The sequence below is a fragment of the Varanus komodoensis genome, unplaced genomic scaffold (genome assembly GCF_004798865.1).
Source record: "Varanus komodoensis strain SLA01 unplaced genomic scaffold, ASM479886v1 scaffold10, whole genome shotgun sequence".
In the NCBI taxonomy this organism is placed as follows: domain Eukaryota; kingdom Metazoa; phylum Chordata; class Lepidosauria; order Squamata; family Varanidae; genus Varanus; species Varanus komodoensis.
In genome coordinates this window covers 21,246,992-21,361,542 of record NW_025335269.1, presented here as the reverse complement: position 1 = coordinate 21,361,542, position 114,551 = coordinate 21,246,992, and the positions used below count along the sequence as shown (strand labels likewise).

Genomic DNA, 114,551 nt, shown 5'->3' with positions numbered 1-114,551 from the left:
ATTAAATTTCCATTTTTCGTTCTTCTGTTTCATTGCACTCTGTTCATGAATGTTAACTTGCCCAAAATTAGTCCACTTACATTCCCTATGGCAAGTGTGTATGGAGATTAATTACTGATTTCCCTGCATTATTTTTCCTTTTTATTCATAGTGAAATAGCATGAAATCAAATACACAGGGAACAGAAGCTGAGTAATTCAGCAGCAAGTCATTATTATTCCTTCAGCCACACAGCAGGAAAATGGCCAGAACTAAAACACAGGAAGCATTTAATTAAAGACACAGTTGCTCTCAAAAGCCTCAGTACTGCATTATTCTCCATTCTGGCACTAACACTGTTTTCTTGCAAAAAAAAGGAAACAGTTCAGAAAATACTGGGATGAAAAAATTTGCTAATTGAGGGGAGAGGGAGGGAGCGAGAGAGAGAGAGACGGTGTAGTGTGGTGGTAAGAATGTTGGACTGGGGACCTGGGAGATCTCAGTTCTAGTCCCCAGCTGGCCATCATGCTCACTAGTCACCAACTCTCAGTTCAACCTGCTGTTGCAAGGATGCAGCTCTGTAAGCTGCTTTGGATTCTTCACAAGAGGAGAAAGGTAGGGTATTAGTGCAATGCAATAATAGTGGTGGTGGTGGTGGTGATGCATGTGTCAATGATAACAGTTCAAAAGATGGAAGTACCCTATCTTTCCAACATGCAGCAGAGAGGCTAAAAATAACATTTTGGCTGCAGTTTACCTGTGAGTAAGCACCATTATATTTAAGGGGACTAACTTCAGAGTAGCTGGGCACAGGTTTGCTCAATAAGAGTACAATCCTATGCATGTGTACACCTAAGTCAGTCTTACAGAGATCCTCAGAGCTTGTTAGGCGAGTATAGAATTTCAGCTGCGGTGACGTGGGAAATCTGGCTGAGAGGTATGTCAAGTATGCTCTAAACCACAATTGACGTGGGGTGCATTGTCTGATGCTGATTGTTCATGTGTACAGTCTTTGATGGACAAGATATTGTGACTAATTACAGAGAGGGGATTTTCTCTTAGGCGTATTTTTGCACTGCCAGATGAATAGTCCACATTTCCTAGTCTTGTTTTGGTTTACCAGAACAAAAACATTAGTGATCTCCCTTTTATTGCCTTTAGAAAGGAAGCATGCTAATTGTGGGAGTAAATCTATTCATTTCTTTAGATAATTGCTGTAGATATTCAGGAAAATTACTAGCTGCTTCTTTGTCCCTCCATGCCCTTTTCATCAGTAGTGCGTTTTTTAAAAGGTAGTATTTTGGCAGAAACACATACATTATTAAATGCCTTCTTACTGCAACATTAAGTTTCATTGTTGCTGATGTTTTTCATGGGACTAGTACGTGTGAAGGAGGATTTAATTATCCCCCCTGACTGCAGCCATGCTCTTAAAAAAGCCACCCAGCTGCTGCAAATAACAGTAAAACAAGTTTCCGTCAGCTCCAGAGGTTCCAACTGTCCATCTCCCAGTGCTGCTGTCCCAATAAAAATGGGTGCCTATTAATGCTTGTTTAAACCCAGACATTGTTGCAAGCCATGCATTCAACATAAAGGATATTTTTGCTCCCAGATGTAAGCAGAAACTCTTCCTTCTATTTTCAGAGGAAAGTGAGCCATTGAGGGGCTGCAGAAATGTTGTCATGCTGTGGAAACCAAGTCTAATTTCTTGGCATATAGCAGGAAGAACAGTTTAAAACAGGCATTTTAAGACATTAAAAAGGACCTCGGTCAGATGCAAACGGCCAGGAAATAACTGCATCAGAGCCAAAGATCTGTGCAAGTATCGCTTAAGGCCGCAGGGAAACAGAATAGACGAGAAGAGGTGAAACTGCTCTCCTTTCTTTGGAATGGCCACACAGCAGAAAACTGTTGGTTTCTGTTCCTCCTGCAACAGATCAGTTCAAGGAAGAGGGCCAGCTTCTGTCTGAAAAACAATCCCACTTCTGCCAGTGTTAATAAATATCAGAATGACAGTAAGCTGGAAAGAAAGGTTTTCTGTTGAGTGACAGCTGCAAATCCAATGGTCCACCCATTGATCTGCTCCACTGAACTATAACCTCGGATGTTTTACTTAGAATCAGGTGCAAGCTAAAATGAAAGTACATCCCTGTAACCCTTCTTAGGATGGATTTAAAATCTAATTCACTGGCACTGAGTTTTGTTGCCAGCTATTTTGCAGGAGATCAAGACTGGAAACTGGATCTCACAAAGGGAGAAATGGAGCATTCTGGTGCATGGGAAGAGAGGGAGGCCACAGAGGCCAGAGTATGATGTACCCCACACCCATTCCAGCCTCCTCTCCCCTCATCCGCCAAAGCATGCTAGCTAGATGGGTTGAAAAGCAGAGAAATCTGCTGGACAAGGCTACTCATGTGGCCTCTGCCCCTCTTCCCACTCTGCACCCTGATCAGGCACCTCAAAGAGTTTAGTAACCTGTGTTTGCATTCTAGCTGCAGAATTTGGGAGGCCCCTTCTTCTACAGCCAGTTTGCAAATGCAGCTTTGGCTTGCTGCCCATTAGCAGGCACCCAAGAGGAAGATCGGGTGCTCTCTCCATCCTCCACCAACCCACTGAATTTCCATAGTGAGGGCCACAGGAGAAGCCCCGTCTTTGTCCACCCAACATGGAAACAGAGCTAGTCTTTGCCTTTTTTGTGGCTGCACCACACTGCTGGCTCATATGTAGCTTGTCTACAACAACTCAATGTCCCTTTCACTCTCAGTGTGGTTGAGCCAAGTATTCCCCATCTTATATTTACATTGATTGATTGATTGCTTAGGTGGAGAACTTGGCATTTGTCCCTGTTGAATTCCATTCTTAGCAGACTTAAGCAAAAAAAAAAAAAAGATTTAGACTAGGCACCAGGAAGAACATCCTCTCTATCAGAGCAGTATACAATGGAACCTGTTACCTGAGGAAGTTACGGGTTCTCCCTCTCTGGGGGCATTCAAAAAGCATCTGGACAGCCATCTGAATGGGATGGTGTAACCTGCTGTCCTGTAAGAGCAGGCAGTTGGACCCAATGGCCTTGACAGCACATTCCAACTCTACTTTTCTATGATTACAAGTACAGCCCCACTAATACTATAAAACCCAGAGATAAAAGCAGCAGATCAACACTCATAAAACTTAAAATGTGTGGGTGACTTGAAAGCTGCAGCCAAAAATGCCTAATCAGAATATGCCTCCACTTCAAAGGAGGTGGCGCTGGGAAAGGACATCTTCAGCAAAGGATCTTTCAGTGCAGGCATTCATGTGGAAATGCCTGAGTCTCCAGCCAGGTCAGAAGCTATCTAAGGTTTTGAAGGTAAGCTGTAGCACCTCGGATTTGGCTCAGAAATTAACAGGCAGACAGTGCACTTCTCTTAAAACTGACAGGATAGGATCTGTACCAGTTAAATTTTTGGCAGCTGTGTTCTACACTAATTGAATGACTCTGGACAAAGGAAGCTTTGCAATATTGAATATATAATATAAAAATTGCAATATAAAAATCAGCAGAGATGCTTTCATAGTTACCACACAGTTGATGGCCCAGCCACTAGCTGCTAAGAGCACTCTGTACCCCACTTTGGACCTCGGCAGATGAAGGTGTCTCCAGAAGAAACATCAAGCTGCAAACTGTTCTTTTGCAGGATTGCAAGCTCTCCAGAACATGAGGAATGCCAGTTCCTAAGAAATGGAAAACATCTACCCACAACACCTCCATCATGTCAGGATTTCCAGCAACAGCAACACCAGATTGTATTTATACCCTGCCTCTTGTGAGGAACCCAAGGCAGCTTACATTTTATTTTATCACAACAGCCCTGTGATGTAGGCTGGGCTAAAAGTCTGTGAATGGCCCGAAGTCACCCAGAGAGCTTCAGGGCTGAGCGGGCACTAGATCCATGACCTCCAACGACATTCCATTGCCCGTCACAGGCTGGAGCTGTGGTGTTGAGCAGAACTAGGCTTCTTTAGCAAATAACAGCACCATCTAGGAAATTACTCCATGCAGAGAAATTGTGTGTTTATTGCCCAATAATGATGACAGAGGGAATTGTAGCTGGCCAAAGGAAAGTGGCAGAGAAGAGAAAGGGGATAGTATCTGTGCCTAAAGTCTGGTCAAATGACATAAGGATGTTACAGTCAAAGTGGTAAGATAAGCTTTTCCTGCCAATTTCATACACACACACACACACAAGAAATCACCATTGTATAGGCTTTACATTTAAACTTTGAAAACCGCAGTATTGATCAAACTGGTCTTTCAGAGAGTAACTGGTATGTCAAAAACAGGGCCAATATTTCTGTGTTGTCATTTTCAGCGGATCCTCTGAAGGCTCTTGGGGTTGATTTCCTCAGAGAAGAGAACACCCGTCTCCATCATACCAATGCCTATAACAACAAGAGCCTGATTGCGAGACATGGGCAGCCTTTTTGCTTGAAGGTGACATTTAACAGGCTGCTGAAAGACAATGACCAAGTCAAACTACAGCTCAGCATTGGTAAGCAAGCCACGTTTGGTCCACTGCAGTGGCCTGGTTCACATGACACAACAATATATCCTAAACTTGTCAGTCACAACATATTGTACAAGTTCAAGCAAAGTCATAAAGGATTATTTTAATTCATGAATGGTTTATTATTTCAAATTGAAGGCTCGTTTCTCAGAATGCAGATATATTAATAAGACTCAAGTTGATAAGGGAAGGCCAGATGGACCACTAGGGAGGAGGGGAAACAGAGGAGGAGTCACATAATTGTGTTTTACATTGATATCCCATCTTCCTTCAGGTAGTCCATGAGATATCCAGGTAATCTCCCAGCCAAACTCTGAATAGGTTGAAACTTGGTTACCTTTACTAATATCATATTTTCTCAAACCATCATGCACTAGAAGGACAACAATACACACTGCTCATTTTTAAGATCTTTTCTGCACTGCACAACCATAATAGTTAAAACCATTGAAATTCTCCATGCTGGATTTCAGCCCCATTAATTTCAGTGCATCTGCTCTAGCTATGCCTGGATCTGAACCCAACACTTCATCTTTGTTTAAATGATTTCGTCTCAGTTCTACATCAGATACCAAATTGGATTCATAATCTGTTTTCCGTGTGCATCAGAACTACTAAAACAGTTTTATTGGTGCTTTTCTCCTCGCCATCTTCTTCTATTCAATAAAGAGACCAAACATAACCCAGTAGGATATAGGGCCATTTGTACACCGCTTGATTCCCATGGCAGAGGGTGCCAGTGGTGTATTAGAATGTTCCTCAAAGGCAGGGGATAAAAACAAACTACTTTGTTAATGTAACTCTTTATCTGTTTGTACTCTTTCAGGTGAAAAACCAATGAAATCCAATGGAACTTTTATATCCCTGAATGCAAGGTCAGGAAAGCGTGGCCACCAATGGCATGCTGATATACATAAAACAGATGGGAAGGAGGTACATGTGCTTGGGATGCTCTGCCATTTTTGATTTACACATTAGGGCTCTCACTAGGGCTGGTGTGGAGAGGAGGCATGGTTGGGTACCTGTTAAGGCCTGCAGTCCATGAGGGGCCCCTTGACAAGGGACCCCAGAGCTGCTTTTCCTCTTCACCATTGCAAGCTGCTTCTCCACCTGCCTTTCATTCTGGCCCAGACTGAGAAGGTGCTGAGGAGCATGCGGTTCAAGGGACTGCTTGCTTGCTCATTCTGGGGTCCTCTCACCTCAAGCAAGGGAGTGGTGGCAACGTGAAAAGCAATTGCAGCTGGTGCTAATGGTGCTGAGCTCGCTATGGGAAGGGGCCCATGGACTGGCCCTCCTCCAGGGCCCTCCAAAGCTTAGAGTTGGTTTGGTTGGCCCAGAGAAGATAGTTTAAAACATGTGACATGACAAATGCTACTTCATGGTGAACCTTTCACTAGTATCCTTTGCAATGCCCTTCATGGATCCGGTGCCCAAAGGGGCCGGGAATTAAGAAAGATTAATACAATATTGAAGGACTGGAAATGAAATTGCTGCCTAGTTCCCATTCTTAGACCATATGCTTATAGATAGGGCCAAGTACTCATGTTACAAAAGCTGGGAAGACTCTATTTCAAAAGTCAGTTATTAAACATCTTTAATTAAAAAGTCCTGATTTGCTCCTGAGTGCTCGACTTTTCATCAGGGGATGTTAAGAACAGGAGAAAGAGGAAATCAGTTTCCTGCACAATCTGGCTTAGATCAAGGTTTTGCATAGACTAATACATGCCCAAGAAAAAGATCCAATAATCATCACTGCCTTTAGCGGTGGTCTCCTGTTGTGAGTGCCACCAATTACGCAGCCAAAACAAATCGACTGAGAAACACGAAGGCATTACTGGTGCATTTGAGCCACCCTGAAATTCCCTCAACACGCTTCCTAGAGCATCTGCTGCTTTCACTGACTACAGTGCCTTCTCATTTGCACAAAGCAGTGGGATACCTGATTTATCACATAATGCTCTGTAATACCATGATGATCTTGTGTTTTTCTTAGTGCCTGATAACTGTATCCAGCCCAGCAGATGCAATTATTGGAAAATACCTTCTGAAAGTGAAAACAGGATCTAACATTTACAGTCCTAATAATAATTTTGTCTACATTTTGTTTAACCCTTGGTGTGAAGGTAATTAACATGAACCTAAACAGGTTTAATTTCTATGACTCCTATGTAAGATTGATTAAAATAAATGTTTAGATTCTTTTTCTCATAAAAAACAGCAGAACTTGTTCCTATGATGATTCCAAAAGAGGTATAACAATATGCAATAAGGGCTATCAGACTGTGAAAGCTATATTTTTGTTTCTGGTTCTCACAATATAATTATTGTCTCACAAGCATAAGCAGGGGCACAATTCAGCAGAAAAACAGAGACTAAAAGCCTTCCAGCAAGATATGGTCTCCTTTCATAGAGGCATATTTGAACAGTAGTTTCAGGTCAGGTTTGCCATATGTTGGTCTGGGTCTCGATGGGTCATACTTGAAAGCACTTGGAATTGCAAACCAAGAAGGTTTGGGTGGATCTGCTCTAAGAATGCCTAGGTCTGGATCCAGCCCTCTGCCTTCATGGCCCTGAATACCAGTCACAAGGGAACGACAGCTACTGGCGGGCATTTGGGCTTTCCACGGGTGCCCTGTTGGCTCAAATGGGATGCAGGATGCTGAGACAGCAAAGCCTTTGGTCCAATCCAGGAGGGCTCTGATCTGAGTGTTCCTGAGGTCAGTGGATAATGGTTACTCAGTCTAAGCAGTACACATGCGATCCTGTATGTGTGAATAGGAAGAACCATGGAGAACAGCACAGGACAAAATAGCTTGCATTGTTGCTGGTGGAGATCCCAGCTATTTCATCGGCTGTTTGTGAGGCAGTCAGATGGACAAAGCAACACAGTCAGATTTACAGCTGGCAGCAGAAGTGCTTCTGAGAAGCAACCGAAGCCAGAATGTTGTTCCTTTCTCTGGTTTTGCCTCCGCATTCACAACTCTGTCTAGCTGAAGAATGGTCAGTCTCTATTGGGCCCTTCTGCACCCAGGTATATACCATTTCCTAAGCAGAGTTATTCACTGCTCCCAACAATATAGTTTCTTGCATCTCATCTTCCAAGTGGAGATGCAAGAAGCTTCACAATTTGGTTTCCTTTGCAGAAAGAAATTATTGGACACTTCAGGGATCTCTGTAATAGCTGAGTTGCTTTTTCAAAAATATAAGTTCAGCATAGATGAAGGGACAGTGTAACATGCCAACAAAGCAAGCAGCTGTTTCCAAATGGTTTTTGCTTGCCAGAGCGCAAAATCCATCTCAGCCCTTTCTCTGTGTCTCAGCCCCACATTCCCTCAGAACTGCAGTCTTTTTCTACCTGGACACATCTACTGGCTGACTCAACTTATTAAAAGAAAAAGAAAACCACAGTTCTCTCCTCCTGGATTCCTTAACTCTTTTCTGTCCAAACGCCGGTCTCCTTTGCAGCAATCAGAGACTTGCTATCTTAAAACAAAAAGATGCAGTCATATTCATGTTCAGAGAGAAAGAAGTCTCACAGCTCCCCAGGGTTTCCCAGCTAGCTGTGGACAGGCATGGACAACCATAGCCAAAACAAAGCAAAACCATGCATGCCTTCTCAGTCTACAATTGTGTTTTTGATAATAAGATCAACTGAACCCATGGTCTGCTCACACAATACACATTTTCCTTGCCTGTATCACTATGGGTGGGACACCTAATATACTGTAAGACATTTCTTGCTCAGTCTTACTGTATGTGAACAGTTAGCATGCAGTAGGCAAAGCAGCTCTAGCTTATTGCTGTCTGAGCGTCCTTTTGGGTGGGTGGCTGAAGTCAGGTGCACTTTTCTAACACCTGTCTAATGTTCTTGTGGAATTGCATAATTAAAAAAAAAAACCCCTGTGAAGCGCTGAATAGTCCAAATGTGTTAAGATCTTGAACTGGTAAACATGCAAGCGCCTGTTTGCATGACTCAGCTGGCTTATTATGGGTTATTTAATTCACCCTGAGCTGCTGGATATGTGTGGCCACCATTTTGATTGCACAACTCCTAACTGAGACAATCAGCTGTTCCATTATACCACTCGAACTTAGTCATCATGGCTTATTCAAGGGTTAAACAGCCCTTGCTTAAACAACTTTTTGCAGTGGGAGGTAAGCAAGGGTTGCTTACTGCTTGGATAACCCACAATGACCAGGTTCTTGTGACTCAGCACAGTCTCCAATTAGCCAGATTGAGGATTGCATATTCGAAATGGCCATGGCAGGATCCTGGCACACCCCACAGCTCAATGTGAGTTAAATAACCCAGAGCAAGCCAATCATGCCATGTGAATGGCAGTGCAATTAGAAAACCAGAGCACAAATCTATAGTTCATTAAGTATATCAGCCATCTTATTTGAAAGTCTGCTGGAATCTCTTATGCCACAAATACCCTAACCCTAACCCAACCACGAGAATGTTTCTCTTTTGACAATTGACTCTAAAACCAAACAGTTCACTCATATGTTTGCTTTAGCGGATACTGTTTTCATGCCCAACGACGATGAGAGAGCTGAGTACGTGCTGAACGATACTGGCTATATCTATGTTGGATCAGCAAAAAATATACTTGGAAGACCTTGGAATTTCGGGCAGGTAAAGATCCCTTAGTTCGCTCTGTCTGTCCAGGTATAAGAATGCCCTGTCACCCAATTTGCTTAATTAAGTGTGTATCTAAATATGGTGGAAACAAATGAAGAAAGCAGCAGCATGAATGCTTGCCAAGAAAACAAAAAGACAGCCTTTCCAGCCTACTCCAGCAGCAGAACTGAGAGACAGAGATCCTAGTATTCAGGCCATGCTTCTGCCATAGATAGCACATAGCTTGTATCCACATAATTGTGTGGATATGAACCCTGAAGCACATGCAGGGCAGGCCTACCATTCTGGTAAGTGCTCCTGAGACATGTCTTCAAACTGTTGTAAATATCTTGTGGGACAATTTTCCAACTGTGTTGGAGGAAAATATAAGGTCTGAGTGGCGTTCCAGTTCTGCTCCCCTTGAAGCCTGGGAGGCGAGCCACCCTGAGGCTCTCCAACCTCCTTCTCTTTTCTGCTGAAACAGGGCTGCCCAAGCAGCCAAGAAGCCAGCATGGTGAAAAATGCAGGGCAGGAGGATGGAGAGGTGAAGAAAACCTGCACTGATCCTCCCAGCCTGCACAGGATGATGCCAGGAGCTCATAGACATCCTGATAAAATTATACTTACCTCTTTTCCATGTAAGCTTAAGCATAGTTTATTCCCACCACTAGGGGCAGGTAGACATTGATATACAGTTGGCAATTCTTGATGGGCAGTTTGGTCTTTAGAGAATGAATGTCTGATGCTCTGGTATAATATGTTTTGTGCATTAAGAAGGAGTATATTTAGACTATTTATTTATATTTATATACTGCTCCCATAACCCCACAAAAATACTCTATGCTCTAACAGATAGCTGCCACAGTCAGTAAATTTTCCTCAGCCACAGAGGTGATAGAAACAGTCATTAAAATTTCCTTTAAAATATAAAATATTAATTCAACAGTTGTTAAAATGTCTGGGGAATAAAAAAAAATAAAATGTCTGGGGAATAAAAAAAGTCTTTGCCTTGGACCAGAAAGATAACAATGAGGACATTAAGCATACTTCTCTGGGGAGCATATTGCAAGATTGGGTGCAACCACCAAAAAGACCCTTCTCCTCTTTACCACCCCCTCCCCTCTTTAGGGAGTGGCTCCTTGAGAAGGACCTCTAAAGCCACTCTTAGTGGTCAGGTAGGAACATAACATAAGGAACATTATAATGTCTGCATGAAAAGCTATCAGCACTGGCCTGCTTAGGTTTCCTGGATTAAATATTATTTTTATTTGCCACTGTGCACCCTATTTAAATAGCATTTCCTGCTGTGCAAGGATGTTTCCATCAGTCACTTCTTACTGGCTATCAGCAGAGGAGATCTCACATCTGAAACTCTAGTATTAAAATCACAACAGCTGCTTTATATTGTATTAATTAAAGGAAAGGGGACTTTTCTCTGAGGATCAACTTGAATGTGACCAAACTTGCTTTCTTTTGTAACAGTTTGAGGAAGAGGTCTTGGATTGCTGCATGTATCTTCTGGATAAGAGCAAACTCAAGCCAAACGCTAGAAAAAATCCCGTGATCATCTCCAGGGCCATGTCAGCTTTGGTACATCCTTAAATCAATGTTTGAACACAAATCAGTTTATTGTAGGTCTGGGAAAAGAAAGCTATAAGCTCCTTTTATGGGGGTGTACAATCAAAAGAACATTAGCAGTTTCTTCAGACAAACAGGAAATACATGTGGCATGCAGGCAGCCCCCCGAAGGGGCTACCAAGATGGAGTCCCAGCAAGATGCCTTTATAACCTACCAGTTACATACATTGTTGGGGGGAGGGTGGGGAATCAGGTGGGGCGGTCACATTGGTAGTTTGCTAAAGGCACGTGAGAATAAAACAAAAATATTACATGGAGTTAGAGAAGAACCTTCTGAACAGGTAAGCATTGCCATGTCTAAAGTGTGCCCCCAAAGGAAGACTTTCAGGACTGCCACTTCAGCATTTCTGAGGCATACCCAGGAAGCAAGGCTTGTAATGTAGAATCCCATATTAAGTCCAAAGCTGTTTTTAATGGCATCAGGCTTTTAGCAGCCATATTATTGTAGAGCTTTTCTTCATTTTCTCTTAACACAGATCATCTGCTATCACTAATGTGCTGTTCCAAAATACACTTTCAGAAATGAGGAAAAGGGCCTCGAATGGTGAGGTAACTGGAGCTACAGAAACTGTTTCTGCAGTGCCCAGACACCTAGCACAACATATGTTGCTATGCATGGATCCCATGGATAAATAAAAGTTGATCCAGGACTGTGGAGTCACGCAGTTAACAAACATGTTGCACAAACATGCCACATGATATTGGTCTTCCAGATTCAAAGGAATCATTCTCCAAATTGCAATACAAATAATGGTTTATTAGAAAAACAGGACCCTCTTGATCTAGGGTGTTGAAACACAGAATGAGATTTCTGCTAGTGAGCTTAGATGGCTCCGTCAGGGGTTCCTCTATCAATGGTAGAGCTGTTACAGAATGCAGAGGCAGGCAAGCTGTCTTGATTTGTTCTTCCCATCTGTTTCTTAGGTTAACTCTGAGGACGATCATGGAGTGTTATTTGCTAACTGGTCAGGACATTATCCTGGTGGTACTCCTCCGCTGGCTTGGACAGGAAGTGTCCCAATTTTGCAGCAGTATTACAGAACCAAAACAATAGTCCTTTACGCCCAGTGCTGGGTTTTCTCTGGCGTGCTCACTACAGGTAAGGTCTGCAGCTGTCTTGCAGGTGCCCAACTCTTCTGAAACGCACGCGTTTATGTTATAGTGCTTAGGTTCTTGATTAATATGTGAAACTTCCATGGCCAGAGGTTTCCTATCTTGGAGTCCCAGTTCCTGGCAAATACTTCAAGACCAGCCTGCTGCTTGTAGGCTTCCTCTGAGATGCCTGGCTAGTCACTTTTGAAAGCAAACTGTTGGGCTAGAAAGATAGACTCTTGGTCTGATCCAGGTCTTCTTATGTTTTAAAATTTTAACAAACTGTGGCACAGGATAGCCACCAAACTCACTCCAGCATTTATGCTTTTGTGGCCACCAGCTGTGCCTTATACCAGCTGGGGATGAAATCCAGTCCTTTCCCTACCATGATCCATCCCTTGGGTTCTAAGGAAGCTTTCCCCAATCCAGCACCCTCCAGATGTTTTGAGCTACAATTCCCACCACCCTTGGCCAGCATGGCCCATGGCTTCTGGGGATGGAGTGAATCATATCCCAACTCATCTGTGGAAAGTGCAAGGTTGCAGAAGGCTCTTCTACAGTTTAGAGAAACTCTAGATGGAGTCCTGGACTCTGTAGGGCATGGATGCTGCCGAAGGGAGCCTCACAACCAAACCATTTAGAACTGCTTTCTTTATTTTTATTTCAGTTATGCGCAGCCTGGGGATTCCAGCTAGAAGTGTGACCAATTTTGCGTCAGCTCATGATACAGACCAAAATCTTAGAGTTGATGTTTACCTGAATGAAAATGGGGAAAAGCTGAGCAGATTGTCGAGGGATTCTATTTGGTAATCATCACTAATTTAAGGTTTTCTGAAATTCTCTTAGGAAAATATTAGCGTTGAAGCAAGGGAATCCAAGCTCTTCATGCTTCTGGCACTGAATATGCTCCTCTCCTCATTCTACTCATTTGTATTAGGTACAAGTTAAAGACAGTTGAATGTCTACTCATGAGTAGGCATTTCGGTGCCCATTAATATCTTTTGAAAAGTATGGGCCAGTTTTTGACCATTAAAGTCTTACATTTCTAAATCACGGCATTTTAGATTTTGACCTGAGCAGATGAACTCTCCGCAGCATGCCCTGCCTGCTCCTGCTGATGAGCACAAAGATGCTCAGCTCCTGAGTGCCTTTGCATTCCTCAGTTGGAGCGACATGGGGCATGCTGGGAGAGGCTCTCCGGAGGCCCACTCTCTTTCTGAACCCAAGAAAGGCAGCAGGATGGGATGGAGGCCTTGGGAGGGCTTGCTGCAATCATGCCAGTGGCGTTGCTGGGATCCAGACTGGGGGACGGGGGCGACAGGGGGACTCCAGCAGAGCTCAAGACCTCAGGGGCCACATCTGGCCTGTGGGCTGCATGTTGGACCACCTTGGCTTACAGCATCCTTCCCCAGCCTGGGGCCCTGGATGTTGAGTTTGGGTGGGTAGCTCTTTAAGCCTGAGGACTGAATTCTATTTCAGAGAGGCTGTGGGGGACAACTTTCCAGTGGGGCTGGCCAAAGGCAATGGGGGCAAGGCTAGGTCCAAAAGGTATGGAGCCAGGCTCTAGATAGATCGACAGACTGACTTCATGCATTCCTTTTCCAGATTGCATTAAGTTACACCAGGTGGTCAATTCTTATTTATGCCTACCTATGTCCTCTAATATATGTTGACTGTTCTAGCTTATAAACCAGAGTTGATACAAATGTTTTGTTTTCAATTATGAAACCTAACCAGGAACTTCCACGTCTGGAATGATGTGTGGATGAAAAGGCCAGACTTACCAAAGGGCTTTGATGGCTGGCAGGCGATTGATTCCACCCCTCAAGAAGCGAGCCAAGGTAGGGTTTGACACACTAGCACAAGCAAATCCAAGTTTAAAAATTGGTTATATTAAGCACTGGTTCAGTGTACCAACCTACATGGCTACCACACTGATCCCTAATATTCTTACGGATGGATGAAGCATCCATCAGTTCCCATGGAGTGGCTCATCCATCAGAGTGGTTCAGTCCCCATGAAGAAATGTCAACTGGTACACCAGGCGACCACCTGCCTTTCTCTCATGCTTTTCCCCTCACATTTAGCAATATACAGGTGAAGTAGCAACGTGTCAAGCTCCCATCTGAGCAAAATCTTAATATCAATGTCCTCAGTTTATGGCTCATGATCAACAAGAATTTTTCCACCTGTGGCATTTATTGTGCCTTCATGATTCCTTTGTTGTTTATACATGTTTGAGACATTGTGATCCTTCAGTTTCGCTTTTGTTTTTGAAGACCATTTGGGGGGGGGGGGTGCACATGTGTGTTTTAGAATGGGGAAAATGGAGTATTATTTCCAAAAGCAACATACAGTTACCTTCCTACTTGTGTAATTACAATATTCTGCAATAGCACAGTGCCAGCTGGTGGTTATTTAGTAGAAACATAGGAAATGAGTTCTTTATGTAGAGCTCAGATTTCAATGCTATATGTGAAAGCAGATACTGCACCTAACAGAAAAGAGGCAAGACTTGGGAATCATTTTCTGCTGCTAATATTAGCCACTATATATGCTAGCTTGTTTCTATAGAGATAAAAGAAGATTCCTGACAGCACCTTCTGAGCTGGGAATTGCAACCATGGCTACTCAAAGTGAACATGCAGAATAAATGTGGGATTATTTATCAGCGCTTTCATCTGACAGAACTGGGGAAAGTAGAAGGAGACATATTTGAAATGCAAATGTAGGGAGACCAAACACATGGGGAGAATGAAAAGCTAAAGTGGGAAATAGGCTTTTCTTAGTCTGTGTAAAAACATTCATATCCTGACCTGGTAGAGGGGAACGCTAAGTGTCTCTGAACATCCCTTCTAGCAAAACATCAAAATGTTTCCTTCCATGCCATGCAATGCAAGGCGATGTCACCTGGTTTGTTTGATTGTCTGTTTTGTTCAAAATGTGGTATGTGCATTTCTGCAATGCATTCGGTCTCTGTTTGTCCTGCTACACTGAGACTCCATTAGGCACAGTGCTTGTCAGAAAGTCCACAGAAGTTTTCTGCTGCAAATCATTCCACAAACTTGTAAAATCAGAGGCTGCAGGAATCTGCAAATCTCTGTGTGAAAATGGGAAGCAGCATATTACAAACTAGAACCTTGGTTGTTGTCTATTCTTTATCTGTCATAGAATTCTGGATAGAGATACTATTTTACCAGCCATGGGCTCTGAATACAGAGCAGCAACGCACTGTATGATGTGAGTATCCCACAGGCTCCGAATTCAGAAATAAAAACAGATAATGTCCTTCTCTATAGGAATTTACCAATGTGGCCCTTGTCCACTAAAAGCCATCAAAAATGGTGATGTCTACCTTCCCTATGACGGCAAGTTCTTGTTTGCTGAAGTTAATGCAGATAAAGTCTTTTGGCTGGTAAAAAATAAGAAGGGCGCAGAAAAATATGTCAAGCTGCGTGAAGAAACCAAAGTGATAGGAAAGAACATCAGCACTAAAGCGGTTGGAAAAAATATCCGCGAAGACATCACTGCCCAGTACAAATTTTCAGAAGGTATCTTTTCATCGTATCTTTTCAGCCAGAGAGGAAATTATTATTTTCCACATAAAGTAATGGCTTAGGGCTTTTTTGTGAAAGATTCATGGATAGCTTCTATCATTTGAAATGAGTAAAAAGAAAAAATCAAGTTTTTTCAAATGGGCGAGCCAGAATTAATAGTCACTAATAGCAAAATCCTATGCATGCTTAAAAAAAATAAAACTACAATTGCCAGCACCCCCCAGACAGCCAGGCTAAGAATTGTAGCATTTTTTAAATCATAACCATGCATAGGAGTGCATCTTAAAAAAGCATCAGATATGAAGTGATCTGGTATAAGATCTAGTTAACTTTCTGAATGTTACTAATTTAACTTATGAATGAGACAAATATGTGCATTAAAATACATGTAACATACTATACTCCTCAGAAAGTTAGATTTGGAAGCTGCGCCCTGTCAAATGCATAGGAAGAAACTTGACATCTGGCATTTCTTAATCCTGGGAAAGGGAGAGCAATGCCTGCCACACACATTGCGTTTGATGAAAATCATAAATGATCTTGCAGGGATCGCAGTGTTCCTGGTTTGTTCTTTCCCTGTTTTTAGGTGATCCCGAGGAAAGGAAAGCTGTGGAAAATGCTTGCAAGTATCTGCAGTGTGACAGTCTGGCAGACACTTTCGATAAGGACCAGGCAAAAGACTGTAAGGCTGCCCTGAAAGTTGAGATGGAAAGTGAAAAAGCACTGTGGCCAGGGCAGCCCATTGATCTGAATATTGTTGTAAAAAATGAATCTGCGGGTGACTGGACAGTCCATTTTGCTGCCTCTTGCCAACTGGAATCATACACTGGGAAAGTAGAGGAGAGTCTGGCTACTATCAAGCAGGTTGTCCAAACAGAAGGCAAGCCAGGTATGTATGCAAAGAAACGTGGTCATCTTCCACATGCTACTTTGATTATGATGGCTGTCCACTTTTCTAGAGTGGAACTGGCAGAAAGTAGCTCTACAGATGGCTGGGATTTCAGCTCCCTACATTCCTGGACATTGCCCTTGCCGGCAGGTCCTTCCAGGAGCTGGAGTCCAAAATACATAGACATCTACATTTACTCAGCCTGGCTCTGGAGGAGGAAGGCCTCAAACACTGTCCCTCTGAGTGTCTCTGTTAGGAAAGAAGTGGGGGAGTCATAAAACAAGGTGTACTGCCTTAGCCTCCCCTATTGGAAGAGTCCTCTTCATCACTCAGTTAGGCCCTCCATTTACTTGTAATGTTCCCCCAGCTGGAAGTAGTCAACATCAGTAGGGCCAGTCACAGACTCTCAGCCCAGCCTACCTCACAGGGTTGTTGTTGTGCAGATAAGATGGGGAGCAGGAGGAGAAAAATGATGTAAGCCACTTTGAGTTCTTTAAAAAAAGAAAAGGGCGGGATAGAAAACCGATAAATAAATAAATATACCTTAGGCAAAGCAGAAAGAAGCATCGTGTTTCCCTCTTGCATTTTGGAATGTTTAACTCTCTAAGGTGTCTCTTCCTTGCATTGGTACAGTTGTTCAGATCCCTCTGAAAATAGCACCTGATGTTTACATAAAAGCATTGATGGGAGTAGAGGATGAACTGATGGTCAGAGTCAATGTGCTTGCTGACATCCAAGAGACTGAAGAGAAACTTGCAGAAGAGTGGACTCTGAACTTTCAGTACCCACCGCTCAAAGTGGAGGTAAAGAACTAAAATAAGAGCAACTCAATAATGAGGTAGCATGTGGGTTGCTATTTACATAACCTCAGAGTAGTTGAGCTAAAATTCAGAGTAAAATTAATAAATCATAAATAGATGAAAAAGTACTCTAGAAGCAGAGAAGATGTTCCACGGAATTATTTCAGAGTAAGCTGGCCAAAATGTGGGCGTCTTAGACATTTAGGGCTTCACTCATCCCATCTTCTGGCACTTGGGGAGGGGCAGGGACTGGACATGGAGGAAACGTGGCATACCATGTGCTTTCACCACAGGAGTGGGCAACCTCTGGCCCTCCGGATGTTTTGGCCTGCAACTCCTATCATCCATTACCACTGCAATACTAACCAAGGCTGATGGTGATTGTAGGCCAAATCATTTGGAGGGCCACCTGCCTTCCCTCCCAATTTTACTGACACAGAAATAGCCCTGATGTTCAGTTAGGGAGTGATTCTGAAGAGCCTGAACAGACTTTTGAAAGGCTCCTGACAGGGTACAGTGAAGCAAGCAACAGGCCCCATAATTCACCGTATGGGTAGGAGCCATTCTCTATTGCTACTTTTGTGCCTTCAGCATCCTTATGAGGATGAAGGCTACAGTGATATTATCTACGTGCATCACATTCACTTGTTTCTTTGACTGAAACTGCACTTTTGTGACTCTTCTTTCTTCTACAGATGGCAGAAACTGCAAAGATCAATCAGGATTTTACTTGTGCATTTATATTCAAGAATACACTATCCATTCCCTTGGAAAACTGCAAACTGTATGTAGAAGGCCTGGGCATTTTTATGATGGAAATATTCGATCAAGGGTAAGATGAATGTGGGGCTGATCCACATTCTGGCATATCTTTCTCACAGAGCTCTTTGTCTCCTTCTTAACTGGGAGGTTAAATCTGAATGGGTTTGTAGAGGATGGGGATGTTTTAGAAGGATCAACAGTGGAGAACTTTAACTGGGTATGAGCTTAGATGGCTCTGCCCATATAGGTGGAGGTGCCTGATCCTGCCTAATCTTGGAGGCTAAGCAAGGTCAGGCTGGGTTGAAATCTGGATGGGTGACCTGAGGATTCCTTGATTCCAACCAAGCCCTCCATGGGCCACATAATGTCAGGGGATGAGGCCACTGTGGTACCACTTCCATACAAATGTAACCATGGAGGAATTTTCACGTTGTATTGGAACAAATGTCCATCGAGTCCACCACCATTTCTTTGAGAACAGCCATACTGTTCCTGTCTTTGTCCATTTGTATATTACCCACCAATATGAATATGTCCAGGGCCGTTAACTTGCCTGAATAGCTATTCACCAAGCTAGTATGTCAGGTTACCTTTGCTAAGCAGGAAAGGTGTAGGCTATTAGCTGGATGGTTGACCACAGTGGAAGCAGAGTTGGACTTGATGGCCTTATAGGCCCTTCCCACTCTACTTCTTTTCTTTTCTATTCTAACAAAATAATAACAAGCAAATCAAAACCCTTCCAGCTTCAAGAACATCCAACAAGAGAAAACTAAAACAGACAATTACAAACAGCAAAAAGTTGGAGTGCATGGTCAAACATTAAAGTCTTTTTTACCAGTCAAGTCTCCCTCGGGAGAGTTTCTCAGATGAAGCAGTGCATCCATGTTGGTACCCAGCTGCCTCGTTTTAGATGGCGAGGACATTCAATGAAGGGCCTATGCAGGTGACTGGAGTGATCTGGGTGGAGATGCTTGTGTCTCAGGTCATGAAGGACTTTATGCACTTGACTGATCTGATCCAAAGGGAAGTCTGTGAGCCAAAGAGGCCTGCTTGCTTGCATGCATTCATACAGACTTAGTCCTAGGTGGACTGCCTTAGTGCTCCAGTTTGACAGATCCACACATCTATTTTCAGAGGCTTGTGATTAAGCTCAAATTCATGTAGTAGATAAATTGTTCCAGATCTTTGCAGGTCAATCCTCTACAACAGCTGGCAGCATGCTGTGGGTGCCTTGCTGTGTGTTTGCACATAGTTGGTAAACATGGCATGACACAGAGCTCTAAAGAAGCCGCATGTTGGGTGGATCGAGGGTCTGTTTTCACCATGCCATTGTCCCATTCCTTGTGGGCACAGGCAGCAACTTGGGCCCATACAAGGAGTCATCTGCAAGGAACTTCCCTTTCATTTTGATGCAGAAAATGCTCTGTGGATGTGCCATGCTTGGTACATGGGGTCATGGATGTTCCCTCCCTTGTAGCAAAAGGGAATACCTCTTTGTGTAAGAGGGATTTTGATTGGGAAGTTTGTGTACAGAGAATCCAAGCGATTCCAAGAGAATCTACGTTATGTACTCTTTTCATTTTATTTTTCTCTTTTTTTAGGGACATTGCACCCGGTGGAATATTTAAATCCATGATTGTATGTGCTCCAAGGAAAACTGGGCTGAAAAAAATAGTGGCTAAACTGAACTCCAACCAGCTAAAAGGAATAACTGTAGAAAAGTTTATTTCCATCACTGAGTAGGGCCATTTCTCAATGCCATCAGATGGTGTCAGTAGAGGCATATGCTCTGTATAAGCCTTGCTAATACTCTTTGCAGCCTTGCTTATGGGCCAAAAGATGAGAGGGAGGCAACATAAATGTTAATCTAAAAGAATTTAAGTGGCTTAAGGCTAGAGCTGTTTTGTTGCTTGCTAATGAGAATTTAATAGCGATTATTCAGATCTGCTTTTGGATAGGTAGAGATTTGACAGCTTATGATGACTAAGAATGTGATTTGTGAAATCTGGAGCAGCATAATGCAGACAGTCTGAGGAAGGAGCTGGCTTTGTTTGCTGTTTGCAAACAGTGCTGGCTTTGCCTAACGCCCACAATGCTCACACCTCCTTGCCCTTTTACTTAGCTTTGCCAGCTGTTGATGCTGCCATTTTCTGACTGCTTCTCCTTTTCAGGCTTAACGGTAGTATATTACCCTGCTGAAAGTAGTCAACCTTCCTTCCTATGATAAGAGATGCATCATTCAGTGTGTTGGGCTGTATGGTTTTAACCAGGACTGTGCGTATGCTGTATTCAACACACAGGCTTAACATGAGGCCCAAACATCAGCTCCTTGAATATTTCATTTAAAGATGCCAGGGCACAATTCCACAGTGTTGCTTTAGGGACCAGTCCTGCTGCCCCTGTGAGCCTCCAAACACAGGTGCTTCTGATCACCCAAGGTTCAAGACAAGGCACTGCTGTTGCCATGCCTGTTATCGGTCTTCTGCCATCTAAACTCGGGGCCAAGGAAGGGGAGAAAAGGAATCTGGAACATCAGTTGGAATCAGCACTAATCCATGGCCCCAGCCTCCAGCTTTCCTCATTTTTCCTTCCTCCAAGGCCCAACTGCAACCTTGGGTTGCAAAAAGCCAGTGCAACTCTTCATACTGGCTGCAAGGGGACAGGGCAAGAATGTAGATTCCAAATAATTCTTCCAATGTTGTTGGAAGACCATAGGATTGTACCCGGAGAGGTCATTTATATGTAGCCAGTTTTCAAGACTGTTGATTTTCCCCAGAAACCTTTTGTTTCCGATTGGGCCTTTGAGAGAATAATGCTCTTTCCTGTAGTTCACTTCTGCTACAGTGTAAGCTTTGGTTTTGCTTCCCTTCTATTAGGACATCTTCCTTCCCTTACTACCAAGTACCACACCCTTGCCCAGCCTTGTGTCTTCCGGACACGTTTGGGCTACAACACCCAGAATTCCCACTCAATGGCCCTGCTGGATGAGAATTCTGGGAATTGCAGTCCAAATGCCTCTGAAGGTCACCAGGTTGGGGAAGACTGAAGTACAGCAAACCTCCTAAATAAGCTTTTGGTAGTCAAATGTGATATTAGGTCCTAGGGATTAGCGGTCAGGTTTTTACATCTCCAAAAAGGTCAAATAATTAGGCCTTTGCTATGTATTATGTAACAATATATAGCTATAGCTTTGACATGTTCAGTTTTCAACATTAAAAACACTTCTCTGTCACTTTAGTGGTTTATTAATAAGCAAAACATCAAGCAACTGCGAGCATTTATTCAAAATGACACAGAAGATAAACACATCCAGCTTTCCTTGCAGCTCACATTACAATGTTAGGTTGTGCCTAACATTTTGAAACCTGTAGCTTAACTTTATGGGCTGAATACAGTTTAATCATACCCCTAAATGTCAATGATGATGCTCTGGAATAAGCAACCTGCAGTGCAGTGTCAATTGCATTTGTTAGCCCTGGTATGTTTCTACTGAAAGTCGACTTTTCAGCTTTCAGCTGAAAACACTCTACCCATCCTTGCCTAGAGGCAAAGTTCAATCTTCTTTTGTCTCATGATTTTTATCAAAGAAAAACTAACCCCTCTCAATCCATTCTACCTCCACCTCTCCATTCTACCTCCTTATCCATGTTACATTTCTCTTTAAACCTTACTTTCAAAAGGAATTGAAATCCACTGTGCTTTAGTCACCTGCACAACAGATGCATCATCTTTTGCATTCATTTCCATACTTCCCTGTGAATCTTTGGCAGGTGAACAGACAGTGCAACTCACCCATCCAGATGTACATGAAGGGTTGCTGCAACTATACTTGCTTCTCCTGCTTAATGGAAGCAAAATTAAATTCTGTACATCTGAATAACCTACAGAGATAGCAGGATTCCGCTTCTCTTGGCCCAGAATGTCAAAATTTCTTTGGCAAACAGTATGTATGGCTCTTGGCTTATCTTGGGAATTTTTTCCACTGTGTAACCTCCAAAATCTCCATTTCATTTACGTTTTCTGAATCCTTCTGGGGACTCCTTTTAGGTGAGCTTTTCTTTATGTTATATTTTTCATGGCAACAAAAATGTTACTGGCATCTGTGTTCTTCCCATTGATTATTTTTTCTCTAGAAAAAGAAGCAAGTTTGAGGAAGAACAGAAAGATAAAATAAAAATAACAGCTGGTTCATAATCTGAGGCATCTGGCTTTCCTTAATTTGCAGTTGTGAGGTGAAATGTGAGATGATGGGATTGTATTAGAAATATTACATGTTTTGAAACATGTAACATAATTAACTGAAGTTCCTTGATAAACTGTTATTTCAGAATAAAGCAACAAAATAAAGACAGCAAAAAGAACATACATAATAACAGACAAGATCAATAAACAAAGAAATTAACTAATCATAATGGTTGGTCTGTAACCAATATGCTTTTGAAACAGCTACAGTAAAACATCCTAAGTAGGAGTTCAAGTCCTAATGAAAGAGTAAAAAAATATAATTTATACAAGATATAAGTGGAGCCTTATATGTATACATATAAATATGTATATGTAAATGTATCTTATTTTGGTTATAATAACCAGAAAAAATGGGCAACTGGACTTGGCTGAAATATGATCAGGGGTTTGAAGAGCTCCAGCATGCAAAATGAAAATAAACCATGTTGCCATTTTTTCCCTTAAAAGTAGGATCTCTTGATTGCTGCACTTACAGAGTAACTTTACATTGTAGGCTGAGGCTCCCAAATTGTATCAACCTGCTGATCTTGGCTTGGTTGCTTTTAGACTTTCTGCTAACACACTTTACATGACTTTGCAGCTGCGTACAATTGTTTAAGAAGCTCTTTATGCAGGAATGCACGATCATCACATTCAAAAGGGTGATACATAACTGTAGCCATTGCCAGTGGTCTACAGTGAAGAAATCCCTGACAGTAATAAGCAACCATGTTCCCCTTCTTTGAGTGGTCCCTGGATGGCCATGCATGAGAAAAAAGCCTGAGTTGAGCGTCTTCAGAGCATTCTAGTTTTTTGGGGTATCAAGTATGGTTCTAAGATCCAGTATTAATATCTAAAGGTAAAGATTCAAATCTCCCCATTCAGTTCACTACTGTACAAAGAACCTCTTAAAGAACTGTAGCTGTAGGTAAGCAACTTCCCCTCCACCTTCATGATCTCTGTCCAAGCACCTGCACGGGAGATGTGCAAGGTCACGCACCTGGAAGGTGGGGCTGGCCATCAGACGAGAATGCGGGGCTGCCTTTCCAATGGCCCTATGTGCAAAGCAAAGCATTGGATCAAAATCAAGGGCTGCAGTCATGTTGTGGCTCAGGCCAACTACATGAATAGCAGACCTTAGACTTAAATACTTGGATGGCAGCGGGTATAAATGGACCCCCTTCGGTAAAGAAAAAGTGAGAGATGGCCTTCATCATATTCTGGGCTTCCTATATTGCAGACTGTCTATGGGTTGCCCAGGAAAGATTGTGGTGAAGCCTATGCCCAGATACTGAAAGAATTTGACTTGATCAATACATTGACCATCCGTTGTCCACTTTTTGGTGCCACATGCTTATGAAAGACCATGATTTTTGTTTTAGTAATATTTGCGGTCAATGGGTTGTCCTTGCAATAGGTCATAAATGCATGCATTAGGCATTTAAGACCTAATTTTGATAATGGCAGTGGAACAACATCATCAGCATACAATAGTAGTGGACAAGTGTTTCAAAGAAAAATGTTAGGCACCATTCCACAGGGTTAAGCTCAACCCAGTCAGAAGGTGGGAACACAGCAAACATGCACAATATAAAGTGAAAGTGCCCGTGACATCTACGGATAATACCAGTAGGGCAATATTCTAGCTGGAATGGAACTCCCACATCACCTAGCAAAGAGCTCTCAAAATGCGCCTTAGGGCACCTTTGACCTGGTGCTTGTGGGCACCCCAGCTATGGGTGCAAGTCCAGTATAGCAGAGCCAAGGCTGCCACCACTGAGCATAAAGCAAACCCAGTATCTCCTACTCTCAAGTGCTTTCACCCCCATGGAAATGACTGGCTAAAGATCCTTTCATTGGGTTTCTTAACAGCACTCTTGTGTTCTTAGGGAAGCATAGCTTATAGATTATACGGTTTTCTCAGCGTTGCATACAACTTGGTTGTCAAATCAGTGTTAGCATAATCAACAACTTGGGGCACTCCTTTATAAATCTCCCCACTCCCCACCCTTTCATCCTCAAAGCACTTGGTCTGGGTTTTGGTGGAAACGGCAAAAGATTTATTAGGAATTCTGGCAAAGATCACAGCCTAGGAAAAGGGTTGGTCAGTTTCAGAGCACAAAGCAGTTAGTGGTTTAAAGTGACAATTTAGTGGCAAGCAGGAAAACAGAAAATCACAGTCTAATGATTTATAGCCCTGTGGTCAGCTCTGAAAATGTATGGTCTCTGTGGTGGGATTCCTCCAGTGCCTGGTTGAGTCCTGCCATTTCTTTCTCCGAGCCCTGCACTCTAGCATTTTTACCTAGAGGCAGGTGCATCTCCTCTGCTTACATGGGTTATGTTACTCCTCACATCAGTATCAAGAAAAAAAGACCTCAGGTTCTTTCCCAGTGGAGTTCTCTCCTTCCATCCTCACCACCAGCACTCAGGGTGGAGATTCCAGAAGTATTTATTGCTTGAGTCTGTTGACTTTCTGACAATCCCTCTTTTCTAGCTCTGAGAAAGAGTTCTTGATGCAGCCTCATTGTTTGGGCACCTGGGCAATTTTCCCAGGTACCCAAACTCTCAAGTTTGGGTTTTGAAACTCTCTCAATGGGTTTGAGAGTTCTGTTTACCTTCAACTGACATCACAAGACCAACATCTTGCCTGTAGCTACTAGTTTCTCTTCTGTTTTTAGCAGACAGCAAGAATTAATGGTAAGTTCAAGGTTTCTTCTTTTCAACATTGAGTAAGATGGAGTTAGTGTGGTCTGGCTGAGTGGGCCACCCTAAGTGGACTATGACAGGTGTTCTGTCGAGCTTCTCCCCCTTCCGTCCACCTACAAGGCCATGTAACTGCTGCAATCTAAAGCTCCTCAGATGCCATCTCCTGTTCCACCAGGGCTAGTTGTTTAGCTTTGATAGGATACCGAATAGTGTGGACTTGTACCCCAATAAAATATCTCCTTGGATCTGCCAACAGAGGGCCTTTGAGCAGCCCAAGTGTTTTAAATTATTGCCATTTCAGGAACTTTTTTCTGAAGTTTGTTTGACTATTGAGCTGGAGAAGATCTTCATTCATAGCACATGTCATGGCTTCTTTATATCAGCAGTACCAGAAAGAACTTTGCACTGGACGTCTCCTGTAATTGCAGCATCCTATGGTCCAGATTGTGTGGGCTGGTGTGCAGAGGTAGCAACTTGCTTAAAAGCTTAAATGTGATGGATTTTTCACTCCTTTGACCCTACAAAACCTATGGATGTTTCTGGTGTATGATGTTGCAAAGAGAGGACTAGCATGGATGGAAACTGAGTTCCAAAATTCCCATAGAATAGAGGCTTTACGATCATTGGAAATATATAAGACAACACATGTGAGATGAAAATAGTGATTCTTTAATAATTACTATACTCAGTAGAAGTCAGAAAATGAGATACAAAGAGCAAAAATAGAACACCAGCATTGGTAAATACATACACTTTAATTGCATAGGACGGCAATTGTTGCAGCCTGAAAGTGCTCACAAAAATACAAGAATTTTTTCCCTACATGCTAAGCCCCAAGAGATCATTTATTGCAGTCTTTGAAGAAAGACACATTTAATCCTACCATGCTTTCACAACAGTGGCCTGTCTCACTCTGCTGGTTTGAAACAAAAACTCAGGCTAACTGGCTGCACAATAGCATGGCCTTGTGATGAGCTTAGCACCGTGACAGCATTTCCTTCCTTCAGTTCCCCCTCCAAAGATTTCCTTTTGCAAATACTTAGATCCATAATGTGAGGCATTTTAAGGCAGGCTTGTTCTGTTGGCTTCAATGGAGCTACACAGAATAGGCAGTAATACACTTAGCAATGTAAACACTGGATTCCCAAATTGAGAGACTATTAAGTTTGAAGCACCTTCTTAGGCTCCAGCCTAACAGGCTCGTGGATAAAAGCATAACCATGTCAAAAATGGTTTGAGAAAGAAGGCAAAAATTAGAAAGCTTTGGTTAATAGATTAACCTTGGTATCTGGTAAAATCATTTGGTCTCAGTTCTCTATGTAAAGCTTTATAAAAACCACCTAGACTCGAATAAGGCACTTTTATGCAGTATGGAAATTGTTCTGTAAGAACCTTACAACAGAATCTCAATGTGTAACTATTGCTTGATTTTTCCTCTTACTTCTTTATCTGTTTTCAATGGGGTACAGAAAAGACACAAAAGGTGATGGAGATACAACTGAATTCCACAACTATATAAAACTTGACAGAGGGAAAGATGAAATACCTAGATTTCTGTCAAAACATGTGTCACAAATGTAACCTATACCCTGGCCACCTCCTTCATATGACCCAGAGAAAGAATTTAGTTTCCCCTTCACCCCACTGCAAACCTGCACATGAAGAGGTGCAGGGTCCTCCTGCAAGGAGAACTACCAAAAGTGGGATGTCGAACATTTTCTTCTTTTCAATCTCAGTTTGTATGCTGTCCAATTACCAATGTCTCTGGACGGCTAACAGCATAAATCAAGAGTGCATTCTCGAGCTGGAAGGGCCTTGCACTTGTTCACCAGCTGCGGACCCAGTCCAATGAGTACCAATCCCTTTCCTCTCCCTTTATATAGCAGGCTTCCCCAACTGACTGCCCCAAAGATGCTTTGGACTACAACTCCCATCATCCCCAGCCAGTAAGGCCAACCTAGAGGACATTCAACTGGTTCCCAGCTCTCTGCTCATTTCTCCTACCTGTGGCTGCTGAAGATCCTTAGAAACAGAAATGCGAGCTTTCCAAGTAGATCCTGGGCACCAATCTCCATCTTGGGGATATGCTGCCAGCCAGAGTTGTACCATGCTAGAAGGCTAACAATCTGATTAGTGTAATGCAGCGTCTAGTGACAGACAAGGATCCTGCTCATGACTGTAAATGGGGAAGGAGAACAAGCAAAAAGGAACAAGAATGCATAAGCAGGAGCAGCTGCTTGGTTTCCAGCTTTAACAGGGAGTTTAAAGGAAAACACAAAACTCTTGAATTCTACAGGACAACCCTAGGCTGGCCATTTTTTCCCTTTTATAGGTATGCATGCTATGAAGGTTTCATAGCCCTAAACAGTGAAAATCCTGGCCCATTTTTTAGTTACTTCTTTGAAAGGCAGAAAACTACTTGCTGGGTTTTTAAATATTTTTTTCAGTTTCATAAATAAAGCTTTAACGTTGTAAGAAAAGGTTAGAATACTTTGGATGTATTTCTGTCTTTCCCCCTTAACTCTGATAAGCAAATCCTTTTCCTCAATGCCAGATCATACAACACTTTTGAAACGCCATGCCATTTCAAGAAGGTTTGCCATACACTCTATGCAGTTGACACTAATGTTGAAGAACAGATGTTTAAACATTAGACCCAAAGCTTCCTTGCATATCAAGAAAATCAGTTTGTCAGATCCTAGCCCTACTAAGCTAATATATTACAAAGATTTCCTCACCACCATGTTCCCTATTTTACAGGAAGTAAACAGGAAGCACTAAACAGACTTGATGCTTTTCCAAAGGATAAGCTTCATAAGGCAAGAAACAGCACAACACTGAAAAACACTGACACAACCAAGACTGAGAAACCTATTCAGCTAATCTTTCAAGTCTGCTTTCAGCTATGCCCCTAATTTTAATATCTATGGTGAGCCAGTGTTCTCCCAGGTTACTGACCATGTCAGTTTCAACTATACTGCTGGATCCGTTGCTTCCAGACCATTCACTGGGCCCTGAAATAAACTTTCCCTGCCCATCATGCTTTCTTCAAAGATACACCATGTCTTTAAACATTTAAATTAAGTAGTCTTCTGAGCTATACATGTGTATTTGCTCATGGTTTTGCTACCTAACTAATCAGGCAGTCACTACAATTATCATTATCATTATTGTTTGTGCCTGCAGAGACACACACCATTGTGCCGCATCCTTCAGCATTTTGCTCCAGGAAACAACTAGTTTGAGACTCAGAGTGCATTAACATTGTCCCTACAAATCTATACTCATTTGCAACATGCATTTGAGATTGGGATCAACAGCACATTTGCAAACAAATGTTCTAATGACTGATTCCAACCATTAAGAGTTCAACAGAGTGTAGCGTTTATCTATCATTACCAACCCTATTAATCGTAACTTTTTTCTCCTACAACTGCAACTGTCATAATCAATCCTGGTTTTGCTAGCAAGTGGTCTTTGCACCAAATCTTTACCATTCTGGACACAAGAGAACCATTACTTCTAGCAATCATGTGTATCATATTAAGACTCCGTGGGGACTTCAATGTAAAATGAATGGTTTCAATGCCTGGAGCAGGAATGAGAACAAGGTTTTGTTAGACCCGCAGAGTCAAATTCCTGGAGCCAGATTTTTCTCCTTGGCTCAGTTTTCTTGGCCAAACTCTGTACCTTGTGTGAACCATACCACCCCAGCTAGTGGATCAGTAGGGGTTAACCAAGGTTTGGTAGTCTGACTCTGAAACAGGTTTCTTATTACCTATTTTTAGGAATGGTTGACTTTAGACAAATTGTTAGTGTTTCCATGGGACAGTTCTGGAAACTTGGTTAACCCATTCGCAGCACAGCGCAACATTGTAATAGGAATGTAGATGCATTGCTTTTGTTTAGTAAGCTTCTTGGACAGGATACCAATAAAGCTTCCTTGGTTTCATGCATCAGGAACCCTTGAAAATTAGTCTCAAGTGCACACTTGTCAAAAGTAAATAAGGGCACTTTGCATCATTCACATAACACATCCACAACCACCTCTTGATCAGAAAGCTGCTCAAAAGCTTCCTGCACCACCATTTCGGAGGGAGCAACAGTTGCTGTGCCGGCTGGCGGAGACTTCTTGCAACTCAGGTCTGAAAAAGGACTGAACCATCGCAGTGAAAGATCACCCCCGAAAGCCAGCTTCATCCCTTCCCAGCCGCTGACTTTTTCCCAAGTTGGCTCCTGTTTTTTAAGTCGCTCTATGCCCTGCAGAAAACAAAATAGGTTGGGTTTATTCATTACAGCCAAGCACCACAGCACTTGGGACATGGTAAGAGCATCAAAGCAGTCTAGGATCTTTCCTCGCCAGAGGATATGAAGGCTTCTGAAGAAAGAAACAAATGGCCCGGACAGCCTTCAGCAAGAAATAAAACAGGAGGGAAAATTCAAGAGTACCTTGACCAGAAAAGGACTCAGGCACATTCCCCTCACTCTGGTGAAAGGCCAAAATGGTGTTTTTCACACCTATCTGGGGGAGATTCACAATACTACAGCAAGGGTTGCCAGATTTTCTTAGGTCCAGAATTCTTGGCCACAAGCATGAACTTTGTGGGGTTGGCTCATTAATCAATGATTTTATGATCTGCTGCATGAAAAGCCAACAGAATCCATCTGCCTGTGATGGCTTGTGTCCAACACTCTGTTTTTGACTTTTCACACAGGAATATTCTATTAGGGCAGTCACCAAACCAAAGAAAACCTAGTGAATTAATAGTACAAGTTCAAGCTATTAAAGATGTTCCAGGTTGCAAATTAAGCAACAGTTCTGAAGAAAAACAGCAGTGTTTTAGAACAGACGTCTATTTGTGACAAGAGATACCTTATTTGAAGATCTAATTCTTCACATATAATAAAAGACATCATCTTTTAAGGGTGCCTGGTTTGGGAACAGGTATTGGAAAGTTATTTGTGTTAAAACAGAACAACTCAGCAGGGGCTATTTAATTAAGTGGGCTTTTCTGCATTACCAATTTTTGCATTACCAGTCCAAAAAGTACTACAGACCTAGCATGAACTTCATCAAAGCAAAAGCAGTTGTTCTAGCTGTTTTTTTCAAAATCAGGCAGAGACAGCAGCAGCTTTTGACATTTTCATTCACATCCACCGTACCAGCTGAAAAGAATCCCTCATATGCATGTGAAAACAGCTCTTCTTCAAATGATCAAAAATCCTGGAAAAAGCAGAAGTTGAGAAGAGCCCACTGTACATGTGATTAAAAGAAGAGGGGTCTTTTCAGATACTATGGCCTGGTGTGTGTGTAACGGCAACCCCCAATATGGGTTATTGTTGAATAATGGGTTGCCACTGTGTGCAGCCACCTTTGTACTATGAGTAGCTCACCAGGGAGAACAACCCAGAGTTCACAGCCCAACAACAAACCATGGGTTAGCTTCCAAGTTTGATAACAGTTAACAAGCCTGGTTTGTTAGCATGGTTTGGTCCACAGAACACAAAACCCCCTAATTCAAGAACCATCCATGGTTCAATGACAGCACACACTCAACTTAGATTCTGGTTTACTAGGTTCTGTGAACCCAGCCACTGTCAAGCTCCAATGATCCATGGAAGTTTTGCTAGGGCAATGGACTAGCTCCCCATGAAGTTGTCTACCAACTATGACGAGTTAGCACTTCCATATATCAGGCAAAGCCAGCAGAAATGAAAAGCACAGTTAAGTGTCACTGATGTGTGTGTGCAAAGGTTTAAAATACCTAAGAGAGTTGCTGCTGTCAATGAGGAAAAGGATTACCCTAATGATCACAGTAACAGCAAGTAGCAAGTCCCACTTCCATGGCAGTGGTGCAAATAATTCAACCTCTTTCCTTAGGATATCCAAGGCTGCTGAGAGGAACAGGGAAAACCACTGTAGCTCCATGGTAGCTATCAGTTTTATTTGTATCTTGCTAGCTGTGGAAAAATTATGGAAACAGTTCAGAACAAGGTTTAATGCTTCTTGCCCATTTACTTCCTACAGGGGCTCTTCAAAACAGAGCTGGTGTTGCCTATTTAAAAGAAACAGATGTGCCAGTACAAGGCTTTAAAAATGTTTAGACTTTTTTTAAAAAAGAGAGAGGAACTTGTTAAGGCTTTTACAGCAAACAAATGTGAAGTCCATATGCAAGCATAAATCTGAAAATATGGTTAGGGATTTGGGTCAATAGCTTGTTGATTTTATATTGGATTTTCCAGTCTTACTGTAGAAAAATAAGAGTGAAATCTGTTTGATTTCACAAGACAATCTCTTCCTAATGCTTATACTCTAGCCTGAATTTTACAGAACCAAAACCTGATTACAGATGACAGATGAGAGTTTCTGCTCCAAAGCTACCTCAATATGCTGGGCAAGCCACTACGAAGAGATGCCACAAGCACGTTGGAATTGTGCTAATGGGAAAAGTACTGCACTGAAAAACCTGCAGTTATACTCAGCAAAAAAGCAATGGGCTATTCACACAACCATTTCTTATGAAACACTTTTTTAGATTTTTGACATCACCATTTTTGTGAACGCTCCAACATTTTGAGATCACAGCTGGGAAACATTCTGGAGCTGCCTTTTAGTACTCCTTTTTAAACAAAGATTACGCCTCCATGGTTGATAAGGCATGCTTTTTATTTGTGTGCCCTGAGAAGTAATACCTGGAGATGAGCCAAATCTCAGGTTTTGTTTTCCCTGTAAGAACCAAATTGCATTAGGTGGAATTGCTTTGAACTGCAGAGATCTGTGCTAGAATTTTCCATAGATGCAGTGTCTGAAAATATACTGTAACTAGTGGTGAGAAATAGAAAAGTACTGTATTGCAGCAGTTTCAAGTGTTTTCTCAGCTTCTGAACCTCTCTTACATTTACCAATAGGCAGCCAACCCAATTTGAAACACAAACACCACTTGCACTTACAATAGAGAACAAACAGGATTCTACATATACCACAAAAGTAGTTCTTTTGGGGACCTGCAATGTATGATTCATATTATTCCTTGCCTCTATTTATCTATCTGTTTAAAACATGAAGACAAATGAGAGAATTCAAACATGTATAAAATGGATCACCATACAGTATTTTTAGTTCAACGCTAGATCATGCCTTGACACCAGCCTCATTTTATTCATGAACAGGTAGCCTTACTGAATGGCCAGAGGTGGACATTAGCTGGTGGCATCTTCAAAAATAATAAATCTATTGCAGCAACTGCTGATGCAGCTTTGGAGAACCAGAACAAAAACATACGCCACAACAAATGCATTAGTTTTTAAGGTGCTACACGGCTATCTATATGGATGCCTTGGGCTCAGTTCAATGTACAAACAAAATGGTAACACAGAGCTCTCAACTGAACAAAACACAGATTAAATTCTGAAGACCACAATTCCACTCGTAACTCTTGCCTTAGCATTCCTTTTCAGCTTGCAACTGCAGATGGATGAGGATCACCCCACGCTGCACTTGTGCAAATATGTTAAACCGCCTTGCCTCTTTCTCCTGCTTCAAGCTGGGAAAAGAATGCCACACCAACACAACGTTTACCCCTTCCTCCAGTTCCAAGTGTAGAGGTGGAGATGAGGGTTGTTGGCAATGATGGTGGCCGTTGTTCTTGGTGTGACTCACGGGTCATGCTGGAAGCAACTGCCACGCTCATTCTCAACAGGGCTGGCAATTTCCCCCAAGACCAATATACTTGAAAGGGTTTCTAGAAGGGGAAAAGCAGAAGATTTTCCTCCGTTTCATGCAATGCAAGATCAGGAACAAGGGGAGGGGGCACAATGCTGGCTACCCTATGTTTTAGCTTAGCTATAAGATTGACTCAAAATATATAGACCCCTAATTTCAAAGAATATAGGATTTTGAATATACATTTTGAAATGAGGTTCCATAGTGATGGTAGGATTCATATTATGAGGTAGAAAGGTTTATTAGTATACTTCAGGATTTTCACTCCCACCTTCCAACAAAACTATTCAAGACTATATATTGAAATTTTAATAGATTTACTACTTTTCCATATAACTAATTCCAGGGCAATCCCTCAAAATTAGCATCACAATGCCATAATATAGCACAATCAATAAAGCAATAAATAATCTTATCAGGCATTCCAAGGCTGGGGAAAATAAAAAGACCTTCAACCACTAGTGAAAATACTTCAGCATGAGCAAAAGTCAAGCCTTCCTAAGGAAAGAATTTCAATGCCATGTCCCTCTGAATATTTGAATGTCTGCCACCAGCCATTTTAGGACTTCCTCCAGGAATCCATCATAAGGTTCTTGATCAATGACTTAACAGAGAAGAATATTTAAGCTCATCTTCAAAATCCATGTTCTCAATAAACACCATTTTCAATTGTGCAACTGCAAGTTTGTATCTCTTACAATGTACCCAGATATGGGTAGAAACTAGAAATAAATGAACAATGGTACACTGAAGAGCAGTCTAAGATGAACCCCATCAAATGCCTGGCGAACTCATTCATTCAAAGAGGAAATAAGGCCTTGGAAGACCAAATTCAATCATTTCCAAGGCCCTCTGAACATAAAGATAGCCATCATCAAAAATAAGCTATTAACAAGCAGACTAAGATGCAGATCTATGCTGAATTGCTTTGAAATACGTTTCAGTGAGCTCAGTGGACCTCACTTCTGCATAAGAGATTCTCTAACTTTCCAACCAATACCTGTTATTACTAAATACTTTGGTCTTCCAAAGAAATTTCTCTTTTAAGCTCTCAGTGCAGTCAGCTAAGCCATTGCCTGCATTCCCATGGCAACAGATGCATTAACACACAATTTTAGCTGCACAAAATGGAATTATTAAAATGTTTGCTTATGTGTTCAAAACAATCAGTGACAACACATTTAAAAAGGTAGCTTATGTCCTATTGATTTTTAGATGTTTCCCATCATTTTAAACTCAAGTTCTCAACTTTCTTCTTTCTACCATCTTGGATGCAAACAGAATATAGAATTTTATCTTTTTTTTTTTTTTGTTTGTTTGTAAAGAAGGCACCAAAACAGTGTTCAGAAAAGGTTTTATTGCATTTGTTTCCCATATGGAAGCATTGACAGAATTGAAAAGATGCAGCATTCACATTTTTTTCATAACAAGAGAGATTTATTGGCCTCCTTCACTGACTTCCCTCCCACTCCATGGCTATGATTCAATCTAAAGAATGAGTTCAAGAGCACAGCTTATTTGCAGTTCTACATTTTGAAGGGATTTTCTTTGCAATTATTCTGATGGCTTCCATCAGTAGTTATTTTTTTTATCCAAAATATATGATAAAGTTCCAGCCCAGATAAAAAATAGTTAGAGATTCGGTCAGTTTGGGTATACTCTGTTTTAACTGCTTCTTTCAAAAAACAGAATGCCCTCTTTACTTTCTGTTCTTATCACACAGACAGTTTGCCATCCACAAAGTCATGACAGAAGGCATGCATGATCCTTTAACATGTGACATTTCCCTGATGTAAAATATATATGTATAAATATAAAAGAGAATAAACATTTAGAGATATAAAAAGTGGCAATGTCTTTAAAAGAAAAGGGTGGATAATGCTTACATAGCTACTTAACATTCTGTGCTTATGTTTTTATCTGAACTTGCAAGCCTTTTTCTATACAAGAACACTGTTCAAAAACAATCTCTCAATTTAAAAAAACAAGACAGACACCATCTTGCTATTCTACACTTCTACACACTTAAATCAGTATTTCTTTCTCCTCCAATTATAAGGCATTACAACCCACACATACACACAAAAACCACCCATTTCACCTAGGAAGACAGCATTCCCTGCTAACCAAACAGTGCAAAAAAGATAGAATTCTTTCTTGTAGCTGTTCAAAGAATAGTAATGTAACATATAGTAACGTTGGCAATATGCTTTAAACATTAAACGCTAAGCAATTCAATTATTAACTGTCCCTCTTGCAGGGTCATACTTTTATCTTCCATCTTGCAGTTCTTAGTGAGGCTCGTTCTCAGTGGGGGAGAAGTGAAAGATTCCACAACACAAGGAGAGATACCTACTGCAAACTAAAAGCACTGTCTGCCATCAGGAAGTCCATAAATGGTTATGACAGAAGATGGCGGCACAGTTGGCACAGACTGTTGTTTGGATGTCAACCATGGTAGAAAGACTACTTAGTCAGCATGGATGGGTGGGCACAGGAAAAAAGATATTCTCCTTTACATTAGTGATGTCAGAGAAAGCAGATAGAGAAACAAAACAGGCCAGTAAAGTTAACAAGTTAAAAAAGAAAAGAAAAAGCTTCAGCCACCAGAGACAGAGAATCGTCGAAAGTTTTCGGAATACAGGCCTGCCTCTTTTTTTTCCTGTTTTGGTCTTTTCTCTGCAATGATCAGCCATTTAACAGGCATTTTTTAAAAAGAAAAAGAAAAGAAAAATTGCCTTTCCATTTGAAACATTCCTGTATAATAACCAGAGTGCTGTAAATGTAGTTTTTAGTGGCAATGCTGTTCATGGATTCTTAGACCACATACTGATATGGGTCTGCTTTTCCTTGGTCTGGAGTAGCAAATGGGCTAAGCCAAACTATAGAGAACGGATGGCCAAATACTGCTTTCATGTTCATCCATTTTGTTTTTTTAGCCCATCTTCTCTCTTCTTTTTTCAATTGTTCTATTCCCTGAAAACAGAAATATGACATTTTCAGTCAGGAGGTTGTTTTTTAGTTCTGATTTCGGGGAAAAGGATCCCTCTTGTCTATCCTTTATCAAATGGCTGAAGCAGGAAACCCTGAACATTTTCAAAATAGTTTTTTTTTAAATGGACAGAGAAACAAAAAGCAAAACCATAACAATTTATGATTAGGTGAAAACCACACAGCCATAAGGAAAATGTTAGAAAATGCCATAATATCCAGAAAAGCACTCAATATGGTCTTCTTTACGTCTATATGACCCCCATATTACCCCTCATCCAACAACTCTCAGGTTCTCTCTCCATAAGCAACTTCAGGAAGTGCTCCAGCATCAGCACCACTTCCAGAATCCCACAGAATGCTTCTAATCAGCAAGGTTCAGGCTGTCAGCAAGGAAAAGACTTGCAGGATAAAGTTTAAGCATGCTGACAGTGAGAAAGGAACAATATTAAGTAAAGATGAGAAGGAGAATTAACATAGGCCTTTCAAATTCTAATTGTTGAATGCTTCAATATTATCAGCATGTGTTTGAGATAAAAATCATGACTAAACAAGAAAGGTGCCATCACATTTTTCACCCTATTAGAGAAAGTGTATTGATTCTTTTTTCCTCTTTAAGGCCACTTTTTCATACTGACATTCAGAAATTTTGAAGGGGCAGAGTAGGTCACACCATTAATCTCTGTGTGTCAGCCAAATATTTTATTGTATGTGACTAATAACTATGACAAACAAACCTTTAAAATATCATGCTGTAACAGAATATACAATAGGAGGTCTCTGTGTGTCAGAGAGGGCATTAAATACAAATGAAAAGAAAAACCTAGAAAGAATAAATTCAATTGTAGAATAGGGAACATGAGGGCAGAACATGAGCAGTCTCAGCAATTTAGCACACGGAACACACCACCGCTGTGCTCCTGACTGAATGGGGAACTTCCAAGACAGAAATGCTTTTGTGAGAACACCAAGAAATAAAGTTGCAGTGAGGGCTGATTTTAATTACCTAGAGAATAAGTGTACATTCAGGTTGTGACAAAGAAAATATTTCCATATGCAGCAAATTACTCTGCCTTAGGAAGGTCAAGAAGCCAACGGAAAGGTCTCATCAGTGACCAAATCTGGCATGAGACATAAATGTTGCTTAACCATGTGGACACTGACCATAACACTAGAAAATCTCACATATACCCGAGAGGGAAATTGTCAGTAAAGTCCATAGCAGTCAAACTTAATTTCAGAAAAAGTAATTTGTTTAAAAAAAGAGTGTTAGTTAAAAAGGAGGCTGAAGCAATTATGTCCAATGGAGATCAGGGTGATGTTTTCTGAGCTAACTGACAAATACAAGTCACAGGGTCTGGATTCACATGTAAATATGAAGTGCCTTATTTGTATAAAGAATAAGCTTTTTACAAAATCAAATTGATTGTCAACACCATGTATTAAAGGACGGCAGAAAATTACACATCAGTCAATCTATCTTCTGAGTCAGAGAAGATAAAATTATTATGCATAGTGAAGGATAAACCCATGCTGGTGGTAGAACTGTAAGGCCTTTGCAAAGACAAGCTGGGCTTCACCAACCTTTCAGAATTCTTTGGAGTGTCATCAAGCATGAAGGTAGGGAGTTGACTGAATAGATATTGGCTGCATTCAAATGTAACAGCAAACCCTAGCCTGTTGTTGAAAGTAGGCATGGACATCTGGTTTGCGTACTTCCTCTTCTCCTTTGGACTTGCATAAGAAGAGGGGGATATAGGTTCCCAGTGCTACTGAATGAACCACAGTTTACAGCTTTGCTTGAATCTGACCAACTACATATAATACAAAGCAGGAACCCAAATCAGATCAAAGCATGGTTTGAGATGCTAACTTACAAGTAAACTCCACTTAGTACAGAACACTTAGCTGTGATTTGCCAAATAAATGGTTCAGCATCTGTAAGCCACCCAGAAAACCCTTGGGTTAAGGGCGGCATAGAAGTAAAATGAAATAATAAATAAATAATAAATAGTGTTCACAGTGGAGTTAATAGCTTGTATTTTTAAAACTCCTTAGAAGTTATCTGCAATCAGGTAGACCTAGCAAACAGAATGTACCAGGTTATTCCAGATTGTGAAATCCAAAGCGGACTGAAAGATCTCTGAAGAATCTCTCTAAAATTCTTTAGAGGGTATCAACATGGCAAATGAGGTATATGCAAACATTTTTATCCTCATATAAGTTCAAATTCCACAATTAGGCAATACCTTTAGTAAAGCTAACAAAAATGCCACAAATCTATGCCAACTTTTCAGTTCTCCAAAACGCTCTCCAAAACCATATCAGATGGCATAGAAAGCAGGACATGAGGTAAGAAAAAGAAAAATCTGAACATCTGGCCAGATGTTTTAGCCATGTGGACAGCAATTCATTCAGATCCAACTTCAAAATGGAGATTTCCAGTCTAAATAAATTAGTATTACAGATATCAGATCAGATCTAGCAATGCACTCTGGGGCAGAGAAACAATGACTGATCTCCACTTCCAGAAACAAAAAAGCCAAGTGTAACTCAGATCTACCTCTTGTTTTGAATAAAATACAATTCCTTGAGTCAGCAAAGAGAGGAAGTACCAAGTAACTTGACAGTTCTCGTATTAGTAAAGCTGGAGATTAATTTTAGGTGGTTCTGTAGGTAAAACTTCACATATACACTGATGAGATTGGAATTACCTGTGACTACTCAGAAAAGTGAGACTAATGCTGTGGTGACCAGCTAAATGAAAATGTCAGCTCCATGTACAGAAAGGAAAAAGAGGAGGGAAAGAAAGGGAAAACCTGAATACAGGAAAGGAATGCAAGTTCCAGTAGTGGAGGAACAGTCTCTCCCCCTTGGCAATATAATCCTCTGGCAAGAGCTAGAGCCCCATATATGGTTTCCTCATACCTGTATGGTTTTCTTTTAAAAAATATTGTTGGGAACATTTCTGAAATTTTCTTTGGACTGGGAAATGTACCCAAATGGTTGGTAGGTAAATTAAGATACTATCTATGCTTACAAGTGAGAGGATTAAAAACTTTATTTAATAGAGTTCTCAAGATATGACAGGACAACCAACCATCGACAACTGCCAAATGTTGGTTGTTATGTCGTGTGAACCCAGTGTGGGCTACCCATAACCCACTGCCAGCTGCATGTATCCTAGTAAACATGGATAGAATAAGCCACTGTTTTCAATGAAATTTACCCAGAAGTGCACACACACCAATCTTAAGCATGTTTACACAGAATTAAATCCCACTGGGCTCAATGGGGATTGTTCCAAATAGATAGTATTTAGGACTGCTGCCTTAATCGCTTATGATTGCACTGTACATTAACTTTAGCTGAGTGAACTTAGAGATATTCCTAAAAGGGTGGCAAAGATATATTAACTGATGACATGACAGACTCCACCCCAGTGTATACAGTTTTAGGCATATATGAACCTACTTATAGAAAGAATTTTCTTCCTGAAACACAGCACTTTCCTTCCAAGTAAACAACAAAAAATGATTATTTGGTGGTATGGAAGGCTCTTTGCAGAAGCTAATAAACATTGCTCATACCCCAACTACAATTAAAATGTCATGAATAGCTGTATGACAACTATTTTTGGAATGAAGATCAACAAATGAAAGAAATCTTCCTTTTGGTTTATGGAACAAAACAAGTAGAAGACAGAAATGGCCCAACTTGCTTATCTCTTTTCTGGCTCTTCCACAAAGTCAGACAAGTTGGTCAGATTGCAAAAAGCTAAAAATTTTCCATTGGGAAGGAGCAAAATTAGAAGGGCAAATGACTATTTCTCTGTATGCTCATCAAAACACACAGACTTATCCCTTATGTCACACAGGAATTATTAGGGGAAGCTTGACCACCTTAACAGCTCTCCTGTGGACATTCTCAGTGAAACCTGATACTCTGCTGAAACAGAACTTGATGATTCTCCATTAAAAGGGGCAAAAGAGAGCACCTTAAGATATTTTTTATTTATTTATTTAAAACATTTCTATGCCGTCCTTTGCATAGCCTCAAAGGACAGCTTTTTTACCTAGGTACAGTTATCTTCAAATAATTTTTTAACCTGTTTTATATATAACTCTAACCCAGAGTTTATTTAACCCCATGGGTTGCTGAATTCAGAGCTGATGTGCTGTGCAAATCTAACTGCGCTAACCACAAACAACCCAAAAAGTGGACCCATTATTTACTGCTGGGTTGTGAACTCTGGATTGTTTAGTCACAGCTTGTTGACATGTGTGAAGTCAGAACCATTATTTACCAATTGTTCTGTCAAGCTACAGAGGAGGTAAGTAAAAATGATAAAAAATATTTGCTGTTCTACATGCCAAAATACAGCACCACAAAGTCATTTGAGATTATTGGGAGTGGGCAAAGGAGCAAGAATCAACCTATGAACTGAGAAAACAAATCATATTTTGTTTTCATGGACAAACCCTTGATAGGTCAAAAACTCACGGGTTAAACAAAACATGGGTTAGTGCTATGAGCACTCTCCACCACATTTCTCCTATCATCTTTGCTTGCCACTGCAAATTTGGTTCCTGGAATGACAACACCCATAACAATTCCAGACTCCACCATGTGTGTGAGATTCTCTGTTCCGTGGAGTGATAGAACATCACAAGGTAATTCCAATTACCACTTATAAAAACTTTTTTCACAAGTGTCGTATTTTCATTCTCATGCATGCCCTTACTGACTTTTGGAGTATGTTGACTATTTCTGAAAGTTTTCTCACATTGATTGTTACCTAGCAAGGTAAGGAAGGCAAAAACCTAATGATTTTTATAAAAGAAAGTACTCACCGTTTCATCAGTGCAGATGGAGTGTACTTGAGTTCCAAACATTACAGACGTGAAGATGAGAAAGAGAAGAGCCTCAAAACACAGGAGAATGAGAAGGATCACAGTAGTTGGTGGAGAGAAAGAACTGCATTCTGTAAAAACAATATGACAAAGCTTTAAATATCCTAACAGAAACTGAGCCAATGGATTATTATTGAAATGTTAAGTACTTAAAAGCAGTTTATAAAACAGACAGAACTTACAAGAATAGATATACAGTATTTTTTCCCTGAGTTATATCATGCCTTTTTCTGGGGTCTAGCTATAGCCTACAGATATCCTAAGGTAATTTGTGGAGGCCCTTCTCCAAGTTCCTCTTCATTCTGACACTTTAGAGGGTATACTAGGGAGAGCTTTATTGGTGGCAGCCCCCTTTCCCATTTTGGAGCACTCTGTCCAGGGAAATTTGCCAGGTGCCAACATAGTTTTCTCTCCATTGCAAGGTTCAACCTCTCCTTTTAAATCTTTGCTCTTTTAATGCCATCCATATGTTGGTCTTTTAATTTGCATTTACTTCTTGGTTCATTTTATCCTGCTTGTACTATTCTGGGTTTGCAATGTTTTTTTTTTTACCATGCTGGCTTTATATAAACTTTTCTATTTCACTACAGTGAAATACAATACAATACATGCACGCACACACAATATAAACATATTACTTTATGGCTTTTAGTTTTTATTAACTGATTCTACTTTACCACCATACAGTGCCTGGAAAAAAAATATAGGCACCATATAAATATCATAAATTAATTCACAGAAGAATTTTTGTTGGCATTGTACACCAAATGTGCATATGACTTAAAAATAAATCTGCCTAGCTGCCATGGAAAAGGATGCAAGAAATTAAGAGGCAATTTTTAGTAATACTGTTTTGAGAACTGAAGATTCAGGCTGTGATGACCCACAGGTCCCTTTTTCAATTAAGCGCCACTCCAGGGGTTTGACCTAGCTTTCACCATGTGCATTCTGTCATCTAGAGATAAAACATTTGTAGCATCATAAAAGGGACAGTCTGCATGGCAATGAAATGGCAGGGGGGCATTACTTCTGGACACAGCTGAAAGTCCACCGTCAGCATAGGGTGCTTTGATTACAAATGGCCAGATTCTTCAAGAAAGTAAAGTAGCACTACTCCTGTCTCCCTTTCCCAATCCACGTACTACATACAGGTGAACCTGTACTAGAAGCAACAGCCAACCAAAGATGTATAGAAGGAAGGAGGGATAAAAATCTCGTACACCTTAATTCTTCAGTATTTTTTCTGACCATTATGATAGGCTCTCAAATGAGGACTATACAACCTGGAAAGTCAATGGTACCAAACCTCACCTCGTATGTCTACATGGTTTTGTTTGTTTTTGAAGCAGGAATTGATCTTTACTCCTACAAATATGTATGCATGTACACACACACACACACACAAACACAAATTAATACTCTTATATACCTGTTAAATAAATTTACTAAAACAGTGTATTATAAGAGACAATCACAGTAAAGTACAATTAGAAATATCAGTTTCAGCATGTAAGTCTCTGAAAAAGTGACCAGCAGTGTATCTGATCAAACAAAAAAAGTGATTTGGAAAAGCCTGGGAGTGAAGAAGTGTCTGCAGCGTAATCTCTCCAGCATGCTTTTACTCAAGGGAAGGGGAAACTTTCTGGGCAGCCACCTGTTGAGCCAAGGTGCATGCTGGATGACCAGAAGGGCCTCCTTAAAGACCAGAAGCATGAGCAGGGAAGGGATGAGGCAGCCTTTCAAACTCTGGCATTCAGAGACCTTAAGTCCAGGCTATTTTAAAGCCAAATGTTTGCTTTATTTTGTCCAATTCACAACAGCCCTGAGAGGTTAGAATGCAAAACTGTGATTCAACATGGCTCATGCTGCTTTGATGACCAAGGGCACAATCCTAAGCAGGTTCAGACATAGCAGAGGCATGCTGGAAATTGAATGACTTTCTTCTGTCAAAACATGCAAAGCCTAGAAGTTCATCTACTATTGATTTATATCCACTCCAGCTGTGTTTTGGACCTTTGCTAGGGATTGAAACAACCGTTATCACCCTGGTAGATTATGTTTGCTGGTTGGATAAATGGTGGTGAGTAGATCCTCCAGGACTTTTCAGCAATGTATAAAACCATCCATCAAGGTTATCATTCTTCCAGGTTGTCTTGCCTGGAAGAGTCTGGAGGCTCCCACTGTTCTTCATGGTCTCCAGAAACATCTCCCAGAAGTCCATGGTCTTTTCATTATGTTACATTTGTGTTGCAGGTATTATTTCTATTTGATTGCCTTCCTGATCTGATACAGTGTTTTTATTTTTTAAATGTTTGCATAGAAAAGTAGGGGAAAAGGAACGGGCAGTATCCAAGCTGACAGTAGCACTACCATTAATTACTGTGTAAAAGCAAAAACAACGTTCAGTGCAATGCCAAAAATGCTAATTGTTAGTTTTTCTCTGGAAAACCCAGTAAGTCAGCTAATATTATTGGTATTGCACAAGAAGATGCTTTTGCTTGCCCAAAGTAATTTACATGAGTGCTTGCTTCAGCTTGGATATTGCCCAGTATGATATTAGTCACATTGTGCAGATTAAACCTGAAAGGGTCAAGTCAGTACTGCAGCAGGATGTGAGCCAACTCTTTGCGCCTGAAAATGCTGCTGCTTTGGCAATGCCTGCAGAGAGCAATTCTTTTTATCTAAGGTAAGAAGACATTCTTTCTCGACATGTTACTAATTTGGAAAGAAAATAATTGTGCCCAGTTAGTTTAGAAAGCTTTACATTTGTTTGTACTCACTTGTCCAGTCTTCTTCAAAGCAATACAGGAAGTGAAATCCAACCATGATAAGGGCATGCAGGGAAATTAGTGCTATATACATCTGAAACAACACAATTTTGAACTGTTAAGAAACACAGCTTTGCAGATGGGAACTTTACATACACAGTGTGCAAAATACACTGAGAAGAGTTTCTAGCAATGCCATGTTGAGACGCAATGATTTCATAGGAATTTATCCCAGAGATTCCTCAACTGCTTGGACTCTACGTCTAATTGAAGTACTATAATCAACAGATAACATCTTCTACCTACTAAACCATACATACATACAGAATCTATACCCTGGAATCTGAGACGTGCATTCTCTGTATGTCCTTTCTTTAGCTGAAATTTCTCCCAGAGATTTCAAAGAAGTTGTTCTGCAACCTTACAAAAGTAGCGTATACTTACAAAAACTTAAGTGCGCATTCTGTAGTCAGAATAAATAAGTATGAATGTACATGCCAGTTTTCTCCTTCCAAGGAGCTCAAGACAGCTCACATAATTCTTCTCCTCCTCCTTTCAATTTTGTCCTCACAGCAACCTCAGCCATGGAGCCAACTGGGTGACTTTGGGCCTGTCACAGACTCTCAGCCCAACAGGATTGCTGTTGTGGAGATAAGACTGAGAGCAGGAGAATGATGTGCGCCCTTTTGAGTTCTTTAAAAGAAAAAAGGCAGGATATAAATATAACAAATAAACAACCCACACTGTGAGCTAGGTTGGGCTGAGAGTCTGTGACTAGGCCATGAGCTCCATGGCGAATGGAGAACAGAAGGAAGATCACCTGAGTCCCAGTCCTGCACTCTTAACCACTATGTCTCTTTAGCTTTCAGGCAGTTGTTAACACATTACTATGTGAACAAATAATCCTGAGCTAAAGTTATTCATACTAAGATATAACTGCTTATAGCATTTTCATTTCAGTGCCAGGCCAAAACCTTTTCATTTTCCATTATTTTAAATGTTAGTCGTGTTTTAAGATTGATTTTATATATTCTCTGGATGCTGTATCTTATATTTTATTGCATTACTGCCCTGAGACATTGTGAAGGGCAGAATATAAAAGCTTTAAATATAGATAGATAGATAGATAGATAGATAGATAGATAAAAGACTGTAGCTAAACTATGCTATGCACAGCTTTTTTCAAGCAAGTCCCCTGAATAGAGCAGAATTCTGAGTAAATATGCAGATGACTGGCAGGCCTGCACATTGGATCACAGTGCACCATAACAAACTGAAGCTATATTGCACCATGCAACAGAGTTAAGGTTCAGCTTCGGGTTTTAGACAGGGTTGGGCTGTTAATCTAATAAAACTAAACTAAACTAGTATTTTTCTTTAACTGCTGAAGTTTCTTAAGGAGGCCATCCTTATAGTGCATGTTTCCACCTGAGTTTTTTTGTGTCACGCCACTGTAACATTTGCTCCGCCAGACAGTTTCCCTCCACAGTTACTCTGCCATTCTCTTATGTTCGCAGGAATCTTTTTGTAAGAAAAGCACACACCCAGTGTCCCACTCACAGCAGGGGAAGGCAATAATGAAGATTTTAATAACCTCCAGGTTGGCTTGCCAGTTTTTAGCTGGAGCTGAAATCCAAGCTACAGCATTCAGTATAGATAAACTTTAGCTGTGATTAAAGATTTCCTTATCTTCAGCCTCATCTCTTAAATCACTTCAGCCAGACAATGAACAGGCCAGTGGAAAATACCTGGGCTAAATGAACTGACTGAAGAAGAGGTCCATTTTTTTCCTCTAACAATACTGAATTATGCAATAGTAGGAAAAGGAAATGTAGCCTTCCATTAAATATGGTATATGCCATGTGATAAAGGCAGGTTCCTACCAAGTCCGAGGAAAGATACTAAAAATATGCTAACAACTTGTTTATTCTAATCATAGAATTAAAATTGGAAAACGCCAGAGGCACTCTAGCCTGACATACCCTGCACAACAGGCAAGAGTGCCACTACTCCTCTTGTCCAAACTCAAGCCAGTGTGTATCTGCGAACACAGCAGTGCTTAAGTGTCATGTCTGTACATGGAACAAAACACACCTAAAGCCAAAAGCACCACGTGATTCAAGCCACAGAGCCAGAAGGCGCATGACTAGGGAAGGCAAAGCACTAAGTCTTCAACTGCACAGAGGATTACCATTATCTCAGTATTTTCTCACTTTTAAAATCCCTGCTATAATTGACACCCTCACTTTGGTGCTATATTATTTAGTCATGTCTCACTGCCCTTTTATTAAGTAAACCGGACCATTCTGACTGCGGTAGATAGTATTTGATGTTAAGCAAAAACAGCAGCGGATGAAGTAGCCAGTCTTCAAAACTTCCAGAGTATTTGATATGTAGAATAAAGTGAATGGCTGATAATGTACACTTAGATGGATGGATTTTAATTTTAATTACTTTGCTTCAAATGTTTTGCAACAGTAATATATTTTTTCTCCCCCAGAAGAATAACATGGTAATTATTTGACCAGGTAACCACAGAAATTGAGCAAGTCCCACCTGAAGTGACAAAGAATGCTTGAACTTCTATACAAAACACTCATTCAGTGAAGTACTTACTGTAAACAGTACAAAGTACTTCTGGTTATTCTCTCCTACACAGTTGTTGACCCATGGACAGTGGTGATCCATTTTCCGTATACATCTCTTACAAACACTGAAAGAAAAACAAAAGGAACACACAAATCATAAACTGAAATGGAATCTTGTCCCTTCAAAAAAAATCTACTCTTCTACTCTTATTAGATCACAGGAAAAAAAATCCCCTTTACCAAAACCTCCTTCACCTTTCAAGTTACCTAAGCTGAGGTCACATTATTTTAGATACACAACATCATTCATAATTGAATAAATATCAGCTGGATTTGTAGCAGCATTAATAAGTGATGAACTCTGCTGAAGTGCCTTTATCTCATTCAGTCACAACTGTTCTGATTGCAGTATCTGAATCAGAGAATTCTAATTTGATTCTGCTTTGTGCTAAGTCGAAAAAGGACAACTTCTACTGCTAGATATCCACCAATTTTTGAAGATCTGCATGTTTCAAATTAACATAATACTGCCATTTAGTTATACGAACGGCTCTCATGGGCTATACTTGTGACATTTTGGTGTATTATGGCCTGTTGTCTCTCATTCATCCTTCCTTGGCTGTGTAAAGACATTTGAAATTAGGGAGCAGACAGTAGCAGTTCTTGCAGGGCAAGTTCTAATTCCTTTTACTTTTTCTGCTCCTGCATCACACACACCTGGCTCCACATCAACTACAGATAGCTTTCTCTCCTTTCATGCTTTAGACAGACTGTCCACTCCATTTTTTTCTTTGCACAAGTCCCTATATGTTATAAGCTCAATTATCTCTTGACACCACACAGAATTTTTAGAACCTTGAAAACTGATGTGGGATGTGGCTTTGTGACAGACACAAGGAACAACTAAGTAGGGTTCTGTGCAGCCCTGCTGCAATAATTTGAGTAGAGTGTTTTATCATTAACACAAAGCTTTGTCAATCATGACAGCGCATATCCTGATTCTGCTCCAAAATCAGGAAGGCACATGAGCCTGATCCAGGTCAGACAACAGTATGCCTTTCAGAGATGTAGAGACACATACACTTCAGTGGACTAACTACTGAAATTATTTCTGCTTACACTCTGTCTCTCCCTCTCTTACACACATACAGACACTTAGACCTCAAGGAGTCATACAGGAGTTAGACCTCAAGCTACCATTTGCCACAGTAAGTTAGAGCATTTTTAAGCTGCAAATTATACATGGAAAACTAACACATCATCACAAAGGGAAAGGGAAAGGCAGTCAGCACAGTAAATGCAGCTCACCCAACAGTGACGTAAGTCCGTAACAAATGTGTCAATACTACCTGCAGTGATGTGCTCTGTCTGGTTTGATACTACAGCATTTTGGACATTTGTAAACTACTTGTCCTGGCTTCAGCTGTAAACTTTCTATGAACTCTTTTGTGGCATTCCCTTTGGGCACTGCACCCTGGAAAAGAAATTAAGGCATTTTAGAATGTTTTTGTCATCAACAGGAAAGTCAATAGGATGCTTGTTAGAGAATGGTTGTACAGAAACAGTGGAATTTGCTAGATCCATTAGCTAAGTTTTATATGCTTAAACAGGAAACTGATGAACTGGCATTAATGGAAGTTCAATTGTTTCAAAAGATGGAAATGTCTATATGCTGTTTACTTCCTGAAGTACAACAGGCAGATAGTCCCTATGAGGAAAATGGGAAGAAAAGGTAATGATTGTTTACTGAATGTACTGAATACACAACAAGGAGATAGCAGGTTTAAAACTACACTTCGGAGAGAATTTCATAGCTATAAGTAGTAGTACATTAATGGTACAAACAATCTGGGAAAGTTCTGCAGCATCCTATTTAGGACACTTTATAGCCTGTCCAATGTCAGTATTTTCATTGTCTTGAGATTTAACAGGTGCTACAGTCAAATATAGGCTTTTCCAACCAGATGTCCTCCATGTGTGTTGAACTACACCACCCATAATCCTCAACCATTCTGAGAGCCAAAGTGGCTATGGAGGACAATATATAAAGAACTGTATAAACAAACAAAAAAACCAGCAGGCTCACTGGGTGGGAATGATGGGAGTTGTAGCTGAATATGCCAAGGGCACTGAATCGGGGAATGCTGTATTATTATTAACAGGGATAATGTATTATAGGAGGTCAGTAAGCCTTACAGAAGATGTGCTTTCAGATCAAAGAGGGTGCTATTTCATCATCAGATAAATGAGACTATCTAAATTCAGCACCTTGGAGCCAAAGGGAAAGCAACTGAGTTGCCACCAAGATAGTGAATCTCCCTTGAAAGCCCTTCTTGGAGGATGTTTTTGCTAATCCTGAGACCCATCTGTCACAATCTTTCCAAATTGTAGGAATCTGAGCAATCCCATGGCTCTTTAGCAGCCTACAAGATTGCTCTGCCCTTATAAGAGAATGGAGTATGAAATATTGCAGGTAAAGGGATGGGCTTTGATTATGCTTATGCCTCACTGGGTTCAGCTAGCAGATAGTTGGACTGGGTTATTCCCTTTGTTTCATTTCTGTTACTATCTAGCACTCTGAAGTCCCTAGATAACATTATTTGGAGATAATCCAGATAGTCATGTGCACAGAATTCAAAACTGATAAGCAAAATGAGGCAGCTGCTTACTTACCTTCATTTCAAACCCACTAAGGCTTGAAACAGTACCTTGAAAAGGTCCATAGTTTAAATAAGCCAATGCACATCTCAGTAACCAACTAGCAGCAAAGAGGGCAAATATTTTTATTCAAAACACAGTTTGGTTGAACTGATAGTTCTTTTAAGAGACCAGCACACAATACATGTGTGCTTTTCATGCCATGACCCAAAAGCAACATTACCAGTACTACTGAAGAAGGAAAAAATGGATAGACTGCTCTCCTCCCAACTTGTTCTTTGTGTTCTCTCCTCCTTTACTTATTCAAAGAATCCCTCCTGAGCTGGCTTAGGGTCATCAAGCAGCTTCTTAATGGAATAACACACCACACTACTTTATTAATTACTTAGGGTACAATCCAATGAGGCTGCCCATAGGGAAGAGTATGGGCATCCCATGGAAGGTGAAAAAAGCATGGAAGTGAAGGCCACCTGCACATTCCTTCCATCCTGCAAAACATTTGCATGCCCAGTTTGGATTGTCTAAGTGCAGCACCTCAGAAGAGAAAAGGAGGATACCATGTGTCTTGGTGGCGCCAGTCTCTTCTTCACCCTAGTCCCCAAGGCCCTTCTCCAAGGTGGCTTTTGTGTCCTTGCAGGTACAACCAGTGCAGATCTTCCTGCACCAGCTGTGGGGCAGGGAGGACATTTTTCAGCCTGACAGCTGGAGATCCCAGCAATCCCAGGTACCTTCTAGCAGTCCCAGGATTGCTCTCGTAATATATCAACTGAGTTCTTGCTCCCCAAAGGTTTTTATAGAAATCCTGCAACTTGAGTAATATGTGTACCCTTGAGATTCAAGATTATTTGGCCCCTAAATTGTCCCAACAGAACAAGGAAGATGACAGCTGGTTAATACAGTCAGGGGGAAACTTACTGGATCTGTTATCATAGCTCGCATATGTGAAGCCAGAGCCAGGAAAGCCAATGCGTTGAAAACTGTTCCATTGATCACACTGTAAATATAGTCTCTTGATGGAAGCAGCATAACCAGGATGACTACAAAGTCTGCATAGAAGACCAAAAACCAAGTGATGACTGCGCAGGCGATCCCACAGCCATCTCGAATAAACCACATTGTTCCTGAGGAACCACTGCTAGGAGGTGGAACACACTTGTCTGGTTGAAGGTATTCAGGTTTCCTCTCAATATCTCTGAAGCGGTGGACTGGAGTAATCATCATAGGTTATAATGTCCATTCTTGGATCTGAAAAATATATACATTTTTTAAAAATGGCTCTCCATTTTACAAATGTAACCAAGTAGCTTCCCTTTTGACATGCAGCTTGCAGAGGGAATTCTAGAGAAAATGAGATTAAAATAAAAGGGGGATCAGTAATGGAGGAAACAGATTCAATAAACAAGAAAATGTTAGTGGTGACTTTTTATTTATATACCCTTTGCCAACCAAAAGATATTTTGGCAGCTTATATTAAGGGTCATATCTGTATGTATAAAAATAGTTTCTTATCAAATTTGGAAGGGAAAGCATTAAAATGGTTTAAGAACTCAATACTGCCTGTTAGTGGCATTTAAATATGTCTAGGGATGACACTTGTTAATCTATCAGTCCATATGCACACATACAAACTTCAAGTTCTACTCCCAAGAAACAAATTATCTTTCTTCAGAATAGGTATGCTACATTGTTAATTATATAATTCCATTATGAAAATGAGGCTAGCACATAAATTAAAAAGTCCACAAATTAAAAATTAAAATTATACTTGGTAACACTCACACATATACAATTGTTGTTGTATTGTTTTTTGCTTGTTAAATATGATTATTTTGTTGTTTCTATGTATATTTTTAAATCTGTGAACTGCCCAGAAAGCCCAAATGTATAAAAGTGGTATAAAAGTGTGGTGGTGGTGGTGATAATTTAGTACACTTGAAAATGTCTGAATTATTGGAATTCCTATTTCCATATTAATTTGACATAATTATTATTTTAAAATTAAAGGGTAAATAAGAAATTATATTTGGGAAGAAAGACAGTAGCTTAGCATAAATTACAATTTAGCTACTTTTAGAATTAAACTGACTTCTAGAATTAAACTCTTACATTAGAAGCCTTAGAAACTGAGTTTTTCCTCTACCCATTTTCTTTCCACCCTCCACTACAACATGAAAGGGACTTAAGTTTGAATTGCAAAAGCCATGAGAAATGCTTTTAGCATCACCTTGCAGGACTGAATTCAGTTGGTACTGTAGGGCACAGGTGGTAACCATAGGTGGTGTTTTCATCATATACCTGAATTGGGTTCCCATTCCCCACCAGGTGCCCAGTGGTGAACAGGAACAGTGAGGACAAGGCTCCTCCCCAACCTTTCTGGACACGTTTAGAAATTAGAGAAACTGCTGTGGGCACCACCACATAATGCCTAATCAGCACTTCGGCATCCTCCTGCCACATCTATGCATCTTAGGCTGTGCCCTATGTAGCAATAACTTGTTTGGTATCTATAGGACACTACAATGGCACTTTAATCATGCATTCTCTAATTTGGCTTGTTGGCAGTGCAACGCACCTAATGTTTCTTCTAAACAGATGTAACACATATAACTGCTTCGTTTTGGGAGTATCTTATTAGACAGATACACTTTGCACTGGAGCACTCTTTAATATTCACTGAGCCACACACTCTAAAATTGTTTACTCGCTTCACTGAAATTAACAATTTGACAGCATAAATGGATTCTCTACACTCTTTTGACAGTTAAATGACTGATATTACAACACTGGAAGAATAAACACTCACCTCCCACAATGCAACAGACAAACTATCAACACTTTCAATATACGAACAAATGGTATACAAACATCACTTTCAAATGGACACTTATTTAGAGGTTTGTTCCATTTTGTTGAAGCCTATGTTTCACTGACAGAAAGTTGCGTACATTTTCTAAAATATTTTTAATGGATTTGTATAGAATGAGCAGGGGGAGATCATTTCCAGTGCTCAGGATACCATGTGCCCTCTCCCCCAACACACACACTGGGATTTCTGCATCACCCCATTTCAGTTTTGGAGGTCCCTAAAACCAGCAGTGCTTCAGGTCGCAGCCACAATGACCCACATGTCCCATTCTTTAAGCCACAGTATTGAACCTCTTTGTGCCAAGGGCCGAACTCTTTTTCAGAGAAGCTCTCAGGGCCACATTCCATGGGTGAGCAGGATCAAAGGCAAAAGAGTTGGGGTCAGGAACCCCACAATATTTAAGCATACAGCTCTTCCTGGCAATAACTAAGCCTTACAAGCGACATCTCAACCTTTTGAAAAATACACAAAAGCCACCAAACAATTGATGATTGTGGGAAAAGCATTAATTACTATTGCTATTATTATTTCATTGCATTTATATCCTGCTTTTTTCCTCTTGCAAGAAACACAGGTGCCTGACATAGCTCCATTTTATCTTCACAACAACCCTGCAAGGTAGGCTAGCTTGCGAGGGAGTAACTGTCCCAAAGTCACCCAGTGTGCTTTCAAGTCTCCAGTCCAGCACTATACCACACCACAATAATATGGCCTTTTAAGGAAAACTGGAGGACTGAATTAGGCCCCTAAGCCTGAGATTTTCCAGCCCTACTTTAAGCCAACTAGTCAGTTTGAGTCATATCTGCAACTCCTTCACCAAATCACCAACAGATAACAAACCTCAAGGAAACTGAGGTTCTGTTTTTTCTCCTTCTGACTCAGAGGCAAAACTTAACAGCCTCTACAAAGCCAATGAGGGTAACTGAAAGCTTACCAATCTTGTTTGACCAGATGCAACAGAAGGATAAAGTGGGTGGAAAAGCGAAGCCTCTCAAACCCTTGCGTCTCCTCTTAAAAACTATTATCTGCGTTAGCTCTACAGTGGCAATCTACTTATTGGTACTTTTAAATACTTCCGTGGTGTTAACTCTTAAAGTGAGAAGCGTATTTACTTTGTGGTTTGAAGTACATCACCATGGCTCAATCCTGGCTGAAATGTTTGGGATCTCACATTAGAGCTCTTTGGAGAACAAGAAGGGCTGTGATATTGTGGCTGTCTACCTTGTGCTTGAAGGACAAGCAGTCTTTAATCAAATAATGCAGTTATGAAACACGACAGCTTATTTTACTGAAGGGAAAAAGGTAACAGAAGCCTTGGCAGGAGTGCTGTTGTTAGCACTTTGATCTTTGGAACAGAGCTGGGCAGTGTCCATTGAATGTAATATTTCAACTCTAAATGGCCACAAATGCCAAGATAGCTATTGACTAATTGAAAGTGGCTTAAGTATGACTGAAATAACAATTCACTTTTTAAACTGAGAAATCAGTGTGGCTTTTTCAGCTTGACAATCACCTACAGAGCACCTAAAAACACCTGACAACTGTTTATCACCAAGCAAATTTTAAATCTATATGAAATGTGTACATGACAACAACACAGCGATTTTAATTAATAAAATTATTCCTCTATCCAAAAGGACTGGGAAATTGGAATTACACTTAAATGTTCACATCTCCCCACAAAAACAAAGGAAAGGAAAGCTAATCATGTGAAGATTGAGATTTTTAGAAATTACCACTAAAACTACCAGCAATCTTTTGAGGAATGCTGCCAAAAGGAAAATCCCTTAAAACAATCCTGGTTATGGTATTAACTGTGCTTCTTCAATTATGTTTTGAGTAAGTTTCTTATTTTATTTTTCTAATTTCCATACTAACCAATAGCTGAAGCTTTTTGGGAAGTTTACAACATAAATTTGGTCAGTTAAAAAGTAAGTATATATAATTAAGACTATTTTACATGTTAGAGAAGAAGATGGGTCTCCACACTTCCACCATGACTTGGACATGTCTTTTCTGTAATATTTAATGGGCATTCATTTTTCTGGAAAGTATCAAAAATATTTGAGTAGTTTTGGTCCTATGTGGCTTTCACATACAGGTTTACTTTATGTTTTCAAACACTCAGAAATACTAAGATAAAGCATGGCCAGTCGTGGCATAAACAGAGGGACCCAGTTTCACTGCTAAGATATGTACGAGTAGTAGCTAAAAATAGGGTGACTTGGTGTAAAATGCACTGTACTGATTGATATAGTACCTGAATCCATAAACACATACACCACAGTGTTCCACTTACATCTGAACTCTAACTGAACAAGAACCACAATAATGTAAAATGTCAGGTGTTAACAACAAATTCATTGTGTCGCTTGAGAAAAATCCATAAATACAATCATAGTCAGGACAGAAGTCTTGATTTACAATTAGACAATGCCCAAAATTGAGTGGGTGAATAAAATGAGTTCAATGTGTTAAGTTTTTAATCTGTATGATTAACCGTTCTTTATAGGAACAAGGCTTTATCTCAGGCTTCCCCAACTTGATGCCCCCCAGATGTTTTTGATTACAAAATGTCTATTTCTGGAGGCAAGATACATATTTTTATTACAAGCTTAACTGCAACTCTGAATTCATCAAGAACATTTGAGTGTCCGCCATTCAGACCCAATGACTAATTGTTAGTATTTGCTGCATTTGATTAAGAAATTCAGTGCCATTCCGGAAAAAGCAGCTCAGGACTGGGTATCTAATGTCTTCCCTATTGAAGACAAATGTAGAGAAATTGGATTAGTTCTGTATAATCTGCCTTGGTGGTCCTTTCATAGCACTGCTTTCTAATAGCTGTATTCCTAGACCCATTTCCTGCTTCTGAAGAAGTATTTGCAAATATAACTTTAACCATTTGCTTGCTTTATTATGTTTGCCTTAACATAATTTGTAGCCTTTTAAATAAGTATTAGGGCAAGAAGGCCACTTTCAAATGGAAGACATTTAGCTTCCTCAACTTTGTGCCAGAGTAAATTAAAAAAAATGCAATCTTTTAACAACGAAAAACACAGTTTTAGATATTGAATTTAGATTTTGTTTTCTAAAAGTCTACTTTCTTTTAAAATAGCCTGATTAAAGTTAAATCTGAATACTAAGTTAAATAAGTAATTCCTGAAAACTAAATCAGTATTTTTCCATCAAATACATAGTATTAAAGGCTGCTTTTCTATGCAATTAAATAATTATACGTTTTTGATGCCAAGCATTATATGGTACAAGAGATCATATAATATATTACAGACCTGATACTATGAACAAGTAACAAGTAATTCTAGACAGTGAGATGTGGCAATAATTTCCAAGATACAGCAAACTTGTATATTACAAGGAGAACCACTTCCCGTACACAGTTACCTGATCTTGCATCCACCGTGGCAAAATGGTCACACATTCAAAATGGTGGTCACACATGCCATAAGCCTGTGGACTGTCATGTCAGGTGCACCAGTCCATTAGCTGCAATTTGCACAGACAGCGTACATTATTTAGTTATTTCATTTCTATACCACCGCATTGACAAAAGCTCCCCGGGTGGCTTAGAGTTGTAACAAGTATAAAATAACATGACTTTGTGATTAATCAGCCAGCATGCATAAATATAAAGCACCAATAGTAGTTCAGCTGATGCATTATTTTTGCAATCTTGCGAATCTAATCAGAAGCAAAATTCCATGGCATTCAGTGAGGCTTAATCCCAGGTAAAACAGCATAGGAGTACAGCTTGAAATCATTAAATAGCCTTGATTCTGCACAGCAACCAAACAAGCATAACAGTGCTCATTTATGCCTCTTCTCATCTCTGGTATATCCATGCATTGATTCAAATAGTTTATAATAAACCAAGTATCCTGACGAGAATGGACCCTCCTGCTTACAAATTTTCAACCATTTATTTTATTAGAAGTTCTAAAAACAGAAGTAAACATGGCTTTTCCGGCAACTTTCCATTTACCCCATCTTAAGTTTCACAGTCATGTGGTCAAAGCCCAAGAAGCTTGACAACCATTACATCGCCTCCAGGGAACCATTCAGCATTAAATGAAAAACTGGTTCCATGACAATTTAATGCGTATTTCCTCAGAAGTCCAACTGTGTTCAACAGGACTTGCCCCCACATAAAAGTGTGTATAGGACTAGAGCCTAAGCCATCTTTTCCAAAGCTCCATATATGTTTGATTACAATGTAGACCAGCAGGTTGGGGAAGGCAGCCAGTCAGTTTGTATTATTTGGGTCATATGCAAAAGCTCTTCTTTTACTTTGCAAGTTTCAACGACTGATTCAGAATTTGCAGAGGAACAGAATCCACCAAATACAGTACAATGAACAATGAACCTGAGCCTTTAAGTTCTGTGTGGCTCCCAAAATGCCATACAGAACTGCAGTATTCAAAAGAGCCAATAGCTGAGTCTTACTGACAGCTATCATAATGGAAGTGACTTTTTTATGGAAAAGCAGCATTTGAAATCTCAGCACTCAAATCTGGGATTTTACTATTTTGTTTTTTTTAAATTAAGGCAGAAAAGGGAGACTATGCATTAAATCAGACTCCTCGAGAATTTTGAAATGTTCGAGGCTGAATATTCAAATGTAAAAGCAAACTGAGTTCAATATTTTCAAGGTGTATGCACTTGTGCATACTCTTGGAAAAGATATTCCCAGTTACCCTGAATCAATTACTTTAAAATATGCACAAGAGGCACAGCATGCTAGTTTTAAAAATCACCAAGTATATAAAACCATTTACACTAAGAATAAAAAATAGACAGACATACATTATAGATTAGTGAAGACATTCGAAGTAGACTTTTGTAAGTATGTATGCCACAGAAAATTGGTAAGGAAGAGATGCTGTAGTATTTTTTTCTGTGTACCAACATGAACACTCTTCTGTTATTTCAGCATGCCAGCACATCTTTGTAATTTATACTGGTCCAGAGCCAGCATTTGTGCCAAATATCTACTCTCAGCCAATACGCACTGAAGACAAAAGAGAATCTCGTGATTTCTGCTATGTGGAAACCAGCCTGGATGAAGGATTACACTCAAACTGTATGTATCTAAATTATGTATTTGAAAAGGAATATGAATATGCAAAAATGAAATTCCCTAAGAAAAAAGTATGGGAGGTAGAAATCTTTGGGCTTCTAAGTCAACTTTTTAAATCCAGCTTCCAGGCTTAAAAATTCTACTGTTTTCTACTGAGTACTTTCTACAGTAGAAAGTTGGTACACTATCACAAACTCTTCTGAATTTTGAAAAAAACTAAGGAATTACAACAGGATAAGAATCAGGAGTAGTTGTCAAACAACAACATTACAATAATTCACTTCTGAAGCACAGCTTGATCCAGTATTCCAGGTACACTGATACAGCTAGATCTATTAGTACGTGTTTTTATTTCAGTCCTTTATTGTTTCAGAGAACAAAGCTTCAGTTAACTTCTTAAGTAAACCAGGCAGCAATGAAAACCTTCTCTAGCAAGAGTTCCTTCAGAACTTACTACTCTTTACCAAGACACTTGAATTCTGCTTGCCAGGGAAACATCTTCAGGTATAGGACACAATTAAACATTAGCTCTGACTTCACTGATGCAAAATGTTATCATAGGTCAATCAACTTCAATTTGGAGCAGTTAAGTATTAGCTGAATGTTTTGAGATGCAGTATTCTGTACCAAAAAGCAACAGGATGGTTATACTGAAGGTGCAAGGGGAATATCAGTATAGCTTATGTCAGCTCAAAACAAATACCAAATGAGCAGTTTAAACTACACAGTTGGGGGCATATTCTCACGGCATTCCCCATCACAGAAAAAATGCAGAAAGCTGCTTTCTAAAAAATAGTGACAAGCTGAGATCACAACACTGCAAGGTAATAAAGCCCTCTCGGTCGATACTTACAGAGAGAGTGACTGAGCAATTATTTCTCCTCTATCCTCTCTGACACCCTATTCATTGCTAAGCTGTTCTGACCTTAATGTGGAGCAAAAATCAGAGCAACTCTCTCTTCTAGATGCCTAGTGTCAACTCTTTTGCAATGCCTGTCAACGATGGCTTCACCACTGTGTAACTCAAGCCAATAAATAAATACCTGTAATACTGATCATGTGAACATGTTCTCATAATACTTATGTAACTGTCAGAATTTCCATTTGTAAAGGATGCATTGCATCACTTAATTATCATCAGCTACCTGCATACTGTGTCTCCTATTATTTCCTTCAATTTCAGGCCTGGGTAAACTTGTAAATAATTTAAGGTCATGCACTGATTTGTTACCTTTGTTTACTGATACTTCTACTATTTTAAACAGGTCTCACTGTGTTTCTTTACAAACTTGGTTATGCCATGCACAGGACCACTGACTAATCTTTCAGAATTCATACTGTACTCACCTGTCACTGCAGAAGATAATAGCACTGTGGTGCCTCAGAAATTCATCATCACCATCATCACCACCACCACACTGCATTTACATCCCACTTTTTCTCCTCTTGCAAGAAACCCAAGGTGCTTACAAAGTCCTCCTTCACTGCATTTTATTCTCACAACAACAACCCTATGAAGTAAGTTGGGCTGAGAATTCACTGCCCAAAGTCACCCAGTGAGCTTCAGAGCCAAGTGAGCACTAGAACTTGAATTTCCCAGGTCTTCAGTCCAACACTGTCACCACCATGCCATATTGGTTCTCATATACAAGTTTTTTGTAGCATATGTGTTTATAAACCTATCTCATCTGATGCTTTAATGGGAATGAGAAGGTAGTAAACATATGGTATGACAATCAGAAGTATGCATAAGCAGAAGCTTCTCTAAGAAAGATAAAATAAAGATAGTAAGAATACAAAATATTATTAAAGAACTGTCACATTTAGGTTCTATTGTAGGTTTTCCACAGGAATCTGGTTGATCACTTGCACACAGAATGTCACACTAAATAAGTCTTTGGTCTGATCCAGCACAGATCATTTTATGCTCTTACTCATATCATTTATTTATTTATAATATTTCTTGGCTGCCTTTCAGGACAAAAGCCCTTCCAACACAGAGAACAGCATCAAACACATAAAACCAGCATGTTATTTAAAGCAACAAAAACACAATAAAAGTTATAATATATTATTATAATGTACAGTCAAACAGGAACAAATTTACTCTTTGGAGTATAAGAACCATCTATAATCTTTATTCATTCTGCAAGGTATTAAAATATGTTAATGAATGCCTGTACTATCGATAGTAATTATCATGTGAAATTGCCCTTTTAAGTGAGGCAACTGAAAAGTCAGGGACTGAGTAAGAGTCTGACCAGACAATGCTTCCTTCTGGCTAGTTCTGCACTGCAATGCTGAAACAGGAGGAGGGAGAGAAAAGAAAAACCTTAAGCAGGAGGTCTGCCATTTTAACTTTGTTAGTACAGCAAGTCTGCCGGTTCCTTGAAATTTGGGTTTGCGCAGAACAGCTCAGTTCCCATAGAGTTTGTGGACTGAGTTTGCCTGCCTGGATAAGTGATAGGCTTCTGGACGGGTGATATAGTTTGGGAATGCTCCCGAATCTAGTATCTACTATCACTGGTGACATGGAACTAGCTACAGTTATCCAAGCTCTAGTAAACTCTTTGTTGGATTACTGCAATGTGTTATGCATGCCTTGGAACATGGTCTGGAAACGTCAGCTAGTCCAAATAGAGCAGTAAGACTGTTAATAGGACTGGAGCAATGAGATCATATTAAGCCAGTATCTGACTCCCTTCACTGTCTCAGCCTGATTGAAGTGCTGATATTAACATTCAAAGCCCTAAGCAGCTTGGGGCCAGGTTAACCTAAAGATCATCTTCTCCCATATGCATGCCTGGACCTTAAGTTCACTCTCAGTGGTCCTTCTGAGGGAGTCCCTGCAGAGGGAAGTCGGGTGAGTGGCTATTAGGAACAGCCTTTTCTGTTGTGGCACCTGACTCTGGATGAACTTCCCAGGGAGACCCTGCCCAGCACCTGCATTATACTCTTTCCAGTGCCAGGTGAAGACCTTCTTTTCCCAGGAATTTTAGTTTCAGACTATTAAAATTCTTCTACTAAGAATTCTACTAAGGTTTTACTCTAGTTTTCACTTTTTAAAAATACTTTAACCATTTACATTTTTATACTGTATTTTATTCTTTAAATTGTTGTGAACTGACCAAGAGCTTCCACTATTGGGCAATTTAAAAATACAACATATGCATAAATAAGTAAATATATATCCAATGTGCTAATTCTTCTTTCTCTACCAGAAAGCAATTTACAGTGCAAACTATATTACAGTATCTAGCAGGTTGGGCTAGAAGTGACCTTCAGATGCTGAAGGACTACAACTATCATCAGCCCCAACTAGCACAGACCACTGTGAGGAATGATGGGAGCTGCTGTTCAACATTTGGAGGTCCATAAGTTGCCTACAGAACTTTGTAAATAAGCCATAAAGGTGCAGTCCTATGCATGTTTAGACAGAGCTGCAGAGTCTGCCAACACAGGCATAGGATTGTGCCTAGAAAAACTAGGCCTCAAAACTTTTTCCTAACTTATTAAGAGCTGGCAAAGCAGAGTAATAAGCTCCACCACCCCTGCAGTAGCATTCTGCACTGCTACAGCAACATTAGCCTCCTTTCAATTCTTTTTGGCCTAGGCTACCAGCATGTTTAAATATCTGTCCTCTCAGGAACGCAAGGTGGTTCTCTTCAATAAATTTTATCCTAACAATCCTGAGAGGCAGGCTAAAGTAAGAGACAGCGCACCTTCCGAAAACCAGCCATACATTTTTTATGATTGAGGAGAGTTCTGAAGCTAGGTCTCCCAACTGTAGTTTGACATACTTATGCGTTACTCTGTACATTGGCCTAGCCTTCACATAATGCAAACTCAATAGTATGCGCTGCTGGACAAAAAAAGAAAATCCATGGTTTGTGGCTAGTTTGGAAACCCTGGATAACCTAAACTATAGGTTATTGTTACACGTGACACAGGCATGTCACCAGGTTATTTGTTATGTTTTATTTATTTATTAAAAGCTTTTGTATGCCGTCCTATTATACAAGATCTCAGGATGGCTTACAATTTTTAAAAGGACAATTAAACAACAATATCAATAATAAAACAGAACAAAACAATAAACCAAACAGAGCGACTAAACTATTAGAGTTTAAAATACTGTTTAAATAAAAAGGTTTTACATAGAAGGAGGGAATGAAGGAGGAAGGAAAGAACCTCAGGACTGAGAAAAAAATTGTGGGTTGTTCTGCTGTCTTTTGGACAAATGTGGGTAGGGCAACAAACCATCAGTTAAATAAATCATGTGTTAGCATTATATGTGTTATCTTATACAACCATTGTGGCTGGATGAAAGCACTGAAAACCATAGCTTATGTCAAGGGAGCAGAAACATTGATCTCCCTGAAGGCTAATCCAGCCCTCCTGGGATTCAATTGCCATGTCCTCCTTCCCCATCTCTGAAATTGAATATTTTGGGGCTGAAAAAGATTCTACACTTCACTTATGTGATGTTAGATGTGCCTAGAATTCACCAACTGACACAAAGGCATGGAACATAGCATGCTTTTATGACTCTGCACCTAAAACTGTACCTTTAACACTTATGGTTCCTCTTGCAAAAAACTATGGAATGAAACCATGTTGGGCTTCATTTATTAAAGACTTCAGACTTCTTTCATTTATTCTATAAAGACATTAGGCAGAATAGTTATACTATTTGCTAAACTGATTAGTATTACTAGATTAACTAGTTAGTATTTTTTCTGTTTTGAAGGATCTACATATAAATGATGAACAACAAAAATGCTTTGCTCCCCTGAGTTTCAGCATTCTTTGACTTTCAGTTTCTTTACTGTTTCTTCAGTTTCTTTCAGTTTCTTTTCAAGACTTATGCTTCAAAATACCATACTGGGTTGTCTGCTGGCTTTGCAAGATTATGTAATGTTGGATCTACCCAAACTGGTTAATTAAAAAGTCTTTTGGAACTACCAGTTCAGCAGAATGAGATGTTACTATATCATATCACAATTTAGAGCAGGCAGCAAAGTTTTTTTGGAATGCTGTTGTGGAATAATTCTGCTGTGATCAAATTACAGTGGGCTGGATTTTGCTGAAGCAATGCATCTCGTTCTCTGTACATTACAGATTATGACTATGTATGGATGCAGGAACAACATAACTAACTGAACAAGCAAAGTTAAGCATAAGTTCATGCAACAGAATACACTGAAAAGTACGCAAATACTGTCAAAAGTAATCAGTAAAATCCTATAAATATGGACTCAGAAGGTAGCCCCATTGAGTTCAATGCTACTTAGCCTCAGGTAAATGTGTACAAAAGTTGAAACCATTGTCCTTTTAGATAAGAAATAGACTAGTCAGCAAGCAAGCAGAATGAAATACCATTATAAAGAGTCAGTTATCCAGTGACTCCTTCCCATCCAGCTCGCATTCTGACTGATGGCACAATATAAATTTAGCAGTCCTATAGGATTGTACTCTTAGATAATTTTAACAACCTATACCTAAAGAATGGCATTCTCATTTTTCCTAGATATTGAAGAACCCAAAAGAAAATAATTCAAGAAAGTCACAATGTACTAGCTAATGCAAAGTTATTTTAAAATAACATGCATTCACATTTCTTCTAAGTTACTGCAATCAGGATTTGATGCTCTTGTGAACATAAGAGTTTACTACTTACTCTGCTTACTATTACACATGTGCTGATGTTACCATCAGTTATATCACATGGTAAGATTTATCATAAAGAGATTCATAATGCAAAATACAAATTCCTAAGGTATGAAGTCTTTATACTAGTTTTATGCTTTAGGAATTAATTGCAGCAAATGGCAATGCAAACATCAGATCTGGTATAGTAACTATTTGCTGATGCCCTTCAAACTGTGAGAGCAATTTCATAGCCTCAGCATGTGAAGTAGTGGCCTTGAGTGGCATATACTACTAGTCAACGCTCCACGGTGATGTCCAATGATATGCAATGAGGGTGTGCCCACACTGGAACTCTCACCCCATTGAAATTTATTTTCTCCACAATGTGTGGTTTCTCCTCCAACAAGTGCAGGCTCGAGTTGTTTAAACCCCACCCAGCCCCAGTTCACACAATTGCACCATCTCCTTTAACAGCATGCTGAATAACAAGGCCAATGTGTTGATTATGTTTTTATCCTGTCCTTGTCTAAAGTCTCAGGGCAACATGATTCCAGCCCACCGTCATGTACCTCCAACCACTACCTTGTATTAGTTACTCTGAGAAGTAGCAATTGGTCTAATGTCACTCAGATAATTTCTTGGCTAAGAAAGTATTTGACTGCAAGTCTTCCCAGCCCAATTACAACACCCTACCCATTGTGCCACACTGGCTGATATTGTATTCTGATATAGTTCTATATCAGAATCATGAATTAGATTATATTTCAATACTGCTTGCAGTAGTTTTCAAGATCACTTGAAAACTGCTGAGAGCCTCAATGGACCACTTAAACATAATACATATAAAATTACATTTAGAAGAAACTATTTGATGCCAGTACCATTGCCAACAACAGTGCCATATTATGAAAATCATGAGTCCTAAGATGGGGCATGGAGAAGAGCTCCTTCAACTTGTAAAAACTAGGGGGAAATTAGCAAATGATTCAGTGTTATATTATGAAAATCACAGGCCTTAGGCCAGGCCCCTGTTTGATCATCTTACCCTGGTCAAAATGGCATCAATCTTTATTGTTAGAGAAACAAAGTGAACTACAGGGCCAGGTACCAATATTCTCAATTGCTCCACTCCACTCTTTCTGTGAACCACCTGAATGAGGCTCATGAATTACTGGCGCTCCATGAACAATACGCTTAGAACAGAACTTAGCAAAGTCCTCACAGTAAATGGATACCCAGATGCAATGGTAGAGGCTTTTGTCCTGGTCCATTGTGGGAAACTATGTTCAACTACAAGTTCTGATCAATTAAGCAAGGTGCTAAGGAATATATATTTAGCCCAAAAATATAGTGTTAACCAGCTTAGAGGAAGCAAAATAAGCAATACTACCTGCTCATGCAATAAACATGCTCTAAGGTTTTGTATTTCTTTATGTGGCCTGCAATTGAGAAATATGACATTCATGTAGTTAAACATACCAATAGTACATCCCTAGCAAGATGCTTTGGCAGCCTTTCCCAATGTGGAGTCCACTTGGGGCTTGGGGCTCACCAGCTTGAGGATCACTAGCTTGGGGATGCTGGTAGCTGTAGCCTAACATCTGGAGAGCACCACGTTGGGGAAGGTTATGTTAGTCAATATCAGCACACGAAGTATTCATATCTTTAGAGCCACCACCATGATTTTTTCAGGCATTGTTCCCTGTATCTGACTTGTGAACATGGCGCTTCATTTGTGCACCTGCCTTCGAGAGTCGTGTCTTGCAGGGTGGGCACACTTCGGCCAGCAGCCTGGCCACCGATCCACTAGTTTCAAGCAATCTTTCAGCAGTCCCTTCCGTGTTTAAACTTCAAATCCTCAGTCAAGCACGACTAAGATCCGGATGGGAGGGAGGAGGGCGCAAAGATTATAGTTTCCCGGGGACTGACACTGGCTTCACCTTGCAGGAAACCCCTTTCGGTACAAACCGGCCACCATGCTCGACTGCCGGCTCGCTCGTCGTCCGTCCCTCCCTCTCTCCCCCACCTTCCCTCATATACACACCGCACCTGCCCGCCTGCGCCTCGCCTTCCCTAGGTCTGCACAGAAGGCAAGGGCGGCCGGGCGGCCCAACCTCTGCCGCTGGGCGCCCACCTGCTCCCGCTCGGCGCGAGCTAAGAACTCCGTCCCCTCTCCGGGGGTGTCGACGCTCCGTTCCGCGGGGTCTTCCCCTCCTCTCCCCTCCCCTCCCACCTACCCAGGCTGGAGATGAAGCAACACGCTCCCCGCTGCTGTCGCCGCCGCCGCTCCGCCAGGGGCGCGCGCCTCCCGGGTCGACCTTCCAACGCCCAGCGCGACGTTCCATCCGGCCCGCCTGCCAGGAAAGCGAGCGCGCGGCGCCCCGGAGCTCCTGGCCCCAAGCGTAGGCTAGGGCTTGGCTCTGCCCCTTCGCTGCCCCCTCACGCGCGCTCAGGAGGGAGGGAGAAACGAGGAAGCGAGCGACGCGAAGGGCGGCCCCGCCTCCGCCCCCGCTCAGAACCGGAACGCCTCCCTCCCCCTGAGCGGGCGAGCCGCCTCGAAGTCGGGAGGCGCGCCCGTCCTTCCTGCGGCAGCCGCCGTTTTGCTCCCCGGGCTGCTTCGAGCGGCTTTGCGGCGCTTGGATTGCTTCGGGGACCGCATCGGGGAGGAAAAGCCTTGGAGCTGGCCCGAGCCACCACGCCACACCGTCTCCCACACGGCGCAATAAGTGGTAAAGGCTCCCGACCCTGAATGCGGACCCTGAACGCCCAGGTCCTAAACAGGTTAAGGCTGCGATCCCATGCTCACTTTCCTGGCCAAAGCCCCATTAAATATTATGGGGCTTGTGAGAAAACAAGCGTAAGGCTCGCGGAATTCTGTCCATTTACCCAGGAGGGAGCCCCATTGAATGCAGTAGACTTTATGCGCGCGTAGACCTGCATATTACTGTTTTTTAATTTAGCAGTAAGTGCCACACAATTCAGCTAAAATTCCTACCAAGAAAGTGGGACTAAGATGGCAGAAGCAATGTATGAAGGGCTGGGGATCAAAGATCATCTTAATATTTATTCGTTATTCTGAGTCCAGAAGGTCTCTTTACATTCATCTTTAACCATGTTTCTACTACACTAGTCATTAAAATAATATGAACTTGCAAGATTACAAATACTCCCCTCTAAAATCGAGCAATAAAAGCAAACTCAAAAGCTCCAAGTAAATGTATAATGGTAGAAAACTGAGTCACGCCATAGCTTGAAGACCATGAAATTTGGGACACAGACCAAAGAGATTCTAAGGCTGTGTACCTTTTGAAAACAGATTTGCTGGTGTGCTTCAAGCCTGCAGTATCACATTTAGTCTGACCAACCTATAGCTTAGCACTTGAAAGATTAAAGAGGAGCTAGACAGCAGTCTGATGGATGGTTATATGTTGGCATTGTCTTTCACATTCCCCCCTTGGGGAAATGAAGTGGGCAGACCCTTCTTTGATGTGCCAGTAGGCATGGTTTCACTAAACAGCTTGGGTGTAATGTGCCCAACCCTGACAGCTGGGTAACATTGCTTAAGGCTTCACTGCAGAAAACTAAGGACTATTTCAATCCTCATGGAGGCTTTCTCTTTCCATATGATGGAATCCAAAGCAGGACTTCTGTCAGAAGCTCTTAAGCAGCAGAAAGTCGGATGCTTCAGTGTTTTAAGGCTTTAAGGGTACTCTAAATTGGGCCTGGAAGCAAAGGGCAACCAGTGCAACTGTTTAAACAGAGGCAAATATTGCTCCACCCCTATTAATAGGTGGACTGTTACATTTTGCACTAGCTGAAGTTTCTAGAGCATCTTCAAAAGCAACCCCAAATATATTGAGCACATTACAATACTCTAATCTGGAATTTACCAATGCAAGCTTTGCAGCTGGTGTATCAGCCAAAGCATGCTGAGTTACAACCACCTTGAGAATCCAGGGGCATTGCTGGATCCAGCAGCCCGTTAACCCATCAACCTGTTCCTTACAGAGAAGTGTGACCCTATCCAGAACACGAATATCTCCAATCAAGGGGTCTACTGAGTCCCTTGCGATCAGCAACTCTCTCTTACCTGCCACTGAGATTTAGTTGTTCACCCTCATCCAGCACTCCCATTAACTGTAAACATGTAAACAAGGAATAGAGCTTGGTGTCCTCAGCATACTGAAGACACCCAGAGTGATGTTGAATCCTATACCCAACTGACAGCATCCCCCAGCAAGTTCATAAAACTTCTGGAATGTTAACCTCAGAAGTTGTTTCAAAACATATATTCCATTACAAGTAGATTGGTAAGTGGATGTGTGGTGTTTGGTTGTAATCCACAGTTCATGCACAAAAGCCTCCTTTGGGCTATGACTTAATGACATACTTGGATGAAATAGTTCTGCGTCAACATTTTTAAAAAAATGTTATCGGGAATTAACAATAGATGTATATTTTCAACACACTCATTCACAATGTGGTGGTGTGTTATAGAGGGTAAGTAAACAAGGACACAAAGGACTATCATGACCAAAGTACACATTTCTGTATCTGGTCAATGACACATACCATTTCATTAATTCATTTGTGATACTTTTATACAGCTTAAGATTGTAAAATCCCTAAGCAGTTCAATTATGCGTATGTAAAGAGATTTCTTTAACCTTAAATTTTTTTATTTGGGACAGAGCACACTGAATAAAAATAAAAATGTTTATTACGCAATCTCCTCTGTTCACTTTCACCCATAAGGGATCTTGCACTCCAGCGCACACTTACCGTGCAGCAAGCCCTGTGGAGTTCAGGCAGGTTTACTTCCGAGTAAACATGCACAAGTTCGGACTGCTCGCTTGCAATCCTATGCATTTACTCGGGAGCAGGCATGCGTGAGTAACCGGATCTACTTCAGTCTAAACCCACCAGTAGAATTGGGCAGCCAACACTACCAGCAGAACTTCCCTCTTCTAGAAGAGAACTGCACCAGAGGAAGGAAATTCCCCAGCTAGATCTTTTCCCAGCCCTGAGCCTCCCTTTCCATCCGTGACGTACGAGTCCAGAATGAATCACCAAGCAGAAAGGCAAGGCCACGCCTCGCCGAAGCGCTTGCCAAGGGGGGGGAGGAACCCAGCACGAGTGACGGAATTAGAAGGCGCCGCGAGGTGTGCAGAATTGAGCGGACTGGATTGGGTGCCATTGATGACGTCAGGAGAGGCGCGCAGAGTGCGTCTGCGCGGGAGGCTGAGAGTTATGGCGTCTGTGGTGCTCAGCGAAGCGGAGAAAGTGTACATTGTGCACGGCGTCCAGGTAACGGGCGCGTCCGAGGGCGGGGAAGGCTCTTGCAGGTGATATAAGGAGCTGATTCTCAGGACTTCAGGGATGGTAACTCTGGATGCAGCTTTTTAATCTTGTTGAGACCGTATCCCAGTGGATCGGCCTTCCCCAATCTGGTACCCACCAGATGTTTTCCTTCACAACTCCCAGCTTGCTGGGGCCACTGAAAGTTGAAGTCCAAAAGTTCCATTGAAATCCAGAAGGTACCAGATTGAAGAAAGCTGCAGGAGAGGGGGGCCTCTGATCTTGTGCAGAGCTCACTTCTGCTATTGAGAACTGATGCGCACATACACGCTTATAAGTTTATGACCATATAGTGTCACATGATGTGATTCGCATATGTGAATGAGCCCTCACAGCTTTAATGCAGCATGCACAGAGCATAAATATTGTTTGGTGTCACTTCAGCTATTGCACTTCCCACAGAGTCCTTTCACATCTTGAACAGCAGTGCATGCAACCAGCTCCAATCAGGCTCTTCACATCTCTTGGAAGGCAAGGTTTCCAAGAAGGCTGATGCATTAATACCTACACTTTTACCAGGATTATTCACAGTCATACACTGGACTTTGCTGCTGTTGTTTGCTGCTGTGCTTTTCCCAGCTGGAGTTGTCAGCAGCTCCTCTGATTCTGTGTGGTGGGCACAAGTTCCATAGGTGAAGCTGTCTCCATTCCTATATGTTGGTGAAGATTAAAAAACAAACAAACCAGCTGAATTTCTGCACTGGTGTGCAATGATAAATAAGCTCCAATAGAGAAAGGAGTGGGTGAATGTAGCCTGCTCAACTTGTTGATAAACTTCACAATGTTATCAACAATGTTTTTTACTATCAATACATATATTGATAGTAAAGAGTGGTACAATTTGGGTGGAATAATGGCATAATTGATAGCTTAATCCACTGTTTATCTAATTTTCTTTAGAACATTACTATGTCTGAATTAGTCAAAGTGAAACATAGGAATTATGCATTTTTTAAAACAGCTGGATTATTGATATGCTTAGAGGCCTGGATTAAGGCTTGGTTCAAATTATCATCTTCTAAATCATGGGTCCTCAAACTAAGACCCACCGGCCAGATCTGGCCTGCCATGCCCATTTAACCGCCCTGCCCCAGAGGTTTTGCATTTGTGCAGGCATGCGTGGGCACGTGGTTTGCTTGTGAGGAGGTTGTTTTGGACTCATTTGGAGAAAATGATCTTCTTGAGAGCAAGCCAGCACCTTGCCCCGTGCGCCCCACCCCCTCACCAGCTCCCTCTCCCCCTGCCGGCACCGCCGTGGCAGCCCATGCCCACTGCTGGCACCTGTCAACTGGCCCCCTGTTGAAAAAGATTGAGGACACCTGTTCTAAATAATTGTTTAAGGAACCAGCAATGAGCCACAGTGTCCCTTACACCCACACATTTCATGTCTCCTCCTCCCTTCATGAGGAAGAGGAGAGCACTTCAGAACAAACTAGGGTTCCACATTGCATAAGGACTTCAGGAACTGTGGCTTATTCTAATCAAACTTAGTTAAAACAAACAGGAAGAAGCCATGTTTTGCTGTCCTGGTGTCTTAACTATTTGTTAGTTCCTCACATTAATATGTGATATAGAATTGTGGCTTATTCTGTAGTGAAAGAAGATGCTCTCTTGCCACAAGAGAGAGGAAGGAGAGCATGGGAACCTGAGACTCAGTACAGCTTGTTCTTGATCATCCCAAATCATGCTTGAAACTTTTGTCTGAACTAGGCCTAAGTCATTCATGACTGGACAGAATGCAAAGGTAGATGTTTTTCTTTGGTATTTGCTTCGACTAATCCACACTCTCATTAATAATAAGTAATTATCTCCTTCTCTCAGTGAGATTTATCTTTGTAGTTAAATAGTACTATTTTGTAACAACATTGTGATTGTTATTTTAGGAGGATCTTCGGGTTGATGGCCGTGGCTGTGAAGACTATAGATGTACTGAAGTGGAAACAGATGTGGTATCTAATACAAGTGGATCTGCAAGAGTAAAACTTGTAAGTAAAGGGACAGTATGCATTCCTAGTTATGGTATTTAGTTCCCTGTGAGCACCAAATACTTTTCTTTAGACTGCTAAAACATGGCTACAGTCTGTCTAGGAATCCTGTCCTAATCACTGGCTGAACTACTTTGATCTCATGAACAACAAAAATCCAATGGCATTTTAAAAGAATAACACATGTATTGCTGCATAAGCTTTTTGTGGTCCAGCTGCATGAAGTGCTGTCTATAGTTGGCAGGTGTGTGTGTGTGTTTATGTTATATACATCAGTACAACTGCAAAGATACTACAAAATGGAGTCTGTGCAGGAGAAAGGGGTGTCACATCACTATGGATGGCACAAGTGGAACTTAACTGCTGTCAGGAGTGTAAAGGATCCTGTCATAGTGGCCCATGGCTCCCCCAAGTGGTGCTGAATTGGCAAAGCAAGACTAATTAAACACCTGACTATTTAAGCAATAGAATGATGTCAAGTTATGTAAGTGAAGTGAAAGATTGGCCTAAATGAGAAAAAGACACTGGCTTACAGGCTGTTTCCTGTTAGAAAAATGGGTAGCTTGGGGGCTAAGAAATGGGAAGTTGAGTGAGGAGGGGGTTCACAGTGTAATAAAATGAAGTTAGCTGAAAGCAGCTGAAGGGAAATGGTATAGCCATTGTTATGGGAATCACATACAGAAGGAGCAGGAATGGAGGACTAAAGAAACAAGCTATGAGAAAAACAGACACTTCTGGGGTGGGGGGAAGGGCCCACAGAAACATTTTACTCAGAACATATACATAGGAGGGTCTGCTTTTTGACAAAAAGCTGCAAAAGGAGAGGACATAGGCCAGGAGGGTGATGGTTGGGAAACTGAGATAAGGCCGAGGTTGGTAGGGCAGCTTGCATATAGGCAAGCCAGAGCTGATGTGGCAGCTGATGCCAAATGTCCGTGGCAAGCCAGAGCCTTGAAAGAGGCAGATTTAGCATGTTTTCAAGCTAAACATGTCATTTTTCTGGCTCTGAAGTGGCTTGCCACTGAATTTGGATGATAGGCTGATGTTTTTATTTTATTTCTTTATTTAGGCTTCTGGACCACTCAAATTGGTGGAAGGGTGCAGCCATTCCAGGGGGCCAAGGAGTGGAAATGGCCCCTAAAGTTGCCCACCTTGGCCTAGATGTTAAAGAAGGGTGGGGGAGTGAGAGCGCCTTCCAGCAAGCCATCTGAAAACCAAGGACAGCATAGGCAGCTGGCTCAAAAGCAGGAACCTGAAGAGATTATTTAACAGAGAGCAGAGGGGTTTGAGGATAAGAGGTAAAGGGGAGGGGGGAGTGAGTAAGAAAAATTGACTGGGGAAAATCATGCAAGGAAGGAGTTGGACAGCCAAGACTGTAGCAAAGGAGGGTGCCTGTAAAGCACTCTATGTATAAAATAAATGGAGTTTATTGTCCTTAGTTTATTAAAGTGCAATATTTTGTTTAAAATACTCTATATGAAGTCTAGAGATGAGTTGAAATCATTTACAATTATAGATACTCAGAAGCTTGGTTTGTTGCATTGCTAAGCTTATGTTGACAACATTTGTATCCCAGGCTATTGCACTGTAAATTTGCACTGCTTACCTAAAGAAAGTTCTATATGTATTGGGGTATTAGTTCATTGGCTGATTTGAGCTGGTTAAGGAGAAGTGGATAATATTGACCAATAGTAGAGAGTATATGTTGGTAAGATAAAGGGATATATGTTGGCAGATATATTTCATATATCTAGCAGAAATATATTTAACAGAATTCTGTATTTTAACAGGGGCACACAGACATCCTGGTTGGAGTCAAAGCGGAAATGGGAGTACCAAAGCTGGATAAACCAAATGAAGGCTACTTGGAATTCTTTGTTGACTGGTTAGTGCAAACTGCTTACAGTAGGACCTTTTATATAACCGTATATGAACAATGTTAAAAGTTTTTTATGAAAGAATGTACATGCTATTGTTTATTTTTAAAGTTTCCATGCCAACTAGACAAAACAGTTTTTCCATTAGTAGGAGGAAATTCATTTATATTCAACCTTTCATTTCTTCCAAGAAATGCAGGGTGGCATGCATATCACATGCACACACATTTTAAGCTGAATGTTATTGTAAATATTCATTTTGAAAATGAGTGCTTATTTGGTTTAGGATTTCAAAATCTGAAGCAATGGATCATCAAAGATATTTAGCAATCTAATTTGGGAGCTGCTTATTTTGATCTGTAACATCACCTAAACATTATGGGTTGGATTCAGAAAAAGCCCACTTAACAGGGCTCGCACACTCCTCCTGATTGTCCTGCACCTATAAAAAGGTCCTTTTAAACATTGGTGGACTCTGAGGCATGAATAGGCTGTGGCACAGAAGCATGAAGATTCCCCCAAAGCAGGATCTTCTTGATTGCTGCATACATTTGTTACATTTTGTGCCTCTTTTTTGCAACTGATGCAACTGGTTCTGTTCTAGCTGCTTTTCTCTAAAATTTAGAATGTAGATAAAATTAGCGAACAGCAAGATAGAGTCCAAAGAGGACATTTTTAATAAAGACTTTTTCATTAATATCTCATACAAGTCATTGTAATCAGTGCATAGAAAAAATGGTGTTCTATGTACATACAGATGTTTAAACACAGGTCGCTTCTAGATAAGGCTGTTTCCTCACCCTGCCTCATTCACAAGTTATGGGGGTGGCTTAGAGGTCATTGTGCTGTGCCTGTGTTTTGCCTACTGCCTTTTCACATTCGAGTGAAACCAGAGACCCATGAGCACTGTTGGAAAGCTGCACAGAATCACTGCCCATGCCCAACTTGAGGGAAGGCACATGTATGGGCACAGGTGCCTGCCAACACCTATGTACTAGTCAAGTTATTGTACAGAATTTCTCCTAATTCCTTCCCATTTTTGTAGAGAAGATGTAGGGACTGCAATGGTGCACTCTGTACATATAACCTAACACAAGTAGCATTCCATACTTGGAAACAGTGAATTAAAGTGCATCTGTCACATTTTACCAACCTACCACTAGGCGGTGCTGGCTGAACATATTTTAACATCTGGAGGGATTCTCTGTAAATTACTCTTGCAGATTACTTGGATTAAGTATTTTTATTGTTGCTTCGTATTCCTACATTTTCAAGGATTTCCTTGAAATCACCTTGAATTGCAGTCCTGGTCTCTTTATATGCGGGAAACATACAGGAAAGCATGCCTTCCACTAGAATGTTTATTTTGTATTTTAATTAGATTGTTACTGAGATTAGAAATGAAAAAAGCATGATTTGTACACTTGCTCATTTACAACTACCTGTTGAAGAGTACCACCACTGAATTGTTTCATTGGCTCTGTGCAAGAGATCTGGCAACCTGTTCAATAATGAAGAACACAGCAAATGCATGTAAAGAGCTCTAAACTAAATCATTTCCTTAACATAGATGTAATTAAAGTAGGTTTTCTGAATGTACTATTCTGAATTTTTTATAATCAAAACCTTGAGCCAGCTACTCGGAAATTAGCTATGCAACTTTATCATCTATATAATTTAGATGGCTCAAACTTCTGCTCTCTAGTCATTGTCAGAATTCTTGGAATGTTCATGATAATTTCAACTGCTCTTGGTGAGGGTAAAAGCACTAGATACTGACAAGCTGCAGTTTCCCTGGTAGAAGCAAAAGTTTAATGGATGGGAGAACAGATGAGCAAGATAAATAAGGCAGGAGAAAGAGAGTGACTGCTAACTGCTGAGAGGTGAGAGTACAGCTTCCTCTTGCACTGAACCCCTGCGTCCTGCTTCATACTTAAGCAGAGCAGAATTCTGCCCATAGATTTTGTTCCTCTCAACAAAGGACATTCCACTGTTTTTAATCTGAGGAATGAAGGCAAAGATTTCAACTTCCAACTGGTAATGCAGTCATTTCTGTTTGTTTCTTTAGTATAATTTCATATGAAGAGAAGCAATAAGAAAGCTACTCTGAAGTGAGGTAAAATGGAACACCTTTAGACTGCTGCTTCCATTTAGGTCAGGGGTCCTCAAACTTTTTCATCAGGGGGGCCAGTTGAAAGGTGCTGGTGGTACGCGTGGGCTGGAAAGCTGGTGTATGAGGCAGCAGCTTGCTCACTTGGAGATCGTTTTCCATTGGGCATGGTGGGCCAGATCCGGCCCCCGGGCTGTAGTTTGAGGACCCGTGATTTAGGCCGTGCAAAACTGTGCTTAGCACATTTATTATGCCTTAAAGCATTCAAAGCACTTCCCATTTGTTACCTCAGAAATCACACACCTGAATGGCACACTACTATTCTTTGTAAATGTAATGTAATCCTACATAGTGCTAAAGTTCAGAATCCTGAAAAGACAGGCTTAGGGTGTTGTGGGGTGAGGGGTGATAAATCTACCTTTAATTAAGCATAAGTCAGATCTCATCCTTAGTGAATTGGGGTGATTGTGTGGTTTAATGTTAATGTAACTGGGCTATTAACACTAAGTATAATTTAAGTATACTTAAGTATAAGTATAATCCCATCTGCTCATTATTACTTGATGACTAAATTGTGCAGTGCTGGTAAATTAGATACTTGTTAGAACTTTTTCTCTGTATACTTGTTGTCATTGCTCGTGGCATGACCCGAAGGAGTCAGAGCAAGTTGATTGCTGCATGAAGTATCTGGCCTTTCCATATTGTTACGAAGGATACTATCTGTATGTGCCATTTAGCTATGCATCCTGTGAGAAGGTAGATAGCACAGATTGTTAATGGAGTGGCCCTCTTCTAAGGTTGCTATGTTACAAATATTTCTTAGAAGTGCCATGCTAAGGAATCCTCACAAATGCTAATAAGAAGTCAGTCTCTCTGGGATATTGGCCAGTATAAAGAAGGGTCATGAGAAAAGCTTAAGAGTGGCGTAGAGCCAGGAACTAGAGAGATACCAAAATGAAGCTGTGGCTTCAGCCATGGCCTAGGAAGGAACTGCAGGGAAACCCATCACTATAGAAATGCAAACTCTTTAAGGAAGTAGGCTGGAGTGAGTCCTGTGGCTAGGCTCTGACCTATACCAAGCTTCCTAGGAAGGCTTAGTCATGAGTTTCTGCAACAGAGAAGCTCTTCTGCTGTTTGCCTGCCTTAGCTAAGATTTACTGGATTTATTCTTACCCCTGCTTGACAGGAGCTGCATCTAACCGGATGTAATGCCCAGGAATTTTTAAATTGAACAGTGCTAGGATTTAACATTTTGCTGAGCTCTCCTTTTAATCTCGTATTGAAATCTGTCTGCAGTTACTGAATGGTGAGGGAAGGGCCATGTTCCAAAAGCACTATTACTTCATATCCTGTAGCATTTAACCCTGATGCTCAGATTAATTTGTCTGCTAGACAATCAACGTTGGTTAGGAAAGCTCTTGATCTTTCAGTAGCACTGTTTAAGAGAGCTGCATATCTCAGGATGATTCATATTAACTGAAGCAGCTCAGCAAAGAAATGCATGTCACAGCCAGTAATTTTGTCTTCCTGGCAGGGACACTTTTGCTGTTCATATCCCTTACCTTGCATATGCCTATTTTCTGCCTGGGGTAAACTGAGTCTAGTTTGCCTTTGCATGTTCTAAACTGGATGTTTAGCTAACCTTAAGCTGCTGAAATAGCAGCAATAGTCCTGAAATTTTCTGTTGGATTTTGGCAGAATCACACAAACGCGATGTGCGCTTGGCATATGTTTTGAACCATTAATCTAGTTTGTGTTTTAAAAAATTGCTATGTTGCCTCTGCCTTGAAGACAAGTATAGCTAAATGGTCAGAGGGTAAAGGCCAGTAGAAATGCTGTTTTTCATGGCATCCTTCCTTTATGGCTAGGAGTGTTGGGAATTGCAGTCCAACACAATTGGGGGGCACTAGGTGGAAGAAGGCTTTTAATGGGATCAGCCTTCTGATGAAAATATGCAGCCTGTTCTTTACCAGTAGGGAGGCATAGCAATTTTTAAAAACAAAATACTGCTCTTGCAAAGATTGATTAGTACATTATAAAAATGAGAAAAGACAAACAAATTAAGAGGAGGGGGGTTCACACAACTCTTCTGCTGCCCTGGAACAAGTTTGCGCGCCATGACAACCCACCCTGACAATAGGCTTAGCAGATGGATTGTTGTGCAAACAAACCAGGATACATCTGACAGATGATTGGGCTGCCTGTGTGGGTTGTTGCCTTCTTCCTTGTTGGATCTCCCATATGTATCCATGTCGGCAAGCTGTTTACCCAGCCAATGCAGATCTTTAAAACAGCACACAGCTGTAGGGATCTTCTCTGAAGAGGTAATCCTCTCCCTTCTTTCATACATGTAAAGAGAGCTCTTCTGATGTGGGACCTGCTGGGCATGCATCATCTAAAAACCAAATGCATGTGTGTGCTCAGAATTGATTACATTCGCATACACAAAAAATGTGTGAGGCTTGGTTAATGGATTAAAACGTTGCAAAGTTGTATTTTACATGACAGTCGTGATTGTCTCTATAAGGGCAGTGAAGCCTTCCAACCTGGAGTGGTGCTGTGGAATGTGTGGTTGCTCATGCTTGCAGCAGCGGGTTTATGCCCGTGATGCTTTGCTGCCTGCCTGCACAGTCTCTTCCTCCCCTGCAGCAGCTTGTGGCTCTGCTTGTCTAGGATTTCAGATTGAAGCAGGCAGTGTTTCAAATCGTTTACTATACCTTATTCTCTCGCAGTTGGGCAAGCCTTCCATTGAGCCAGATCATCAGGCCCTCTAGCCTAGCATTGTCAACACTGACTGGCAGCAGCTCTCCAGGGTTTCAGGCAGACATTTTTCCAGCCCTACCTGGAGATGCTGAGGATCAAAACTGGGGCCTTCTACGTGTGCTCTAATGTTGAGTCACAGGCCCCTTTCTAGAAAGAGTGGTGGGGAGGGAGCAAGTTCTTGCTTCCACCTGCCATGGACCAGAGAGCTCTGAATGCCAGGCTTGTGACAGTCAAGAACAGAGTGATCTACACTGGCAGCCTGAGGCTGGCAAGTAAGTCCTCCTGCATGGATACCTTTTAACCTGGAAGGCTTCACATTCTTTTGAAAAAAAAACTCTTTCTTGCTCACTCACTCTCTTTGTGGGTTTTATATTGTTGCCCACCCCAAGTGAGACTTGTTGCAGGTAATGAGCCTCCTTCAGTTCAACAATACTCAGTACAGCAGCAGTCAGTTAGGATCATACCAATTATGCTATCATTCGATCTGTTATCCCCTGCTGCATTTGTCTCCTTAATTTGTCATGTCTAACAGGCTATATTGTTAGCCCTCTTCAGTGTTTTCCCTCATTATTAACCTGAAGACAGAGTGACACAAATGGTCCTTACCTTTCAAAACTGCCATGAAAGGGTTGCTTCTAGGAGTCAGGAGGAGACAATATGGATAGATTGAAGCTGAGATAAGCTACATGGCCTTTCCCTACCCCACCCCTAGCTTTTTTTTCAGGTAATCATTTGGCTCCAACTTATTACAATGATTTGTGATGTCTGAATGTAATCATGTCCCCTGGCAGGAAAAGAATGGGATGTAATGTTCTGAATGGTGCCCTGACTTTTATTTTATTTTTCTTCCTTCTAGTTCTGCAAATGCCACTCCAGAATTTGAAGGCCGGGGTGGAGAGGAACTTGGCACTGAAATAGCAAATACCCTCTACAGAATATTTAAAAATGAGAGCTGTGTTGACCTGAAGCTGCTTTGCATTAATCCCAGAGAGCACTGCTGGGTGCTTTATGTTGATGTATTGGTAAGTAAAAATGAATAAAATTGAGCTTATGTTAAACTTTCTAGAATTCAAGCTGTGATATAGTGCTTAAGAGAAAGGACTGGGACTCAGGCAATCTACGTTCTAGTCCTCGCTCACCCATGAAGCCGACTGGGTGACTTTGGGCCAGTCACAGACTCTCAGCCCAACCTGCCTCACAGGGTGGTTGTTGTGGGGAGAAGATGGAGAGCAGGGGGAAGAGAATGATGTACGCCACTTTTTTTGCCCTTGACATTGCCACTGCCTCAGATGCCCTTGAAGCCAGGCACAAAAAATCCATATCCCAAAGGCTGGCTGGTGAGGCAAAAAGTAATGTGTTCAGGAATCTAAGCACAAGGCAGAGGATTCTGGAAGTTGAACCTGGGGCTTGCTGCAGGCAAACCATGTGCGTGCCCATGGACTGACAGCTTCCTCCCTAGAAAGGGTGGAGCAGATTGGGAGCAGGTTCTTCCAGTTGCTTCCCCCACTTGTCCTCCAGGGTCTTCCCCAGCTCCTTCAGCTTACCCTTTTTCCCCCTGACTTGAAGGGTCACACTTCAAAACTGCCAATCGACTGCTCCTACCGACCAACATTTTCCTTTTTGGGCCTGCTTGGGATCTGGAGGCATCTGTGAGTATCACCACAGGGATCCTAACAATAGTTTTTTGCTTTGTTTAAAATCTTTTGCAACATTGCTGAAATCAGAAGTTTGCTCACTGTACTTGTAGCTTAATAGTTGGAGTTCCAACCAAAAAAATTTTCTCTAGACTCATTTGAAGGAGCTTCTTTTATTAGTTCAGGTGTACCTGTGGGCATCTTTTATGAAATAAACATGTCCTAAGGGAATACCTTACTCTGGGGAGAAATAGCATGACATATCCATAAGTTCTAGGACTAGTACCTGTGAAGGACTGGCCATGTCAAAGACCATTCATGTAAATCTCACTTGACTTTTTTTTAATTTCAGTTGTTGGAGTGTGGTGGTAATTTGTTTGATGCCATCTCCATTGCAGTGAAGGCAGCACTGTTTAATACCAGGTAAAGCCAACATATTTTTCAAAAGGAAACTTCTGGGGCAGAAGTATGTATAAGCCTAAATTCAAAAGACTAATTTCCCTGCTCTCCCCTGGGCAGCTCTTTCCCTTTCAGGCCATTTTTGCAGGCAGAGAATTGAAATGCACATAATACATAGAGCATCTCTAAATGAGTATGAAGCTCTCAAACATAGAGTTGTTGTTAGTATTACTAATTAATTGATTTCTTTAGTTTAGTTTTGTACTGCACAATAGCCAAAGCGCTCTTTGTGGTTTACAGGAGCGCATAAAAGAAAATAGAAACACAATATCAAAATAAAGTTCACAGAATAAAAAAAATACACAATTAAATTTAAAAGCCAGATTTAACACTGAAACTAAACAGCTATAAAAGCTAACACAAATTAAACCACAAGACCTGTTAGGCAACTGACATAATGCCCCAATATATCAGCTAGAGCTAGTTAAATACCCTTCTTAGAGGATTGCCTTAACCTGGTGCCAAAAGGATAGGTACCGTATTTTTCGCTCTATAAGACGCGTCTGACCATAAGAAGCACCTAGTTTTTAGAGGAGGAAAACAAGAAAAAAAAATATTCTGAATCAAATGGGCATATAATCACAGGCACATTCCCCATCACTTCCCCATGGGCTGCACATCTGACAGACTTACTGCACACACATATTCGCTCTATAAGACACACAGACATTTCCCCTTACTTTTGAGGGGGAAAAAAGTGCATCTTATAGAGCAAAAAATACGGTAGGTCTCAGACATGTGGATAGTCACAGCTGAACCAGACATATCTCTTGGGAATGTTGTGGAATACTTGAAATGAGATGCTGCCTCGGCCCAGAAATTGGAAGGTGTATATGAAAGCTGCATGGAGGCAAAACAATAGTTTCAGTGAGAAAGCTGCTATACCCAATTCTTTTTCAAATAAAATTCATGGTTATTCTGTTTTCACTTTTAACTGTTCGTGACTTGAATAGCTGTGACATAAACTGATGTCACTAGGCCATCAGAAATAGACTTTTCCTATCACCTCAGATGCTATTGGATTCTATTCAGCCTCCATTTGCCAAGTGAAATCATAGAATAATAGAGCTGGAGGGGGCCAAGAAAGCCCCCCCCCATCCAGTGCAGACTTAAGTGCCTGTATGTATGTATTCTCATGGCAGAAAGCAAAGAGGAACTAAAGAGCCTCTTGATGTGGGTGAAGGAGGAGAGCGCAAAAGTTGGCTTGAAGCTCAACATTAAGAAAACTAAGATCATGACATCCGGTCCTCTCACTTCCTGGCAAATAGAGGGGGAAGAAATGGAGGTAGTGACAGATTTTATTTTCCTGGGCTCCAAGATCACCACAGATGGGGACTACAGCCAAGAAATTAAAAAACGCTTGCTCCTGCGGAAATCTAGACAGCATACTAAAAAGCAGAGACATCACCCTGCCAACAAAAGTGCGTATAGTCAAGGCTATGGTTTTCCCAGTTGCAATGTATGGCTGTGAAAGCTGGACCATAAGGAAGGCTGAGCACCAAAGGATTGAGGCCTTTGAATTGTGGTGCTGGAGGAGACTCCTGCGAGTCCCTTGGACCACAGGGCGATCAAACCAGTCAGTCCTAGAGGAGATCAACCCTGACTGCTCTTTAGAAGGCCAGATACTGAAGATGAAACTCAAATACTTTGGCCACCTAATGAGAAGGAAGAACTCCCTGGAGAAGAGCCTAATGCTGGGAACAATAGATGGCAAAAGAAGAAGGGGACAGCAGAGGATGAGGTGGCTAGATGGAGTCACTGAGGGAGTTGGTGTGAGCTTAAGTGGACTCTGGGGGATGGTGGAGGACAGGAAGGCCTGGAGGAGTGTTGCCCATGGGGTTGCGACGGGTCGGACTCGACTTTGCAACTAAGAACAACAAAAAATGTGTGTATTAGCCCATTTCTCAACAGTCCCAACGTTTTCTTAAAAATACTGCTTCCTTTCCTATCACATCATGAACAAACTTTAAACTAAAATGTCTTGATTGCACTCTAACATTTATGAATATTAATTTTAGTTATATTGAAGATTTCACCAATGTTGGATTCAGATTCAGTATAAAGGGAGATGACCAATACTAATAATACCTGGTATTTGTAGATCGCTTTAAGAATTTTCAGAGTGTTTCACTTACATCATCTTGTTCCTCTTACAGCTACTGTATAAGGTAGATCTGTATTACATTGATGATGGAGACTGAGGCTTTGAAGGTGTGAATTCACTTTGTGAATCATAGCAGAGAGGCCTCCTGAGTTGTACCTGGGGCTGTAGAACTATGCATAGTCCCATTGACCTCAGTAGAACTTGCTCTCAGAGTACACAGGTATAGGATTCTGTTTCTTGGCTGCACCATCATTCTGATAACAAATTAGTCCCTTTTTTGCCTTTTTTGTACCCAAAGTATGTTGGTCACTTTCTCAGTTTCTGTTACCTTCCATATTTTTTGAGACCTGTCATTTATTGATGATTATTCTGAATGGAGCAGTTCATTCAGCTTGCCTTAGCACATATAGGTAAATTAATTCAATAGGACCATGTCTCTTCAGGCCTCCTTCTGTCTATGGAAATACTGTAACTTCACCCAACTTTCTAGCTCAAAACATTCAGTCTTACGATTTCTTCCTCAGTGTGTTATATAAAATCTACACAGCACTTGGGCACAGTTATGAAAGGCCATGCAAAACAGTTTTAGGCTGTTTATTTGAAAAGACCTCAGCTTTGGAATGATCCCATTATATGTTGGGAATGTGTCTTTCCTTTTTGATAGATGGCAAAGCTGTTTTAAATTATTTGCTGATTTAACTTCATTTTTAAAAATTTTAACTGGGATGGAGGGATATAACTTTCCCTGAGGTTTTATGAAAAGTCTTTCTGTTCAGAAAATGAATTGAGCCTGGTCCCTTTTTTGTTAAGCCAAAGATAACAAAGGAAATCATCAGTTCTGAGCTAGCTACAGCCACAATGTTTTATTTTAAAATGATGAATGGGTATGCCATGATTTGATTGTCATGCTGTTATGAGAGAATGAGAGAGTTTCTCACTTTACCAAGTTGAAAGGCTCTAACATAAATCCACTTCCCTGTGCCCTTCAGGTGTCTTATACTATAGCTCACGGCTGTGGATTAGGGACTGCTTTGCAGCAACTGATGCTGTTATTCTGAAAGGCACAGGCAGTAATGCTCAGATAGGCCAGAGCGAGGGCCACATTATTGGCCAACCTTTCCTCCAGAGAGCTGACAGTGGTAACAAAAAGGGGGTGGTGGGGTGGATAAAACAATATATGAGTAATATAAAACAATCCTACACTAAATCAGTAAAACACAGAACGGTAAAACAATGCGGCAGCAGAGTTATTTAAAAGCCAGAAATGGATTGAAAAACTTTTTCAGTAAGACAGCAATTTGCTGTTCAGATATCTTCCTAAAAAGGGTTTTTTTTAACAACTTAGAAAGGCCATTAGAAATGAGGTGAGATGAGTGTCCCTCAGAAGGGAGTTGGTTGAGCCTGGGTGCAGCTACTAAGGGGGCTCCTCCTTTTGTCCCAACTAAGCATGTTCTGTGAGAAACTGGGACACACTGAAGGGCCTCCAAGGATAGTCTCAGTACACAAGGAGGCTGATACAGCAGAAAGCTTCCCTACAGATACCCCAGGCCTAAACCATTCAGGGATTTGAAAGTCATCGCCTGCAATTGGAATTTGTCCTGGCTTGGCTTGATGCCCAGGGAAAGGAACCTGCAGCCCTTGTGCTAGTATTTGGTAGAGAGGGGTCCCATCTGGCCAAGGGCAGTCAGGTCCAGGGGCAGGATATTGAGCACAGCCTTTCCTGAGAGCAGTAGCTGCTGCTCCAGCAGTAGAGAGCAGGCAACAGAGGCCTTAAGGCTGGCAGGCCCAGAGCATTCAGAGGCTGCACCCCAAGGGAATCTTAGCTGAAGTCTTGCAGAGGCCCATGGTGATTTCTATTGCTTCCTGGCTGAGGGAAGTCATCCTCAGGGTCTGAGGCTGAGGGGAAAGTCTGGCAGATATTTCAGGGGTGCTGAGGCTTCCCCTGAAATGGGACTTCTTAGACCTGTGAGGACTCCATCTAGTGCTCAGTGCCTGAGAGCATGACGGAACTGTGACAAGCTGTTTCAGGAGCAGGGTGAGGCAATCTAACATGACAAAATCTGCAGGGATGGCATACTACTGAGTAGTCACTTTTGTTTTCTTTAGGATACCCAAAGTACGTGTTTTGGAAGATGAAGGAGGACGGGAAATAGAGCTTTCTGATGATCCCTTTGACTGTATCCGGCTTAACGTAGATAACGTCCCTTGCATTGTCACACTAAGCAAAGTAAGCCTCTGGAGTGTCTGAACTTTTTGTTTCAGTTGCACCCCACTTCTTGTTGTAAACACAGCTGTGCAGTTCTTTTGGAAGCTATATGAGAGATGTTTATTATTGCTTTCAGAGGAAGGGATCTGAGTTTCTGTTTTTCTCATTAATTGGAGGAAGTCACCTTTGTTTAGCAAATAAGATTACCCATTCATGCCTTATGAAGCAGATGACTGTTGTTTACTAGTGGTTTGCAAAGGTATTTATTGTATTTATTTATTGTATATATTTATTCAGTTTATATTCTGCAGTTAAGTTATTCCCAAGAACTCTCTAAGTGGATTACAGAATGGATTGTTTTGGCACCCTGTTTGGGAAAGGAGCTTTTTCAATGCCCCCTATCCCAAGGGAAGCTTGCCTAGCACCTGCACTGCTGTATTTCTGGGGTCAGGTTAAGAATTCCCTGTTCTCCTAGGCTTTTAAAACAATCTAAAAACCTTTGGAAATGTTTTTCATACTTTTACATTACATTATCCCATTTCCCATACTGTTGTTTGTTATCGTAGTCACTTTTGGCAAACGTGTTCCAGAAATGGGGTGCAACCACCAAGAAGGCCCTGTCTGAACTTATATGACAGGATCCTCCAGAGCAGGGCTTCTAAAATGATCTTAACATCTGCAAGGCATCCATAAATACCTTACATGCTTTTTGGAGTATACGCAATAGAATTGTCTCTAATGACTGAATGACTGGAAAGACGTGTCCATTCAGCAGCTCTCTGTTTGCAGCAGTACTCTCATGCGTGCTTGGAACAGGGCCTTTGCAATGGGATTGTATGTATGCTTATTCAGAAGTATGGCCCACTGTGCTCCCACTTTGTGCACAAAAGGTCCCAAGTTCATCCCCCACCATCCCTAGGTGCAGCTGGAAAAAATTCCTGCCTGGAGCCTCCATGACTCAGCAGGAGTTGATAGTCTGGGTTAGATGGACTCATTATCTAAGACCCTTCCTGGTAGCTCATGTGTTCTTTGTTGCTTTTACAGATTGGCTATAGGCATGTAGTGGATGCCACCCTTCAGGAGGAAGCATGCTCTTTGGCTAGCCTCCTCATCTCTGTGACGACTAAAGGTGTCCTAACCTGTATGAAGAAAGTGGGAGGAGGGAGCCTCGATCCAGAAAGCATATTTGAGATGATGGAGGTAAGCAAGCTTTGGACAGGTTGCAATAACTCTAACCTCTTTCAGGTGTGAATTTTGGGCATGTTAGTAAGTCAGCCATAACCAGTTGTCCTGTTTTACTTTTAAATGTAACCTCTGAAATTTCAGTGGTTTTCAAGAAACTATTCAAGGTACACTCGCTAAAGCTGGTTGCTACAATTTCTGTTGTGGGCAGGCATTAACACATATAAACAATGCTGTTCCTCCTCTGAAATGGTGATAGAGGGTTCTTTTTCTGAAGAAATGTAAGGAATGTTTTTTTGCCAGGTGGGAGTTGAAGCCAGATGTTAAAAAGACAGAGCACATGATTTGTAACAGTTTCATAACTGTTCTTTCTTGTAATATTCTCTGATGTATTGATTGCACCTTTGTTTGTCAGTCTTGGGGCAAAAGGTTCAAGCTAGCACAAGCAGATGAAAAAAAAATCTGAAGCACTAGAAGATTGCTTTGAAAAAGTATAGTTAGGTTGTACTTCAGATCCGCTTTTATTTATGCTGAACACTGCTTATTTGTAGTGTTTGGAGCTCTTTCTTACATATTATGGTTATGCCTTTTGTTTCATTACTTTAGGTCTATAGTTTATATCTCACTCCCTTTTAAGGTGTTCAGATGATACGAGAAACCTTCCTTATTTTACATGCCAAGACACACAGCAGGGAATTGATTTTTGTTGCATTTTCCCATGAGCACTGTAGTGGCAATGTCTTCACCTTCTCTCCAATCTCCACTGATAACCAGAGCCAAAACTTTCTTTAAAGATGGACATTTTTCTCTCTGTTGGGAGGGTTAGAGTATTTCATGGTAACCCTTCTGACTTGCCATGTTGTTGTTGTTGTTAGTCGTGAAGTTGTGTCTGACCCATCACAACCCCATGGACAACATTCCTCCATGCCTTCCTATCCTCCACCATCCCTGGAGTTCACTTAAGCTCACACCAACTACTTCAGTGACTCCATCTAGCCACCTCATCCTCTGCCGTCCCCTTCTTCTTTTGCCATCTATTGTTCCCAGCATTAGACTCTTCTCCAGGGAGTCCTTCCTTCTCATTAGGTGGCCAAAGTATTTGAGTTTCATCTTCAGGATCTGGCCTTCTAAAGAGCAGTCAGGGTTGATCTCCTAGGACTGACCGGTTTGATCGCCTTGTGGTTCAAGGGACTCGCAGGAGTCTCCTCCAGCACCACAATTCAAAGGCCTCAGTTCTTCGGCGCTCAGCCTTCCTTATAGTCCAACTTTCATAGCCATACATTGCAACTGGGAAAACCATAGCCTTGACTATATGCACTTTTGTTGGCAGGGAGATGTCTCTGCTTTTTAGTATGCTGTCTAGATTTGCCATAGCTTTCCTCCCCAGGAGCAAGCGCCTTTTAATTTCTTGGCTGCATTCCCCATCTGTGGTGATCTTGGAGTCCAGGAAAATAAAATCTGTCACTACCTCCGTTTCTTCCCTATCTATTTGCCAGGAAGTGAGAGGGCCGGATGCCATGATCTTAGTTTTCTTAATGTTGAGTTTCAAGCCAGCTTTTGCACTCTCCTCCTTCACCTGCATCAAGAGGTTCTTTAGTTCCTCTTCACTTTGCCATGAGAGTGGTATCATCTGCATATCTGAGGTTGTTGATATTTCTCCCAGAAATCTTAATTCCAACTGGTGATTCATCTTGCCCCACCTTTCTCATGATGTGCTCTGCATATAAGTTAAATAGGCAGGGCAACAGTATGCAGCCTTGCTGAACTCCTTTCTCAATTTTGAACCAATCAGTGGTTCCTTGTCCAGTTCTCACTGTTGCTTCTTGACCCGCATATAGGTTTCTCAAGAGACAAATAAGATGGTCTGGTACTCCCATCTCTTTAAAAACTTGCCACAATTTGTTGTGATCCACACAGTCAAAGGCTTTAGCATAGCCAATAAAGCAGACATTCATGTTTTTCTGGAACTCCCTAGCTTTCTCCATGATGCAACGTATGTTGGCAGTTTGATCTCTAGTTCCTCTGCCTCTTTGAAACCCTGCCTGTACTTCTGGTAGTTCTCGGTCCACATACTGCTGGAGCCTAGCTTATAGGATTTTGAGCATCACTTTGCTAGCATGTGAAATGAGTGCAACGATGCGGTAGTTTGAAAATTCTTTGGCATTGCCCTTCTTTGGGATTGGAATGTAAACTGACCTTTTCCAATCCTGTGGCCACTGTTGAGTTTTCCAAATTTGCTGGCATATTGAGTGGAGCACTTTTACTGCATCGTCTTTTAAGATTTTGAATAGATCAGCTGGAATACTGGCACCTCCACTAGCTTTGTTGTTGCTCAGACTTCCTAAGGCCCATTTGACTTCACATTCCAGGATGTCTTGCTCGAGGTCTTAATCTCTTCCGCCTCTGTTAGGTCCTTGCCATTTTGGTCCTTTATCATGCCCATCTTTGCATGAACCATTCCCTTCATATCTCCAATTTTCTTGAAGAGATCTCTGGTCCTCCCTATTCTATTGTTTTTTCTATTTCTTTGCACTGTTCATAAGACACATGTTGGTTGGGTTCTCAAGGAGGGGAATTTTTCAGCATTTGAAATCTGCTTCTTTTCTAAGGGGGTGCTCTTTGGTTCTGTTTGTAAGGTTTTCCAGACCATTCCCTCTTCTGAGTTTTGCTTTGTTTTTTACTGGTTCAGTAAATCAGGATCTGGGCACAGAGTAGATCACGCAAGCATGTCCTTCAGCATATAATTATAAGTGTGGTGTGGGCAAATTCTGTGCAAGTTGAATATAAGCCCCAAACGTAGTTGTTGAATGCTAAAAATCTGCTCAACAGGAACACCATTTTATGCATGACTTCTTTGAGCTTTCCAGTACTTTAAAAATGGTTTTGATCAAGTTGAAACAATGTGAGTGTTCGCGGTTTTTTGCTCTGATGGGTTTGATTTTAAAAGTACAATATATGTATCTCACCTAGTTGTTAACTTTTAAGGAGAACTATTTACACAAAAGAAGCAGCCTTTTGTATGGAATCTTTTCTTCTAATTAAATTGTCCTCCATTACATTGGTTTTTGATTCCTTTTCATTTGCATTTCAGACAGGAAAGAAAGTGGGCAAGTTATTACATACCTCCTTGCAAGCCATCTTAGACAAGGAAGAGAGTCTTGGAACAGCACGGAAAAAAGTCGGATTCTTGGGATGAGAACCATCAGTTTGTTAATCCTGTTGCAAATTTATCAAAGTGTGGTTTATTTGTTCCTGATTTTTTTTACAAAGATCTATGTATATTTTTTTAAATAAAGGTGCATTTTCCTTCTCTCGTTTCTCATTGCAACTTTTGTTAAGTGGTGTTTAAATATTGGGTGCAAAATAGAAGAATATTATGAATGCTTTCTTTGCTTAGCCCAGGTGTTCGTGATGTGGAAAAGAGTTTCTGTTCTGATCTGCTCTTGCCAGTATGCATGCTCACAAGAAGGCTTTTGCGGTATTTATTTATTAAAAGCTTTTCTAACCCGTCCCCTACAAATGTCTCAGGATGGCGTATAATAAATGAGCAGAATGAAACAAACACCACAGCATCTGACAGTTAATATGCTAAAACCCCAGTTAAAATTAAACTTTAAAATAGTGGGAAAATAAAAAGGGGTTAGCTGACGCCAAAAAGAATATAACGGACCAGGCAAACCTCTCTGGGGAGCATATTTCATAATCGGGGTGCCACCGCAGAGAAGACCCTCCTCCGGCTATTCTCCCTCCTAATCTCCTTCAAAGAGGGCTCCCAGAGCAGGACCTCCACCTCAGATCTCAAGGGTTGGGTTTGCCGGCACTGTGCTTGCCCTATCTAAAACTCACACATGCAGCAAGGGTGCAGCAAAAGCAATGACAGACCTGAAGACTCCAGTGGTATTCACAGAGCCCCTCCCTGTTAATCCAGGTTATTGTCCCCACAAATACAATAGGCTGTACTAGAGAAGGGAGCCACAAGCACACTGGGTGGCTTAGGCAGCCTGATCTGTATTATGTCTCTGGGCAGGTTTTAAAGAAATAGAATGTCTCAGAAGTGAACTGCCTTGTTCCACACGGCAAAGAATGGTGTGGACAAGATTCTGTATCTGGCACAAAGGCATAAGCATCTTGCTCCGAACAGACGGCTGCCAGCACACCCAAGCAGCATGGCTCAAAGATTAGAGAGCGGCCTTCGCTGCTGCCATCGAGGCCGGTGGAAATTTCCACGTGTTGCCGCGCAGCTATTGCCACGTTTTCATTGTCATTCATCCAGTCAAACAATAAAAAGAAACATCTGTGGAGCAAAGAACTCAGTGCTTGTCCCAGAAACTTTATTGCTTTGCTCAAAATGTAACATCCAAAAGCCTCACGAAATAAACCAAGTATTTCCAAAGCTTCAGAGAAAATAAGAAATACTCTATCCAGTACTTCAAAATATTTTTATTCATGCGTCAGTGTTGGAAGGGTCCTTCTGAACTATAATGCAGATCAGCTGTCCTGAAAAAAATCCTCTTTTAAGAAATCTTATTCATTCATGAGAAGCAATTGGCTATTTTTTTCCTCTGATGATCTTTTGCAACAGCATTTTCAAGGTTGCTAGTTAGTCCCAAATGCCTTATTTCAAGTTTCAGTTCACCGGATCATTTCAGTAAATACAAAACCACATACTCCTCCCTTAAAGGACCATGAATCAGTTTCAGAATTTCACTGTTGTGTGACGGCCATCGTGAGGAGGCCATAACCCTGGATGAAAAATAAAATTTTGAAAAGTTCAGGAGTCAGGAGGCTGTTACATATGTGGAGGTGCCACTGGATTTCCGGCATTTGAATACAACGTGTGAGCCAGGATACGTTTATCTGACTGTAATAGCAGTAACATTTTATATAGCAGTTTATCTTTTGGACAATCACTTAGAATCAGGGATATGTTTACAAATTTTCCCAGCCTGCTGCTCTCCACTCATTTTGGACTTCAACTCCCATCAGTCCTGACCAGTGTTCAGGGAACCCAAATCATTTAGAGCACCCAGAGACTGGTTTACTCCTAGTTCGTATTTTACTTCCTCCAAATAAGAGCCAGTGTGGTGTAGTGGTTAAGAGTGTGGGACTGGGACTCGGGCATCTTTGGTTCTCGTCGCCGCTCAACCATGGAGCCAAATGGGTGACTCTGGGCCAGTCACAGACTCAGCTCAACCTACCTCACAGGGTTTTTGTGCGGATTACACTGAGAGGAGGCGGCGGCAAATGATGTAAGCCACTTTGAGTTCTTTAAAAGAAAAAAGGCAGGATATGCATTAGTTAAATCAATAAACACATGTAAACATGAGCTACAGGATGTTTGTATACTATCGGTTTTGCAGTCACCAGTGCAAGTACAAACAAGTTCTAAGCACCGACGGAACAAACACTATTGGATTTGATGGAGCCAAGCACTGCCTACTTGCAACCCCTCAAGCAAGTTGCAGCTCAGCGTCCTCTTCTCATGCCATCTGTTAGCCGTTTACCTGGCAGACCAAACCAGGCACAGAAAGGATGTATGAATTCCTTCATGACCTACTTATTTCATATTTGTTTGCTGGTGTGGAATCCAGCTATGTCCAGACTGGGAATGTAAAAGCCATAACTAGTCACTTGGTTCTATTCCCCTTCTGCGGTTGTTCCCAGGTTCACAGTTAAGGCTTAGCATTTGTTTGCAGTTGAAACAAAAGCGGGATAACAAATATCAACACCATTCACAAAACTAACCATTAAATAACTAACACCACTAATAAAAAAGTGGGGGCAGGGGAGGTCTTCTATTTCAAAATGTGTCCTAAAGTGCATTCTGCCCCATTTACTTACCTGGCAATATCTGCTAATTTCCTAGAACTTTTTCTAAAGCTACTTGAGATCTCAGGGCCCATTTGTTTCTTCTACATTGGCTCTATGTCTGTCCTTTTCATAATCAAAAATGTCTGGCCATTCTTCATTGCACTGTTCATACTTTGTAACAGCTAACAAGCTGGTACCTTCACAGGGTTATCTCAATGGATGTATCAATCCTGTTGTGTCAATAGCCTCTCACATAGTTACCAATGGTGACTAATAATTGTTTCCAGGCAACCAGTTTTTCTAATTGGAAGAGATTATCTTTTCCCCCCTTTTAGGCTGTCAAGAATGTCACAAATGACTACCAGGCAGATTATTAAAACATTTGTGCACTTGCAACTTGCAGAGTGACTTATACAATGTCAGCATGTGGAAAAAATCAGAAATTTGAGGGAAAGTTAAGTAAAAGTTTCAAGAGGAGACAGGAAAGGAACAACTTTACAGTACCTGAAACAGCTGAAGTTCAGAAAAAGTGAGGAAGCTTTTGAGTTGCACAGAATGTGTTGTACTGGAGGTTTAAAAAAAGGAGAAAGCTATTTCTGGTGGAGATCATGAAAAACTCATTCTGTTCTTGCTGTGTCAGGATGTTGGTGACTTTGAAGTGCTAATACCTCTAAATCCATTATTCATTTCTAAATAATAACTTATCTTTAAATATAGCAAAATGATTGTGTAGATACTTGACTGCATTTCTTATAGCACAGCAATAGAACGTTTGTCTTTGTATATTAAACCGGATATTATCCTTGACCCTGGCAAGCTAAATGCTTGTTAAAAGTTTCCCCATGCTTTGGTTTTGGGGAATGCCTAGCATAGCATTCTCTGCAGTGTTGCTTCTTCCCAGTGCTCCTTCAATCCACTCAAAGCCCCATGATGTAACGGCGCATGCCAGAGCTATGCCATGACTAATGGGGGATGCAGTGGATGCTAACCAACTCAGTAACCCACACTGGCAGCTAGTGCAGCATCTTGGTCTGGATTAGTGCAGCAATAACCCCAGTGCAGTGCAAAATCTCACCATGCTATCTCCCCAGATCAGCAATACTTAGGACACTTCCTATGAATGTTCACTCTGAACAAAACCGTTCTGGGTTTCCATTCTGTATCAGGGAGATGCATTCACAAGTAAAGGGTTTGCCATTCACTAAGTCCTCTTCAGGCACTCTTACTTGCTGCCTACACCTGCAAATCCCCCTCCGAGAATGTAGGCAGCTGGTTTTAGCTTGGAGACAGGCAGACAACATGAAATAGTCATTGGGTCCTTCTAAATGGCTGTCAGAATTCATTGATTTTTCCATTGGCTATTGCAATAAATTATTAGTCCAAGGGTGATTGGTTGCTTATGTTGTTGTCTTTAGGAATCATAAAAAATAGTGCCCCGTACTTGTGCAGCTGCTTTGGTTAGGGATTTATTTGCTAGGATAGTGGTGGTGCTTGTGCATCTTTGCCTGGAGTGTGACAGGCAGGATTCTAACACATGGAACTCTCCTTATTAATCCATCCACACACTCAGAAATACATTGTATGTATGTACCGTGTTTCCCCAAAAATAAGTGTCTTATATATTTTTTTTTTGGCTCACAAAAACACACTAGGTCTTATTTTTGGGGTAGGTCTTATTTTTTATTTTATTTTTTAATATGTACAACAATCCACACTTATTCATGTACAACAGCATGAATACATGTACATCTGGTATCACTCCGCCTGTGACAGGAGCCGGCGCTACAGAGGAAGCATTGGCTCATGCGACTCTGCTCCCTCCGCAGGAAGCAGAGGGAGCAGAGCTGCATAAGCATGTTTCCTCCACACAGTGCATTAAGTTAAAGTTAAGTTAAAAAATAAAGTTTAAAAAGGCTCTTTATGTCCCCCACTGGCCCTGGGAATAAACACAGCTAGGTCTTATTTTCAAGGTAGGTCTTATATTTTAGCAAGTACCAAAAATAGTACTAGGTCTTATTTTCAGGGAAACATGGTATGTATGTATGCATTACATTTATATTTCCTCCTCAAGGAACCCAAGGCAGCTGACATTAGCCTCCTCTCCACCTGATTCCCACAACAACCCTGTGAGGTAGTTAGACTGAGTGTGAGTGACCAGCCCAAAGTTCTCCATTGAGTTCCACAATTAAGAGGGGACTAGAATCCAAGCTTGCAGAGTCCTGCTGTAACCACTGCACCGCAGTAGCTTTGCTGATTGCATTTCTACCTCCCATTTATCAGGCCAGAATCTGGCTTTCTTGCACTTGCCGCTCTTCTTTCCTGTGCTTGACACCGGCCGTGAGGTACGCCAAGTCAAGATCAAGTCTGTGAACGTCTGAGAACACTAATGGACCCTTCCTTTGCACAAAGTGTGCAAAGTACACAATGCCCATGAGTCACGTGTGCTGAAGCAGAAAGCTGCTTGCATGACAGCAACATGTGTGCAAGCTGGCCTCCCATGCTCACTTGGACTTCCTTCCTGCCACATGCCCACGTGAACACTGGGCCCAAGGCAGGCCTGAAGCAGTGAGATAGCAGGCTGGGAGCCAGGAACCTGAACGAAAGAAATCCAGTGGATTCCTACCCTCAATCAGATTCCTCACACATTGCCATTGAGCAACTGATAGAATTAATTGCCAACTTACTAGGAAAAAAGCAGGCCCTGCTCCTGGTGCCTTTCCCCCATTGCAGAACTCAGTAGATGAAGCTGAACATCAGAAATTATTTTGCCTATGTAGATGAAATCAATGGAGCCGAATGCCATCAACCATTGTTTTGCCTGTGTTTATCCTTTGTTCATTCTTTCCCTGTATTCTTAGTAGCTTGGTCTTGCAACCTTTATCTGAATGAAGCTGGATGTTTTCTGGTTTTATTTATTTATTCCTGATGTTGTTCGCTGAATTTTGCTGGCCAGTTTGCATGTCTGTGCTGTAGGAGGAAAGCAGAAAAGCAATTGAGCCTTAAAGAAATGTCAGCACATTTTATAGGTACAGCTACATGGATGGGTGAAAAGCTGGTAACAGCCTGACAGAGAAAAATGTGGCAACACTGTTTTGGAATCTCTATAAATTCTTGGAAAAACACGCATTTGGGCTATTTGTCTGTCAGTTTAAGCTTAACCTAGGAAACAATCGAAACATCTTATTTCCAGACACGCACTCCTTTTTTGAAAGCCCTTATGATATTAGATCTCTCCCAGCAATCTGTAAAAATAACCTCTAGTCCCTGGAATGCTACGGAAGAATCTGGAACAGTTTCTTGGCCAGACTGTTGGTTAAAGCCCATGTTAAGAAGCCTGGCTCAGGGCAGCGCAAAGCCACTTCAGCTCAGCTCCCTTCAAGAATAAACAGCAGCAACAGCAGAAGAATGCCTTTCCGAGGATTTTGCCTTCTTGTGTGCCTTTTTTGTATGGCACATTTGACAATTCAGCAAGGCACCAGATCCAAGAAAAAGGCAGAGCCCAAAAGAGGTAAGAGAGCAAAGAAAATTAATTGGCAAGGGGGTTTCCGGACAAGGATTTTATTCTGCAATCACCCTTCCTCATGCATGGAATTCTACTATTCTTCTATTCTTGATTTTGTTTCCATGATATTTTCCTTTTCCCAAAAAAAAAAAAAAAACCTTAAGGAAGAAAAGACGGAAAGCTGGCCAATGTATTGATGTATTTTCATCAGTAAAGCTAGGAGCCATCCATCTGGGGGCACCCCAAATTCCTATCTTGGCATGATTACTCCGTTTTTTACAGATTTTTTCCTGTTTCAGTTTCAAGGTTACATCTCAGATAGGTTTCACATTTTAAAAATATTACCAGGTTACAATATATAATACAATATGCACTGTGTGTGTGTGTACATATATACAATATGCACTATATAAAGTTTATAAATATATATACATATATACAATATTACATATACAATCTTGTACAATATACAATATATAAAGCCCTCCTATTACTTAAGAATAAATGGAACTCATAAAAGGAGCTGATTTTGTCATGTGTTTGTGTATGGATGTATCTACCTATCCAAAATCCACAAGAGATATATAAGAACTAATTAAAATCTTATACGACAGTAACCATTTGCAAAAGCTGAGCAGGGCTGTCAAAGACAAGACATTTTGGAAGGCTTTCCTCAGCAGGGTCATCTTGAGTCAGAGAGGACTTAATAGCACATAATAATAGCAAAGATGGTACCCAAGCTGTAGAGTTCTACTGAATCTTTATCAGGCAAAATGTAAATTAAAAGAAGAAGTGATGGTGGGAATACTGGGAGGGATATGGTTGACTCCTTAGATCTGCTGACTGCTGCCCTGCACACATTAAGTCCTGTCAAAGTCCGTGAGAACCTCTTCTCTGTAGACGTGCAGAGGGTTCTACCAACAGCTTCTCAGAGGTTCTTTGATGCCATGAAGACAAAGAAGCAAAATGGGCATGTAAAGTAGAGCTGTTACTCTATTCGGTCTCAGATTGAAACATGCTGCTTCCCAGGAAGGAGAGAGTAAAGTCATAGGGCATGGTATTTTATGCTTCTTGCTTCTACTCAAAGGGTTCTCCCCCCTCCAAGCTGAATCAGAAGAGCCAGCAGAAGTCACACTAGCCCAAGGCTAGTACTCTGTGCTAGAATGCTGGTCTATCTCATGAGGAAATCTTTATGCTTCTGGTTTTTACTCTAAAGTGAAGTGTCCCCTTTGCAGACTTGTTAAAACTACTTGGTATCTCTCAAGTTATGCATGAACCAAATTCCAGGTTTCTGCGTGGTCTCTGCACAAAAATACTTTTAACGTTTGTGGAGGTAGTCATTTCAACGGGTCTGCTCTAAGAAGGACTCTCACAGATTCCAAGTCTTTCTTTTTGTGTTGGTTCTATTAAATTTATCAGTATGCAAAACCCAACATTCTCTGGGTAACATCAAAAGAGGTTAAAATCTCACTTTAAAATACCAAGCAATAACATTGCCAAAAAAACCCACACACATGCACGAATACATGCACCCCCCACCCGTAAAACAGAACAGCCATACTAAAGCAGAAGTTCATGTAGTTCCAGAAATAAATAATCTTGGCAGAGCTATATAAAAAAGTCAGCTATATAAAAAGCCACAGTAAAATACATAGTAATTTTACCTACTTGTGAGTGGTTATTTTACTCTTTCTGGTTCTCATTGTTTTCCCCTTACTAGCCTACATCATGCATGTCAAGAGGATTTTATGAAATAAGGTCATGCACTATGCACATGCTAAATGCATGAATAATTATTAATATATCTCTTTATAACATTAACTGTAGAAAAAGCCCTGCAATATTTAAATCGTTTTGACTGGCTGATGTATGGAGGTTCAAATCAAGTATATGTTAAAACAAGATCTGGCTCTCTGTCACTGGGTTTGGAATTACTATCAACAATCACTGCAAGATATTGACATTCTATTTTAATATGCAGCTCTCCAGCTGTGACTAGGAGATCTCTGAAAACTTAGGTCTGTAGAAACCAATTTCAGCTCAAGGATGAAGCTCGATGATTTTGCCCAAAGAGAAAAGCGAGTAACAAAGTGCAGAAAAACTAAAAGAAGTTGGGGTGGTTTTTGCCCTAGTGCTGACAATCAGAGGCCATTGTGCATGTGACTATATTGTATGCCTTGACGAATTATCCATGGTAACAAGGCAGATGGAAGAAATGGAGAACAAAGGAGGGCTGTGAGTAGAAGATGGCATAGTCTAGACCCCCCTAAAATCCTGTGGGTGAGGCAGGGTGATTATGGGTGGTCCTACTGTGAAGCCGGGTGAGGCAGTTGCTTTGGGGTGAGGAACAGACAAAATGATGTGCTACATGGCCTGGCCTACAGACTCTAGGCTAGTCAGGGGCCCTCAACTGCAGTGGAGAACACTGTCCCATCACCAGTAGTGAAATAAAATGCCATCAGGCTGTCTGCTAGGCTTAAGTACATGGAATGGAGAGATCCCTTTGACTCAGACTGCAAAACTTTTTGGAACAGCACCATGGTTGAAGGCACAATAAACATTTGGAATCACATTCAGTGTGAGAAAAAGAACAATTAATGTGTCCCATTAAGCCATGTCATTAATTAGATACATACATTCGGTTTCTGCAATTTATCATTTTTGAGAATACCCATCAAGTGTTAAAAAAACAGTTAAAAAGTGCCTTCAATTATTTTCAAGTGGAGGTGAGGCATATCTCTCTGCACTGGGCCAGAAACATCAGTACAATCTTGTTGGTTGAATAGTGCGATCCTTCTGTAGCTTTTGTAGTCAGAGTAACTGGTGTTAATGGATTGCCTTCTCCCTGAAGTGCTAGCTTTCAGTGTGCAAGGAGACTTCGCTTCTCCCTCCTTGTAGAAGAGCTTCCTAACTTAAGGTGCACCTCCCTTGCAGTTTGAAGTGGATGGTCCAGCATAACCTGTATGTGAACAGGTTAGTTTTCCATTTTTCTCCCATGGTTGTGAACTTCATCCTCCCCTGAGCTGAAATGCGCCTGCTTACAGACTCTGCTCAGCGGACAGCAGCTGGCGCGGCTACCACAAGTGGAGGTTGGAGTACCCACAGGGCTACAGTTGGCATCATGGATCTTCATTGGCTACTGCTTCTTCTCCATTATATCAGGATATGCAAAAGAAACAATACTGTGGTTAAAATGGATCTGGAAGCATTATGCAATCTATTGCAAAAGACATGGGCTGAAATCCTATACTTGCTTACGTGGGAGTCCCACTGATCCATGGGCCATACTTGAGTCAACACTTCTAGGTTTGTAAGATGTTTGTGTCCCTCGGCGAGAAGGTATGTTTATACAGAAGTTCATCCATAGTGCAAACTACTGCGTGGATGCATAGCCACAGGTTTCTAAAATCGGCCAGGATTCTTCCATGAACCCAGCAAGGGTATCATTACTGGTACAGCCAGCAACACCAGGGCAGCGTTCAGGGGGAAGAAAGAGGAGATGCAAGTGGAATAAGTAACTGTGTGTCCTGAATGATAGGCCCCCAGGGCGGACCTTTCTAAGCTGAGAACTTTGCAAATATCACTTAGAACTGCCTCCCCCAACTTGGGGCCTCCAGATGTGTTTGACCAGTACTCTGATTCAACAAATTGGGCTGGATCCAGATTTATCCTGGCTCAATCACTCTGGAGGAAATGCATTTCCCCCTGCCTTCTTTCAACCCGCAGGAAATGCTACACAGAGAATCAGAAGACCCTGCTGAATGGGGTGAGTGGTGCTGTATGGAAAGGAGGACATCCAACATTAGTTTGGGTGGGAGTGGAGATTTTCTTTTGGAGGAGCCAGAGCCTGAATCTGAGCAGCGTCATACTGGGGAAAACAGACATAGAGTGACTTTATTCATTTTTCGTTCAGGAAGCAGTCAGCACTCAGTTACCCTCCCTCTATCATTCTCCTGCGGCGGAGCATGTATACAGGGTTCAATTTATATTGAACCATGAATTGAACCAGACCCATAGAATCTTATGGCACCTTTCAGACAGCTCATTTTTGCAGTTAAGTATACATCTGGCAAAGCAGGGAAACTCTCTTGTCAAGAGTGACAGCACAAAACGGCACTCATGCTAAGATAAAACGAACTCTGCTGGGTACACATCCTAGGAGCAAGTAAGCTCATCCATCAAAATAGGAATAATATTGTGATGAAAGATCCCCTTTGACTAGAGTGCCGTAACATAAAGATTTCCCCAGAATGTGTTTTGGTGAGAGGAATCAGAATGACAATATTGATTAATGTAACTTTTGTGGAGTTCATTAAAGTGAACTAAGGGAGGAGTAAAAGAGTGATATTTTAGAGATCGTGAGAGTCAGTGTGGTGCAGTATTTAGCGTGTTGGATTGGGGAGCTGAGAGATCCAGGTTCTAATCCCCAGTCTCTGGGCCAGTCACTCACTCTCAGCCCGACCTACCTCACAGGGTTGTTGTTTTTGTGAGGATAAAATTGAGTTATGTAAGCCACCTTGGGTTCCTCATAAGAGGAGAAATGACATGATATCAATGCCATGTGATAATAATAATAAATAGCAACACACACTTCACTTTTTGTCCATATGAGACATGTTTAATTTCTACCATTTCTTTCATAGAATAAATTATTTCAGCACTGGCATCTCACAAAAATGGAGACATACAGGGAATTATAATCAACAAGATGGTCAGGTCTGGGGATATTTGGGGCCCATCTTTAATCAGATCTACCTTTTATGCTGTGTGTCAAAAACTGGATGTTGATCTATGTGTAGACCAAAGAATTGAATAAATCAGCCAAGGATCATTCTAAGCTTCTGTTCTACTCACAGCTTCTTTATATAGTAGTTGTCTTGAAGTAGCAGCCAATGAGCTTGATTCACTTTCTGCTCTGTTTATGCAAGCTGAAGATTAGAGGCTGAACTGAAGATCGAAAATTGAACTGCTAGCTAATTGGAGGCTACTGGCTTGCCTCTCTCTCATCTTGACATAAATTACTATGTGAGGCCCAGTATGGCTATTATAGGTCAGTGGAGTTCAAATGCCACCGAGCAACTTGAAAGTAACTTCTGATGGCAGTGAGAAGCAGGAAACATTTAAACAAGTCTTGCTTTGAATAATAAGCTTGAATGCATGCCAGCTGCAGTGTCACCAGATGTCCTTGATTCACAGTGGCACCAGTGGAATTCAGCCAATTATTTTTAATTGCATAAAGACAGTGAATAACACATTATTACTGAACCAGCACCCTTTAGAATTCTGGTACCATCCCTCTTACTTTATCAGGATAAAAGAAAAGAATATACAATAAAATGGGGGAGGAAAGAAAGAATACAGAAAGTAAACAAGAGCCAGGAATTATAATCTTTTGAGCTGATCTGGGTAGAAGTGATGCTAATGCAGCAGACATGCAAACAGGAGGTAATCTTTTTGCCATGTGGAAACATAGTGACCTGTTCATGTCATATACTCTATGGTATTTGGGACAAGTATGCATTGTAATATGCTATTTGCATTTTCATTCACTGTACCATTGGTTGCATCATCAATGGAGGTGTGCATGCCAATTCTTTTCATAAAGCGGATGCCGTCATTTATCTGTTTGTTTCTTCAACAGATGTAAACTTCAAAATGCTTGCAGACTTAAATGAGAGGCTGGACAATCTCTCCCAGGAGGTGGCTTTGCTCAAGGAAAAGCAAGCACTTCAAACAGGTACATAATCTAACACTCATAACTTTCACACTCCACGCCATTGCCTCAGCTTGCAGAACACATTCAGGCAATGGGATTTTTATATGTGACCCAAAACCATGGTTTGTTCAGTTAACCTGTGGTTGGTTTGCATCTCCAAACCCAAAATGCCTCACTAATACTGGTTTGTTTAGGACCAACAAATCTGGATCTTAGACTGCAGCTTGAAACTGGTTGGTGAACTATAGTTTGTAGCACTAACTGTGGTTTTTCATGATGTTCAAACTGAAGATGTCTTGGTTTTCTTCCAGATGTCTTGCTCAAGATGTCTTGATATCTGTTTTCTCAAGATGTCTTGCTTTTACCTCACACCACACCTGACTACAGAGTTGAGACAAAGAAAAGGAAAGCTTCTTAGAGGCTCTTCCAGCCCACTTCTTGGCTGTCAGATTTTAAGCCTGCTAAAGTCATGGGGTCCCATTGAGCCCACTTCTACTGGGATGGTTAAAATGACCTGGGATGTAGTTGGAAACACTGGGTGGTTTTGCACAACACAACAAGCCAGGGTAGTTCTTAGTGCAGTTTGGTCTGATGCATCATCTGAACCATATTTCAGTATGGTACGCTTGATTTTTAGAAACCACAGTAAGAAGCAACAATGTGTTCTATGCTTCACCATGGTTCCTCTTGTCATCCAAACCTGGCATTGTGGTTTCCATGGTCCTGGTATGCAGCTACCACAGAGTCTTTGAAAAAAGAGGCAGCTGCAGGAGCTTTTCCAGCCATCCAGAGTAGGATTGAATTTCAGGAGCAGTAGCTGATGGGATACATGCCAACAGTGGGAGGACTGAGTGGGGAGGGTGGAAACCATACTAGCATGGAAACCACCTGATCATCTGTCACGCTCACCCAGGGAAAAAATGCAAAATGTGGAAAGCACGCAGGGTTGCTTGTTCTGGTACGTGAATCCACGTTGCATTGCATTGCTTATCACCAGTGATGGCACAGTCATTTTCCAACTGAATGCTTGTGGTAGCAGAAAGAGGGAGGCGAGGAGAAAAAAAGTAAGTCTACCAACATGCTTGTCAAGCACATTTATTAGGAATGGAATAAAAACTGCATCCTTGTATGTATGGGTAACAGCATCATTATTATCCTTTCAGTAAGAAAGTTCTTTCTCTGTTGCTCCTCCTTCCTGATCTCTCCCCCTCCCTTTTTTTTTCCAGTTTGTCTGAAAGGCACCAAGATCAACCTAAAATGTATCCTGGCTTTTTCTGATGCAAAGACCTATCATGAGGCCAGTGAAGACTGCATCTCTCAAGGTGGCACTCTCACTACGCCGGTGACAGGTGACGAAAATGATGCTCTCTATGACTATGCGAGGAAGATCCTGGGGCCTGAAACAGAAGTTTGGCTTGGCATTAACGACCTCGCGGTTGAAGGGAAATGGGTGGACATGACCAGCAGCAGCATCAGCTACAAGAACTGGGAAACGGAGATCACCACCCAGCCTGATGGAGGGAAGCAAGAAAACTGTGCAGCACTTTCCGGGGTTGCTGTTGGGAAGTGGTTTGACAAGAAGTGCCGAGACCCGCTGCCCTACACGTGCCAGTTCGCGATTGTTTAATGGTGAGGCTCCTGGTGCGGAAGAACAGAGTAAAGCATTCCGTGTGACACCTGGAAGAGAGCCGTGTGTGTATATCTGTATGCATCTAAATATACATACACATCTACAAGGAAAACACACACACATGTATACTCTTGGCACATAAAGTCATGGCTTGGTAATGGATTAGATCTATGCTGCACTTTAATTGACTGAAAGCTACATCCACCATTTTAGCAGCTACGTTATTCTTACTAAGGCGTGAGTTATAGATATATATTTTTACACACAAGATTTATTAGGCTTTATTGTCTGAGCATCCATTGCAAAAAATACTATGATACTTAGTTTGCTGTTGCATGTAATTTTCTTGAAATCTTCTTTGTTTCCTGCTGATTGCACCAAATTAAACCCACATTGCCAAATTGTCCTGTTTATCATCTATTCAGCTGGAAAGCTGGAAAGGTCTCAGCACAGCCTGCTTTCATTTAATGTCACACCCTTCTTATGGCCACATTGCCAAGTCGCATAAATCCACTTAGCAACTTCTAGCACCACTTAAATCAGAGTTAAGCAGAGCCACTTGAGCCTAAGCTGTTACCCTGAGCAATGTGGGTGACAACAGGAGAAGCCAAAGCAGAACCAACAAAAGCATCCACCCCTTTGTGTGAACTAAAGACACAATCTAAGAACTTTGCATCCATCGGTGCTACAGTAACTTCCATCTGGTTGAACACATCTGACTGGAAGCACAAAGCAAAAAGGAATGAGAAGGAAGGGTGACTCGGGGGAACATGCAACCATCAGCAAACCAAGATTATCATGTGGCGGTGGTGAAGTAATAGGGACTGCAAGATGCTGAAAAGTCACTATAGCTCCAACCTGTGTCATCTTCTCCTCAACTGGAACTGAAGGAAAGAAGTCCGTGCTTCTTCTGGAGAAGACAGTGCCAGTCTAGTGCCTCCCTACCTCAGCAGCATGAATGGATCAATCCTTCACCCAATGCAGAACTTTTTCACACTCTCTCTAAGGGCATGTGTGCATTTGCACACGTGGATCACTTGCATCCACAAAGGGGGGCATTTCCATTCGCTCACAGGGATAGGATTGGCTTCCTCTGTTTAAAGGAGTAAAGAAGAAATATACATCAAACCCCCAGAGTCTGGTACATATTGCCGAATTGTGAAAACCCTCTTCTAAAATCCAGTGGAGATGCCTTGCTTGCTAGTTTTACAGGGCAACATGCAGTTACAAGTATCTTTCAGATTTTATAGCAAGTCAACTAGAATAGAAGGATCGAGAAGTAAGACTATCACTGCCAAACTTTCTGTTGAGATTATCATGGAATAAAGACATATGACTTGATATAAGAACAGCGTCTCTCTGTTTTAATGGCATGTTTTCTTCTTAGGGTGCTAATACAACAGGACCGCCCCCATATCTAAGCCTCCCACCAGATGCCTAAATAATAGCAAACATTATATACTGTACTTACAAATTTCCTTTTTCACAATTACACAGATGGAAGATTCATTCTTACCATTCATCCTAGCAACCTCAGCATATATATTTTTCTTTCCTTATTAAATTTAAAAATTCCACTCAAAGGAAGCACTTTACAGCACTTTATGATTTCTCTTTAGCACTTTGAGACTTCACTTTTGGACTGAGCTCAACTGCAGTTAAGTGAAAACACAGTAATCGAACCAGCAGATATGGGAATCTTGCTGTATATCCATGAGAAATAATTCATCAGCCAGCCAGAAAATAGCAAAAGAGTGTCAAGAACTCAGCTGCACAATGTTTCCTTTACAGGGCTAGATTCCCCAAAAGCAGGGCCACTATGGGTTGGATGTAGAATCTGCCTTGCATGAGAGCTAGGAGCCTTCTGAAAGAGGAAGGATTCTGCTTCCAAAAGGTTCTTTCTCCCAATGGTGCAGGATGTCACCTTCCCCAAAATACACACACACTCCTCTTTCCTCATCCATTCTACAGGGGTTCTTGACTTCATATATCACATTTTTCAGGATGTCCTGCTGTGACAAGGAGCGGGTAGGAATGTCCACTTCTGCCGATGCAGTTGACCAGGCATAAACCTGGATCCAAGCCTGTGTTATCAGGATTGCTGTTCGCAAGGAGGCTTCTGGGTGCCTTTGGCCAAACGACCTTAATGAGGCTCTGAGGTGGAGCCAGTGCATGTAGGGGCGATGAGGCGGCATTCCGGGCCGGCTCAAGATGTCTTGCTGGCTGAGGGAAAGCACAAGGTGGCGCCCGCTCCCATTTCATGCATGCCCAAAGGCCAGCTGGATCTGTCTTCATTACTGCCAGTAAAGCACCCGCAAGCAGCAGTCTAGCTGAGCGGGCGACTGCCAGGTTGCATCACATGCATGGGACTGATCCCTTTCAGCCCCTCTTGGATCCAACATTGGAGCTAACTTTTTCTGAATCAGGGAAGAAAGAGGTTCTGTGTCATGGAGCTCACAGAGAGCATAAGAAAAGCCATACTGGATCAGAGCAGCAGTCCATCTAGTCCAGCACTCCGTAGACATGGTGACAGACCAGCTCCCCACAGGATCCCTCGAGCGGGATATGTGCAAGACCTCCTCCTGCCCAGCTCCTCAGCAACTGGTGTATGCAAGCAGTACACAGCCAGCAAACCGAGTAGCTGCTGATACTCTTCTCCCTTATGAATGTGTCCAATCCTCTTTTAAAACCATTCAAATTGGTGGCCAGCACCACTTCCCATGGCAGCAAATTCCATAGTTTATACTCGGTGAAGAAATAGTTCCTTTTATCTGTCCTAAACTTCCACCAGTCCACTTCATGGGATGACTCCAGGCTTAGGTGTTATGAAAGAGGGGTACAAATGTCTCCTCTACTTTTGCCACACCATAAATTATCTTAACTAGCACTATCATGTCTCCTCTTACTGTTTTTCTAGGCTGAACAGTCCTCATTGTCCTAGCTGCTCCTCATAGGGGAGTTGCTTCATCCCCCCAAACATGTTTGTTGCCTTTCTCTGCATATTTTCCAACTCAGCAAAGTCCTTTTTCAGGAAAGCTGACCAGAACTGGACACAATTTTCTAAGTGTGGTCACTCCAGGGAATTGCCTAAGGGAAGCAAGATTTTGGCAGTTTTATTTTTTATTCCCTTCTTCGTGATGCCTAGCATGGAATTGACGTTCTTCACAGCAGCTGAGCGCTGGGCTGACATTTTCATCAAGTTGTCCAGCACTACCCCAAAATCCCTCTCTCCTCAGTCACAGCTATTTCAGATCCCATCAGTGTATACTTGAAACTGGGATTTTTTGTCCCAACTTGTATCACTTCTATTACTCTTGCTTATGTTGAACTGAATTTGCTGTTTTGATGCCCATCCTCCCAGCTTGGGGTGATCCTTTCGGAGTGCCTTAGAATCCCTTCTGGTTTTAACCACCCTAAAAGTTTAGTGTCACCAGCAAACTTGGTCACCTCACGACTTACTCCTAATTCCAGATCATTATTAATGGGTTGGTCCCAGTACAGAGTCCTGTGGGACTCCACTGGGAGAAATTGTCATTTATCCCCACCCCACTGCCTTTTGTCCTTTAACCAGTTAGTGATCCATAAGACAACACCCCCACCCACACTTTTATTCCATGACTGCTTAGTTCTTCAGGAGCCTTTGGTGAGGGGTTTTGTCAAAAGCCTTCTAGAAGACATCATAATTTAACCTGCAAATGTGAACAAATTTCTTTCATTCGTGTTATTGAAAATGTTGGCAATATTTGGGATTTCACAAAACTCAGAATATTTTAGCAAAGCTAAGAACCAAAAGAAGAGCTTTGTATGTGCTGGACAAGATCTGTTATTGCAACATCGATTTATCCATGTTGGATTGCTGAATTAAACTATCATTTGATTTTTATGATTTATATATCAGTTATGTAACTTGGCACAAGCAAGTTATTAACATGTAGCATAGTAAAAACAGCAGCAGTGGTATGAAACTGAAGTAAATCAAGAGTAGTATAAGCGCGCGCGCACACACACACACACACACACACACACACACATAATGTGGACTCAAATGTAAGATTCTGGGTATTCATCTAAGCCATTTTCAGTCAGCAAACTATGGAAAACATTCTTTGAGACTTCAACAATACATCCACAAAAATATGGTCTTTGAAATACTATTTTTCTGTCAACTCCTTTGACTCCAAGAAATCAGGTCTGGCCTAGATTTCAGATCAGCTTACCAGAAGTGTTGCTATTTTCATAGTTCTGTCCTTTTTAATCAATGTGTTGGAGCTAAAGTACCCAAGCTTATTACACAGCAGCATGGAAAATGCAACAGTACCTGTGCTTCCATTCTAGACTACCTGGAGTCTGAAATGGAGAGCATCTCACTATCTGCCAACTATACTTCAATGATTTGCCAGAATAACCCGTTTAGCTGGCCACCTCCTCTTGCTGTGGTCTCTTATTGGTCCCAGCTTTGTCATTCAGATCTTCTAGCCATCATCTGATGGCTTCTACCTTCCCAAGCAACACAAGAGAAAGAAAGAAGCAAGACTGGAAGAAAAGAAGTGATGATAGAAATACAGCGGGTGGCCCTTTGTGAATGGATGACCAGAATCCTCTGGTATTTGCTTTCATGTGTAGAACTTTGGCTCTGTTTAAAATACTTGAGATGGCAGTTCTCCAAACCAAATGGATTCCATCTGCTCAGTGCTAAGCCATTCTAAACCATGTGAAAATTCGAATGTCCCAGATGGATGAAAGTCAGAACATCTGTGGTCCCAGCTTATAGGTCAGGATGATCTATTAGGTTAATTATGTAAAGCAACACCTTGGTTCCATAATTTGGAGGGGGGTGGGGGATTAAGCAGTGCTGTTGAACCTCTTGCAGCCCGAGGACAAAATTCAATTTTGGAGAAGGTTTTGTGGGCCATTTCCAAGGATGGGTGTTGCAAAAGGGATGAGGTCACACATAGCGTGTTTATGTGTTTTATATTTTTAGTGTCGGCCAAGGCGACTTATTTTATAATGTTTATGTGTTTTATATTTTTAGTGTTTTATATTTTAATTGTTGTTTTGTAAGCCGCCCCGAGGCTTCGGTGAATGGGGCGGCATAGAAATTTTTAAATAAATAAATATAAATAAATAGCAGCGTATTTTAACTTCAACTTTTTTTGTGCCAGCAGCTAAGCATGTTGACCTTTTAGATGGGAGGAAAAACTGCACAAAAGCTGGGAAAGTGCTAAGCAATCTGTGGTGGGTGGGAAGGAGTGAGGTCCAGGGATGAGCAAGGGACATGACCAACTGGGTAAAACCTGAAAGGCCAGACTGGGTCCTCAGGAGGGCCAAAGGAACATCCCTGGCATAAAGGGATGCCCACAGAATACTTCACAGGGGAAGAAAAGTCTTGAAAGCTCATTAGTATCATAGTACCAGTTTTTGGCCCTGCTCTGTAGCAGATTGTGAGCAGGGAACAGCCTACAATCTGGCTGGTAGGAAGACAACAGCAGTGCCCCCCGCATGCCTGGACTCTGAGATCTTGAGAGTGGGAGGGAATCTTGAAGAGAATACGGCAGCCAAGAACAGTGAGGAACATGAGCACAGCTGCCCTTGGGTTCACCCAAGCAGACAGTAGTTGCAGTAAAGAAATAATGAAAGCAAAGAGGCATGTTAGGGATTGCAATTTTGGGAAAGCGTATCAGAAGCTTGTGGTTTAAATGTAATATACACTGTCTGACCACTTTGAACTGGCTTCTCATCAAAGAAGAAAGGACCCCCTTATGAGAAAAACCACTGTGTGTCTTAATAAAAATTCAAACCTCCATGTTGGGGCCCCCTTTCCAAGAAAATAATTTATGTGGGGTTGCCTTTGGACATTTCAGCCACAGCAGGAGTGATACAAATAAGAGTGACTTAGTTCACATGTCATGATAAACTCACTGTAGGTAGCAAGCCACAGTACCACTTAGCTGGAACTTGGCTGCCTGTAACTTCTGTCCATTATTCCATGGCCTGCACTCTGGAATGACTGAGAAGATACCCTGGCCTTCTTCTTTGTGACAGCCTTTCAAGTACTGGAAGATTGCTATCATATCTTCCCTCTTCCCAAGATTAACCTTGTCCAGTTGTTTCAATCTTTCACAAGACTCTGTTTCCAGTCCCTGAATTATCCTTGCTGCCTTCCTCTGAACCCTTTCCAGCTTCTCTGAGTTTTCTCAAACTGTGGTGCCCAGAACTGGACTCAGAACTCCAGATGAGGCCTAACCAGTGCTGAGTAAAGGGGAACTGGAACTGGTGATTTGGAGTAAGACTTCTATTATCTAAAGGACCGCTTGCGTCCATATATGCCCTCCCACCCCTTGAGATCAGCAACAGATGCCCTTCTCCGGGAACCCTCTGTGAATGATATTAGGAGGGTAAGTACCCAGAGGAGGGCCTTCTCTGCGGTGGCGCCCCACCTATGGAATGCGCTCCCCAGAGAGGTCCGCCTGGCGCCGTCGTTGTTTGTTTTTCGGCGCCAGGCTAAGACCTTTTTATTTAAAACTTATTTTAAGTGTTAATTTATTGTGTTGGATTTTAAAAGTTTTTAAGCCGAGATGCACCAGGTTTTAATATTTTTATTGTATAATTTTGTTTTTGTATAATTTGGTATAACTTTGTTTCTGTTGTAAGCCGCCCCGAGGCTTTGTTGTGATGGGGGCGGCATAAAAATATTTTAAATAAATAAATAATATTAATGCATCCGCCCTTTTTGCAGCCAGATCTCATTGTTGACTCATATTCAATTTGTGATCTGGACAGAATAGTTTGACAGAGAAGTAAAAGATTACATATGTGTGCTTCCTTCTTCAAACTAGCCTTTTTTGCCCTACCTAAATACTCATTTTTTAAAAGGCCTTACTTTTGGCAGCCATCATTGTCAACCCACTGAGTTCACTCCTCTGTCAGGCACTGCTGGAGTTCCTCTGAAAGCACCCAATCCATTGTGGCTTTTTGCCAGGATGCATTTCTATGAAGTGGAATCCTGCCCAGTTTCTCAGAGCGTATTATTCCAATCCTGTTGGTTCCTCACTGGCTCTCATTCCATTTCTGTGGCCAAGTTCAACTTACTGGTTAATTTTTTTCAAGCTTATAATGCTTAGAACCAGGATGTTTAAAAGACTGCTTTCCTCCTCATGACCCCTTCTGCCCACTGAGGTTCATAGCTTCAGGGTGCTCCTGGACCTGAAACTATCACTTGACTCTAAGGTAGACTTGGTGGTCAGTAGCGCCTTCTTTTAGCTGTGATTGATTTATGAACTACAGCCCTACCTGGAAAAACAGAGCCTAGCCAGAGACACCTATGTTCTGCTAGCCTCCTGAATGGTCTACTGTAATGTGCTCTACGTGGGGCTGCCCTTGAAGACAGTCCGGAAACTTCATCTGGTACAGAACAGGGTGATGTGGCAGCTCATACAAGCAGGTCCACATACCCATGTGACACCAATACCTTGCCATCTTCTTTGGTTACCAGTTGAGCACCGGCCCAATTCAAGGTGCTTGTTTTAACATATAAAGCCCTAAATGGCTTGGGACCAGGGTACCTCAAGAACTGCCTGGTCCCACACATACCTACCCAGCCCCTAAGACCTGTTTTGGAGGTCCTTCTGAAAGAGCAATCCTCCAAGGAAGTAAGGGGGATGGCTAATAGAGGTGGGCCCTTCTCAGTAGTTGCACCCCACTTGTGAAACAGCCTCCCAAAAGCCTCCTGATGCCTTTGCTACAATCCTTTTGGCACCAAGTAAAAACAGTTTTGTTCTCTAGGCATTTTAATAATTGATTTCATTGGAATACTTTTAAGCTGTTGTCAATATTAATAGTTTTAAATTAATGCACCCTCAGCTATATACTGTTTTATTGTTTTTGTACATTGTATTTTAATCATCTTGTCATTGTTATTATATGTTTTAGGGATTGTAATCTGGTTTGAGGGCCTTTGGGCTGATTCAGCGGATAATAAGTCTAAAAATAAACAAACAAATAACCCTGGGCCAAGGCAATTGCTGCCAAGACCAGCCTTAGATCCAAGCCATATGTGTTCCCGGGAGCACATCTGAAAGATTTCTAACACTAAACATGTTTTCAATTAGAATTCATGATGCCAGAATAAAATTAAGTGCCATCTGTTCTTTAAACACAATGTAATAAGACGATTAAACAGTTAAAGCACTTTTAAGCAGCTAACAACCTTAATTTTGTCCAATTAAGTTAATATTAATGTCTCACTTGGGATTATATCTTGAGGTTATTCAATTAAGGCAATATTTGCTAGTGGGCAATTGAAGCACAAGTACCTCCAATGGAGGGAGCAATCTTATAGCCCTTTAACATTCCAGGAAGGGCCATAGGATCGGTCCAATTCCCAGGTCTGATATCCAGCTCTGACCTTGCAGCTGGGAAATGGAGCTCCATCCTTCTATCATCAGCATGGAAAGAATGGCTCCAGCTGCTCTCTGAAGCTGAGAAAGCAAGTTTGGAGAGGGGGAAAGGGGGCACAGAGGGAAGTGATTGGGTGGCCAGGACATGAGGTATCCAGCAGCTTCTTCAGTCTTCTTTCCTCTCCTTCCAAGATGCTCTGCCAAGACAGATGATCACTTCTGGATTTCTTCTGCTTGGCTGTGGATGCCAGGAATCCCCCAAGTTCAGGAGCTTACAGACATCCCAATAGGTTTGTGACCTGAAAGGATCTCGAATAAGAGTTAAGTTTTAAAGTAGGGGTGGGTAATCTTGTTTATTGAGGACCACATTCTCCTGGGGTAAATTCCTAGGAGAGATACTATATGCCAGCACTTTTCTTTCCTTCTCCGAGTTCAAAGGGCCACATAAAATTAGGCCTAGGGCCATAGTTTGCCCACCTCTGCTTTAAAATATAAAGCCTCAAACTGAGACCTGTGTGCCTTAAGGACTATCTCTACCCATCTAAGCCAACTGTAGTCAAACACTTATTATCTGCTGTATCCAGAATTTGTTTGTTTGTAGCATGTCTGTATTGACTTTCTGGGGGGGAGCGGGGGGAATCAAGGTGGTTTACAAAAACAAATTAAAAAACAGGATGCAGAGGACATAAAGAAAGACATAGTCCCATGTTCTTAATCTTAAAAGCCAGAGCAGCTGTTTAAAAACAAAACTTAAAAAGAGATGTCTGAGTGCAGTGAGAGCTGGGACCCAGTACAGCTCTGAAGGATGTCCATTGCAGAGTCAGGAAGCCATCTGGGCATGCTTGAACCCCTCCTTGCCCTGTTGCTCTTTCAGGAATCCAGCTGACCTGGTGCAGCCCTGCCTCCTATCCTTTTGGCTGAGGGTTACAAGGCTGAGGCTGGATCCAGTGCTAGTACACCCTTCCCCAACCTGGTGGCCTTCAAAGGCATTTGGACTGCAACTCCCAGAATTTGCATCTAGCAGGGCCACTGACTAGGAATTCAGGATGTTGCAGACCAAACATGTCTGGAAGGCACAAGGTTGGGGAAGACTGAGCTCATACCCATCATTGCCCCAACTTGCAAGGATCCAGTGCTAGAGGAATCACCAGGAAGGCTGACCACATTTAAGATAGAAACTATTATTATTATTATTATTATTATTATTATTATTATTATTACATTTTTATACTGCCCATAGCCAAAGCTCTCTAGGCAGTTGACAGCAATAATCATAGAATCATACCCTCAAGTCACCCATCCCGCTTCTGCCCAGGCCTGACCCTGCTTAGCTTCCAAGATTAGGCAGGGTCAGGCACTTCAGGCTACATGGAAGCTACATGGCAGCACATAATTCAGCAGATGGCAGAGGGTGAGGTGGCTAGATGGGGTCACTAGAGCATTCAGTATGGGCTTGGATGGACTCTGATGGATGGTGGAGGACATGAGAAGCTGGAGGAATGTTGTCCATGGGGTCATGAAGGGTCAGACACGAGTTAGCAACTAAACAACAACAAGTTCAGCAGATGAAACTTATGACCATGTGATGGTATGTTCAACATTAGTATTATATGGGTTTTATTTTAAATTAATTTTACAGTGTAAAATACAATTAAATACAATTAAAGGAAAAACTTACAATAAAAAGAAAAACATACAACATTAAACATACCATTGAAATTAATTGTAAAAAGCACTGTGCATTCCACCACTGCGACCACTGGAAACAAGTTAAAAACTCTTACAAAAATTTTTTCAAGAAACTTCATCCCCCTTCCAAACTTGCAATGACTCCTGTAAAGGTTCAAATCCTTTCCTTTTTAAAAACAAATAATAAATAAACCTCAAATCTCATCAAAATTATTCTTCATATACCCTTTTCTTGCTTTAATAGCCTTATATGGTTTTTTAAAATAATTTCTTCCATATATTCAGTCTCTGGAGGGCTGACTCTTGTCTACTGATGGCAGTATCTTGAAAATTTGATTTAATATTTAGTATCCATATTTTTTCAGCTACTAAAGGGTGTATCTTTATTTGTGAAATTCCACTGGGGTTGCTGGCTAGCTGTTGCTGGAGCCTAAATGCTTGACTGAATAGGCTATTGGACTGAGACAGTATTGAATTTCTTAAACTTTATTTTTAAAATCATACTTCAGAATAATTACATCCAATAAACAATACATTATATATACATTTCAGGTCTCAGTGCATTACTCTTACAGCCAGTTATTTTGTATGGGTTGTTAAAATACTTAACATACAGCCTGTGTGTTAGTTCCATAAACTATTCTCATCAGTGACCCAGAGTTTTTTCTGCTCCCTGACTATTCAATAAAAATGAAACTGTAAATTAATTCTGTTATACCTGCAAGACTTTAATTCTTTAGTTCAGACATTGTGACCTGGTAAACTATTTTCCACCATACTTTGACAAAGTTTGGAGCCAAGAAAAGTGTAAATCAAAAGAAAATGTCTTTCTAGCTGTTCTACCCAAAAGTTCAGGCCCTAGCACAGTGTCCTACTTAGGAAATAGAGGAAAAAATCACACCATTCTTTACAGATATTATGAATAACTTCAGGATGACTAACACTGGGTGGAGTGGGGGAGACAGCTAGAGAAACAACTCTCTCTTAGTGATTCTACCACTTGTAGGCTGTCTTTAAATATCAGGTTTTAGGACATGTTCCAGATATAACATCACAACTTATGAACATGTTAAAGCTATTGCTTTGTCTGAACAGTAAGGCATACAATGAGTTATGAAGGTGTGGGCCATGTGTTGGGTTGCTCACCAAAACAGGGCTGGCAAAGGGTGTGACTACATGTTCTTGTGTTAAGGGCACAACCCCATGCAAGTTTCAACCAAAAAATGTCCTACACTTTCTTTTTTAAAATTTTAAGGTGAGGAGATCATTCCAGAACACATTATAAGCACCATCACCACAAGGTTATTTCTGCAATCCTAGGAGAAAAAAAGTCACAAAATAACACGGTCTGTCGTTCCATGAAATCAAGCATACACCCAGAGGGCAAGACATAGAAACATATCTTCGTATGATAAATGGTTTCTCTAATCTCAGACCCTCTCTGAGATCAATAATGCTCTGGGTTGTTTCCATTTTTAAAGCACTTCCAATAGATTAAAGGATGAAGAAATCCAACAAAGTGTTACAAAATTGTTATATTTTAAATGCTCCCATTTAACAAATTAATGCTTTTTAACACCAAAACATTACAGTGCAATAATTTTTAATACATGTTCCTTTTTATTTAAGAAGTGCTTTCCTAGCTCTATTTCTGGGTAAATTTGCCAATTATTGTGGCAGGGGTGGGGGAATCATTTTCTTGCAATGCCAAGGTTCATGTTCGGCATACTGAGGGTATTTGAATGGTCTTGTCTCGTGGTGGGATGGCAGTAATTCTTCACCTGCTTCAGCACATTGAAATTTAAGACTGCTCTATGATAGGCCATTTCTATACTTCTCCATAGCCTAGTGTAGGGCAGCCAACATGGTGTAATGGTTAAGAGCGCGGGACTGGGACTCAGGAGACTTTGGGCCAGTCACAGACTCCCAGTCCAACCTACCTCACAAGGTTGTTGTTGTGAGGATAAGATTGAGAGCAGGAGGATTATGTAAGCTGCCTTGAGTTCCTGGGAAGAAAAAAATGCAGGATACAAAATACAGTAAATAAATAAATAGGCAAATTTCTCTGGGCAGTTCACAGAATAACTGCACCAAGGATGACCTGAAAGCAGAATTAGGCTTGTGTGTCTGCCTTACACTTAGCATAAAAGGCAAAGGGCAGGAGGCATGTACATCAGCCAGCGGTATGGCTACAATAGTGTGCTATTGCAGGGGTTTCCCTTGGAGACAGCCCTGAAATAGTCATGCAACTGGAATGCAGCTATTGGAGTCCTGCCTGCCCTCAGTCACTGGAGACACACCTCATCTCCATGCTGAAAGGCACCACTGGCTTCCAGCTGTTATCTGAGCTCCGTTTACAGAGATGCTCCCTACCAACAGTATCCTATACAACTTGAGTCCTGGGTGCTTGAAAAACACTTGCTCCCACTTCTTTCTTCCTCTTGGTTTACGAGGGTCTCTTTTTTCCTTTTATCCTCACAACAACAAACCTTTGAGGTAGGGTAGGTTGAGCATCCATGACTGGCTCAAAGTCACCCCAATGAACTTCATGCTGAGCAGGGACTAAAAGCAGCCTCTCCTGAGTCTCAGTCCAACACTTTAACCACCGTGCCACACTGGATCTCCTGTTAATCACCAGATGACCCCACTATCCCAGCTGATGTGGGCTGGTAAATGAGGCAAAGTAGCAACCAGAGGGAGGCCATGTGGGACATGGTACCTCATCACTGGAATGTTGTCCCAGGGAATCTCACGTAGTTCTTTTTTCATTTTTTTCAGGGCAGCAGAACTAAAAGTCTTTTCCCAGAACCAAAGGCCTTAGGCTTTTAGATCTGACTTGAAAAAATGCTACTTTAGTTTTAACACCAGGTTTTGAAGGTGTCTATAGGGATTTTCCTATATTTTACATCTATATTTGATGACGAGACTGAACATCGACATCTTAGAAATCAGTGAAATAAAATGGACAGGAATGGGTGAATTTAATTCAGATTACCATCAGGTATACTATTGTGGGCAAGAATCCCTCAGAAGAAATGGAGTAGCCTTCATAGTCAATAAAAAAGTAGGAAAAGCAGTACTGGGATACAACCTCCAAAATGACAGAATGATCTCAGTTCAAATCCAAGGAAAACCATTCAACATCACAATAGTCCAAATCTATGCCCCAACTGCTGGTGCTGAAGAGGCTGAAGTTGACCAGTTCTATGAAGGCCTACAACACCTTCTAGAATTAACACCCAAAAATGATGTCCTTATCATCATGGGGGATTGAAATGCTAAAGTAGGAAGCCAAAAGATAAGTAGAATAACAGGCAAGTTTGGCATTGGAGTACAACATGAAGCAGGGCACAGGCCGGTAGAATTTTGTCAAGAGAATATGATGGTCATAGCAAACACTCTTTTCCAACAACCCAAGAGACGACTCTACACATGGACATCACCAGACGGTCAACACAGAAATCAGATTGACTATGTGCTCTGCAACCAAAGATGAAGAAGCTCTATACAGTCAGTAAAAACTAGACCAGGAGCTGACTGTGGCTCAGATCATGAGCGTCTGGTTGCAAAATTTAGGCTTAAATTGAAGAAAGTAGGGAAAAGCACTAGGCCACTCAGGTATGACCTAAATCATATCCCTGATGAATATACAGTAGTGGTGACAAACAGATTTAAGAATTAGATCTGATAGACGGAGTGCCTGAAGAACTATGGACAGAGGTTCGCAACATTGTACAAGAGGTAGCAGCTAAAACCATCCCAAAATAAAAGAAATGCAAGAAAGCAAAATGGCTGTCTGAGGAAGCTTTACAAATAGCTGAGGAGAGAAGGGAAGTGAAAAGCAAGGGAGAAAGAGAAAGATATACCCAATTGAATGCAGAATTCCAGAGAACAGCTAGAAGAGATAAGAATGCCTTCTTCAATGAACAGTGCAAAGAAATAGAAGAAAACAATAGAATAGAGAGGACCAGAGATCTCTTCAAGAAAATTGGAGATATGAAGGGAATGTTTCATGCAAAGATGGGCATGATAAAGGACCAAAATGGCAGGGCCC

At 41.3% G+C, this 114,551-nt stretch overlaps 4 protein-coding genes across 9 annotated transcripts; 3 read left to right on the top strand and 1 right to left on the bottom strand.

The window, feature by feature from the left end:
- The first annotated feature begins 4,050 nt into the window (after nucleotides 1-4,050).
- On the top strand, nucleotides 4,051-22,136 carry TGM4 (transglutaminase 4). Its single transcript, XM_044419142.1, has 14 exons — nucleotides 4,051-4,160; nucleotides 4,255-4,511; nucleotides 5,353-5,459; nucleotides 6,520-6,649; nucleotides 9,047-9,165; nucleotides 10,633-10,740; nucleotides 11,713-11,887; nucleotides 12,548-12,686; nucleotides 13,618-13,721; nucleotides 15,180-15,431; nucleotides 16,024-16,326; nucleotides 16,960-17,129; nucleotides 17,822-17,958; nucleotides 19,490-22,136. The coding sequence occupies exons 1-14, from the start codon at nucleotides 4,051-4,053 to the stop codon at nucleotides 19,629-19,631; spliced, it is 2,253 nt and encodes a 750-aa protein (XP_044275077.1). The 3' UTR covers nucleotides 19,632-22,136.
- Nucleotides 22,137-25,466: 3,330 nt separating this feature from the next.
- On the bottom strand, nucleotides 25,467-66,896 carry ZDHHC3 (zinc finger DHHC-type palmitoyltransferase 3). 4 transcript variants are annotated; one of them, XM_044456285.1, is made up of 8 exons: nucleotides 64,313-64,526; nucleotides 63,466-63,514; nucleotides 49,375-49,704; nucleotides 47,151-47,275; nucleotides 45,830-45,926; nucleotides 43,226-43,307; nucleotides 40,386-40,516; nucleotides 25,467-29,078 (listed from the first exon to the last, which is right to left on the bottom strand). In XM_044456285.1, exons 3-8 carry the CDS (start codon nucleotides 49,678-49,680, stop codon nucleotides 28,839-28,841), a joined length of 981 nt encoding a protein of 326 aa, XP_044312220.1. In that variant the 5' UTR covers nucleotides 49,681-49,704; nucleotides 63,466-63,514; nucleotides 64,313-64,526; the 3' UTR covers nucleotides 25,467-28,838. The 4 variants fall into 4 exon arrangements, with proteins under 4 accessions (XP_044312220.1, XP_044312228.1, XP_044312210.1 ...); XM_044456293.1 differs by lacking the exons at nucleotides 63,466-63,514; nucleotides 64,313-64,526 and adding an exon at nucleotides 66,858-66,896; XM_044456275.1 differs by lacking the exon at nucleotides 63,466-63,514.
- Nucleotides 66,897-67,038: 142 nt separating this feature from the next.
- Nucleotides 67,039-87,063, top strand: EXOSC7 (exosome component 7). 3 transcript variants are annotated; one of them, XM_044456247.1, is made up of 8 exons: nucleotides 67,252-67,382; nucleotides 69,317-69,418; nucleotides 71,209-71,303; nucleotides 77,025-77,190; nucleotides 78,155-78,225; nucleotides 82,472-82,592; nucleotides 83,616-83,771; nucleotides 86,845-87,063. In XM_044456247.1, the coding sequence occupies exons 1-8, from the start codon at nucleotides 67,275-67,277 to the stop codon at nucleotides 86,947-86,949; spliced, it is 924 nt and encodes a 307-aa protein (XP_044312182.1). In that variant the 5' UTR covers nucleotides 67,252-67,274; the 3' UTR covers nucleotides 86,950-87,063. The 3 variants fall into 3 exon arrangements, with proteins under 3 accessions (XP_044312197.1, XP_044312182.1, XP_044312192.1); XM_044456257.1 differs by lacking the exon at nucleotides 67,252-67,382 and adding an exon at nucleotides 68,985-69,177; XM_044456262.1 differs by lacking the exons at nucleotides 83,616-83,771; nucleotides 86,845-87,063 and adding an exon at nucleotides 77,735-77,817 and having other exon boundaries at nucleotides 67,039-67,382.
- Nucleotides 87,064-92,885: 5,822 nt separating this feature from the next.
- CLEC3B (C-type lectin domain family 3 member B) lies at nucleotides 92,886-101,758 on the top strand. Its single transcript, XM_044419175.1, has 3 exons — nucleotides 92,886-93,072; nucleotides 98,708-98,803; nucleotides 100,009-101,758. The coding sequence occupies exons 1-3, from the start codon at nucleotides 92,970-92,972 to the stop codon at nucleotides 100,407-100,409; spliced, it is 600 nt and encodes a 199-aa protein (XP_044275110.1). The 5' UTR covers nucleotides 92,886-92,969; the 3' UTR covers nucleotides 100,410-101,758.
- Nucleotides 101,759-114,551: the final 12,793 nt, after the last annotated feature.

Coding starts and splice junctions, on each gene's coding strand:
- TGM4 (XM_044419142.1), top strand. CDS start 4,051: ATGACAGAGGGAATTGTAGCTGGCCAAAGGAAAGTGGCAGAGAAGAGA. Junction 12,687..13,617: donor TTGTCGAGGGATTCTATTTG/GTAATCATCACT, acceptor AAACCTAACCAG/GAACTTCCACGTCTGGAATG. Junction 15,432..16,023: donor CCAGTACAAATTTTCAGAAG/GTATCTTTTCAT, acceptor CCCTGTTTTTAG/GTGATCCCGAGGAAAGGAAA.
- ZDHHC3 (XM_044456293.1), bottom strand. CDS start 49,680: ATGATGATTACTCCAGTCCACCGCTTCAGAGATATTGAGAGGAAACCT. Junction 45,927..47,150: donor GACAGAGCACATCACTGCAG/GTAGTATTGACA, acceptor TTTTTCTTTCAG/TGTTTGTAAGAGATGTATAC. Junction 43,308..45,829: donor AGTACTTTGTACTGTTTACA/GTAAGTACTTCA, acceptor GTGTTGTTTCAG/ATGTATATAGCACTAATTTC.
- EXOSC7 (XM_044456247.1), top strand. CDS start 67,275: ATGACGTCAGGAGAGGCGCGCAGAGTGCGTCTGCGCGGGAGGCTGAGA. Junction 67,383..69,316: donor ACATTGTGCACGGCGTCCAG/GTAACGGGCGCG, acceptor TTGTTATTTTAG/GAGGATCTTCGGGTTGATGG. Junction 83,772..86,844: donor GCATATTTGAGATGATGGAG/GTAAGCAAGCTT, acceptor TTTGCATTTCAG/ACAGGAAAGAAAGTGGGCAA.
- CLEC3B (XM_044419175.1), top strand. CDS start 92,970: ATGCCTTTCCGAGGATTTTGCCTTCTTGTGTGCCTTTTTTGTATGGCA. Junction 93,073..98,707: donor AAAGGCAGAGCCCAAAAGAG/GTAAGAGAGCAA, acceptor TTTCTTCAACAG/ATGTAAACTTCAAAATGCTT. Junction 98,804..100,008: donor AAAGCAAGCACTTCAAACAG/GTACATAATCTA, acceptor TTTTTTTTCCAG/TTTGTCTGAAAGGCACCAAG.